Source organism: Cydia fagiglandana, chromosome 9 (genome assembly GCF_963556715.1).
Source record: "Cydia fagiglandana chromosome 9, ilCydFagi1.1, whole genome shotgun sequence".
Classification (NCBI taxonomy): Eukaryota; Metazoa; Arthropoda; class Insecta; order Lepidoptera; family Tortricidae; genus Cydia; species Cydia fagiglandana.
In genome coordinates, this window is record NC_085940.1 from 9,458,897 (window position 1) to 9,580,792 (window position 121,896).

At 37.1% G+C, this 121,896-nt stretch overlaps 2 protein-coding genes across 2 annotated transcripts; both read right to left on the reverse strand.

The window, feature by feature from the left end:
- Nucleotides 1-25,814: 25,814 nt before the first annotated feature.
- LOC134667325 (aldo-keto reductase AKR2E4-like) lies at nucleotides 25,815-36,258 on the reverse strand. The gene is made up of 7 exons (XM_063524670.1): nucleotides 36,169-36,258; nucleotides 34,126-34,215; nucleotides 33,364-33,543; nucleotides 32,900-33,016; nucleotides 27,711-27,878; nucleotides 27,144-27,341; nucleotides 25,815-26,106 (listed from the first exon to the last, which is right to left on the reverse strand). Exons 1-7 carry the CDS (start codon nucleotides 36,226-36,228, stop codon nucleotides 25,867-25,869), a joined length of 1,053 nt encoding a protein of 350 aa, XP_063380740.1. The 5' UTR covers nucleotides 36,229-36,258; the 3' UTR covers nucleotides 25,815-25,866.
- A 26,558-nt stretch (nucleotides 36,259-62,816) lies between these two features.
- LOC134667326 (uncharacterized) lies at nucleotides 62,817-118,458 on the reverse strand. Its single transcript, XM_063524671.1, has 8 exons — nucleotides 118,162-118,458; nucleotides 105,495-105,595; nucleotides 72,715-72,868; nucleotides 72,064-72,249; nucleotides 70,745-70,968; nucleotides 69,927-70,143; nucleotides 69,397-69,600; nucleotides 62,817-68,466 (listed from the first exon to the last, which is right to left on the reverse strand). The coding sequence occupies exons 1-8, from the start codon at nucleotides 118,333-118,335 to the stop codon at nucleotides 68,329-68,331; spliced, it is 1,398 nt and encodes a 465-aa protein (XP_063380741.1). The 5' UTR covers nucleotides 118,336-118,458; the 3' UTR covers nucleotides 62,817-68,328.
- Nucleotides 118,459-121,896: the final 3,438 nt, after the last annotated feature.

The following is a 121,896-nucleotide window of genomic DNA, read 5'->3' on the forward strand; positions in this document are numbered from 1 at the left end:
TAACCTAACCAATGGCAGCGCTTCATTTTTGCAAGGATCGCAGTTCTAACCTAACCCACTTTTGTGAGAGCAGTTCGTTTTTTCGAGGGTCACAGTTCTAACCTAACCTAACCCACTTTTGTGGCAGCAGTTCGTTTTTTTGCGGGTTACAGTTCTAACCTAACCTAACCCACTTTTGGGGCAGCAGTTCGTTTGTTCGAGGGTCACAGTTCTAACCTAACCTAACCCACTTTTGTGGCCATTCATTATGGAAAGTCATTGTTATGATAATTTATCAATAGGAAAAGTAACTGTTATGATAATAGATCATTAGGGGAATAGCCATTAGGTCAAAACAGTTAGAGCATGTTATTTTATGCCAAACATTGTTAGGGATTCCGAAAATATGGTAAAAAGCTTTAGGGATCTTGATAGTTATGGTATAAATGCTTAGGTCAAATGATTCTTAGGCTAACCATTACATTATGGAAAATAATCTTTATGACAATTGATCGTTAGGGCATGTGCCCATTAGGACAAACCAGTTAGAGTAAGTGACTTTAGGACAAACGTTGTTAGGGATTCAGAATGACACCCGTTCGCAGGAATAGGTAATACATATATGTTACAATAATATATTTTATAGTAGATATTTAACATTTAACATAACATTAATTGTAAGAACATATTATGTAAAAAGAGTTCATTCAAGTCAGTAGTAATTACAACCCGAAGCCGATGTGATAGAAACACTTCCCAATGAGTGGTCTAATAATAATTACGATAAGTGGAGTGATAATGTAATGAAGCTTGGCAGGGCACAACCGCGCACGTGCTAATTTTACGACGCATGCCACGGTTTCATACCTGCGAAATTAACTTAATTAAAACGCGAAAATATTTTCCATATCGTGACATATCATTTTGCGTTTAAATAATTGAATCACTTCAAAGTTTAAAAAGAGAACCGGGGCCGGCATTAATATTTTAGTAGGATTATTTCGGGCCACGTACTCGACATGCAGATGCCGGTTTAATGTATCCTTTACGGCTCACTTTGATGGAGTTATTCCTCAAAATGTCGGTAGCATTTCTCTTGCTATCTTATTATTTCAGCGCGGGAGTGGCGCGTATCCAGGGAGATAGAAAACTTTATAATTCAGTCCGTAGTTCGGACAATCCGGCGCGGCGCGGTCCCTGCACCCTCGCTCTTGCCGTAATTAATGTTTGCTCCAATTATAACGCCACAAGAATATGTAACGAATTTTTTCGCTGTTCCGCCTCTTCAACTTTAGCCATAAACCTAATGTGGTAGCGTAATCACATTACATTCCACAGGGAACTGTGCTGACGAGCTTATATTTAAATATTGTTATATTTTGTACCAAAACAGCTATTACAAAGTTGCTCAATTTAACGTTCACAATTTAGACACAGAAATCTTATTACGATAAGGATTCGGGTTTGAGTTTTTCGGTTCTTAACTTTTAACAGCTGTTTGAAAGAACTTACCTAACAAATTCAACAACCTAAAGCGGTAAAGAAGATCGACAAAAACATTTCCTCTTTCAATTAATCTTAAAGGATTTTATGTTTAATATATTTCGTGCTCTACGAATTCTTTGGCGCTATCGTGAAACGAAAAGTTGAAAGTTTTTCGCTGCAATTCAGCTAATACACCGATAGCCACGACCGCGGGGAGTGGCTTGAGTTCTACTACGAAACTAAGCGATCGTAAAACGAATAAACTTTTAATCTACATTGCACGCCACTATCGGGCCTGCCTTGTTTCCCTCTTGGTCGTAAAACAAACGAGCTGCGACGAGCGATGTAAACTCGCCCGTTACAATTTCCATTCTGTAACTTGATCACGGATCAGCTTGGGCGGCCTAGCGAGCACTCTTCGCGATTGCACTCAATAATGTTGGCACTTACTTTTTTCGGCTACAATGAATATTCAATCAATGGAAGTCTAAAATTTGACGATAGCATAGTATTATTATAGTATTTTTCACATAGCTTGGGTACGATTTAAGGTTATAAATTGTGTGGAGATGACAGCAAACGTGATACCCCAAACATTAACTTCCTGGTTTGTTATCAAATCACAATGTGAGTTGTGGCTTTAGAGCGCGACACTCTGATATATAATTTGATTAAAATTGGCCAAATTCTCTTTTAAATATCGTGTTGACTATTTGCATCACTATTTCTAAAAGCAACCAAATCTATTCAATTGATGTATTAACCATGCGGAATAAAATACCGACCAGAAGAAATGCGATGATGCAGAAAACAAGTCGGTTGTGGAATTATGTATGCAGGTTGGCGCTTCATAGGGACAAGTTGCCAAAGCCTAAATTGAATGCCATTGCGATTTCGACGTAGCCGACGTAGCTTCGTCAATCGTTCGGATATAAGTATTTATTTCTTAATTTATTTTCTATTGTACAAGGAAATGAGATTCTCATATACAAACACTCACAATTCATAACATACAATTCGATAACATAAAATGTGTAAAAGTAAGTACTTACCTACTTATTCAAATGTCTTCTAAAATAACATGTAAAGATTCCTGGAAGTGGAACGCTAAAATATGTGTATACATAAAAGACATATTGATTACAATATGTATCAAACTGTTTATAAATAATTCTTCAGTAGAAAAGTAGGTACTTAAGCGTGTACACCAGTCTGTAAGTAGTTAAGAAAATATGAGATCCCACTTCTCCCGGTTAAATTAGCAACTGTTACTGCCGACTGTGCGTACAACATCAGTTAACAACAATCAGTTTTTGGGTTCGACCCTATTTAGTCAGATAAAAATATAAAATTATATTCTGGCAAATTATATTCTGCGAATCTCCCAATTATAGTTAGCTAAAAATACCTACGTAGATATTGATAAAATATAATACGTTACCTAGTAGGTATATATTGTTTGATCATTGATCAAACGTTTGGTGGTTTACAGAATTTATTTCAATATACAGGCATTATATAGATACCTTTTGAGTAAACAGTTTTATTAAATTCTCATTGTAGGCACCGAATCTTTTTACAATATCCTCCTCATTTTTTCCGAAGGTTAGTGTTAGGGTCCCATCGAGCAGTAATAAAATGGTAACTTTAGCCGTATATATACATAACTCCTTACTAGGAAGAATGCCATATTACAACAACTATAGTTAAAAAAAAAACAATTAAATACTACATAAAGCTACAACTAACTTCAAAATAACCTATAAATAAAAAAAGTAAAAGAAGTATGTTGGCACTGTCTGATCAGTATTTCTTATTAATGGATTTCATTGTGCTTTGAATTTAATGAAGCTGAATGCAGTAACATGGGGTCACGATTATTAGTTTTTTTATGGTTATTTGAACATAACTAATTAAAAATTATCATTTATTTTTGGGTCAATTAATTTTCTTTATAGGTATTTATTCACACAGTAAAATACACTTCCAAATCTTTTAGAATTTACGCAAATCGGAAACTTTTTTAAATGTACAGTATCATAACCCTTTCGGTAAGTTTGTGCTTGACTTTTTCGGTATAAGACTCGTGTTGTTTTATTTTGGGTGGGATTTATTTCCTGTCAGAGAAGGTGAAAGGAGGATTGTCGGGTTCACGAGACAGGCGCAAGGCTGCTCCGATACTCGTCCTACTCTAGCCAAGTCTTGAAAACGAAATTATTTTAATGTTTATTGCTTATAAGATTGAAATTTTTTGTAACGACGTCGAACCTTACTTTCGGAAATCCAATTTCTATTTACTTTGCTTGATGTCGAATGAAAAAGAAACGGAATCTGAAAATGTCCATTATAACATTTGAAACAGTGCCAGAAGGCTTGTAAGTTGATCGACCGTGAAGAAATGCATGTACCGCGCGGAATCCCGTAGGAAGGCGGACAAAGCTGAATTGTAGCCGAGCGTTGTCGCTGCGAGCAGACGGCCTCAATAAAACTCTATTGCAATTGCCGATACTTTTCCGACGTACTGTACACATTTATATATTATGCATTTTCAGCATGAGTAAACACTGCGCAATGCGACTATTTCGACTTCAAATACGGGAACTTTTAAAGCACAACTATATGCTTTGCCTACGGCAGCGTGATTCGCTTTGTGCCAAGCGCTAACTTTGGTTTACGCTATTTACGCATTATGTTTTAGTGCTCAATTAGTCTTTAATCCACACGATGTGACTAAGTAATTGATTTGTTCAACTAAAAAAGCGATAATACTTATTAAATAAGAGACCGTCCCAGCAACTCCTTAACGTAAAGATCGTACAGTCAACGGTAAAAATATGGGTGTAGACAACTTACTCAAAAATATGTCCCATGGTTCTTAATTCACCGACATAAGAGTTATGGGACATATTTTTGAAATGATTTGTACACCCATATTTTTACCGCTGACTGTAGGTATTAATAGTTTCTCCTGAATCGCTTGCGCTAACTTGACCCTTATGTCACTTAAAATGTTATAATTATGAAATGTAATCCTTCTCACATAATGTTTTAGAAATTTTATAATAATTTGTAATTGTAACTGTAACTCATATGCCTAAAGATTGCGTGCGAGTGGTGCGATTAATCGTTTCAAATTGTTTTTAGGGTTCCATACCAAAAAGGTACAAAAGGAACCCTTATGGTGCGACTCGGTCCATCCGTCCGTCTGTCACATTGCTATATATCTCAAAAAGTAATTAAGCTATCGATTTGAAATTTGGAATAGTTATGACCAACGCTAACCCAGACACATTTTTGGTCTCTGAGTCCGAGCTCTGTTTTATGAAACGCATCTACATCTCTCCACGATTTTAATGAATGTGCATCTCAAAAACGAATTTCATTATATTCGTGGTGACAGTCAATCCCTAACTCCGATTCTCGCGTCAGCGGCAAAGCGGTGGATAATGTAAAAGTGCATATTCAGCGATCGAATTGTGGCATGCGATGCAAGCGGCTGTCGCTCCCCGAGGACGAGGTTGGTTTGGCGAGTGGCATGGCGCTGGCGCCCGTGGCGCCCGTGGCCCCCGCGCGCGTTTTGGCGCCTCAAAGCACTGCACTATGGCATATTCAGAAACTTAAAGTCTGGTACCAATTTGATCTATATTAGTGCGTTGCGCTCCACACACTTTAGAGCATGCGTCACATATTGGTATTTAAATCAAATTCGCATTAGGTCAATGAAAAGGTATATAAAAAGGCGTGTCGTTAAACCGTCAACCTTAACAAAATTAAAAGTCCAGTGCCTCGTCGATTTATCGGTTCTTCTGACACGAGGCCAGACACTAGTTCAATACCTAGGAAAAGCTCATTGTCGTCGGCTACGGGAAAAAATACTTAGAAGACCCGACCCGTTGGACGGTTGTCATTGTCATACCTAAAAGGAGCATGCCATTGATGTATTCAGGCGGCTACTTGAAAAGAGGAAAAATGTGCGAAGTGGAGAGCCTTATTACATAAAGCAATTTAGTGGCAACTCTTAGCAAATAGCAATATTATATAGGAACTAGATGAAAACCCGGCTTCGCTCGGGTAAAATAAATTATAATAATAGGTACTAATTTTGAATTGTGTAATTATTTACTTTAAGACTTCAAACCTTCATCAAGGCAGTTACATACCTATCTCATCTCCGATAACTTTAAATCCATAACATACAGTTTAACTGGTTTACTAATATGTGGCCGAAAATTGTATGGCAAATTATCACTTCCCAAACTATTTTTCCCATAGTATCATTTGGCAAAACTATCAGATGGCAAACCAATGTTTCGCATATATAACATGTCGCAAATGATTATTTACAATATTATTGTATGGCATAATATTTAGTTGGTCATGTTTCAAAATGTCTTTTATTGTTATGTCGAATGTATTGATAGGCATAAATTATTTTTCGCCTAATATTGTGATGCATACTACTAAATACCCTAATAATATAGTACTCAACTACTCATGGTACAAATTACAGTAGCATTTTATTTCGTTACGTAGGTAGTTTTTTCGAAGCGCTGGTGGCCTAGCGGTAAGAGCGTGCGACTTGCAATCCGGAGGTCGCGCGTTCAAACCCCGGCTCGTACCAATGAGTTTTTCGGAACTTATGTACGAAATATCATTTGATATTTACTAGTCGCTTTTCGGTGAAGGAAAACATCGTGAGGAAACCGGACTAATCCCAATAAGGCCTAGTTTCCCCTCTGGGTTGGAAGGTCAGATGGCAGTCGCTTTCGTAAAAACTAGTGCCTACGTCAAATCATGGGATTAGTTGTCAAGGGGACCCCAGGCTCCTATGTGAGCCGTGGCAAAATGCCGGGATAACGCGAGGAAGAAGAAGGAGGTAGTTTTTTCGAGATGTGCAGTTCAATGATGGAGGTAGTAATTTTGTTTACTACATTTCTGGCAACAGTTTGTTTTCGTGGGGTCGCAATTCTTACCTAACCTAACCCACTTTTCTGGCAACAGTTCGTTTTCTTGGGGGTCGCAGTTCTAACCTAACCTAACCCACCTTTCAGGTAACAGTTTGTTTTCGTGGGGTCGCAGTTCTAACCTAACCTAACCCACTTTTCTGGCAACAGTTTGTTTTCGTGGGATCGCAGTTCTAACGTAACCTAACCCACTTTTCTGGCAACAGTTCGTTTTCTCGGGGGTCGCAGTTCTAACCTAACCCACCTTTGAGGCAACAGTTTGTTTTCGTGGGGTCGCAGTTCTAACCTAACCTAACCCATTTTTCTGGCAACAGTTCGTTTTCTTGGGGATTGCAGTCATCTAACCTAAAACATGGTGGTACAGTCATCAAATCTATTAGCGTAGTGGCATCCGTCCATGGAAATATGTAGATACGTTTGTTAAAAAAAAAGCCACCAACAGGTCAAATAGCCATCAAAATATATTTTATAAATAGGCTTTTTAAATAGGCTTTCTACACGCTCGACGCCAAACGCGCCTGTGTGACGGAGCCTTAAATGTCATATACTTACTATTGTAAGAAAAACCGGCCAAGTGCGGTTCGGACTCGCGCACGAAGGGTTCCATACTTTTTAGTATTTGTTGTTATAGCGGCAACAGAAGTACATCATCTGTGAAAATTTCAACTGCCTAGGCCTATCACGGTTCATGAGACAGACAGACGGACAATGAAGTACATCTGAAATAAATGTCATATACCTACTAAGAAAAACCGGCCAAGTGCGAGTCGGACTCGCTAATAGGTTCATAGGGTCATATCCAGCCTAGCATTGCATTGGCCCCGCTTAAATATTTTAAGAGTGTAATAGATTTGTAACCGGTCAGCAACGTGAGTCCCTTGGAGAAGCAGAGGTCTAGTCTAAACTCCCACTTACCATCGGCATTAACAGCCTTGTATGCTTATTTGCCACCAACATGTCATATTAAAACATATTAATAAAAATTTACTCGGTCAGCAATGTGAGTCCCTTGGAGAAGCAGAGGTCTCGTCTAAACTCCCACTTACCATCGGCATTAACAGCCTTGTATGCTTGTTTGCCACCAACATGTCATATAAAAACATATTAATAAAAATTTACTCATTTCATCGGTCATATCCAGCCTACCATTGCATTGGCCCCGCTTAAATATTTTAAGAGTGTAATAGATTTGTAACCGGTCAGCAATGTGAGTCCCTTGGAGAAGCAGAGGTCTAGTCTAAACTCCCACTTACCATCGGCATTAACAGCCTTGTATGCTTGTTTGCCACCAACATGTCATATTAAAACATTTTAATAAAAATTTACTAATTTCATCGGTCATATCCAGCCTAGCATTGCAGTGGCCCCGCTTAATGTTTTAAGAGTGTAATAGATTTGTAACCGGTCAGCAATGCGAGTCCCTTGGAAAAGCAGAGGTCTAGTCTAAACTCCCACTTACCATCGGCATTAACAGCCTTGTATGCTTGTTTGCCACCAACATGTCATATTAAAACATATTAATAAAAATTTACTCATTTCATCGGTCATATCCAGCCTAGCATTGCATTGGCCCCGCTTAAATATTTCTTTAATTTGTTTTTAGCATTTATTTTGTTGTTATAGCGGCAACAGAAATACATCATTTGTGAAAATTTAAACTGTCTAGTTAATCTAGTTATCATGAGATCTTGAGATACAGCCTGGTGACAGACAGACGGACAGCAGAGTCTTAGTATTTAATAGGGTCCCGTTTTTACCCTTTGGGTATGGAACCCTAAAAAGTGACCAAGGCCTCCAGTGCCCCAGGCTGGAATCAAAGCAGCGTCCTCTGCTATCGCAGCAGGTGCCTGTGCCATTCTGCCACCGGGCCACGGCGGCATAGGTCGAATTTTTGAATACTAAACACAATACTCCCATGGAACGCTTTGAAGTTCAAATCTCGTTACGTTACGATGGCGTTTGCACTTTGCACTATGTTCGGTGACTATTTTTTATTGTTAACACACACAATACACTATTTAACAGGTTTTTATCACGTATTTTCGAATAAATTAGTAATTCAAAACACCCCAAAGCCGAATGGTTTGACGTCTAGGCAGTGTTGCAATCGTCTTAAAAGCCGTAACAGACTATCGCACGTTCTGGCTTAAAAAAAAATTATGTAATAATTATACCGGTATACATTTCCATATGAAACGAAACTTAATGCAAATAATAACCATTATACATACCGGAGTCATCAAATAAACAGTAATATTCGTCTTGCATTTTATTTAAAAAAAAAAACGACCAACCTAACTTGTAAGCATGTTTGCAGTTTCTAAACGCAACAAACGCTGTCAAATGACAATCAACAAATTGAACATTTGCATTCTTTGTCGAAATTTTTTCACTTTTAAATGCAAAATACTCGACAATACGAATTTTGCGGATACATGTTCTCGATTCAAAAGTGATATTTTTTCAAGCTCTTTCGATTGAGCATAATTTCATTTAGGTCTACCGTTATACCGGCTCGCGTTTATATATAAAGATGAGAAAGACAGGTAAGTATTTATAAATAGGCAAATCATAAATTCAAGACGTTTTCACAACTCAAATTCGTTGAAAGCATTATAGGATTGCAATTAAATCGCTATAAAATCTTCGTTACCGAAAGAGGCTTGCACCGATTGACGTTTTGTTCACGCCCCGCTCGCTTTACTTCGTCGCAATGGGGCGTATTTACACAACACAAGATCCTCGCTATGTCCCAGTAAGTGCTGTCTACGCTCGTTTCAGACGTTTTTTTACTGACCACATCGAGGAGCGCCAACTTTTTTACCCGCATTATTTAACCAAAAATTGTTTTTCTCGAGTGTTAGTCGAAAACTTTTTTTAGTGCCGACTTATTTTTTCTCTTGTAGCTAAGTGCCGAAATTACGGAAGCTTTCCCATAGACTTATGAGAAAACCCATGAAATAAAACGTGACTACCTAGAGGAAATTCCCCAATAACGTTAAGAGCTCATTTTTCTAAAAGTGCCGGCCAAGTTAGTTTCACATAATAAAATTTTCATTTTTGCATCGTTATCGTGTGAAGCCAAAATTTTCTACTTAAAAAGGAAAGTTTTAAAGCCACACCTAGCTCTCGCATACACAGTTTAAGCATGGTAAATGGTAAATTTAGGAACTTTAGTATCACCATTATTAAGTGTACATTACCTACTGTCTATTACTTCTTCAAGTTCTTCTTCAAACAAAAACATCACACTGACATCATCATCATCATCATCATAATCATCATCATATCAGCCAGAGGACGTCCACTGCTGGACGTGGACATAGGCCTCCCCCAAAGAGTGCCACAATGACCGGTCTTGCGCCACCCGCATTCAGCGGACTCCCGCGACCTGGGGGCCGATTTTTGAATTTCGACCACTCGATTTCGTGTATTTCAAAAAATAATATCTCCACTACTAGGCATTTAAATTCTACTAATAGAGTTGTAATCGAGTGGTCAATACCAATAGATTCCAAATTTCGATCGCTCTAATTTCTAAAATTAGAAATTCGCCGTTTTCCACCGATTTTTGAGTGACGAAATCGAGCGATCGAAATTCAAAAATCGGCCCCCTGTACCAGGTCGTTAGTCCACCTTGTGGGAGGTCTACCCACGCTGCGCCTTCCGGTACGCACCGATATTTTTTTTTCTTGTATTTATTATCTCCTAGTCAGCAAAACTGATTGATCCAAAATTGCAGCTTTCTAGCACAAACGATCACAAAGCAAAAAACCTCGGACGGACAGACGAACATGGCGTGGTGGTTCTTAGTTGACTACGCCTAAAACGGACCCAATCAAAGGATCCCTCACTTTTAATTTGTAGGTAAGTAAATATAATTATTATGTACATTTCTTACATAGCATAGGTATCTACATTTCAATATTACCGTAATGATTTCTATTTTATTATAATGAAGAGTGAGTAGGTATTTAGTTAATAAACTTAAAGTCTTGAGGGATAAGTTTTCCTAGACGGTCCAAGTTTGAACCAGCGACCTCTGAGCACATAACCAGACAGAACTTTATTTCGATGGCTTAAACCCATCCTTTTGAGTGAAATCACGTTCTACAAATGTTTGCTGGCGGAGCGTACGTCGAGACAACCATCTAAATCTAAAACAAAGTTATTGAAACTTTTGTCATGTGTGCGTTACACTGCGACCTCGAGCAGCGACACGGGAGCTTGATACTTCACTAACTATATCTAATAAATCGCATTATATACTGTGTCCTTTTACGTTTATTGTAGCGTATGATTTAATTAAAATGATACACGACATAGATAAATATTCTCTATGTACCTACACTAAAACATTTCCTTATGTAGGCACGATAGGTACCTAACTAATTTCTACATTTCATTTTAATAATAAACATATTACTGACTTATGGGAATAGAGAAATAAATTATACCTCAGTATACCTATTATACATTTTTATTGATATACTAAAAGTTGCTGGCAAAGCAAAATGGAAAACATTGTGACATTTTGTCTTGAAGCATAATAATCCAAGGTAGTTGTAAATCTTATTAATTTTCTCAGATTCTTGCTTAGAATTTGAACAATAAGTAATTATTTATATCGGAGCTACAAACTTAGATGTAATCCTTATTATATATTATTTTTCAATCTTTCATCATGTCACGTTTTTTTTCTGATAAAATATCAGATTTCCCCATATTCATATAAGTAGAGATATTACTTACATACCTGTGTTTACAGTTTGTATGAATGGTCAATATCTAAAATAATAAAAACTTACTATGCAACCTGTAAAGCATACAGAAACAAAAACAAAATCCAGGCAATAAAACATTATCGACGAGAGGATTGCTCAGTCTCTGAGACTACGAAACTTTTCGATACGATAAGAAAATGCGAAACGATGTTTGCTTCGGAAGAACTTTGCGTCGTAAAATATTTAAGTTTTGTTATTTTACAGAATTCGATTTAAACCATATATTATGTGTACTGTGTACTTATGTTCTTTGTCTTCATAAGAGTTAGGGGACTTGTTTCAAATTCAACCTGATAAAGTTAGACTGTAAAAATAAGCTTGGAGGGAAAATTTGAGCGTAGGTATTATTGTTGCTGGCACCGTACATTTTACATTAAACAGTTTGTCAATTCTAGTTGAATGCAGCTGAATCTAATATTAAAAAAAATGAATCCATCAAAAATTTTTACAGTTATGTAATAAAAATCGCCTGCTATGCATTATACGTTTTATCTTGAAGTGTCATGAAGCGAAAAGAAAACAATACGGACATAACAAAAAATAAAGGAAATCATTAGTAACGAACAAGAGGTAACGAAATTACTACAGAAGAATAGGTTTACTGGAATACTACATATACCGACGCATATAATTATGTAATGTCAACCTACAGAGAAGTTTAATTTTGTCTAAGTCATACATTGTGACATGCCGACATATTATACGAGTACGGATATATACCATACTTTCGGGGATATATTATGCCCATAAAGTCTCCTCCGTTACGGTGTTCGAACGCAACGCGTGAGAAATTCTTGCAATGCTCTTTATGTAATTTAAACTGTTAGATATATACAGTTTTTTTCCTGGCTACAAGATTTGTTTAATACTGCCAGCCTTTCTCGTAACTGATCATTTATCATTCAATCTTTGCAATAAGTTTCTAATCGTCAGTAAACAGTGTGACCGAGGATATTTATTTGATTCACGCATAAAATCGTAATAAATTAGGAAATATTTTAATGGATTGGATTTTTGGAATGGAAACTAATTGCACAATACATATTATCTTGATTATAATATTTTTAAGAACATATAGCGTTTTAAATATTGTCGAGTGTAGGTACATCAAATGTCTTCAAACAAATGCTGCGCTACGAGACATTTCACCTCCTCAACTATCCCAATGAAACACAAGCCAACATTTGTGCTTAAATTTATTCCAAGCCACGTGCATGCGCATAGTAAACAACATATGTGGAACGAAATTAAACTTTCGTTAACTTAAAATCTTGTACAAACTCCGTGAGTAAGTTAATCATAGCGAACAAATTTCAGAGAATGTACTCATGTAAATTAATCCGGTATTCTGCATTATAATCACAGAATATTTTAAAGCGTGTTTGTTTTAAAATGTACTGACTTTCGATCGATATCGATATTGTGACAGCATTTTAAAATGGCTGCTATTTAACTGATCACCAGATTTAATAAAATTTAATACCAAAAAAATCTACTTTACCACCCTAAAATAATGAATGATCACCAAAATTATAACACCATTTTAATGAGAAATGATTACCAATTTTAATACATTTTACTATCCTATTAAAGGAAATGACACCAAATTAATCATTATTAACCCAAAAATTGTAAATAATTACCAAATTTCAAACCCCAATTTAATGTCAATTGATAACCAAATTTTTACATCGTGCTATCCTATTAAATAAAATGACACCAAAATAATCATTGTAAACCCAAAAATAGTAAAAGACCACCAAAATTAGAACTCCATTTTATTGTAAAATTATAACCAAATTTTTAAATCTTGCTATCCTATTAAAGCAAAGCAAAATTTTCTAGTAGCATTTCGTTTCTGTATGGGTTGCAGTTCAAACCTAACCTAACCCACTTTTCTAGTAACATTTCGTTTCTGTAAGGTTCGCAGTTCAAACCTAACTTAACCCACTTTTCTAGTAACATTTCGTTTCTGTAAGGTTCACAGTTCAAACCTAACCTAACCTACTTTTCTAGTAGCATTTCTTATCTGGAAGGGTCGCAGTTCAAACCTAACCTAACCCACTTTTCTAGTAGAATTTCGTTTCTGTGTGGGTCGGAGTTCAAACCTAACCTAACCCACTTTTCTAGTAGCATTTCGTTTCTGTAAGGGTCACAGTTCAAACCTAACCTAACCCACTTTTCTAGTAGCATTTCGTTTCTGTAAGGGTCGCAGTTCAAACCTAACCTAAGGTCGTTTCTCAAAAAGTTGGCACCGCCAGGTTAAAATTTATGTTTTTCAAAAATTTTGCATTTTCGCATTTTTTTTATTGGGGTCGTTAAAAGGTAACTTAAACTATTAGAAAATGTGGAAGGGAAGCAATTCCTTCAATTAGTGTAGAAGATATAGGCGTTTGAAATTCAGGTGAATGATATCAAGGACAGGTGAAAGATATTTTGTCTCCAGGTTATCGATAGTAGAAGCAGGTTATCGAGAAATAAGTACAAATTCCAATGAAAATATTGACAGGTTATCGAGAGGCGTCATTAACCTGTGTCCGTTGCCGTTAACCTGGTTTCTTGTCATCATTCACCTGTAATGAGTGTCATCCACCTGTCCACCACATCATTTTCAATGCCTTCTAAAAATAATCGCAAAATGTGTAATCTTCGATAAAAATTCGACCTTATTGTCCACCACGATGATTAAAATTTTGGATTCTGACCCACTTCACCTTCGATTCGATTCCTAATTTAACAACAAGTTTCTGTGAATAAGTAAACATTCAATCTTGCTGTATATTCACCCTGGCAGTAGGTAGGTACCTAGTAGAACTCAGGTTTGGTGCAACATAGACACACGCTGTTTTGGTCATCCAACACGTCTTGATGAGCACTTGGAAGTGCAGTACCAAAGATAGAGCTGATGCTGAACCCTCGCAGTACCTACTGGAACTCAGATTTGATGCAACATAGACACACGCTGTTTTGGTCAATCGACACGTCTTGATGAGGACTTGGGAGGGCAGTACCCAAGATAGAGCTGATGCTGAACCCTCGCAGCACCTAGTGGAACTCAGGTTTGGTGCAACATAGACACACGCTGTTTTAGTCATCCCACACGTCTTGATGAGCACTTGGAAAAGTGGTACCCAAGATAGAGCTGATGCTGAACCCTCGCAGTGCCTAGTGGAACTCAGGTTTGGTGCAACATAGACACACGCTGTTTTGGTCATTCGACAGGTCTTGATGAGGACTTGGGAGACCAGTACCTAAGATAGAGCTGATCATGAACCCTCGCAGTACCTACTGGAACTCAGGTTTGATGCAACATAGACACATGCTGTTTTGGTCATTCGACACGTCTTAATGAGCACTTGGGAGAGCAGTACCCAAGATAGAGCTGATACTGAACCCTCGCAGCACCTAGTGGATCTCAGGCTTGGTGCAACATAGACACACGCTGTTTGGGTCATCCAACACGTCTTGATGAGCACTTGGAAAAGTGGTACCCAAGATAGAGCTGATGCTGAACCCTCGCAGTACCTAGTGGAACTTAGGTTTGGTGCAACATAGACACACGCTGTTTTGGTCATTCGATACGTCTTGATGAGCACTTGGGAGAGCAGTACCCAAGATAGATCTGATGATGAACCCTCGCAGTACCTACTGGAACTCAGGTTTGATGCAACACAGAGACATGCTGTTTTGGTCATTCGACACGTCTTGATGACCACTTGGGAGAGCAGTACCCAAGATAGAGCTGATGCTGAACCCTCGCAGCACCAAGTGGAACTCAGGTTTGGTGCAACATAGACACACGCTGTTTTGGTCATCCAACACGACTTGATGAGCACTTGGAAAAATAGTACCCAAGATAGAGCTGATGCTGATCCCTCGCAGTACCTAGTGGAACTCAGGTTTGGTGCAACATAGATACATGCTGTTTTGGTCATTCGACACGTCTTGATGAGCACTTGGGAGAGCAGTACCCAAAATAGAGCTGATGCTGAACCCTCGCAGTACCTAGTGGAACTCAGGTTTGATGCAAGGTCAGGTCAGGTCAGGTCCGGATTCAGGTTCAGATAAGAACCGGGATCCAGGTCCAGGTCCGACTTCGGGTTTGAGTCATGGTCCGGGTCCGAGTCACAGTCCCGGTCCGAGTCCGGGCCCGAGTCTGGTTCCGGGTCCCAGCCCCAGTCCCAATCCAAGGCGAAATCTAAATCGCCAAACGTGTACTATGCGTTATTGAAGAGTTCTGTTCTGATCATCATCAGCAGTTCCACTTCATCAAATGCGACAATTTTTAATGAAAATGCTTGATTTTCTGATGAAAATCCAAAAGTCACTATACGCATGCCTTTAAGATTTGAGGAGTTCCCTCGATTCCTCATGGATGCCATCATCAGAACTCGAGATTGACAAAAATGTGGCTTAAAAACTTAACTTGCTTAACAAACATAACGAAGAGGACAAATCGCCAAACGTGAACTATGCGTCGTTGAAGAGTTCCGTTCTGATCTTCATCAGCAGTTCCACTTCATCAAATGTCACTTTTGTGAATGTATATGCTTGATTTGTAAATAAAAACACAAAAATCACTATATATATGCCTTTAAGATTTGAGGAGTTCCCTCGATTCTTCATGGATCCCATCATCAGAACTGGGTTTTGACAAAATCGGGACCAATCTGTATGGATATACATACAATGAAAAAAAAAATTCTAAATCGGTCAGGTAACCAAACGTTAAGCATTAAGATTTCAGATTATCATCATCATTCGCTTGCCCTTGCCCCATTCATTTGGGGTTGACGCAGCATGTCTTTTTCTTTTCATCCATACCTCTCTCTCTCGCCCGTCATCTCATCACACAATAAACAAAATGAGCATGTTTTCACCTTTTTATAAAACATTTTAATATATGTCTAAAACTAAAAACCCTCATAAGGTACCTTTTTCCGTGGGACGTCACAAATCTAGTTTGAGTATATGTAACGTGGATTTTAAATAGTTATCGATCACCTGTCATATGGCAGGTGAATGACGCTTCATTCACCTGCCATTGCATCGTTCACCTGACTTTTTTGGACAGGTTAACGAGACTTAAGACAAAAGTACACAAATTTCAATAATATGCAGCTTTAACGGACAGGATAGTTATTATTCCTAAATTAACTCACAAAAGCGATATAACCGCTATGTAATTATATAGTTACGAGTATTAGTTGTGGTATCAGTGACATTAACCTGCCGCAAAATCTCATCCACCTGGCAGTTTTAGCCAGGTGGACTATATGCAGGTGATGGGGAAAATGGCAGTTATATCGCGAATACACAAAATGTATTAGCTTGATGAACTCCATACTTAGGCATATAAAACTAAACTATTGTTTACGTTACATATCTTGATAGTAATGCTATAGGTTACATAATTAGCAAGATATCGGCGCCAGGATAAAGAGCACTTACCCATTACAAACTCCAATTTCCGATACTTTGTCGTTTGTGTTTTATTTGCGAAGCACAATAACCACGTCTTCGTCCTACCAGGTGATAGCTGATGAGTGACGGCTTCGGCTCGTGCAGAGTGAGACGGGATAGGTGCAGTAGGGGTTATACAATCGTCGTGAACGTGACGCGCCAGGTGACTGTTAAGAATTGCCTTGGACAAACTTTGAAGCCGAATAACTTAAAATATAAGTATAATATTGTTATGCGATAGTAATACTTTAAAAGTTAAGGATATATGTTAATAAAATACGGTAATAACGTTAAATTAAGTTAATCATTTGTGTGGTTTTCATAGCTCGGAACATCAGTACCTCGCGTTGGGACACGGCAGGTTAACGGATAAACGTAGTTACAATATTTTTTTTTGTAATCAATATTTATTAAATCTTTTTCAAAGTATTAGGCCTCTGTGTAAAAAGTCTCTCTAAATATGTGTTAAAATTATATATATAAAAATTATACATAATGAAAAAAAAGTTCTAACATAAACCTATTTACAGGTGGCGGTGCCAACTTTTTGAGAAACGACCCTAACTCACTTTTCTAGTAGCATTTCGTTTCTGTAAGGGTCACAGTTCAAACCTAACCTAACCCACTTTTCTAGTAGCATTTCGTTTCTGTAAGGGTCGCAGTTCAAACCTAACCTAACCCACTTTTCTTGTAGCATTTCTTTTCTGTAAGGGTCGCAGTTCAAACCTAACCTAACCCACTTTTCTAGTAGCAATTCGTTTCTGTAAGGGTCGCAGTGTTAACCTAGCCTAGCCCACTTAACTGATAGCAGTACAAACCTAACCTAACATACTTTTCTAGTAGCATTTCAGTATGCCTACCTAAGTTATGCGGTGCGGGGTACGGGGGTTGAGCGGGAGGGGCTAGTAATTTTGGCATCATTTTACTTTATTTGGTAATATGTATAAATTTTTTGGTATCATAGTGGTTTATTTAGGTGAAAATATCGCATTTATTTGGTCTTCAAGATTTGGTGATCATTAATGATTTTTGGTGATCATTCAATATATTTGGTATTCGAATACAATTTGAAGTGCAGTCGTAATTAAAATGGTGGTACATTTGTAATTTTAGGCCTTATTTTTTTGGTGTTCAGAATTTTTTTTTGGTAAGCATGATTTTTTTATTTAGGGTACCAAAGTATTTTTTGGTGGTCATTATATTTGTAGCCTTTTAAAATGTTTGTTCTACCTGGCTCGGTTGCCTGAAAATAAATGAAATTTTAATTTATTTGATTTGATTAAAACATTTCATAGTGTATTGACATCAATAGATGCCATCAGGGTACCTATTTCGCGACATTGATAAGAGGGTACGGAAACCACTAAGGTATTATATGTGTCAAAAGTTTCAATAATGGCATTGTGGAATGATTCTGGGACCGCTGGGCGGCAGGCGCCGGCGGCATCAGATGTGCAATGTTGGATGTTTAAGGGATTGTCTCGGCGACGTCGTCCCTTGTTAATATTCCATCTGACAACACTGGATCCACTGTCTTGTGAATCTTGAATAGAAGGCTACAATAACAAAAGGCTTCCTGAATTCTGAGCAGCCGACTTGTGATGACGAGTACCTCCCTAGTGACTGACTTATTACAATGAATAATGAATAAGCATGTTTAATGTCCTTTTGAATTTTAATTGCTGATAACCTAAAAATTAATCAAGTTAATTATTTTTTTGATGGGTATTAAATAAAAATGCAATATAACTAATTTGTCAGTCCATTCGTTTGATTAAAACATTTGATCCATGAGTGATGATCTGATGATCGACTATAGTCCTAATTAACTCTAATAACTTTGTTTAGATGTGATTATAATTCAAATAAAGTAGAAACTGTCACTTTGCAGGTAAAACAGAACTAAAATAAATTAATTGGATTATATCGCGTACCAAAAATTTCATGTAAAATTTTGCCAAACGAAACCATAAAGTCCGCTAGATTAATAATAATACTTAATATTATTGAGAGCCCGATACAAATATTGTAGAAGTAACAGTCGTCTGATACGAACGTTTTGACTCTCAAAAAACTAGACGAATATGGTGTAATCGTGTAGGTTTTTTGTTAACACTTGCGACTCTTGTTAACTCTTACGAATCGACCTGCAATCATTTAAACTATGTAAGATTTAATAGAAGCGTGTAATTATTTCAATAGCGAGTCTTGACAAATAACGGGTGGCGTGACGTGAGCCATACAAATGGTCCGCCCGGCGTCTCTCGTGTGCGGTATAAATGTGCGAGCTCACAGCGCGACCGCGCCGCTAAACAGATATGTAGTGTCCACACAAACTAATTGCAGACCGGATCTAATCTACCGCTGAAAAACCGGTAATGCTGCAAACGGTATACCTACACGGTACGGAGTGTGGTGAGATGACTAGTATTTTATTAGGTAATTATAATAATAATTTCAGCCTATATACGTCCCACTGCTGGGCACAGGCCTGCTGTCATGCGCTAGAGGGCTTGGGCTATGGTCCCTACGCTAGCCCACTGCGGATTGGGCGGATTTTAATAGATACTTATTTATAACAATTATAACTGCAATAGGTGCCTGCTAATATTCTCCTAAACCTACACTTGTATAATTTTAAATGGGGGGCAATTCGACTAGATATATACTCGCTAAGCCAGTTGAGGGTAGACGAAAACATTACACGATCAAATAATGGAGGTTAAAGCCAGGTCGTTCAGTGACTGATCCTGGCGGTTTTGTAATTGGTCCGTTAACCAATAAATGTTATAACTACCCGAAAATTTACAAATTGTTTGTTCACTTTTATTTAAATACCTAAAAATACAGACGATAATTAATTAGACTGAAATAATATTAGCACAAACAGCCGCCTCGTAGAAACGTGACTCGTGAAAGACACTTTATTCCCAACGAAAACACTTATCTAACTAATTAGATACTTACTGTTACGGTGTTACAGATTGTTCCAAAACTTGACAACAAACTACTTAATTTTTGAACCTGTTCACAAACTTTCACTTGTATCTGTTGAAAAATGCGACCTGTAGACAAGAACATCCGAACATATGAAAGCATTTTTGTCCAATCTGAAACGAAGACCTTCGCTGACGCTCGGTCAGTAAAAAAATAGAAAAAGGAGCTTCTAACTAAAATGTAATGTTGTGTTAATGTACACACGAGTGGGTACATTAACGATGTTTAAGTGGCGCATTAGATGAAAATTTCACGGAACAATGTAATAAAAAATTAACCAACTGCGTAAAGAAATTAATTCTACTCCATTAAACAAATCTTGACATCAAAGTACTCATAATTGTTACGGAAATTGCTTCAAAAAGAATAAAAACGATTTATTGCCACATCGTTTCTACGCCATTACGTTTTTGATAGGAATGGAATGAACAATTAAGTAAGTACCTACCTTTAAAAATTTTATGTAGAATTTAGTAACACGCGTAGATTGTGTAAAGAAAAATGAATCAATATTTTAAATATTTAACATATCGAGTTATTTTCTTTGAAATATTACATTTAGTAATTTTTTCCACTATAGACCACATCCACTCACTAGAACAGATACTTGAAAAATGTAAAGAGTTCAACCACCCGCTATATATTGGTTTTGTGGACTACACTAGGCATTTGATAGTATAACTCACAACTCAATTTGGAAAGCACTTCTATCGAACAAAATACACAAGATCTATATAAACATTATCAAGAATATCTACTCACAAAATACAAGCAGAGTAAAACTAGAAAGCAAAGGCAATGAGATAATCATTGGACGGGGCGTCAGACAAGGTGATCCTCTGTCACCAAAACTATTTATAGCTGTACTGCAAGGAGTATTTGAGAAAATCAACTGGACTAACAAGGGAATCAAAATTCAAGACTGTCAACTTAGTCACCTCAGATTTGCGGATGACATTGTTATCTTCGCCGAATCAGCTACTGAGCTAGAACAAATGCTACAGACCTTGGATACTCAAAGCAAATTAGTAGGACTACAAATGAACGCCAAAAAAACCAAATTAATGACAAATTATAGTGAAAGAAAGCAGATACACGTATCAGGAAATCTCATAGAATATGTCAAGGAGTATATATATCTAGGAAAACGAGTATCCTTTAACGCAGACAGTAACGAGGAGGAAATAGACAGAAGGGTCAACTGCAGTTGGAAAAAATTCTGGGCACAAAAAGAAATATTGAAAGGGGATTACCACCTAAAACTAAAGAAAACTGTAATGGATACATGCATTTTGCCCAGCCTAACATATGGAAGCCAAACATGGACTTTCACCAACAAAATAAAACATAAAATTGCAGTTTGTCAGCGCTCGATGGAAAGAAGTCTATTACATTTAAGGAAAATACACAAAGTAAGAAACGAAGATATAAGAAAGAGAACCAAACTCACAGATTCCCTTCAGCATGCATTGAGACTCAAATGGAAATGGGCAGGCCACATTGCTAGATTTAATGATAAAAGATGGACACTTAAAACAACAACATGGTCAGGGTCTATTCCCTATAGCACAAGGAAAAAGGAAACCAGGCAAGCCACGAAGGCGTTGGGCAGAAGATATTCATAAGGTCGCAGGTTCAAGCTGGATGGAGTCAGCCAAAGACCGTGAAAAATGGCATGGGTTGGAGGAGGCTTTTACCCAAACGGGGTCCATATAAAACCATCATAGTTTCATGTCAAATAATATATTTATAAAACTGTTAAAACTATGGAAGAAATAAAGCTTTAATAATTATAATAATAATAATAACCATTTAATGTTGTAGACTATTAAATACCTACCTAAGAAAGAAGATAATAAGAACTTTCAGTGTTGTCTACCGTCGTATTTATTTTATCGTCAACTATCAAAGGGCTTACCTGACTAAAAGACTGGTCGACTTCATTCGTGGCCGAAGAGCTGGCAGCTTCCTCCGTCTTAATAAATACAGCGGGGAAATGTTTCAGCATCCTCCACATCATCAAAAGGGCCCTCTTTTCTAAATATCCTTACATATTTATTTTAGTTTTAATAGTTTTATTTTATAAATAAGTTATTTTATACTTTATTTAAATAACTATTAGTTATCTTATCCTAATATTACGTTACAACTATAGTTAGTTTCGATTCCAGAGCGCTAGGTTCCGCATTCTTGGCACTGTAAATCGAGGCATACTTGGAACGGAGAGCCCTCGCTGCCTCCTCTTCACTTGACCTACACCATATTTAACGCTCACTGCGTTAAGCTTCGTTACTTAACATCCGGAAAGTACGACAATTTTATTTTGAGCTAAGATTTCTGCGCCGTGAAAATGTTAAATCTCTAAAAAGTGAGCTGAACGAAAAAAGTGCGATGATCTACAATTAAATGCATTGGTTGTGTTATCAACTCATCGTTATCACGTAGTATTCAATATTTTTATGTTTTTGTAAGTTTCTTTAGGGCATGTTTCTGGTACGGTAGGTAAAGAAATATACTTATGTCGTAATCGGTCGTCGATATCGAACGGATCTGTTAGCACTTATTATTAAGCTTAGATTTTCAGTCCGTCCGAGCTTTAACGTTTTTGTTTTTAACCGTAACGAATACTGTATACTTACTATAAAATCTGGCCATGCAGGATCAAGAGGCCAATGACATTTAAAACAAGTGGTCAATTTATATCTATCGTATTTTAAAAAAACCGGACAGGTGCGAGTTGGAATCGCCCACCTAGGGTTCCATACTTATTAGTGTTTGTTGTTATAGCGGCAACAGAAATACATCATCTGTGAAAATTTCAACTGCGTAGCTATCACGGTTCATGAGATACAGCCTGGTGACAGACAGACAGACAGACCGTGAAGTGTTAGTAATAGGGTCCTGCTTTTACACTTTGGGTACGGAACTCTAAAAATTAGCATTTTTCCACGGAGTTACGAAATCGAGCGCTTGATATTTTTTTTTTACTCGCACCACATTCTCAAAGGTGTTTTTTAAACCGTTCACTTTTAAACATTCAGATCGTGTAAAAACGATCATGCTATCGCAATTTTAAGATTGACGGATTTAAAATCAGTTCTTTCCTCGATGGTAATGCTGAGTCTACAGCTGTCGAAAGATTCTTGACATGCCCCGCTGACCGGAATGAGGGTTGAGCGAGCTTTTGTCGCGGTTATCTTCGTTCATAATGATAGCGATTAGTTCGTGTCGCCGGGCATAATTTATAATACGGTCTGGCGAAACGCCCAACTAACTTTTCGCATAAATAAACTGATGATAAAAACACTACTGCCTACTAGGAATACAATATAAATTACGCAAATTCTCCGCCCTGTCAAGCTATACCTATAAATAAGGGCGGTTCTTTGAAATAAAAATAATTACCTATTTTGAGATCATATACATGGCAGACTCTTTTTACAACTTCGACTACGAATTTATATTATGGTTCCTTTCAATCCTAAGATATCAATTTTCATCATGATTAGAGAAAATTTTCCATCGAACGTACAGTTTTCGATCTACAACCAATAAAACTGAACAAGAGAAAAATTATGCACATCTCCTGGGATTGCCCAAACTCGGATTACACGCATTTAGGACCAAATAAAGATATAAAAACGATTTACAGCTAGCTGGGAATAGAAAAAAAATAATTTGATTGGTCTAATTGGCGTAGATAAGTATTAAAATAAACTAATTGGAAGCAAAAGTCTGGGAGATGCTAGTTAGTGTTAGTTAATTACGTGATAGAGCACTTTGGCAGCATAAAACGTAGAGAAAACAAGCAGCTAATTAATTAAAGCCCCCAATGCGCCTGAAATCTACGTCAATGGACGCGCAAATAGCTGACTAACTAGTATCTCATTATATCGGCTCATTACTCCAGTAACCGCGACCTGCTAGTTTCAAAGGACGTATGACACGTTAAATGCAATGTAACGTACGCTCTTTCTGACTATCCTGCGGCCTATAATATCAACAGCTCGCGCCCAAATCAATTAGGTGATCCGAAAGCCGCAAGGCTCAGATAAAAGCTGCGGCATTTCCTTTATACCCGCGGGCAAAAGAATTCAATTACATAATACTAAGGAGATTAAAAAGGCTAACACAACTCCTTTGTGGTAAGGTGGGTAGGTATTTAATTATTGGAAACGTGTTCTCTCTCCCGCGCAGTGTTCTCAGTTAATTTGAAGTTTTAGTACTCGATTCAACAACACGAAATTAATTTCACTTTACTGAATCTTTGGTTCGGGAAATCGTTAATGAAAAATAATTTGCAGTCAATTATTGCTAATGATGAGGTAAAGGTTCATTTAACGACAATTTTACTTATCCATGTACCTATTGGACGCAGTAGACACGGATAGTCAGACGCAACACAATGTTTATCTATACGGTAAAAACAAACAATATGTAATTATGTATAGTGCACAAATTTCTATTACCAAATGCCAGGCTTTTAATATAATACATCCTTTTGATATCGGAATTGAATTTGTTCATACCTATATAATCGATATTTATCGTAAAAAAAGTTTTTCAAACGTCTCAGTTTTTTTTTATTATAGGCATGCACTTAATAAGTAATAGTAGCAATATTTAAGTACATACCTATTCAAGTGAAATTACTGACTGATAAAATTCTTATCAGAAAATGATTATAATCTATTTGAAATGGATTTTCAGCATATTTTATCATCGAAATTATCATCATAATGAGCCGTAAGCCTGAATCACGATTGATAATTTAAGTTACCGAGTATTTTGCATATTTACTTAAAACATGTTACTTTACATTTTGATTGTTATTTGAAGAGTTCGTCTGAAACCCATGTAGTCAAAGTTCTGGTTTTAACAGCTGCAATCCATCAAAATCTTGTGAGAAAATATTGTTAATGTTTTTTACTTGTTTATTCCCACGCACCGATGCTTCTGAGGCGTATTCAAATTTTAATAATTATGAATTATAATAAGTACCCACAACACAAGCCTCCTTGAGCTTACTGTGGGACTTAGTCAATTTGTGAAAGAATATCCAACAATTATTTAATGTTTAAATTTAAATTACATTTTGTTCATTTTCACTCCCTAATGTAAATTAATACAAAATGTATATCATATTTTTTTAATTTGAATACACCCCTCGCTCAAAAGCTGCGTGCAAATTTTGACGGGCTGATGCTGCTTAATTAAAGTGACTACAACAAACTGAGATGAAAGGAAAACAACGTTGTAATTCAATATCCAAATTATTTTAACGAACAGCAATTTCATTATTCGCTACTTTTCTTTATGAAGTTTATTTAGCTCTTTTTGTTCTTTTATAGTACGACTGGCACATTTACTCTAGAGTCTTACGTAACACTTAAGATACTGTTGTTTACCTACAGTACAATATTTTTGGTTAAAACAACGATATTCCCGCTGGTAACCCTTCATCCGTAGCGGCAACCTACTTGCCATCATCTTTAAAACAAAAACGCATCTCTACTATAAAAATAACGACTCGAAATCGAATGTCTAGAATGGAATGTCAAATGGTTTTTAAAGGATTAAAGTCGAAAAACGAGAAATATTTAAGTAATAGCCAGTTTTCTGTTACGTTCTCGCCAAAAAAGAACCATCGGTTATATTATATTCCAATGTGAATTTAAACGATCCAGTGATTGAATATGAAATAAAGCAAATATTTTAACGGAGCTGGAAAAATATGGTTTCTTTTAGAAATAACAAAAGATACCTTGCCTAAAAGGTATTATTGTGTTGCTGCTATTTACGTCTGAGGCAGGGCAATGTGGCTATCTGAAAGTAAATAAGAACAAAACAAGAAGTAAATCCCAGTATTATAGACACGGGCGTATATAAAATAATGGCTTATTACGGTAGATTTGCTGCAATGGGGACGAAATCAGCCGGTCACGGACGGAAGCCCGAATAATACGTAGACTTTAAAGATTAGTCAGAAACAAATAAAAAGGGAATCAGGAAACTAAAGGATCAAATGGAATAAAGTAAGTTATCTTTAATTCCTTGTTCTATTTATTTTCGTGTAGATTATTTTAGAGTGTAAAATGTAAAAGGTAATACATATAGTGCAGCCGTTTAGACAGCGTTCACGAAATATTACCCTAGAATGAAATTTACAATTGAAGTTTTTACTATCCTGTGTTTTAATCCTCCTTGCTGTGTTCAATAATGTACTGTAATTCAGCAGCCGTAAGATTCTTTTTTTCAAAAGGAAATTCTGGATGCGGGTACCATTTAGCCGGTGTCCTGAGCCTATAGTCTTTGTTAAAGGCAGATAAGTCAGAAATCTCCTGGGGGCTCAGGCTGAAGTCAAATATGTCAATGTTCTGCTGTATGCGCTCTTTGTTCGTGGAGCGAGGTATGGCCACTAAGCCTTGATCAACCTGTAAAATTTAAAATACATAACCAAAGATAAGCCAAAATTCCTGTCTCAAAGATTCTTGATAGTGAGGAAATTTTAAATAATTATATCGGGCCAGATCATGTTGTTCTGAAAACTTAAGTCTATATTAATTTCGTAGATAAAAACACAGAACGTCAAGTTATACGTTTGAAGACATCATACCTATATCTGACTATTATGATAAATATCATGCCTATCATGATCATGATATTCAAAAATATTAATTGAAGTTTAGATAAGACAACCGCCCATTCATTTTAATCATAATCATAAAGGGAAAAGGTATTATAAGTTGATGTAGCTTAAATAAATAAATAGCTCACAATAATAGCCATTTGTTATTAAAGTTACCTAGAATTACGATTACTCAACATAAAAATGCGTTTCACAAACAATGTCTAATAAATAATGAACTCGAGTCCTGCCTGACTTCCTCCACAAGGGAATTACCGAATATGTAATATTATCGCAGTTCAATACATGTAATGTTTGGGTTGAAACTACGAGTCCCCGAACGCTTGGGACGGAAACGCGGAGTTCTAAACGCCCAAGCCCGCGCCAAATATTTGGTTTTAGTAAATAGTATCGTAACTAAAGTCAAACATGATACCGGTTATTCGGCAAGTAGAGATTGACAATTACGCCTTTGATATGGTTCGAACAATATTTTACTGGAAACATGTGGGGTTTATGCCGTGTCACAAATACCGTGAGGCCGGGTCGAACCTATCAAAGGCCGAAATTGCCTTTGCATTTATCGGTTTAATTTGAGATGTAAATTGTATCGAACCTTCAACTTCAAATAATCTCAAAATATACTTAACTTAACACAAATACTCAATAATTTGTTTTTCCTGTATTCTGGTAAATCGAATAAGCAATTTTCCCACTTGGCGTATTTAAGTTGTATGTTTATGATTTATGAATTTAAACGCATAATGGAGCACAAGTGTTAATATCAAAACATAATATACCAACCTATGTTACGTGAGTGTTTACACTTCGAAGGCAACTTACCAAATATCTGATTAATATCTGTGGGACAGTTTTGTTATATTTCTCGGCAATACGGCGCAGGGTCGGGTGGTCGGCTCTTGGCGGCGGCGCGTCCGGTTTTCGCCCGAGAATGGCGCCGAACGGACTGTACGCCATCACGACCACTCCATGGGCGCGACACCACGCTATCAACTCGGTTTGGGTTATCGTTGGGTTCACCTGTAGAAATCAGTCTCATTGATAAACTAGTGACTGTTTTAGGCGTCCCACTTAATTTATTTTGTTCTTAGTATTTTTTGTTACAGCGGCAAAAGAAATACGGTTCTCAAGTTACAGCCTAGTAACAGACAGAAGGACACACGGACAGCGGAGTCTTAGTAATAGGGTCCCGTTTTTACCCTTCGGGTACGGAGCCCTAAAAATGAAGTATCGTAGGATTCATAGGGACCATCATCCGCCTCGAGATAGCAACATAGAATAGGTTCTTACCATTATTTTACTTGAGGTGGTCTGTGGTAAAGTACATAAATATTTAATAATTAGAATACATTCAATAATTAAAGAATAAATAAAAATAAATCAATCTACCTCGATTTGTAAAACTGCCGGTTTAATCCTAGAGTTATCCCATAGTCGCTGCATCTGCGTTACGTTGAAATTCGAAACGCCTATGGACTTGGTGAGATTCAGCTCTTTAGCATCCTCCATGCCTTTCCATGTTTCTAGGTAGTCTGTAGAACTGATGCTGCCGTCTTTCTGCAAAGTATAAAATAACCTCAGGTGGCATGAAGTAAGCTGTACTTTATATGGCTTATTAATCTTATTGAAAGAATGAATGAATTAATATTCTTTTCTCCAATATGCTCGGAAATGTTCACCTTACTGTAGCAAAAATAGTACGGGAAGTTCTTCGTTAATGTCAAACTCTAACTAAAAAACATCAAACTATCGCTGTCCTGTTCTAGCGGACGGGAAGTAAAAAAACACTACAGTAATAACTTATTACTGTAGTGTTTTTTACTTTTTAATAATAAAAAACGCAAACAGCCAATTATTATTGCCGCGAGCCGCTTCTACACGACCCGATCGGCTATCATTTCACGTGTATGATCGTGCGAATACTGCTTAATAAAATCAAAGATTATTTTTATATTTTTTTTAAATCTCATCCGTGTTCATAAAGCTTACATAGTTTGTCAAAGGACTTTCTCATTTCAAACATAGACAAAGAGAATCATACTATCTTTGTCTTACACTAGTACTAGCACCCAAAAGAAAAGGATGGGTGTAGTTTTCCTGGTTCTTACTGACTGAAAAGTTGGTTTGACAAACTATATTGCGCAATTATATTGAATGAACGAATATTGAATGGTACTGAATGGCAGAATAAGTTTGTGCCTTTAACTTTTAAAAATTAACTAAAGAGGGAAATTGGTTTTGACATTTTGGATGTGAAGGTTTGATTTGAGTGATGCTTGATGCTTAAATAATAATTATTTTAGCTTATTTCCTCGCATGTTTGGAGAAAAGCACTATATATGCCTCGGCAGGAATAGCAATTCGTGGATTCGTCTTCTTTGTCGGACTCCGCTTCGCGTCGTCCGACAAAATCGAAACTCATCCACGACTTGCCCTTTCCCGGCCTCTGCAATAATGTACTATTATTTCAAACCAGGTCCATATAAAATTTAAATGAGTAAAATTAAAATTAAATTAAATTATAACATTAATACATTACATGTGTTAGTAGGAGTATGACAACATTAATTAATCTTATTATTTAGAACTTTATGTTATGTAAAATGTTCCAAGTATGTATTCTGTTTTAGATTTTACTTAGTATTGAAGTAGGTACTTATAACAATTTAAACTCTCGCGTTTTGTACACATATTTAATTATACTACCCGACTTTCAATCCGGAGGTCGCGGGTTCAAATCCCGGCTCGTACCAATGAGTTTTTCGGAACTTATGTATGTAACTTATGGATTTCGGGGTATAGTATTGGAGTATTAATACATAGTTACAATACAATACAATTTTGCTCATTAACTGGGGAGTTTATAAACTCCAAGTAAAACAGGCGTGCTGTGATCGCATTGTGTTCTGTTTAAACATTTGTGAACATGAACTCAAAATAAAAATATGTAGAATAATAGTTATTCGTGAAGCAATAAAGATATTTAAACTTTATTGCTGTTGCCCGCGTCTTCGTCCGCGTGGAATCTTATCTTCAACATTTTACATCTTTAGTATCTATAATTTTCATATCCAAGCAATGTTGAAATTAAGTACTTACTTTTATTTTTTAGCAAGTTGTATGAAGTTTTAAGTCTAGTGGATTTTGATGTTGGTCGCTGAAATTACTTTTCTTGTATTCTCATAATAGGTACCTATGCCCTTATACAAAGATTCAAGTTCCGCACTCACAAAATATCTGATCTCCATACAAACTTTTAACCCCTTTCTCACCACCTTGGGGGATTATTTTCAAAACTGCTTGAATTCGTTTTCATGTTTTTTAATTTAATACCTTTTTTTGCAAAAAGTTCAAGTTCCTAGCTTAAAATTAAATTTACACCCCAAGACGAACTTTCATCCCCTTATTAACCCCCTTAGGGGTTGAATTTCCAAAAACGTTGCAATTACTTTTTTTTTGTAATCGGCTATTATGTCTTTCTAAGAAGTTTCACAGCATTTGTAATGGACTCAAACTTGAACCCCATTTTAACCCTGTTAGGGGATGAATTTTACAAAACGCTGAAATTACTTTTCCTGTCTTCTAATAATATCCCTAAATACAAAGATTCAAGTCCACCACTCGAAAAAATGTTTGATATCCATACAAACTTTCAACCCCTTTTTCACCACCTTGGGGGATGAATTTTCTAAAACGCTGAAATTAGTTATCTTGTATTTGAATTTGATACTTTTTTACATTGGTTCAATTTCCTAGCTCAAAATAAAATTTGCACCCGAAGACGAACTTTCATCCCCTTTTTAAGCCCCTAAGGGGTTGAATTTCCAAAAACGTTGCAATCACTTTTTTTTGTAATCGGCTATTATGCCTTTCTAAGAAGTTTCAAAGCATTTGTAATGGATTAAAATTTTCAACCCCCTTTTAACCGTGTTAATGATGAATGGGATGAATTTTACAAAACGCTGAAATTACTTTTCCTGTTTTATAATAATATCCCTAAATACATAGATTCAAGTCCACCACTCAAAAAATTTGTTGATATCCATACAAACTTTCAACCCCTTTTTCACCACCTTAGGGGATGAATTTTCAAAAACGCTGAAATTGGTTTTCTTGTATTTTAATAATATATCTTTTTACGAAGTTTCAAATTCTTAGCTTAAAAGAAAACTTTAACCCCATACAAACTTTCATCCCCTTTTTAACCCCCTTATTTATCAAAATCGCTTCTTATCTCTTGTACACTTTATAAATGCAATCTGCCGGCCTAGCCAAGGTTACAATAGCTATCGCTTCGACAACGAAAACCATTATGTCTATCACACTTCCATATTAGTGCGACAGTGACAGTTGCGTTTCGATCGCTACGGAGCGTAAGCGATCGGCATCTTGGCTACGCGGCCAGGCCGCATATGGAAGAGTGACATAAAGCTTTTCGTTGTCGAAGCGATAGCGATTGTAACCTTGGCTAGGCCTACAGGTGTGCAAATTTCAACTTTCTGGCTTTTGTAGTTTCGGCTCTGCGTTGATGAATCAGTCAGTCAGGACACTTGCATTTATATATATATATTATATATATATATATATATATATATATATATATATAAATATATATATATATATATATATATATATATATAAGTATGTATATATATATATATATATATAGATTGCGCAGTAAAATTTGCACAAACGGCGAACTATTGCCAAGACATAGGTAAGAAAATAGTTATTTGTACGAGTACCAGCAAACATAAGAAAACAACTCAAAATTTGCATTTGATTACTTTGCCTCACATGTGAATAAAATGCAACTTTGCTATTCGTTTTTGAAGTGCAAAGTAAGCCTTTCCGAGCTGGTGTGGTGAAAGAAATGTTGCAATGCCAGAAGTGAAAGATATGTACCTACCTATTAAATTCATATTTGCTAGAAATAATATAAAAAATTGATAAAGTGTATGTGAGCTTCTAGTTTTAGTGGGGTCACGTCTGTATTTGATGTCGTTTATATGTATTGCATATTTTTAAGTTCGATAAACGTCAATCATGGAATTGACATTTATTTGTAAGAATCTACTGAGTGCAACTGCAATACCTAGTATACGGAAAAATACTATTTTACGAGTTCAACTAATGGGAAATATATATATTGTTTAAGACCTTTGAGGTCTTGAGACGAAACAATACGAAGTTATGCTTGGCATCACGGCCTTTTGAGCAATTTATATATTCTTATATCGTATCTGTGCCAACACTCTTGTACAGATATAGTCGCATTTCATGAATCAATTAATTCTTGGTCTAATGAACGCTCACACAGACTAAAGCACGTAGCAAGCTGTTTTCCTTCCGTCTCGTAATAACTATTTTTTAGCACGAAATTAACAATTAAAACAAAACGATGCAGTTCTTAAAACTAATTTCTGTAGAAAACTTGTAGCGAGTTAAAAAGCGTCCAACAATTTTAAAATGAAAATACAGCGAATAACTTGCAAAGTTTCAAGTAGTCCTGCCTATAAAGTTTTTGCTGACACCTTAAAAGTTGCTAAATGAAAGTAGGAAGTAAAGTAGTTTTACGGGTATGCACAAGTTGCACTTTTATCGCCTTTTACCTGTGTCATACGTAATTCTCAGTTAGAATCATTTAAAACATAATAAGGTGCGTCACATGCAGGGGTGCGCCGTAGAAAGTTGTTACAAGCAACATTTGTCAAACTTTTGAAACGACATGGTCCATGGCGGTCTAGCATAAGTTGCGTTCTTGCGCGCGGGTCCATACTACTTGAATTCGCGCTAGATGTATAGAGTCGCGCGCGAGAACGCAACTCATGCTTGACCACCAGGTGATCGGATGTGGGGTACTAAAATTTTAACTATAATACCCCTAGAGGTACATGAATAAATACTATCACAGAAATATGTTCTTCAAAAGTATCATGTGTAAGTAAGTAGTTACGCATGCGGAAAAATAATGTATTTTTACGAATAATCCAAATACCACTGAATTTACTGAACTCCTTTAACTTATTGTCCAAGGAAAGATCCATGGGAAAAGATCATCCGGACGAATACGTAACTCATGGCTCTAAAATCTCCGGTTCAAACAGAGCACACGCTCATTATTCCGCGCGGCTGTGTCTAAAGTCCTGTAGGATGCAGTGCCCGGTTATAATCTTCGTAACAGACGAAATGAAAGTCTTTGATGTGAACACCAATAGCTATAGCCCTCATGATAGCCGACCTCCGGTAGGAGATGGCACTGGAAGACGAAGAAGAATTGAATAGAAGGTTTTGTACTGCTGTAGTGACGAAAACACAACACGACAGTACATAAGATACAATCCTCCGAGATATTAAATTCACAAACGATTTACTTTTAATACAATTATTAGATAGTCTAATTAATTACACGTTCATGTGAATGTATTAAGCAAATTCTCTAAAGAATCTGCCCTTTTATAATAAAAATTTCAAGCTCTAGGTGAAAAATTAGTACCTACAATTCCATTGGAATAGCATGTTGAAGTTCATTTTGCTTATTTTTCAAGCTAAGTAAAACAAAGTCGTCGGGACTATACCTTATATGCCATTGGATAGTGTACGAGGTAGAGATCGATGTAGTCCATTTGTAACAGCTCTAACGACTTCTTCAGAGCTGGAATCACTTCGTTTCTTTCGTGAGCATCGTTCCATAACTAGAGAAAAAGAAAACACGTTCAATGTTTCACCACGGCAAAGAAACGCTAATAGACTAGGGAGACATGAAAGATAGCGTGTTATTTTAACCAGTTTTCACCGGCTAAACAGATACGTAATTATAGTTAGCATTTAACAAGGTTATAAGGCAAAATTTAGCGTGACAAAGTATAATTTAAGAGTTTAACTAAGTTGTTCAACGTTAGAACCTATAACAAAAGTCAAACGTCTAAAGTTATAAGCAAGGCGACGTGGTAATTAACGGCAAATAATCATTTACATAGTGTTCCCGGGTGAGTGTTAAACTAAATGGTGTAGGTTAATTGTTTAACATAGGAATACTCACTTTGGTGGTGACGTAAACGTCGGCGCGGGTGTCGTTGTGTCGTAGGAAGCGGCGCACCCCCAGGCCGACCTCGTCCTCCACCCGGTACAACGCCGCGGTATCAATGTGCCGATAGCCGGCCTCCAGGGCCCATTGTACCGCCTGTGCGAGCGAGTGGTTCGTCGGCAGCACCCGCGTGCCCTGCACGACGGTTAACATGCCCCGGACATGTCCGGGTGTTAGCTTCGCATTTGTTAACAACACCGCACTGAGGCCGGTTTCACAGTTAGAAACTGTACACTATATATTCCGCACGGTGCCAGGAAGATAATAACGTTTCAAAAACACTTGTGCCTACCATCAGTTTGGCTTAAACATGTTAGAGTTAATGAAGTAGATTTTTATAAAATCGCTGTTAATGGCTTGTTACTGTCAACCTATAATGACTTAATGTATTTTTAACTACATCAATGTAGGTACAAAGAAACTAAATATTAATCGTATTAAACTTAATTAGTTTGTTTAACCATTAAATGGCAAAGGTACACCTATAACAAAACGGTACTAAGTTACATATTACTACAAAGTGAACGAATAATGTAGTGAAACGTTGTGTCTATGTCACCCCTAATACCATATATCATTCAAATGCAGTACCTACTTATTTATTTTACTAGTAACTATATACCTACATCGAATATACAAAGCAATTCTCACGTAGGTACTCACACGCAGTGGCAAAACTTATTCCGCGTTAGAAATATTTCAATTTTGCGAACTTACATCTGCCAAATGTCCCAGGCTGGTGCCTAGAGCAACAGCAGGAATTTCATTTCCGTCGTTTAGTTTGTATTTTATTAGTTTCCCATTTACCTGCAAGATAACAAAATGAAAATTACAAATTATATTAGGACTCAAAACCTTTTGAAGCTCTTTGTTACGTATTAAAATATTTTACAAGTTGACAGGCAATTTTAATATAATTAGTCTGAATCACGGTCTTTATATTTACGCTGCAACCAGCGGCTGTGTGAGCGAGATAGGGTTATGTCGCATGTATTAGCGCTGTCTCGCGTGAACACATAGAGGGTAGCAGTAAATAAAGAAAAGAATGAATTATGTTTATTAAAGTAAACATATAGATCGTAAAATAAATAATATTAGTAAGTGTGTGTGTACATCGTTTTATACAGTATTCATTAGGATCAAATTTATGTACCTGGATCTGTAATTTGTTTTTAAAACACAATGGCAAAAAAGTCTGAATGGGTGAAAAAAACCTGTCAAGCGCAATTCGAGCCGCGATTAATGTGCCGCACCGACCAATACAGAATTACGAGCCGCTCCCAGGCTGAAAAACAAGCCTGTAATGGTGAGCTTTTACAGGCATAGAACATGAAGGTTAAAACCTAATAGTTTCGTACATAATTAGTGCTCAATGTTTACGTCCTGAGAAGTAAGCTCTGTAGGATATCTGATGAGGTGTATGTCTGCCCTTTAGGGCAAGGTATGTAAAGTTATACCGTTTATTTAGCGTTGAAGTAAATAGGTAATATTTTGTATTATGGTAAATTTTTGTGCACCTGCAGTTCTTTGTATTTAATATGTTTTACGAACGGCAAGGTATGTAAAGTTATATATTTAGCGTTGAAATAGGTAATATTTTGTATTATGGTAAATTTATGTGCACCTGCAGTTCTTTGTACTTAATATGTTTTACGAACGGCAAGGTATGTAAAGTTATATATTTAGCGTTGAAATAGGTAATATTTTGTATTATGGTAAATTTATGTGCACCTGCAGTTCTTTGTACTTAATATGTATTACGAACGGCAAGGTATGTAAAGTTATATATTTAGCGTTGAAATAGGTAATATTTTGTATATGGTAAATTTATGTGCACCTGCAGTTCTTTGTACTTAATATGTTTTACGAACGGCAAGGTATGTAAAGTTATATATTTAGCGTTGAAATAGGTAATATTTTGTATATGGTAAATTTATGTGCACCTGCAGTTCTTTGTACTTAATATGTTTTACGAACGGCAAGGTATGTAAAGTTATATATTTAGCGTTGAAATAGGTAATATTTTGTATTATGGTAAATTTATGTGCACTTGCAGTTCTTTGTACTTAATATGTTTTACGAACCAGATTGAAGCAATGATGTAGGTACCTAAGCTACACGTAAGCTATAGTATAGCTTCCGTCATTACTGCTTTACACGGGCTATTGTAAACTTAATGAAATTTCTGACAGTTGCCACTGGAAGTTTGTATCAAAGAACCTGGCTGACTCGACAAATTTATTGGAGCTCCGTAGTGCCCTTCGATTTAGATTTTGATAGATCTATTGTTAGAGAGTTCCGTAACTGTAATCATACCTAGGTATATCGTATCCTTAGTAAAGAAAAAAGCCTCATATATTCGTCAAATGTTCACCTATCTAAAAATCATGATTAAAAACCAGAACAACAACATAATTCTGACAACGAATCATTTTTGTTATAAAACGATTCACTTGATTTAATCAATAAGGATCAAGTATAGAAGTAAAAAAAAAAACTATATTTGGTCAAATAAGAATAAAATCTAAGTGAGCAAAATTGTATGATCTAATCTTAGGGTCATCGCAGTTCGGATGTCTCACGCGCTGTCTAACAAGTCTGCCTTGAAATCTTCGTGCTCTATGTATATTTCTTGTATATTTCCACCTCCAGGCATAACTAAAATTGATCGGATCTTATAAATTGTATCTAACTACGTTTAAGTTCCCAAAAACTTTGTGAGTAGCATGTTATTATCACTAGTTACAAAAATAAACTAACTTGAGAGAAACAAAACAGTATCGATAAGAATGATCCCGCACACTTGACCGTAGCGACCATGATGCGTGACAGACTCGATTGGACTGCCAGTTATAAGTAAAACTACTTAATCAGAAATAATACTCATATATGGATGGGGCAACATTCTTCCTAGGGTGCGTTCAAAAACACCGCCGACAAAAATTTTACGTCAGACATATCTTAATGTTACAGAACCCAAACTTGATATTAACAAGAGAGCTTTTTTGCATATTTTGTCATAATAACTATTTCAATAAATATTTTTTGGCGTAATTTAATCAGAACTTTTAAAATTATTGTTTTAGGTAGATCACGTACGTATAATATGCTATACAGCTACGCATGCAGGTGAATAAAAACTAATAAAAAGTTAGAAACGAGAGGCTGTCGTTCAAGGTGCGTTCAAGAAAAACGGAATCGCTCAATGTTTCTGAAGATTTATACCTACTCAATTCTTGCATAATTTCAAGACCCTGTATTTGAGGCGGAAATCCCTTTCAGTATTCTAAAATATTCTTGTTCTTAATTAAACATTCCATAAGGCAGCCCAAACATTCCGGCGAGATACCAATACGTTTTCTGGAAACCATCACGTAATTGCCTAAACCATAAAGCCTGTTCTACCTCGGAACTGTAAATACAGGAAATTCAAAACGTTATTGTAGAGTGATTTATCTAGAATACATTTTTGCCCTGAGCACCCACTTGGAGAATAACGAGTGGCTGGCATTTTGCCGCAGTAAAAGAGGACAAACTGCAATTTAAATTCTCGGAATGTCTCTCGTTGTACGTTACCGTATATAGATGATCGAGTTTAATTTAGGAGCAATCAGTAATTACACCGGCGCTTCTCCTGCACCGGCGGAGTGCAGGGCGGGTGAAGTATGATGTCGTCCGACACTGGAGGCGCGGGTTTATGCAACTCGTAATATAAGGCCGTTTTGAGAATTTAAGTTCTGCGGTAATTTAACAGTTATTTGAAATTACCAATATACACTACATATAATTCAAATCTGAATTTACTCCCTTTCATCTTATGTAAATAGATTCGTTAATTTAATTTCATAAGCGATGTGAAACAATTTAATGTATGATATATATAGAAACCGACTTGCACTAAGAACCCCAGATCCTTCCAATCGCTTTTATCGTCTTCCTTCAAATCACCGTGACATAAACGTTAAAATTAAAGATAGATTTAAATACTTTAAAACACAATACCTGCTGCAGCGTATAGGCCAAGCAATAAGAAGTTATAGAGGGAAAAGCTAGGAACAGAATTTTTGACTCCGTAACTTTGTTTGGACTAGTTAGGAGGTGAACATATCAAAAGTCCCCGGCCGTAGCCCCGGTGCTGGGGGGTAGAGGGGGGAAAGAAGGTCTCATTTTTCAGTTTTTCACTTATATCTTGGAAACTTTGCGTCTTAGCTACATGACTACTAAGACAAACCAAAAGCTGATAAAATTTGTTACAAGTTTATTCAGTCAAGTTTTTCTATATCTTGAATAGTTTTTGAGATATCCGCTCTTGAAAGTTTATTTAGGGCTTTCAATTTTATCTTGATATCTACATTAGTGAAGCTGCTAGGCCAAGTTTGGTATCATTTTCGTATAAATCGGGGGTGCTGAATTCATTTTTGGTATCACATTGACACCATTCTTAAGAAAAAAAATATAAACTTTAAACAAATACCTTTTTTTTAAATTTCCTCTTCACGCCTAATCCGCTGAACCAATTTAATTGAAATTTGGTATACAGATTTTTCAAGTCCCAAGACAGGACATAAGATACTTTTTATCTCAATAACCATCTTTTAAAGTTGTAAAATGGAGTATGGGGGGAATTCAACTTCGTCGACGAAACAGAATTCCTGAGGTTAATACTGCTTAAGGTAAGGTTTGAAGTCATATTTGGTATCATATTAATCTAAATCACAGATGTATACCATCCTAAATTTCATCTAAACCGGTTCAGCGGTTATTGATTCCCCATACAAACTTCCACCCCGCTTTTCACACCTTCAAAAGATGCTTTTGGTTATAAAAACTATCCTATGTCCTGTGTCGAGACTGAAACTATTTCTATACCAAATTTCAACGAAATTGGTTCAGCAGTTTAAACGTGAAGACGGATTTAAAAAAATATATTATTTTTAATTTTGGTTTTACTTCAAAATAGTGTCAATGTGATACCATAAATGAATTCAGCACCCCCGATTTATACGAAAATGATACCAAACATAGCCTAACAGCTTCACTGATGTAGATATCAAGATAAAATAAAAATCCCTAAATAAACTTTCAAGAGCGGGTATCTCAACAACTATTCAAGATATCGAAAAACTTGACTGGATAAAACTTGTAACTAATTTTATCAGCTTTCGGTTTGTCTTAGTAGTCATGTCGCTAAGACGCAAAGTTTCCAAGATATCAATGAAAAACCGAAAAATGAGACCTTCTTTCCCTCCTCTACCCCCCAGCACCAGGGCTACAGCCGGGGACTTTTGATATGTTCACCTCCTAACTAGCCCAAACAAAGTTACGGAGTCAAAAATTGTGTTCTTAGTATTTCCCTCTACAACGTTTTTTGAGCATTCATTTCCTGACCTAGTATCAAAACGACAAAATAACAAATGAATTATAATGGAAATGTTATATTTCACAAAAAATATCCAACGCTCTTCGCTGATAGTTTTATTTTGACTGAATTTAGGTACCGTTTAAATGATACCATTAATAATGATCTGCTGCTCGCAGTTCGATGGCCATTGTATTTTTATCGCGGATCAATATCAGGTAGAGGTGGTCTAATTTTGGAGGCTGTTTCAAATCCAAAGAGCAACTCTTACGTACCCAAGTGAAGCTAGCGTAATAAATTATTACATGTGAACCCTTTGCGTGGTTAAGCTCGGAGGTATTGGAAGTTAATGTATCGGCCGGGGGCGGTATTGCTCTGGTACAGTAAACTACTCCTATCTGACCTCCCGCGTCCTCTGTAATATAACCCCGAACGGAACAAAGAAGGTACTATCCATTACCTTCAACAGATCGTATTATGTTGGATATATTGAATACTAAATTTCCTATACAACTAGCCACATCCCTAACTCATTCTAATCCCTCGTGAATACGAACCGTTCGTAATCATGGTAAAATGTTACAATTTCATTCTAAAAGGTTTATATTATCCTACGTGATAGTTTGAAAATGATGTTTAGATTAACGTACGAAGCGAACCGCCTGAACTGAAATAGCTTTATTGGAAATATCAGAGGCTTCTCTGAAAATAGCAGATGCAGGTGACATTTTCTAATTTGTAAATATCAAAAGCCAAGCCAGCAATATTTTAGAAAATATATCTCTAAACACAAAAACAAAATAATATGGAGCTGTTAACGCCAAATGTCCTTGAAATAGATGTTACTTAAGCAGTTTAAGGTACCTAAACTATAATAGTTATGTTTTTGTAAAGCAAATAATATATGTTTATATTCAATATATTTCAAAGATCGCGGCAGTACTTGACACATGAAATTACGAAATCGATTCAATAGAAAATGATTGCAAAGTTTGGTCTTAAAATCACCATTAAACAGTTCTGTCTTTATTATTTTTTTTAGATCTCAATTTGAAATCACAATTTCACCTGAACCGCTTACAAGAAATATTTATTAATATTACACAAATAATCTACTTTTTTTATATCGGTTGACCTTAGGTAAATATTCATAACTGCAGCTGTATAGGTACAGCACCGCTAAGTAATTTTTCATGCGTTGGTTATACAGTTTCGATGTCAATGACAGTTTGAAAGCTCCAAAAACACCAAAAAAACCCATCGCCATCACAAAGTGCAGAGGATACGCACGATAGAGTTTTGTATATAGTTTGTAGGTATTATGATGGTCCAAGTGAATCGCTTTTTTATGTGCATATTGCGGCATACTTATTACTAGGCCTCGTTGAAGTTTATAACTGAACTTGGTGCCTCGCACTCCTCGCAGCAATGAATGATGATTGCAATCTATATTTTTGCTGCTTGGTGGGTAGCTTAACGTACATATTTGTAGATCGATGGCTTTCTGAGTACTAGTAGGCTCAACACTGAGCGCCTCTGACACTCTAACTGTAAAGCCCCCTCCAGACTATGCGCGTGAATCGCGTTCGCGGCTTCGCCCGCGATTCACGCGCATAGTCTAGAGGGGGCTTATTAATTAGAGAGATGGGTAGTCTATCTCGCAGACGAGATACTGTCCCGCTCCCGGCGCTCCTGTGCTAAGCCTACTTCCAAAATTTAATTTTAACTTTTAATTAATACCTAAGACCTGGTTCCTACTGTAAAAACAAAACTAAAGCTCCTTAGGCTAAGGAAGCTAAATGGCAGAGAGAGTATCGATATGGAAAAAGGTAAAACTGGTACCTACTTAATGCCAAGCCACGAAGACATTGAAACACAACCCAGATAGCGTTTTGAATCTAAAATATCTGGCCTCCTCTGGTGACCTAATTTTTTCGCTGTCGTGATTGGTCGAAATATATTAAACGCCAGCTTTTTACTGGTGTTTTGAGGGTAAGAAGAGAAAAAATAACTTTTCTATACATATTTAATTACACTAGCGACCCGCCCAGGCTTCGCACGGGTTACACAAAATCTTAACAAATTATACATTTAAGGCCTGTGCACACCGGCTTGCGTGTGCGTGACGTGCGCGTGTGCGTGCGCTAAAATGTTGGAGCCGCACACGCACACGTCACGCAAGCGGTGTGCCGTCTCTCATAAGAATCTGTATACTACAACGCCGCACGCGCAAGTACACTTCACGCACACGCATCCGGTGTGCACAGGCCTTTAATCCTTCCTCAAGAATCACTCAATTTATTGCACCAAATATGTGTCATGTTATGTTCTTACCCTAATAATTTGTACCTATTTATTAGGCAAGATTTCAAAGTTTCCGAAATATTCTGGCTCGGTAGAAAATCTTCTACTACTAACTAACTAGTTCGTACATCTGATGGAAAAGCTCAATTACTAAGTCCAAAATAGAGCAAACGAATTAAACGAGCAACTAGGTAGATAACAAGATCAGCCTTTGCTACAGTTTTAATTTACAGAAATGTCTAGAGTTTTTTCCGCGGAGTGAATTTTCCCGGTTCCATTCATCAGGCGACTGTCACTGTCCCCCGCCGAGCAATTACTGATGTCGCACTCCACTGCACCAGCGCAATTACTACCACCTACCACGCCTACCAGTAGGCATATACTACCAGTAGGTACATTGTACAGGCTACCGCGACTCCACGACTGTCTCTGCTAGGTCCTGCACACGCAAAGTCGTCTCTAGTTAGGACGTTGCTCCTAAAAGCTGGGTTGTTTTCCTATTCTCACGAATAAATGTTGTACCTAATGATACCTAGGCTGTTTTTCAAAAAAGTGCCATCGCCAGTTGTCAAGAGGTTATATTAACTCACATTATAGACGGTATCAAGGTAATTGAATATAATATATTCGCGTTAGACCCGTCTATAATGTGAGTCAATATGTGTTCAAAATGCGAAAGTTTAAAATATTATATTGTCAAGAGGTTATGTTAGAACTTTTTTAGGGTTCCGTAACTCAAAAGGAAAAAACGGAACCCTTATAGGATCACTCGTGCGTCTGTCTGTCTGTCCGTCTGTCACAGCCTATTTTCTCGGAAACTACTGGACCAATTAAGTTAAAATTTAGTACACGTATGTAAATTAGTGACCCAAAGATGGACATGTTTTTTTCATAAGTTTAAAATATGTACATAGGTTCGAAGTTATTTAAGTAGCCAAAAAATAACCCTTTCTCCTCTTTATCTCCGAAACTATTGGGACTAAAATTTTGAAAAAAATACACTAAATAGTTCTTTACCTATAGATGACAGGAAAACCTATTAGAAATGTGCAGTCAAGCGTGAGTCAGACTTATGTACAGAACCCTAGAAACGCGAGTCCGACTCGCACTTGGCCGGTTTTTTTTTCATTGCCTTGTATATATTTTTATATTTTTTGTTCAAGCTAGGCAACTAGTTAGTGCAATTATTTCACAGAGTCACGTTCCATTTTTAATGTTTATTTGAAGAAATAATTTACTTTGTCAGAATAGGATTGTCATCTTGGCTAGAGGCATTGCTTACGTACTCGTTATCATCCACCTGAAATGGACGTCATTTACGTACTCATAGCATTTATTAAATATACAGCTAAAATAATCGCATTTTATTTAATATGTAAGATACACTAGGTAAACGAGAACAGATGCAGGTAGCAATACCAGATAATCTGTCAAAATATTAATTACTTACATTGTACTTATTTATTACTCGCTAAACTGCTTCTATTCTATTGTCGGTAACCTCAGTTAAAATCATCTTGCACCTGTCAATTATATGTCGTTCGCCTAATTTTCAAACCCATAGATATTTTTTTAATAATTATTAGTATTTCTTCTGTTCAATTTATCAGTTGTTTAATTTTCATTCCAAATTAATATTCTTGTTCTGAAAAGAAACTACCTATTTTAATATTCTGCGGTGATACTTATTTGAAAAATAGCCAGCACATTGAATTCATCGCAATAACATTATATTGTCAGTATAAAAACACAACACCAAATAGTTGCTTATTAAAGAGCAGGGGCCTACCAATGTCAGTGTTTATTAGAAAATACCTTTTCCTTTCACGTCTCACGTAAGGAATTTTTCTCGTTGGCGGAAATTTACCCTTGCGCACCTGCTTCTTTTATACGCACCAACAAAGCGCGGCCCTTCCTCGCTTTCACCTCGCGTAGTTTCTTCCTTCCTACGCCCTCGTTGGAGTCCCGATCAAATAAGCGTTATTTATTTAAATGGGGAATCTAATCAAACCTAGAGAGATATATATATATATATACAGAGCTGCTTGATGGTCAGAACAAATAATAATTTGCACGCAGCACGCCCCACACCTCACAAAAACATTGTAAAACAAAGAGACCTTAACGAGCGCAGGGATAACAAACATTTTGTCATGAATTCACTTTGATAAATACAGCTTTCAATCTAGAGAAATAAAAATGAGTCAATTTGAGAGTCAACAATGCGGAACAAGTGAAACGTTCCGATAATAAAAAAGGTAAAACGGATCGCTGTCGGCCCGATTTTCAATAAAGTTTGCAGGTAAACGATGGTGTTATTCATATGTGTAAAGAGTTTCCCTTATGTAATGCTTGCCTCATCTGATATGCGGGTGTTTAATACCATTGACGTTTTAAATTGAGTGTAACAATCGGCATTTTGCTTTAATCAAATTCTGAAATTCTCACCATTTTTTTAAAGATTATTAAATGTGTGTAGTTAGATAAGTCTAGATAATTTCGTTACGAGATTGAAGTCTCATCTCTTTTCCAGACTTGGAAAACCATTTATGTAGAATGTATGCAGTCGACGTCGCAATCTGAGAGAGGGTTGGGCTCGTGTCTATTCTCGCATCTCGTAGCAGGCCACTGTGGCGGATCTGCCGGTAGCTTCGACATACAGATTTTAGTATCTCGGCCTGTTCAAACTGGATTAGTTTCCGTGAGCCAAGCTGAATAGGATTGGAATGAATTTAGCAGTCACCTTCGGCAACGATATATTTTCCTAATAAAGGTTGTAAGATATGTACTACATTAATGCACTTCCGATATACATAATTAAGTATGTTTTTCTCTTCTGAAACAACCTTTAAGTGAGGAAGTCGCATTATGTGGAGTCAGAAATGAAAGTAAATAAGTAAGCGAATATATATTTTATTATATTATATCCTATTAACCCAGGAGAACTGACGGAAATACAACGTATTCGGGTACTTAAAGGTTTTTTAACATTTTGCTTGTTGAAGTAAGTACATAACATTCTTATATTGAATGATATTATAGATAGGTATATATCGATATCAGTAGATATTGCTTTACGTTTGTGATAGCTACGAAAAAGCGTAGCGAGTTCAGCGGAAAATATTTAATAGTATTTCGCTGTATATTTTAAAAACCACTAGAATTGAACAGATATGTGTTTGGAAATATAATTACTACGCTGTTTTTACTATTTAATAATCCTTTATCTCAGCATCGCAGGGTGTTCTGTGTAAAAATCGTGAAAGAGCAGGTATCTATCAAAAAAAGAAGTTAAAAATATTGAAATTTATTTCCTTCCAACACCACAATAAGTTTGAAACTGCGTATTTCATTATATAGGTACTTAAAATGAAGTAGTAAAAACTGTAAAAAAAAAAGTGAAGAATATCACAATATAGTAGTTTTCTATTGACTTTCTAATAGTTTAGACATTTTGACGTCACGGACATTCAAATGCTAGAAGTGAATTGTGCATCCATTGCATTCAGAGTAAAATCTACATATCGGCTAAGCAATGCTGCCGACAGTTCCCGGCGTCGAGGAGACCATTCGATCGCCGATGAAATGGTTATTGCCAAATCCAAGTCGAATGCAGGCATGGAAATAGCCGATACCAGACAATGTCGTTTACATACATGCAAGGTGCAGATGTGTAGCAGTAGATATGCAAACGGCGCCTTTCGATGCGATGTAATTGCTTATAACCATTACGAAGATCAATATGAAATACTTGAAATTACTACATAAAAACAATAAACCTATGAGACACTTCAATATTTCAATAAGTTGTCTGTTCAACTTGTAATGTACCATAAAGTGTACCTAGGTGTCTAGGGTGATTATGTTACTTACTTTAAATTGATAAGTAGCCACAGTAAATTTTTCTACATTTGTCTAAAATGGACTCAACGAGTTTTATGAAACTTTACTATAGGAACCTATGAGGGAATTTGATGCTTTACTACGGGGTCAACCCGAAATTAATGGCGACAATACAGTAAATAAATAAATATTATAAGGACATTCTTACACAAATTGACTTAATTCTACGGTAAACTCAAGAAGGCTTGTGTTGTGTTGTACATAATTTCTATTTTTATATAATGCTGGTTTTCTGCCTATTGACCATGTTATAACTTACATAATTACGTGAAATATTTCAATCCTTAAAGAAAACACTTTATAGTTGTACTCATTTTGCTTATTAATTCAAAAGGAAAACTGCATTTGTACGAGAAAGCGGTTACCGCAGACTTTTGAAGCAGCTCGATTTTAACAAACCATTCCACGCCCTGAATGTAATGTAAATAAGTCTTGTCCGCAAGTTTAAGCGGGAAAACATTCTGCATTTAAAAGTATGAAAGAAAGAAGTATGATCATTGCAACAAATATTTTTCGGGAAGCCTCCACATGTTCAGGTTCATGTTCATAATAATAAAAAAAAATAAAAAAAAGGCGAAAGATGCGATTGATAGACAAAATGAGGATGTATTCGACAGGTTTCACCTAAAAATACACCCTCTACCTGCGACTGTCGTGAGATATTGAAAATCGGACCTCGGGCCATCCGTTTGACCTTTTTTATTGGCAACATTTTACCCGTTCCGCATGTTTGAGCGTTTGAATGGAACTGCTCGTGTTGTCAAATTGCGCTGATATTTTAGGTGGCACCCACACGCGGATAATTGTAGCTGCCGGTATTCACGTGTCATTAAAAAATCTTTGTACCTAAATATTTCGCAATTTATTCAACAAACTTGCCGTTGTGAATTATACGTATAAACGCATTTTTGTTTTAATTTATCTATATATATGTTTATTTCCTTTCGGTACTTTAATTCTACTACGCTGCCATTAAATTAAAACGTTGTTACCGATCACTAAATAATAAGTACACATGGCTCTGTAAAAATAATAATTCTAAATATAATGATCAGAAACACGTAATGCAAAAAATATATACATATACAATAAAAAGTATAAAAACGTGACCCTTGCACGGTATGGTTAAAATACTGCCATCATAAGATCCTTATACTGTGACCCGTTTGCTATCGCCGCCGCGCACAGCGCGCGCTCACGTGCTCGTCGAGCGGTTCGGGACGCGCGGGCGGGGCTTCACGGTTTGCCGCGCACCTCACCCCCTCAGATTCGTTGATGAGTCGAATCATATCGCCTTAAGACAATAAGAGCATGTCAAGGTAATTTTGAACAACTTCTGCTGTTGACTGTACTACAAGTACCATTGCGGCTATGTGCCAGTTACAACCTAGTCGCATTTTTTGTCTTCAGTCCGACTCACGCTTGAAGCTAAAGGAACGCCACTTTGGGACGCTTCGGGCCTTCGGCCTTATGCGGATATCGGCCTATGGCCTTCGCAATAGCTGTCTACATCACGTTTCACTTAAACCATTGCGGCTGTGTCGCTAAAAAAACGTTAACCGCATTTATGTTCTTAAATCCGACTCACGCTTGACTCTAGATTTCTAATAGGTTTTCCTGTCATCTTTAGGTAAAGGACTATTTTGTGTATTTTTTTCAGAATTTTAGACCCAGTAGTTTCGGAGATAGAGGGGGGGGAATGGTCATTTTATGTATATTTTCTTGAATAACTTCTAAAATTTTTATCCTAAATTTATAACAAAAATATATTTGAGATTCCCAAAATGAGCTCTTTCGTTTGATATGTAACACGTTATAGTTTTCAAAACTTTGTTTTTTAATTTTATCGTTTACCCCCCAAAAGTAGCCCCTATGTTTAAAATTCATTTGTTGACGTTACATATCCGTCTTTGAGTCACAGACTTACATATGTGTACCAAATTTCAACTTAATTGGTCCGGTAGTTTCGGAGCAAATTGGCTGTGACAGACGGACAGACGGACAGACAGACGCACGAGTGATCCTATAAGGGTTCCGTTTTTTCCTTTTGAGGTACGGAACCCTAAAAAGGTAAAACTGGTACCTACTTAATGCCAAGCCACGAAGACATTGAAACACAACCCAGATAGCGTTTTGAAACTAAAATATCTGGCCTCCACTGGTGACCTCATTTTTTCGCTGTGGTTGGTCGAAATATATTAAACGCCAGCTTTTTACTGGTGTTTTGAGGGTAAGAAGAGAAAAAAATACTTTACATATTTTATTACACTATCGACCCACCCAGGCTTCGCACGGGTTACACAAAATCTTAACAAATTATACATTTAAGGCCTGTGCACGACCGGCTTGCGTGTGCGTGACGTGCGCGTGTGCGTGCGCTAAAATGTTGGAGCCGCACACGCACACGTCACGCAAGCGGTGTGCCGTCTCTCATAAGAATCTGTATACTACAACGCCGCACGCGCACGTACACGTCACGCACACGCATCCGGTGTGCACAGGCCTTTAATCCTTCCTCAAGAATCACTCAATTTATTGCACCAAATATGTGTCATGTTATGTTCTTACCCTAATAATTTGTACCTATTTATTAGGCAAGATTTCAAAGTTTTCGAAATATTCTGGCTCGGTAGAAAATCTTCTACTACTAACTAACTAGTTCGTACATCTGATGGAAAAGCTCAATTACTAAGTCCAAAATAGAGCAAACGAATTAAACGAGCAACTAGGTAGATAACAAGATCAGCCTTTGCTACAGTTTTAATTTACAGAAATGTCTAGAGTTTTTTCCGCGGAGTGAATTTTCCCGGTTCCATTCATCAGGCGACTGTCACTGAAATTACTACATAAAAACAATAAACCTATGAGACACTTCAATATTTCAATAAGTTGTCTGTTCAACTTGTAATGTACCATAAAGTGTACCTAGGTGTCTAGGGTGATTATGTTACTTACTTTAAATTGATAAGTAGCCACAGTAAATTTTTCTACATTTGTCTAAAATGGACTCAACGAGTTTTATGAAACTTTACTATAGGAACCTATGAGGGAATTTGATGCTTTACTACGGGGTCAACCCGAAATTAATGGCGACAATACAGTAAATAAATAAATATTATAAGGACATTCTTACACAAATTGACTTAATTCTACGGTAAACTCAAGAAGGCTTGTGTTGTGTTGTACATAATTTCTATTTTTATATAATGCTGGTTTTCTGCTTATTGACCATGTTATATAACTTACATAATTACGTGAAATATTTCAATCCTTAAAGAAAACACTTTATAGTTGTACTCATTTTGCTTATTAATTCAAAAGGAAAACTGCATTTGTACGAGAAAGCGGTTACCGCAGACTTTTGAAGCAGCTCGTTTTTAACAAACCATTCCACGCCCTGAATGTAATGTAAATAAGTCTTGTCCGCAAGTTTAAGCGGGAAAACATTCTGCATTTAAAAGTATGAAAGAAAGAAGTATGATCATTGCAACAAATATTTTTCGGGAAGCCTCCACATGTTCAGGCGAAAGATGCGATTGATAGACAAAATGAGGATGTATTCGACAGGTTTCACCTAAAAATACACCCTCTACCTGCGACTGTCGTGAGATATTGAAAATCGGACCTCGGGCCATCCGTTTGACCTTTTTTATTGGCAACATTTTACCCGTTCCGCATGTTTGAGCGTTTGAATGGAACTGCTCGTGTTGTCAAATTGCGCTGATATTTTAGGCGGCACCCACACGCGGATAATTGTAGCTACCGGTATTCACGTGTCATTAAAAAATCTTTGTACCTAAATATTTCGCAATTTATTCAACAAACTTGCCGTTGTGAATTATACGTATAAACGCATTTTTGTTTTAATTTATCTATATATATGTTTATTTCCTTTCGGTACTTTAATTCTACTACGCTGCCATTAAATTAAAACGTTGTTACCGATCACTAAATAATAAGTACACATGGCTCTGTAAAAATAATAATTCTAAATATAATGATCAGAAACACGTAATGCAAAAAATATATACATATACAATAAAAAGTATAAAAACGTGACCCTTGCACGGTATGGTTAAAATACTGCCATCATAAGATCCTTATACTGTGACCCGTTTGCTATCGCCGCCGCGCACAGCGCGCGCTCACGTGCTCGTCGAGCGGTTCGGGACGCGCGGGCGGGGCTTCACGGTTTGCCGCGCACCTCACCCCCTCAGATTCGTTGATGAGTCGAATCATATCGCCTTAAGACAATAAGAGCATGTCAAGGTAATTTTGAACAACTTCTGCTGTTGACTGTACTACAAGTACCATTGCGGCTATGTGCCAGTTACAACCTAGTCGCATTTTTTGTCTTCAGTCCGACTCACGCTTGAAGCTAAAGGAACGCCACTTTGGGACGCTTCGGGCCTTCGGCCTTATGCGGATATCGGCCTATGGCCTTCGCAATAGCTGTCTACATCACGTTTCACTTAAACCATTGCGGCTGTGTCGCTAAAAAAACGTTAACCGCATTTATGTTCTTAAATCCGACTCACGCTTGACTCTAGATTTCTAATAGGTTTTCCTGTCATCTTTAGGTAAAGGACTATTTTGTGTATTTTTTTCAGAATTTTAGACCCAGTAGTTTCGGAGATAGAGGGGGGGGAATGGTCATTTTATGTATATTTTCTTGAATAACTTCTAAAATTTTTATCCTAAATTTATAACAAAAATATATTTGAGATTCCCAAAATGAGCTCTTTCGTTTGATATGTAACACGTTATAGTTTTCAAAACTTTGTTTTTTAATTTTATCGTTTACCCCCCAAAAGTAGCCCCTATGTTTAAAATTCATTTGTTGACGTTACATATCCGTCTTTGAGTCACAGACTTACATATGTGTACCAAATTTCAACTTAATTGGTCCGGTAGTTTCGGAGCAAATTGGCTGTGACAGACGGACAGACGGACAGACAGACGCACGAGTGATCCTATAAGGGTTCCGTTTTTTCCTTTTGAGGTACGGAACCCTAAAAAGGTAAAACTGGTACCTACTTAATGCCAAGCCACGAAGACATTGAAACACAACCCAGATAGCGTTTTGAAACTAAAATATCTGGCCTCCACTGGTGACCTCATTTTTTCGCTGTGGTTGGTCGAAATATATTAAACGCCAGCTTTTTACTGGTGTTTTGAGGGTAAGAAGAGAAAAAAATACTTTACATATTTTATTACACTATCGACCCACCCAGGCTTCGCACGGGTTACACAAAATCTTAACAAATTATACATTTAAGGCCTGTGCACGACCGGCTTGCGTGTGCGTGACGTGCGCGTGTGCGTGCGCTAAAATGTTGGAGCCGCACACGCACACGTCACGCAAGCGGTGTGCCGTCTCTCATAAGAATCTGTATACTACAACGCCGCACGCGCACGTACACGTCACGCACACGCATCCGGTGTGCACAGGCCTTTAATCCTTCCTCAAGAATCACTCAATTTATTGCACCAAATATGTGTCATGTTATGTTCTTACCCTAATAATTTGTACCTATTTATTAGGCAAGATTTCAAAGTTTTCGAAATATTCTGGCTCGGTAGAAAATCTTCTACTACTAACTAACTAGTTCGTACATCTGATGGAAAAGCTCAATTACTAAGTCCAAAATAGAGCAAACGAATTAAACGAGCAACTAGGTAGATAACAAGATCAGCCTTTGCTACAGTTTTAATTTACAGAAATGTCTAGAGTTTTTTCCGCGGAGTGAATTTTCCCGGTTCCATTCATCAGGCGACTGTCACTGTCCCCCGCCGAGCAATTACTGATGTCGCACTCCACTGCACCAGCGCAATTACTACCACCTACCACTCCTACCAGTAGGCATATACTACCAGTAGGTACATTGTACAGGCTACCGCGACTCCACGACTGTCTCTGCTAGGTCCTGCACACGCAAAGTCGTCTCTAGTTAGGACGTTGCTCCTAAAAGCTGGGTTGTTTTCCTATTCTCACGAATAAATGTTGTACCTAATGATACCTAGGCTGTTTTTCAAAAAAGTGCCATCGCCAGTTGTCAAGAGGTTATATTAACTCACATTATAGACGGTATCAAGGTAATTGAATATAATATATTCGCGTTAGACCCGTCTATAATGTGAGTCAATATGTGTTCAAAATGCGAAAGTTTAAAATATTATATTGTCAAGAGGTTATGTTAGAACTTTTTTAGGGTTCCGTAACTCAAAAGGAAAAAACGGAACCCTTATAGGATCACTCGTGCGTCTGTCTGTCTGTCCGTCTGTCACAGCCTATTTTCTCGGAAACTACTGGACCAATTAAGTTAAAATTTAGTACACGTATGTAAATTAGTGACCCAAAGATGGACATGTTTTTTTCATAATTTTAAAATACATAGGTTCGAAGTTATATAAAATTTTGAAAAACAAAATAGTTCTTTACCTATTAGATGTCAGGAAAACCTATTAGAAATATGCAGTCAAGCGTGAGTCGGACTTATGTACGGAACCCTAGAAACGCGAGTCCGGCTCGCACTTGGCCGGTTTTTTTTTCATTAAGTACCTATACTCTTTGTTAAAGCTAGGCAGCTAGTTAGTGCAATTATTTCACAGAGTCACGTTCGATTTTTAATGTTTATTTGTAGAAATAATTTACTTAGAATAGGATTGTCATCTTGGCTAGGCATTGCTTACGTACTCGTTATCATCCACCTGAAATGGACGTCATTTACCTACTCATAGCATTTATTAAATATACAGCTAAAATAATCGCATTTTATTTAATATGTAAGATACACTAGGTAAACGAGAACAGATGCAGGTAGCAATACCAGATAATCTGTCAAAATATTAATTACTTACATTGAACTTATTTATTACTCGCTAAACTGCTTCTATTCTATTGTCGGTAACCTCAGTTCATCATCTTGCACCTGTCAATTATATGTCGTTCGCCTAATTTTCAAACCCATAAATATTTTTTTAATAATTCTTAGTATTTCTTCTGTTCAATTTATCAGTTGTTTCATTTGCATTCCTAATAAATATTCTTGTTCTGAAAATAAACTACCTATTTTAATATTCTGCGGTGATACTTATTTGAGAAATAGCTAGCACATTGAATTCATCGCAATAACATTATATTGTCAGTATAAAAACACAACACCAAATAGTTGCTTATTAAAGAGCAGGGGCCTACCAATGTCAGTGTTTATTAGAAAATACCTTTTCCTTTCACGTCTCACGTAAGGAATTTTTCTCGTTGGCGGAAATTTACCCTTGCGCACCTGCTTCTTTTATACGCACCAACAAAGCGCGGCCCTTCCTCGCGTAGTTTCTTCCTTCCTACGCCCTCGTTGGAGTCCCGATCAAATAAGCGTTATTTATTTAAATGGGGAATCTAATCAAACCTAGAGATATATATATATATATATACAGAGCTGCTTGATGGTCAGAACAAATAATAATTTGCACGCAGCACGCCCCACACCTCACAAAAACATTGTAAAACAAAGAGACCTTAACGAGCGCAGGAATAACAAACATTTTGTCATGAATTCACTTTGATAAATACAGCTTTCAATCTAGAGAAATAAAAATGAGTCAATTTGAGAGTCAACAATGCGGAACAAGTGAAACGTTCCGATAATAAAAAAGGTAAAACGGATCGCTGTCGGCCCGATTTTCAATAAAGTTTGCAGGTAAACGATGGTGTTATTCATATGTGTAAAGAGTTTCCCTTATGTAATGCTTGCCTCATCTGATATGCGGGTGTTTAATACCATTGACGTTTTAAATTGAGTGTAACAATCGGCATTTTGCTTTAATCAAATTCTGAAATTCTCACCATTTTTTTAAAGATTATTAAATGTGTGTAGTTAGATAAGTCTAGATAATTTCGTTACGAGATTGAAGTCTCATCTCTTTTCCAGACTTGGAAAACCATTTATGTAGAATGTATGCAGTCGACGTCGCAATCTGAGAGAGGGTTGGGCTCGTGTCTATTCTCGCATCTCGTAGCAGGCCACTGTGGCGGATCTGCCGGTAGCTTCGACATACAGATTTTAGTATCTCGGCCTGTTCAAACTGGATTAGTTTCCGTGAGCCAAGCTGAATAGGATTGGAATGAATTTAGCAGTCACCTTCGGCAACGATATATTTTCCTAATAAAGGTTGTAAGATATGTACTACATTAATGCACTTCCGATATACATAATTAAGTATGTTTTTCTCTTCTGAAACAACCTTTAAGTGAGGAAGTCGCATTATGTGGAGTCAGAAATGAAAGTAAATAAGTAAGCGAATATATATTTTATTATATTATATCCTATTAACCCAGGAGAACTGACGGAAATACAACGTATTCGGGTACTTAAAGGTTTTTTAACATTTTGCTTGTTGAAGTAAGTACATAACATTCTTATATTGAATGATATTATAGATAGGTATATATCGATATCAGTAGATATTGCTTTACGTTTGTGATAGCTACGAAAAAGCGTAGCGAGTTCAGCGGAAAATATTTAATAGTATTTCGCTGTATATTTTAAAAACCACTAGAATTGAACAGATATGTGTTTGGAAATATAATTACTACGCTGTTTTTACTATTTAATAATCCTTTATCTCAGCATCGCAGGGTGTTCTGTGTAAAAATCGTGAAAGAGCAGGTATCTATCAAAAAAAGAAGTTAAAAATATTGAAATTTATTTCCTTCCAACACCACAATAAGTTTGAAACTGCGTATTTCATTATATAGGTACTTAAAATGAAGTAGTAAAAACTGTAAAAAAAAAAGTGAAGAATATCACAATATAGTAGTTTTCTATTGACTTTCTAATAGTTTAGACATTTTGACGTCACGGACATTCAAATGCTAGAAGTGAATTGTGCATCCATTGCATTCAGAGTAAAATCTACATATCGGCTAAGCAATGCTGCCGACAGTTCCCGGCGTCGAGGAGACCATTCGATCGCCGATGAAATGGTTATTGCCAAATCCAAGTCGAATGCAGGCATGGAAATAGCCGATACCAGACAATGTCGTTTACATACATGCAAGGTGCAGATGTGTAGCAGTAGATATGCAAACGGCGCCTTTCGATGCGATGTAATTGCTTATAACCATTACGAAGATCAATATGAAATACTTGAAATTACTACATAAAAACAATAAACCTATGAGACACTTCAATATTTCAATAAGTTGTCTGTTCAACTTGTAATGTACCATAAAGTGTACCTAGGTGTCTAGGGTGATTATGTTACTTACTTTAAATTGATAAGTAGCCACAGTAAATTTTTCTACATTTGTCTAAAATGGACTCAACGAGTTTTATGAAACTTTACTATAGGAACCTATGAGGGAATTTGATGCTTTACTACGGGGTCACCCCGAAATTAATGGCGACAATACAGTAAATAAATAAATATTATAAGGACATTCTTACACAAATTGACTTAATTCTACGGTAAACTCAAGAAGGCTTGTGTTGTGTTGTACATAATTTCTATTTTTATATAATGCTGGTTTTCTGCCTATTGACCATGTTATAACTTACATAATTACGTGAAATATTTCAATCCTTAAAGAAAACACTTTATAGTTGTACTCATTTTGCTTATTAATTCAAAAGGAAAACTGCATTTGTACGAGAAAGCGGTTACCGCAGACTTTTGAAGCAGCTCGATTTTAACAAACCATTCCACGCCCTGAATGTAATGTAAATAAGTCTTGTCCGCAAGTTTAAGCGGGAAAACATTCTGCATTTAAAAGTATGAAAGAAAGAAGTATGATCATTGCAACAAATATTTTTCGGGAAGCCTCCACATGTTCAGGCGAAAGATGCGATTGATAGACAAAATGAGGATGTATTCGACAGGTTTCACCTAAAAATACACCCTCTACCTGCGACTGTCGTGAGATATTGAAAATCGGACCTCGGGCCATCCGTTTGACCTTTTTTATTGGCAACATTTTACCCGTTCCGCATGTTTGAGCGTTTGAATGGAACTGCTCGTGTTGTCAAATTGCGCTGATATTTTAGGCGGCACCCACACGCGGATAATTGTAGCTGCCGGTATTCACGTGTCATTAAAAAATCTTTGTACCTAAATATTTCGTAATTTATTCAACAAACTTGCCGTTGTGAGTTGTACGTATAAACGCATTTTTGTTTTAATTTATATAGCCTCAGACAGACAAATAACGGAAATAATAAGAGGCCGATTAACGAAAGCCAAATTCAAACCTAATAGGTGCCTGAACAAAATCTGTATGAGTTAGTCTCATTTATTTTAAAGTCGCTTTTGATGTATTGAATTTATAGCAAAATGATGACGGCTTAATGCACGCTAAATTGAGTTAATGCATACCCAAATATTAACTGCTGGTAATAATCCGAATTGTGTGTTATGAGAATACAGTCAGCGGATAATCCGCTAGTTTCATTTTTATGACTTTTGTGGGAACACTGGATTGACATCATGTGTTTTGGCAGAAACACAGAAATGTTCTTCTCAGAACAACATAAAACTGCTCTTGTCAGGGCACGTCCTGTTCTGTTTCTTCATGATGTCAATCCAGTGTTCCTACACTTTCAATACACATCAGCTTTTTAATTAGGCATAAGTTTTTATTATGAAGCTAATAAAAATAAAGACGTAATAAGTAAATGTCAGTGAAAATCGCACAAAAATCATTATATAGGTATTTCAGTGTAAAAAGATTGAACTGACAGTTGTCCAGGTCTACTTCCTGCGTTTTAAAATATTTTTTTCCGAAGTGCTTCAATCATATTTTTTTATATTGTTCCTGAATTCTAGATATAAGTACGTATAGTATAGTATTTTAGGAAAACCTCAGAGCAGACTGTAGTAATCAAAGAAATATTTAAATAAAAGGACAAAAGACATGAGGTGCGATTCGGGATACGAATTAGAGATTCACTAGATATGAAATAGTAAAGATACCTTATGGCGGCTGGCGTTCTAACGCTATTATTAACGCCGCTCCTACATTCAGCCGGGGCAATGATACCTTTTGCCGTGGAACGTCACATATCTTTACTATTTCATATCTAGTGAATCTCTAATTCAATTTCCAAATCGCGCCGATGTTCTCAAAAATTCTCATTGTATCTACTACTGAATTATATTTTATGTGCAAAGAATTCCAAAACTATAACACTACTTGGATGTATTTCCGTTTTAAATCTTACGGATGATATATTAATGACCGTATCTAAAAAGTAAAATTATAAAATAAGTATAAGCATAATTGAGACTGAATATAAATATCTTGCAAAACGCATTGATCATTTTAAACACCAGGAAACCATTTAAGCCAGAAAACAACAAAGTTAAAAAAATACTAACACACTAAGAAGTACTTTAAGTGAAAATTCAGCATACTTAAACAACAACAACGTAGTTGCCGCCAAAAAAGTTTCCATGCGAGCTGTATTTCACGGAGAAAGTCAGCGGGCTCTGTAACCATAGCTTGAAAAACTAAGCAGCCATAAAACCGCCTAGCAGTGTATCTCAGCGGCGACACTTTGCAAGTAGTTTACGGGGAATCTAGTACACATTACTAGCGCAGCGGGAGCGGGTGCACTGCGAACCAGTCTGGAGGATATTACTTTAATCGCACAAGGCCTCCGTTATGGTCAAAGTTTCATGGACGTTACCAGCCGCAACTCGCCCGCTTATTGCTCCCGTTGGTTGTTACAATTCTCTCTCGTTATAACTCCGCCCTTTATTTTCACTCGCCAAGAAAAGTACGTTATGTATTAATTTTTGCGTCTACCGAGGCAAACCGTTTACACGGCAGGTAATTTTGTTTCGTCGCTAGGTAACGTTTTAAAGGAAATGCGAGGAAAAGATCTGATAACAAAAGCGCTATTCCAAGAGTACGGCTCCGGTGTAACGTTGAGACTTCAAAGCAGTGCCTCCTGAACCAACAAATTACGGAAAAATTTGTTGTATTTTACGTAAATAAAAAGCTTATCCGCGCAATCGATAATAAATACCTATTGAAACACGTAGTTTTTTGTACTGGGTGACTGGGCGTAGAATTTACTCAAGATATAAAGATAGTCTCTATCCAAGTAAATGCGATCAAAGACGTTAGGTACTAAGACAAATTTGCTAACATTATAAACTTGTAAGCTTGCCATCATATACAACAAACATCGTACAAATTAGGAGCACAAATCTCCGGCGAGCTTGCCACTAGATAAATAAAACTGTTATGTTCCACCTAATTGCCTTCATTTGTTGCGAAGTTAAATTAGAGTGTATTTATTATTGCTCCTCGCGGGAAGTTCGCTCGTCAGCGCCGCGGCTTACTTTACATGGCTCGCTGTATTACAGTTCATTTCCCTAAATCAAAGTTCAATGAGGGACATTTTGAATTGCTTATAAATAATTCATTTTGTAATTAATTACATTAAACATGCAATCAAATTGGATTTGTCGGCTGAGCCGATTATACTAGGCTTTCCTGTTATGTATTATTCAGATAGATTTAAATTTTTCTTAGATAGCGACGGACTGCATGAAACTTATTAAACAAACTTTTTTTAGGATCAACTAAGCAAATTGTGTCACGTAAAGAACGGTAAATAAATATCAGTTATTTTTCAGTAATGTTGCATGCTGGTCCGGCTAGAACAGTTAAATATGGATATACGAAAATGACGCGTTTTTTGGAACATCTGGATAAAATTACCCAAGAAGTATATTAAAGATAACTAGCTTAAGAAGTGATTGTGTTTTACAACCATTTAGCACCAAATCTTCAACCGAGTTAAATGTTTGTTTAGTTCAGCTGCAAATAACGAAGCGGGGCGCTGTTTGTATATAATCCAAGTCGGCGAAAGAGTAAACAGGCGACCGGCACGGTCCGGCTAATTGAGCGCATTAGTCATACGTGGGTTCAGACACAGCTTCCCCTTATCTCAGTGATTTGTAGTATCGCTGAAACTTAAGTGGCTGCCTCCAGGGTTAATTATAAATTACAACTCCGCAAATATGGAGCGGTTAGGTAGGACAAGGGTATAGTTGTTTAGATTACTTGGGGATTTCGGAAAATTGTTAAAGAGGTTTGAAGCTACCGTATTGTGCACGCGAAATTGAGGATTTCATACATAGATACTTTAATTTTATAGCAATAACAACTTTATGAATTAATTGCATTCATAATGTGTTCTTGCACTTATGCAGCTCGCTATACCTATTTAAAATGTATACATCATTATAAAAGAATTATTTTTTAAACTTTCTTCTAGATCCTCCGAACACCTATATGATTGGATAAATATTTCTCTATAAAGAAAACTAAATTCCAAACATACATGTAATTCCAAGTACATCTATTTTTTACCGATTTTAAAAAGGTTCTTTATTCGTCAGGATAATGTGTTTATTCATGTTTAAGTATGTCCGCCAACTTATGAAAGATTTTTCCTCGACAAACACCAATTGGTGGTCGACAAACTCAAACTGTTGATGAAGACCATTAAATTGAATATTATATAATTTTCGATACCTATAACTACATCAATGTCGGTTTCCTATTTGTTAAGAAATGTTGTTTATATCTAGATCAAAAGCATGTAATGCATTTTATATCTCTTACCGGGTATAAAGAATCCAAAAACGCACACGGCTGCCTCCCAGCTTGACCAATGGAACTTACTGATTGAATATTTTTCATCTTTTATTTTAACTAGTTTCAGACTGAGTTTCAGACACTTAATTTCAAATTCAAATTCAAAATTTTATTTGCTAAAAATCACTCAATCGCTCAATTTCACTGATTATTGTCCAATAAACTATTTATTATGGTTCACTAAAGAGTTTAATATTATTTGAAAGTTAGGTCTCGTTTAGTTAAAACAAATTACTTCCTTTTGTACTTATTTATAAATAAAATTTTTATTGAAAATAGCTATAAAATAAATTATAGAAATAAGCGTATAATTATCTATTCGCACGCAGTTACTTGACACTGACAGCAAAGAGAATTATCCTTAAATCTGACTGACACCATCAGGAAATAGTGTAACTCAAAGAGTAGTATAATATACAGGGTGATCAATCCAAATGGGTCAGTATGGGGAAGTCAGAAACTATGAGAGATAGCGAAATCTGTTCTTAGGAACCATGGCTTCCATTTTAGATTTAATAATAATGGCATTCAATTTTTTTTTTATCTATCATACATAACCGGGATTCGAACATTGGTCAATATTCTTGTTGTTTGTTTGTATGGCAACTTTTAAAAGACGCGTGATAGGTGGGGGGTGCTCGACCAAATATCATAGAGAGCCCCGAGACAAAACAAACTACATTAAAAAAAATCAAAATGGCCGACTTTTTTTTTAATTTTTCAAGTTAGTCCGAGCGCACTGAGATTTGGCATGCGGCGAGCCTAAAGGCCCAAGATTACCATGTCAAAAAAAATTTTTGAAAAAATCTAAAATGGCGGCGGACAAAAATTTCCAAGTAGGTTAAGCGAACCCGAAGGGCGAGTTTCAGGCCGGGAGACCGAAGGCCGACCCCAGCGGAATGCCGAAGGCCCGGAGCTTCCACCCCGACTCTCAAAACGCGAGGCTGAAGGCCGAGCTGCGTGAATGGGGTGCTTCCAAGCGTTCTACCATACCAAGTCAACTGTCTTGATGAGCGAAGCGTCCAGGCTTGCGAAGGCCGAAGGCCGAGTTCCGCGTAGGGCCGAAGGCCCGAAGCGTCACACGAGAGGGGGAAGTTGGAGCTTAAACACGACCCAACACTTTTCCTATTGGGAGTCGTGTTTTGGGAGTCGGGGTGGAAACTCCGGGCCTTCGGCCCTCCGCCAGGGTCAGCCTTTGGCCTCCCGGCCTGAAGCTCGCTCTTCGGGCTCGCTTAACCTACTTGTAAATTTGACTTTGCCCGTGTCCGCCGCTATTTTGGATTTTTCCAAAAAAATTTTTGGCATGGTAATTTTGGGCCCCCAGGCTCGCCGCATGCCAAATCTCAGCGCGCTCGGACCAACTTGAAAAAATTAAAAAAAAGTCGGCCATTTTGAATTTTTTTAATGTAGTTTGTTTTGTCTCGGGGCCCTCTATGATATTTGGTCGAGCACCCCCCACCTATCACGCATCGTTTAAAAGTTGCCATACAAACAAACAACAAGAATATTGACCAGGTTCGAATCCCGGTTATGTATGACAGATTAAAAAAAAATTGAATGCCATTATTATTAAATCTAAAATCGAAGCCATGGTTCCTAAGAACAGATTTCGCTATCTCTTATAGTTTCTGACTTCTCCATACTGACCCATTTGGATTGATCACCCTGTATAGTGTAACTCGAGCAACAACGGCTTTCGACATGTCGGAAAGGAGGAGCCTAAGCGATATCTTACCGTACAAATCATTCTACCATTTTTTGCGGGTGGCACGTAGTCACACTTCTCACTCACTACATACTGAGTTAAACCGGATTTTTCTGTAGGTACCTACTACTACTCGTGAAGTTTTCCAGTAATTTCAGACTTATTGGAAACTTTTCACAATTTGCGAAGATTGAAAAAGAAATAAATAATCTGATATTACTTGTTAGATTTAAAACTGGTTTCAAAATAGTTTAAAACGATATTAACGCTGACATCTGCCGCTTTAAGGTGCTACGGTACCACATCTGGCGCTCTGTGTTTCGTTAGTTACGGAATCAAACGAAGGATGTCGCTAGTATTCATGATACAGTAGTGTCCTCTATCAAGGAATGGGTGCACACAATTTCATCTTATTCCCTGTCCCGAGAAATATATACGTATAGCTGTTGCCCGCGACTTCGTCCGCGTGGAATCTTATCTTCAACATTTTACATCTTTAGTACCTACCTATAATTTTCATATCCAAGCAATGTTGAAATTAAGTACTTTTCTTTTTTAGCAAGTTGTATGAAGTTTTATTTCAAGTGGATTTTGATGTTGGTTGCTGAAATTACTTTTCTTGTATTCTCATAATAGGTACCTATGCCCTTATACAAAGATTAAAGTTCCGCACTCACGAAATATCTGATCTCCATACAAACTTTCAACCTCTTTCTCACCACCTTGAGGGATGATTTTCAAAAACGCGGAAATTAGTTTTCTTTTATTTTAATTTAATACCTTTTTACAAAGTTTCAAGTTCCTAGCTTCAAATAAAATTTGCACCTGAAGACGAACTTTCATCCCCTTTTTAACCCCCTTAGGGGTTGAAATTCCAAGAACGTTGCAATTACTTTGTTTTGTAATCGGCTATTATGCCTTTCTAAGAATTTTCAAAGCATTAGTAATGGATTAAAAATTTGAAACCCGTTTTAACCCTGTTAGGGGATGAATTTTACAAAACGCTGGAATTACTTTCATTGCCTTCCAACAATATCCCCACATACAAAGATTCAAGTCCCGCGCTCGAAAAAAATTTTGATATCCATACAAACTTTCAACCCCTTTTTCACCACCTTAGGGGATGAATTTTCAAAAACGCTGAAATTAGTTTTCTTGTATTTTAATAATACATCTTTTAACGAAGTTTCAAATTCCTAGCTCAAAAGAAAACTTCAACCCCATACAAACTTTCATCCCCTTTTTAACCCTGTTAGGAGATGAATTTTACAAAACGCTGGAATTACTTTTATTGCCTTCCAACAATATCCCCACATACAAATATTCAAGTCCCGCGCTCGAAAAAAATTTTGATATCCATACAAACTTTCAACCCCTTTTTCATCACCTTAGGGGATGAATTTTCAAAAACGCTGAAATTAGTTTTCTTGTATTTTAATAATACATCTTTTAACGAAGTTTCAAATTCCTAGCTCAAAAGAAAACTTCAACCCCATACAAACTTTCATCCCCTTTTTAACCCTGTTAGGAGATGAATTTTACAAAACGCTGAAATTACTTTTATTGTCTTCTAATAATATCCCCAAATACAAAGATTCAAATCCCGCGCACGAAAAAAATTTTGATATCCATACAAACTTTCAACCCCTTTTTCACCACCTTATGAATTTGCTAAAACGCTGAAATTAGTTTTCTTGTATTTAAATTTGATACATTTTCACAAAGTTTCAAGTTCCTAGCTTAAAATAAAATTTGCACCCGAAGATGAACTTTCATCCCCTTTTTAACCCCCTTAGAGGTTGAATTTCCAAAAACGTTGCAATCACTTTTTTTTGTAATCGGCTATTATGCCTTTCTAAGAAGTTTCAAAGCATTTGTAATGGATTAAAATTTTCAACCCCTTTTTAACCCTGTTAAGGGATGAATTTTACAAAACGCTAAAATTACTTTTCCTGTCTTCTAATAATATCCCTAAATACAAAGATTCAAGTCCACCACTCGAAAAAAATTTTGATTTCCATACAAACTTTCAACCCCTTTTTCACCACCTTAGGGGATGAATTTTCAAAAACGCTGAAATTAGTTTTCTTGTATTTTAATAACATATCTTTTTACGAAGTTTCAAATTCCTAGCTTAAAAGAAAACTTTAACCCCATACAAACTTTCATCCCCTTTTTAACCCCCTTAGGGGTTGAATTTCTCAAAATCGCTTCTTATCTCTTGTACACTTTATAAATGCAATCTGGTGTGCAAATTTCAACTTTCTGGCTTTTGTAGTTTCGGCTCTGCGTTGATGAATCAGTCAGTCAGTCAGTCAGTCAGTCAGGACACTTGCATTTATATATATAGATGACGTATATTATAAATAACACTTACACTGCGTGGGCTATCAAACCGCTGCAGACTTTTATTGGTGCGAACTATAGTTCAATGCTTGAGACGGAAGGAAATGAAACAAAGCCTCTAGTCAATATTTTTCTTTATTAAAAAAGACCTTTATAAATATTCGGCTAACAAATCCGTTATTCCTTGACTCCAATACAACCCTTCTCTAAAATAGACATCACAGATAAAAATATAGACACTGAATATTTTTTGACACTAAATCTTCGTTTGGTGTCTTATCAAACGCTGTTTAGCTTCTCGTGTTGGACAACAATAAGTATAATAAGTCGAGAATAAAATCTAAAGTAAAATAAAATGATTCATGTTCACAATATAATTATTTTCATGACTAACTTCTTTTAGTTTACGTTTCTTAGGAGTAGTACCAAACCCAAAAAAGTTATGAGGTATCTACTTTCGGTACAAATGGTGTGTGATATGATATAGGTACCTGGGGTCTAACCAAGATGATAATCATTGGTAGAAAACGTCAATCGAAACTTACACAATGTATGGATATAGTCACGTGACTTTTCGTAACATCCGTCATCCCATTTTTCTTTTCTACCTAAAACTATGAGAGCTTGGCAGATACTACTTTTGGCGCAATGTTCTACCAGCTAACTACTACTGTACTACTGTTGTACTATTGATGCTGATTGTACATCCAGCTGCAAAAGTGCATGGCCACTTACGCGCGTATTCGGGAAACGAGATAATCACAAGATCTAGAAACGATATAGAGATCAACTAGATTTACATTAGATATCGACTAGATGTGACTTGGATATCTAAGTCATAACTTGTCGAAATCGTTCAAGAGGACCTCCAGAATCGCGGAAACGTCAAATTTGACATATCTATCTTGTCGAAATCGTTCAAGAGGACCTCCAGAATCGCGGAAACGTCAAATTTGTCATATCTATCTTACAAATATCTTTAAATTATCCATATCGTAACTTGCTGAGGTCTAGTAGAGATCTAATACATTTTCAGAATCGAGCCGTTACTTATTAAACTAAATCCATTCATGGGTCCATGCAATTTTGCAGCTCACTGTACAAAGAAAAGTATTATGGCTTATGGCAGTTTGTAATGCAGTCAAAAAACGCAACTAATTCCCAATAGATTAATAAGTATAATTTTGACAAGACAGTGTCTCTTCTTCCTGGCGTAATCCCGGCATTTTGCCACGGCTCATGGGAGCCTGGGGTCCGCTTGACAACTAATCCCATGATTTGACGTAGGCACTAGTTTTTACGAAAGTGACTGCCATCTGACCTTACAACCCAGAGGGGAAATTAGGCCTTATTGGGATTAGTCCGGTTTCCTCACGATGTTTTCCTTCACCGAAAAGCGACTGGCAAATATCAAATGATATTACGTACATAAGATCCGAAAAACTCATTGGTACGAGCCGGGGTTTGAACCCGCGACCTCCGGATTGAAAGCCCGCTAGGCCACCAGCGCTTAAGACAGTGTATAATTATCAATATCAATTACATTACGCCCTTTTAGAAAGTTTATAAAATATTCCAACTTAAAAAAGCAGAGGTAGAGCATTTTAACATTTATAAACGGTGTACCACTTAACTGAGCTGGTGTTGGGTGCGACGGATTGTGCGAGTCAAAATGAAATAGGAAATCACCCCGGAACTGTCTGACGACCCAACTTACTTAAAAGGTACGAGTTTGCTATTAAAATACGTTTTAGGATACCCACAGTAAATCATACTTCATTTATTCCATGGACTGTGAAAGCCTTCAATGTGAAAGTTTTAAAGCAGTTTTTAAACATAGAATAATAGGTAGGTACCTAATATGTAAAATTGTTATATGATATGTTTTAATAGTACAGCCCCACTTCTTAAATCTACAGGAAAGTAGACAATTGAATACGTGAGCAAATAGTCTAAGCCATAGGGTCTTAAAGAACAGGTACCGATGTAATTTATTTTAAGTGTGAACATCCACCAAAACTGTGTGAGATTGTAGAGCAATTCGAGGAAGCGTTCCCATTGGTATGTGCGTTTTTCTTGGCGAATGTATTGGTTGTGATAAATTTTACTTGTGCATCGTTCCGCTATCTGACTCAGCTCTGGTGGATGCTAGACTCAACTGTATAAGTATTATAAGTACTTCGTTCCCTTCAAAATAATACCTTAATTGTTATTATCTACTTCAATAGATTTAAAGAAACGAAATCATCAATTCGGTAAACAACGGTATTTTTTGAAAAAAATATATACAGGTTATCATGTGTATAATGATTAATGAACGTCACAATGGATAAATTATGAACGGAATAGACTTTACCCCGTGCTGGAAAAAATGCTGAAAATGGCTCATTTAAATTGTTTTTTTATCATGAAAAAATATAACAATACAGACAATATTTAGTTCGTCATTTTATACACCGGCTAATTTTTAAATTACTGTGATATTCGTTTAAACAAGGCAAAACAGTAATTTCCACATAATTTCCATAGTTTAGAGTGTAGCATTGATACTACTATATTTTTGAATACATAATGAGAGGATATCATTCTCACAGGTCATTAGATATTGTCGCATGGTAAACATTATACATAGGTATTCTAATATCAGATATAATGTTAATGATCTAACAAAGACCAATAGCTAAACATCATTTCATAGTAGATACTATAATAATAGGCTTCAATATATAAAACGTGCACTTATGTACTCTGATGGCTAAATACAATATTTACAAGATTTATGGTAAGCCTCGTGATTAGGGAAAAACCTAATAGAGACAAAACATTTTCGAATGAATTCTAAAGACACGGTTTAATGATTACCTATATACAATTATATATTTATGTATTTGAGATCAGGTAAATGAATCTACATCACAACATCCATTATTATTTAATTCTTTAAATACAGTATATCAATGATAATAACAGTTTGAATTACAAATTATAATCAAAATGTTCTTAACTTTATTATCTTAGGCTGGTTGTTAAACCATGGTAGACGTTAATTGCATGTTACCTAAGACATTTTTTTGCGGAGACATGCTACTATAGGAACGCACAATCTAGGAGACAGGAAGGTACTTCAAGGATCTCCACATAGCCGATAAGTTTTTCTGAAATCCATGCCCTAAGCAAAATAGCATATAAGTTCTAAAGTAGCATACACAGCCATGTCAGTCGTATGCGCATGAAACAAGACGACTTGAAGGCGTGAGATGAAGATGAATGTACAGCGAGCTGAAAAATTGCAATGAACCCATTATTGAGGCACTTGTCTCACCAAGAGCGAGTAAGCGATTAACTATCGGCGATTTTCTCGCCCAAGAAACGAACAAAAGATTAGGATCCTGTGTTAGTAAAAGAGACACATATATTAATAGTTCATCGCTGGCTGTTCACACTGCCGGCAAGAACACTCGCTCTACTAGTTTGTCGCCGCGATAAGATAAAAATAGCTCAGCGGTACTCGCTCGGCGATGCTCGCTTCGTAGTTAGAACTCAAGCTGCGAGACCAATTAGTCTGCGTGTTCGGCTACGCTGCACCGCCCGAGCGAGTGATGCGAGTAATAGCCCGTCGCACTCCAATACTCGCCTATAGCCGAGCGACAAAACTATTAAAGCTAACACTCGCTTTTCGCCGCTCACCCAGTCGTTTCTAGTTTATCGTTCTACTAGCTTATCGCTCATCGTCGGCGGTGGGACAAGTGCCTGAATAACTGGAATTAATTAATGAATTCATTCATAAAATCAGATTTTGTACTATAGCTAGATTTTTTTAAGCAGGGGATCAAGCTATCCTACAGCTGGCTATACATTATTGAATTAGTGTAGAAACATACCTTTACACAAGTTTATCTTATACATGTAAGAGTAATTACAGAGTGTAAGTTCTCCTTATACCGTTCTCCAATTTCTTTAGAATTGTTGTTGAGCAAATATAAATAATGACGCTGACGCAAATCATTCATCAACATTACATTCACAGATGTAGCGCTTAAACAAACAAGGTACAGTTAGCAGCAGAAATTGCTAAGCGGGCCAAGTGTTCAAAATTATCTTGACGCGACTTTATTGTTAGGAGAATAATAGCGTGTCTAGGTAATTTTGAACACCTCATCCGCTTAGCAACATCTGCTGCTGACTACACCTTTGAAAATAAAATCATCACAAGTTTGTCTAAAAACTGGTCCTCTTTAATATATTTTTATATGTAGAATTATAAAACTTATTGGGGCATTAATTAAACCTACGAGGCCTTATGTAAACAGTTTTCGTAAATTTAAATAAATACAAATTTCAGTTCACTTAGAATTAGATCAAGCATTTTGTACATGTACTTACTTATTATGGCCTAATTTTATTAAGCCCAGAACAACTACGAGAATGGGTTATACGACCATTTTAACAGTTCTAAATTATTAGATTATTTTACATGTGAACGACTAGAATCGTTTCTATATAAGACGAATTATTATAATGAACGGCCTACGTTCTGTGAAAATACAAAACTGAATGGTGTATATATATAGTGGTTCGGACGTTTGTATTTTATTTTGGGTAGTTCTGTTTCATAACTTTGACGATAAAGAGGAAAACCCACCTCACCCCGTACCTAGTGGCTCGTATTTGGGGTGAGAGAGTTTTTCATACAAAGGTAATTTTGAAAGAAGAAGAGAAGTATTTTTGTGGCAGTAGCCTTAAAAACCCTTCTTACCCCCCTCTCAAACCTTCTCTCCCCATTCATAAGCCACCTCTCCCCGTGAAACCTACTCACCCCGTTTTACGGTACATACCTACTTCCATAAAGCATATGTTCACATTGCATAAAATATAACGCCATGTTCGAGAAATCCGGATTATGTAAAAAAACATCGGAAAGAATTGTAAATCACTTTCAAAATTCAAATGAAGGTGGTTAAAAACATAAATTTATTTTTGTAATGTCGATACTTACTTATAAAAACAAATAAAAAATATATAGCGGATAATTTCTAACGTTGAAGTTATCCTATAGGAAAATTCCTTACTTACTTACATGTTTCGTCATCTTACGTAATCTTGTATGCTTAAATCAATTGATGGAATTATTGTTTACTTGAGCAACCCCGGACCCTGTGGCCCTTGAACCGATGGACACCGCGTGTTTCCTAAATATCCGTGTTTATAAATATAGAAATATGTTTAGTACATTTCCGATTTTTTACTATCGCTTACTGCGACTTTTCCTTTGACAACTGTTTGGCACAATAAAATTTTTACGTAAAGTTTTTGAAAAATATTGATAGGTACCTACTACCCATACTTATTCCAAGAATACAAGTGGATTTCTCAAGTTGTCTTAAAAATACACGCTTCTTGTAAGATACTGTCCGCTACATACAGATGTGCAAATTTCCTAAAAGTAAGTTAGAAATGTTGCCAGAAATTTCTGGACAATTTCATGGAAATTATTTTTCAAATGGGAATTTTCAATCACAATACAAATAAGAGAAGATTCATATATCTTCCTTTGTAAAAAATTCGGAATTTGGGAAACTTTCCAGCGGCACATCAGTTAACCACCAGTTCCCGACAGCCTTGTACCGTTGCCTACGCTGGGCAGATCTTGTCCAGTTTTTGCTTCACCGTTGTAACTCGCGCCATCAACTCTTCTGCCCACCGGTGGGCAGTGCGATCGATTGTGGATGGCACCATGATGCACTGCATACCTCCGAATTCGCATGCCATCTGTAATGATACAAATAAAATATAAATACATAGTCAAATAAAACACTATTAAGAGTTTTACAAAAATCTGTAAAATATTTATAGGCTCTTAAACATATATACATAGGTGCTTTATGGTTTATTAGTCAGGCAGTATTCAATCGAGTTGATTAAAATCCTTTTGAACTCCGTCGCTTGAGCGGTACTAAGGACGTTAGCATAAAAACTCCAAACTAAGCGATCTTCACCCATACGCACCACGAGCGCGAACCATCTTTAGCGGTTCAGCCACAAAATAGATAATATACTACGTACAGTTTTCAAGCTGCTAGTTAGTCGTTGTTAAGACGGTAGTCAGAGGCCACCCACGGCGGTAGGACTGGAGACCATCTCCCAGGAGATATGGTTGCCGAGCGAAACTTCTAGATGGTTGTAGTTTGGTCGCTCACCCGATAGTGATGTAATAACGCTCGGTAAGTGGCCACCCCCACACTCCCCACAGCGCTGGCATTGGCACCCGAAACCATCTCCCAGAGGAAGTGGTTGCCGAGCTAAACTGCTGGCTATTCGTAGTTTGGTCGCTTACCCGATAGTGATGTAGCAACGCGCGGTCAGTGGCGACGCCCACTGTGCTGGCACCAGGGGCTATCTCCCAGAGGAAGTGGTTGCCGAGCTAAACTGCTAGCTATTCGTAGTTTGGTCGCTTACCGAATAGTAATGTAGTAACGCGCGGTCAGTGGCGACCCCCACTGCGCTGGCACCGGGGGCCATCTCCCAGAGGAAGTGGTTGCCGAGCTAATCTGCTAGCTATTCGTAGTTTGGTCGCTCACCCGATAGTGATGTAGTAACGTGCGGGCAGTGGTCACCCTCAAAGCACTAGCACCAGAAGCCATCTCTCAGAGGAAGTGGTTGCAAAACTTCTAGCTATTTCGTTGTAGATTGGCCGCTCACCCGATAGTGATGTAGCAACGCGCGGTCAGTGGCGACCCCCACTGCGCTGGCACCGGGGGCCATCTCCCAGAGGAAGTGGTTGCCGAGCTCGATAGCGTCGCTGGGCCGCACGGCGTACTTGCTGCGGTGCTTGAGCGCGTGCGGCGCGGCCCAGCGGCGGGTCTTCCGTGACGTCAGCAGCGGCGTCGGCGCATCGGCGTCGTCCTAAATTGATTGATTGATTTTTTTGTATTTTCAACTTGCGGTAAGAGTATCACAAGGGTAATATTATATTAATATAGTCTAGAACATGTCTAGTACTCTAGATTATAGCAATAAGAAGAATTTTTTCTAAATATAAATACCGACACTAGTTTAGGAGGTCAATGGCGCGGCGAGCAGCTAGTTATTTTAAATGAAAATACCAAGAGCGCCTTGCGTGGCGGTTACCGAGGGCTACGTGTACCTTCGGTGCTATAGCAGGCATCTTCGTCTTGTCCACGTTTGTCATAACCAACTATATACAGCCGTAAGTAAATATATGTTCTCACCTCCCACCGCAAGTAAAAGAAGGCGTTCCGAAAAATGAACGCCGAGGGCGCCTTCGCAGGCGTATTGTATGAGGCACGCAACGCAGTGAGTAGTGCCGGCAGCGTGCGCTCGCGCCGCGGCAGCACCGCCTCGTCCACGTCGATCACCAGCAGCCAGCCCGCCGTGGACATGGAGCGGTACAGGCAGTCGTTAAACGCTGCGAATTGACCCTCCGTCCTGGAAATACGAACGAATAATTTATTTATTCATTTACATAAGGAGATCCAACAGCTGACTAAATGACAATTGAATCTATGTATAGAGCTAATTACAGGAACTCACAATTACATAATAGTTAGCGTACAACTTTGCATGTCGGCTGAAAAGAAATTAGAAATTCCTTGCCAAAAAAGTTGATGTTAAGACAAAACTGTGATTTTTACAACACGGCGATTTCCTCGCGTTGTCGACACGCACACGTTCACAACTAGAGGGCTAGCAGTGAATGGCTTAAACTCGACAAGTTGGTAAGTGTTGCATTCGTGCGAAATCGGCTTGTAATGAAGTCACAATCCGTCAACTTTATGGAGATCATTGCATTTCTAAAGACGCTCTTTTATTTTATTATTTATTTATTATGATTAAGCTCCTGTTACATAAGATATAATTTTTTGACTAGAGTAGTAACACAATGTATCTGTGTAAATGTAAATACATATCAGGTATGCGAATGTTGAAAAATACTAATGTAGGAACCTGTGTGGTCTTTAACAGAAGGACATGATGTCACGAACCACAGCATTGATAAAATCACTATAGAAAAATATATCACCCTTACCTTATTTCTACTTTGGAAACCAGCGGCAGTTTCCACTGTAACAGAGTGACGAGTCCCTCTCGCCGGTACTGTTCTAACAGGCACGCTACGGGAGCGCTCAGTGAGCCATTGTACATGTAGAAGTGGCTCGCCCCCAGTAGGCGGTTCAGTTCGAACCACTCCACCAGCCAGTCGTCCCTGGCGTACGAGTAGTGGAATGGTTTTACACAGACGTGTAGGTTTTCCTGGAAAAACAGATTCGTCATTTCAATATTGGTTTTTAATATTTGTGATAATATGGCTTTATGGTTAAAGTATTTAATCAATGTGTGTTACCAGTGATGACTTACGGCTCCGAAACGTGGTCTTTCACTATCGGCTTCATCTCAAAACTCAAAGTCGCTCTACGAGCTATGGAAAGGGCTATGCTCGGAGTTTCTCTACGTGATCGAATCAGAAATGAGGAGATCCGTAGACGAACTAAAGTCACCGACATAGCCCACCGGATTAGCAAGCTGAAGTGGCAATGGGCAGGCCACATTGCACGCAGAGAAGATTGCAGATGGGGTCGAAAAGTGCTCGAGTGGAGACCACGGACTAGCAAGCGCAGCGTAGGACGTCCACCCACAAGATGGACAGACGACCTTGTTAAGGTCGCCGGAAGACGCTGGATGCAGGTCGCTTCCAACCGGCACGTATGGAGGTCCAAGGGGGAGGCCTATGTTCAGCAGTGGACGTCTTATGGCTAAGATGATGATGATGATGATGGTTAAAGTATACACTCTACTCAAAATAAATATTAAGTAATTCACTAATTATCTTCTACTTGCTTCTTATTATTACCAAGAAAATAATCTTATTTTAAGAGCTCATCAACGTGCACACTAGCGCCACAGCTAAATAATCGTAATTATTTCAATTTAACGAAAGATATTGAAAATTTAAGTACCATTTGAATACATCAAACTTTTTTATGTTGCTGGATTCGTCAATCTATGCGTCGAAAGTTAAAACGGCCGTTTTTGTTTTGAGTTCCTAGATCGACGAAACCAGCAACGTAAAAACTAGTTTGATGTATTCAAAAGGTACTTAAATACAAATTACCGTACGTAGCGGCCTCCTTTTTCCAATATCTTTCGTTAAATTTAAATAATCACGATTATTTAGCTGTGGCGCTAGTGTGTACGTTGATGGCCTTTTAATTAAAGCTTTAAAAGGTGACTAAGACTTGATGATATAAATAGCCAATAGTTAGTGCCTTGTCCCCAGCAGTGGCACACGTTACTCTTGATTTAATCTGTTATAATTGGAAGACTGTAACAGTTAATAACTGAGCTTACCTCTATGCCACTCTTGGGCGTGGTGTCAAGCACTGGCAGTAGGTTGGTGGGCGCGCTATGCGTGTGCGCGCTAGCCATCACCGCCACCGCCGCACCAACAGTCTCCTGCGGTTTCACGCCCGTGTCCCTCAGGCTACACAGCACGTACGTCGCACTATACTTGAGGTTCCAATTTTCACGTATAGGCTGAAATATGAGAGAACAATTTTCACGTATAGGCTGAAATATGAGTCGTATTGTTTCGGATCGTAGATAGAAAAGTATGCTAAATTAAATTCACCCATTAGACCCATTCCCCGATACTTATCATTTTTCCATTTAACCTTTTACCTATATTTTTTGTTAAGGGCGTGCAATACAAAAACTCTAACTTAAATCAACCTTCAATTTATCTTAGTTCTCTAAGCTAACTCTTTGAGCCTTGAGAGTAAGCATTCGGTTGTCGAGCAGTAACAGGTGGCAGGGCGACGCTTTCTGCGCAGCGTGTTCACCCGTGCCGCTCCCAACTGCCTGTCACTTCAAAGTAAGTAGGTGGTCTAATACACCTCGACTTGGACATGCAACGCTAGAGCGCTACCATTGTGCTGTGTTTTGTTTGTGACAATCACCACCGAGTCTACCAAGTACACCGTTTAATAGTCTGTTTCATACCTTAACTCTAGCCTTGACAGTAATCGTGCGGTTGTCCAGCAGCCACAAGCGACAGACCACGCTGTCAGCTCCGCGTGTTTTGGTTGCCGCTATGATCCGCACCGCGCCCACCGTCCGCCGCTCCATATATGCGGAGTATACGAAGAATTTGAACCTGGAATTAAGAAATGTTCATGAGAACTAACAGTCTTTGAATTTGAAATTAAATTGTTAAATTATACATAAGGTCGTAATCATAACGATTATATTTGCTGGTACTATACAATTACCTACAATCAACATTAAACCATAAAAAATGTGTCCCACTTAACTCCATGTAGGTAGGTTAATAAACGCTCGCAATAGGTATTTAGCTTAGAGGATATAACCAACGGAGACGCCATGTCTAAAATATTCGGTACAAAATAGTCTGCCGTTTTTTGCGGGGGAGGGGCACATCAAATGTATAGGTACGTCATGTCAGATAAACGTCAGTCCATACATATGGTTGACATGTGGTTGACCATTGGCCGCCTATTTTCGACAGACGGAACGCCTGTTAATGGCGGCTCCATTGTTAATTACTCCGAGGTATTTAGTTTATAAATTATGCAGTATATGTATGTAATTTCAGTTATTGACTAACAATAATTACAATAAAAATTCAACTCATTCTTTAATAAATACCGTTTAAACGTAAAGTTAATATTTTGATATTCAGTAAACAAAATAGTGACCGACCTTAACCTATATTCAACTGCGGAAAACTAGGCCTCCCTCCCTTCCTCCTCCTTCTTCCTTTCTAGCTAAAATTGGAATCACTTTTGTTTTAAGAACAATATGGAGTGGGATTGTTATATAATTTTTTGATAGAAAAATATATCCAGCTGCGAAAAATCATTTCTTACTTATTGTACGACCTAGCTTTTATACCGAAACAAATCAAACATTTAAGTATATTTAAGAAATAAAACTTTTTTTGTCACTTGTTGCTACGGTTACGGTCTCCTGGGTCACTCTTAAAATCCTAGTTTTTTGGTAGTTATTTAAACTAACCAAACTTGCATTTTTGTGGTAGTTAAGTATAAGGCATTTCCATAATGGGACATCTACTAAGCATGTTTGTATAGCAAGGTACCTATAGCAGTTCTTCTAACAATAAACTACGCTACTCTTGTCTCCTGGCTGATGGGATAGAATAACAACAAGAAATAGTTGATCAACCTTTTGTATATGAATAAAAATATCGTACCTACTGTCGTCGTTATTACAGCAGCTAAAATATCGCGAGATTATAATAATTAAATAAATTTTAGACAGGAAGTTAAAAGTCTGTTTTCATATTACATACCTACATAATATTTATATCGAAAATAGCACAAATGCTAATTATTTAGGCCAATATCAAACGTCGGGACGCTTTCAAAGATAAATCAGAGCAAGGAACGTGTAATGAAGGATAATTGTTGGAGAAACACCACAGATCGAGTAGTAGGGTCGGCGGACACTTAAGCAGCTCCCAAGGAAACCCTTTTACAATGCTACCCTTGCATAATTTAGGGATTCAAATTGATTCCTGACTTTGCGAAATCATTGAAGGACTATGTTATTTAGAGAAAAACAAAGAAACGCACACAAGAAGCAAATTTTACGTATAAAAACATAGAAGTTGCAAGTCCTAATATGGACGATATTGCAAATTCACCGGTCCTAGAAGTATATACACCGTGAAATTTTAGTGGTTGTTTTCCCGCAACGAAATGATTCTGCTATCGATATACAGTCGATGTGTAATCTTTTTTTTAAATAATGTTAAGAAATGCCAGATTTATAAATGTGTCGAACGAAACTCGAAAGTGACCACCACCAGTAGTAGCACTGCAGTAGTACCTACCTAATTCTTTTGAGTGAATGAAACAAAATAACCTAAAAAGTAGTTCCATTTATTGTTCCTTCACACATTTTACGTGTGTAGTTTGCAGATCCTTAAAAGTAAACATAACAAGTTAAGATCAACCTTTTAATGATCATAAACTTAAACAAACACTTAAACTTCCCGATACCGCAATAATTGTTCGAACTGTAATCCGCCACGTTCAATACACAATCACCTCTGCCCTGTGCATGTGCTGGCGTTTGAAACTGCCCGTGGTAAAGCAGCCGCTGTGTTGCGGCGACAATTGTTCGTCCGTGTGGAACTTGGGGGTTTAAAATCCCCCGAAGACGCAGCGACTGTAAATGGTCCAGTTCCGCGTAAAGTCGCCGGGCGGCGTGGGAGTCGTAGTTAGCCCTAGCGTACAGCTGCACCATCGCGACGTACTCTAAATTAGAATATTCGTAATGTCGATCCATTTTACTAGAAATAGCAGTGATGACATTGACAGGATCTGTTATCACATTAGTTTAATAAGCAAAGAGGATGTAATTATTCGATTTACCAAAGTTGACACAACGTAATGGTAATCATCAAACTAATAAAAAGGTTTTATTTCAACTGTTAATCGTGAAGGAACAGTCTAAGTAAATTTGAATTTCAGTTTCAGTACAGATATTTCAGTTGTCAAACAGTAAAGCACTCTAGCCTGTTACACAGTTTAAAAAAGTAACATGTGCTTGTTTATTTGTTTATCTGTTTGACAATATCGGGAACTGTCGTCGACTTGCAGTTTTAGTGCGGTACTATTGTTTTTCGCTTGTTCGAGTTTAGGTTTTTTTTTGTAATTTTTTTTATTGAAAAAACAGTTTATTTAAAAGTTTGTCTATCATAATTCGAAAGTACTACCGATAGCAAATCGCCCTGCCGCGGGAAAACAACCACTAAAATTTCACGGTGTATAATACAGAGGAAAAATTAAGAAAAAGAATAAACTTGCCCCGAATGTCCTGATATTTCTAATATGTCTGTCCAAAAACGATGAAAATATTAAGTACTTATCATAAACATTAAAACTGGTCAAGTGCGAGTCGGACTCGCCTTTCAAGGGTTCCGTACATCACATAATTTTCAACATTTTTTTGTACGTGAAACGTCTTGAAAAACCCGAATGGGTCAATCAAAAACCAGATGTAACATGAAGTTTTCTGGCGTGGTGGCTTATATCTTTACATCTCTGAAGATTAAATGCCGAACAATAGTACAAGTGTCCAAATGCGTAGAGCTGAAAACAGTGAAAACTCGAGCGTCCGACGGGTCGCGCTTCCTACAACTTCCGAAAGTGTTTTAAAAGCGAAGGCCGAAGAGAGATAATACCTACAGGATGGCCAAAAATAAAAGTGTATTTCCGTAGCCAGGGAGGTTTTGGGATTATACTGAGCGACTTTTAGTAGTTTTAGTATGGGACCAACCCCGAAATCGCGAAAAAAGAAGTATCCTCCCATAGAAAACGGACCAGCCTAAATGTATGAGACAGCCAAATTTTTCCTCGCGATTTCAGGGTTGGTTGGAATACACTTAGTTTATTTTTTAGCCACCCTGTATACCTAGTGCTTTTTAAAACACGTAACAATAATAACCTAATCAATCAGTACAGTCAGCAACAGAAGTTGCTAAGCGGGTGAGTGGTTTAAAATGATCTGACGCGACTTTATAGTTAAGACAATAAGAGCATGTCAAGGTAATTTTGAACACCTCGCCCGCTTAGCAACTTCTGCTGTTGACTGTACTACAAGTCAACAAGTGCGGCTATGTGCCAGTTACAGCCTAGTCGCATTTTTTGTCTTCAGTCCGACTCACGCTTGAAGCTAAAGGAACGCCACTTTGGGACTTGGGACGCTTCGGGCCTTCGGCCTTATGCGGATATCGGCCTATGGCCTTCGCAATAGCTGTCTACATCACGTTTCACTTAAACCATTGCGGCTGTGTCCCTAAAAAAACGTTAACCGCATTTATGTTCTTAAATCCGACTCACGCTTGACTCTAGATTTCTAATAGGTTTTCCTGTCATCTTTAGGTAAAGGACTATTTTGTGTATTTTTTTCAGAATTTTAGACCCAGTAGTTTCGGAGATAAAGGGGGGGGGAATGGTCATTTTTTGTCTATTTTCTTGAATAACTTCTAAAAATTTTATCCTAAATTTATAACAAAAATATATTTGAGATTCCCAAAATGAGCTCTTTCGTTTGATATGTAACACGATATAGTTTTCAAAACTTTGTTTTTTAATTTTATCATTTACCCCCCAAAAGTAGCCCCTATGTTTAAAATTCATTTGTTGACGTTACATATCCGTCTTTGGGTCACAGACTTACATATGTGTACCAAATTTCAACTTAATTGGTCCGGTAGTTTCGGAGCAAATTGGCTGTGACAGACGGACAGACGGACAGACAGACGCACGAGTGATCCTATAAGGGTTCCGTTTTTTCCTTTTGAGGTACGGAACCCTAAAAAAGAGCGATTATGTTAACAATTTCACTTGTATTGAAGTATAAATTCCCAAATACCTCAACAAACCAGATCGCGAACAAAACACCACTTTTCGCTGGCAATTCTTCTTTTTCCATTTAGGTAAAATATTTTTTAATACAGTTGCTCAAAAAGTGCTACTTTACGTAGCTGTTTAGCGTGCGGAAAGTTGGTTATCTCGAACTAGTGCTTTTTACTTTTCCAATTTTTTTAAATTTATACTTGTTCCAATTCACGACTACTTATTGATGAGTGTTAATATTAGTTTCCTTTAAACGTCGTAATCAGCATAAAAACCTACCGTTAATGTAAGAATACGAAAAATATTACATATTTCATATTTAATTATTTAGCTCTTCATCATTATAACACGTCTAGTTTTTAATATTCAATATTGAAAATTCCGTTCTTAATAAGTTGACTGAATGGAACGGAATAGCTGCCAAACGCCCATAGATATAATATACTTAAAGGCGACGTTTAACCGAGCTGTCACTGTTACCACTTTTGTTTAGTGTACGATTAACAATGTTTTTCTTATTTTTTCGCAACTATATTAAAAAACGTCGTTCGATACACGTGCGGAAATGTCATTCTTCACTCGTCCCGAGTCTTGCCACTCGCCTGCGGCTCGTGGCAAGATATCTCGGTACTCGTGAAGTAATGACATACCTTCCGCACTAGCATCGAAATGTACTATTTCCTGTTTTGGTAGTCTCGGTTATTAAGAGCAGCCGACTGAAAAATCTCATTTTGTTAACATAACAAAATGTCCACGGCTTAGCACAGCTAAGCCGTGGACGCTTGCATTAGAGAGACATGAAAGGACCGGTCCACGTAATAAGGGGTTTCCTTTACCCCTAGAGCGCGTCGGAAAAATGAACCTGATTTTAATATTAGGTATGCTCATTTCGAGTAGCTGATATTACTGCAAAATTTTAATGGCTGCTTTATAAATGGTCCAAACTGGGGTATTACACTGGCTATAAAATAGGTAATTTGTAGGATGCTATCTTGTACGGCTTAATAAGTAAGACCCGGGTTTTCATTGTGATGTAAGTACGAATATACTTTATAAACAAATTATCGAGCTTCTTTTCATTAACTAGCTTGTTGATATAGCGTTTATTTAATTAGGTTAGCAGCTTGTCAGATAATTTAATATTCTTACCTAAATACTATCTTCTAACATCAAACATATAATGAAAATGTTGGACGATATTTCTGTTTAAATTTATACCATCCAAGATTTAGAAAAACACATAGGAGGGTATTTTTATTATTGAGTGTGAAAATGCTCGTCAGACATGTCATGAGTTGTAACTTGCTTAAAGTAAAATGCTGCTCCCGAAATACAACATTGCATTGTGCTGAAAACTACCTTTTCATATCTCATGCTCTGAAAGTGGGTCGTTGTTGTTCTAAAAGGTGCGCAGAAAGTGATACGTTTATGCTCTAGTGCAGAAAAGTGGTGTACTCCTCTGCGTCCCCGTCCCACGAACAACTGGGTGGAAACAAAATGGAAAAATAGTGTCTTTATTTCCTCGCCTGGAACAATTGGTAATTGTTTAATTTTATTAATCCCACGTTGATCCTTTTTTTTTATAAAAAATGATATAAGTGAATTGTTAAAAACAAATTATTCTTGATTTATTTCGTTGAAATCTATTTACTCGATTTCATAAGGCGGGAACCAAAAGGAATACAACAAAAATATTTTTTTAAACCTTACACTTGCGTAAATGGGCAAAGGAAGAATCTTATACAGCCACAGTTAAACGTTTGTACGATATTAAATTGATTTTTAAAGATATTAAGCACTATATTCATGAAAATAAAATAAAATACAAGAAAAAAATTACTTATATTATTAATTAAATTGTTATTTTAATATTTAAAATACTTTTATTATGTTATTACGTGGTGCGGCGCACAAAGGTCGCGGTGCGGTCCGGTAGTCTGTTGCGGCTTTTAGAACGAAAAAGTATAAAATTAAAAAGTAAGAAGCAATCTCGCTGATTTTCATACTATAATGAACAAATCATTTAAAAACTACTGCAGTTTGTTAAAAAATGTGTGTTTTCGTAAATATTGCAATCTAAATGATTTTCGCTAGGGGTTATTAATCACACCTGTAAAGTCTCCGATTGCAAGTAAGTCCTAAGGAAAATAAATCATGGCCGTAGATCTATTAGGTACTTCCATTACTGATTTTGCGAAATTGCCTTGTCTTGTTTGGTTTCCTCGCATTCGATATGAAAAGTAGAGTGTTTAACTCGGGTGAAAGGCACCATTTCTGTCTCGGACTATTAGCGCTCTCACTGCGTTCGAGCGCCAAACTACCTCGACAGAAATGGGTGCCTTTCCACCCTTGGTTAACAATCTACTATTACCGCCCTATGGCGGGATTAAGGACAATACGTGCCTATGTCAAAAATTCAAAGTGCCATATTATTATGTACTGTAAAACGTTGTACAATACACGTGCGAAAACTTAACTGGTGACCGAAGAGCTGGCGGCTACCTCGCACAACGTATTTACGATACAGCGATACGTATTTACGATATATCATTGCGATACAGCGAGGAAATGCCGCCAGCAACCTTGGTACAATGCCTCAGGGGCCTATTTTAGATTTAAGCTAGTTATTAATTTCGTTTAGTAGTACCACTGTATATATATTGTATGTAAATAAATAAATATATTATTAATCCGCAACTCGTTGCGAATTTCCTGCTTTTCGCACTACTATGTACTTACTATTCTATATTATGCGGTTTCCACATATTCCAAACCGTAATTATGTTTACATTGATTTACACGCAAGTGCAACTACGCTGCTGTTCACGTGAGTCGCAGCTAAAATGTTGTTAAGCAAACTAATTGCGATTTGTATGATGAAGTGGTGAAATCATAGGTCTAATTAGTACGTTCTTGATTAAATTTCACTATTCTCTAATGGGCTACAAACATAAAATCGACAATATCATAAAAATATGTATTTAGGTATTTTTTTAAAGTCCTTCCATTTCACTTCATACCCCAGCATCTTTTAGATTATATGAGAGTTATCTCAATAATTATTACATCATCCCACATGACTCGGGCAGAGGAAGCGTCCGAATAGGGTTTCCCTTAGATTTCATTAAATTATTTAAAGGGTCTCTTAATTCCACGCGTTAGTTTCGGCTCCGCTCTCGCCTCTTAATTAGCACCCTTACACATGTTATATGATTATATTATTATGTTATGAGACATCGTTGTTTCATATCTATACGAGAAAGACCTATAAGTACGTTGTCTATTGCACCCACCTTAGGAAATTTTATTTAGCTCTGTGTTGATTGTCAACTGCAGCTGAATTACTCTTGCAGCGTCGATGTAGCCGCCGCTATATCTGTCGATTTCCTTAATAAAATTAATGACGGAATAAACGTCATAATAGCGGCAGTAATGTGGCCGCAAACTTAACCAGCATCAGCAACGCTTCTGCAGTACCCATTCGAATGGCGAAGAATGGAAAAGGTATTGGCTCTTATGATACAATATCTAGTTAAATATAATAATCAAACTGAATCATTATTGAAAAGCTCATTTAATTATTTTATGATAAAGACACATTGTATCTATGTATTAACAATTTACTTCAAAATGAGCGTGAATTAATTCGGCTACGCTATTATTAAAATAGCTGCTTGAACGTTCCAGAGCCCGCATGTCAAAGAGGAATTAATTTTGCATTTGCGAATTTGTGCCGGCCGGTTGTTTCAAAACAAAACCGAGCTTTGAATTCAATCCCAGCTCACTGCGCCGCTAAAGGGAATTATATATTATTTTGAGAAAACTTTTTTAATTGCAGTGTCTAGCTTAGAAGGTACTAAAATAATCAGCCATACTAAAAAAAACTTAAGGGACTACCCGCGATTTTCATCGTTTTTTGACAAGTTTTAAATCGTATCTCCTACATTTGCACTACAGATAGATTTAGAAGACAAATGGCTATCGGTTCTTCAATCTTTTATCTATATTCTTGTCTACCGGATTTTGAAAGAAACAGATACTTATTTTTCTAAATGATGTTTTAAACATTGTCTAAAAAACACTTTTTTCGTAACTAAATTGCTGTGAAGGACCTTATGTATCCGAAATCTAGATATATTTAGATTCGTTTTTGACGTCTCGGGAAAAGTATCTAGGATTTTAATTTTAAACAAAAACACAAAAGTTATGGCTAGTAAACCAGTTTTTTGGCCTAAAATTGTTCAATTTTGATGCCAAATATACCTATCTTGAAGACAATGAACTTTGAAGTACCTACCTAAAGGATGTCTCACGTTAGACCGGGCCGTGTCCGGGCCGAAGCTTCTCGCGCTGCTGCTTCGTTTTCACCTGATCACCGATCAGCACCCTTACACACCAATCGTGATCTGTGTATGACGAAGCTTAAGCCAATTTCGTTCAAATATCTGATGTAATATCAAAGGAAGGAAAATGCGGTTAGTTTGGTACAGATTCCCCTATATTTTGCGCAATATTGTAACGGGTTCGTGCCCTTAGATTAAATCTATTGAATATTTGAATAGGTAGGCTTATACCGTGAAACTACATTCAACAGGAAATGTAATCTAATAGCTCACAATGACAACATCCTTCGCCGGAACTAGGAACAGGCGGTTGTTGCCGACTTGATGGATGGGTTTCCGCTATTCCATTATACACCCATACCAGCGCTTTTTCCGTACTCCCTTTTCTCGAATAACGAACTGAACGAAGAATAAAATGAAATTGGAATTTTTCTAAATATGTGCGCAGATTCGAAACTCGCAAACATTTTTGCTCATATAAAGGAACAGTCGTCTGTCGCCACATTTGAGTTGCCTCAGGGCAACCATGCATTCGTTGCTAACCCCAAGCGGTTCATTCTTTGATCAAAAAATACTAAATTACGGCCCAATCCGAACGATACTTATAAGATGTCACATACGATACGATACCGATCCATCAGTGTCAAAGAATCCTTTATGACTGGCTTTTGTTTAATCGGTCTGTACTGAAAGCAGCCCTCTGACGTTTTTATATCATAAATTTATAATGTTTTAAATTAGGTAGAAGTTGATTCTTTGAGCTTCAAAAAGTTTACTTAATGATTAGAATACTAACAAATAACATATTAACTATAATTTTGAGTATTATTTCAATGCTTAAAAAATAAAGAAAAGATTTACGGAGAAGTACCTCTTATCGTAGTAATTATTATATTTTAAAGCAAGATATTGTACTAAATACCACCATTTTACAAAAAAGATCGTTTTGTTCACTATCGTGAATTTAGGTTTAGGTTATGCATATATTACATAGTAACGTGCAAACCTGAAGTGTTACAGATCGAATGCCATTTAGAGCTATGAATTTTCAATTCCAATTCAACTTCATTCAGCAACTTCAATTCCTCCCTAAGTACACAATGAACTTCGTAGCGAAAGTTTTAATATAAGATATTAAATTGATCCCTCCCTATTCCAAATGTTATCAAGAACGTGTGTAGCGTATAGTGAAAAGTTCTATATTAGTTTCAGGTGTTCCAAACGAGTTCCAGTTCCATCAGCTTCCAACCGACGTGCCCGGAACTGCAAACAAGCCTCATTTCCCTTCCACATATAAATCATGACGGATCTGCCCTAGTCATTCCCTATTCAGTACGCAGACAATGCGGACGACACGACAATCTGGAGCAGTATACGGCAATTTAACAGCCGCTAGACACATTTTAAAACTACACTGATGGCAAAGAAGTATAAAACTGATAACGTATCACCTAATGTTAAGTGGTTTTGTTGCGTAATGATGTATTGTGTTCGACTTGTGTCACGCATGCACCGGCAAAGGCATCCTTTTTAAATAACTTCTAGCATACTAATATTAGGTATAGATGCAAAAGTAGGTAACTCACTCTTTCGGTCTGTCTATTACCTCTTCACGCCTTAACCGCAGAACCGATTTAGGTAAAATTTAGTATGGAGATAGATTTAATCACACAGAATTGTAAGTCCCGGGCATGAAGCTAATACTACCTCCATAATCCTTCGCTAACAAATTGTGAACAGTTGCGATATATGTAACAGGGAATGTACGGTAAAGTAAAGGAAGGTTATGCCTATTTGGAAAGCGTGAACTCATAGAAATGTAAAAACAACGGGTAGCAATTTCACATCACGACACAACAGTAGCAATATCAAGGCCTGTCATAATACAAACTAAAATAGTATACCTACATAACTGTTTTACACTGTCGAATGTTTTATTTTGACTAATTTTGCTTCGGATAGTCCGGACTCCTGAAAAACAAATTAAATGCTCCCATTAACCTGCAGCACTTAACAAACATAGCTTCTAATAACTACGGTACCTACCTCAACAATTAACCTAATTCGGGCGATATTCAAGCAAAAATAAACAAAAACTGGGCTCCTACATAAAGGTAATTGCTACTTACTTAATAAATGAATTAACTATGTACAATCAATCAAAATAGTTACCTATTTGTTATAAACTCTGCGTAAAGCAAGCACATTACAATTATGTAAAATACCTACGTAAGTCGCGTTCGTATGAATTGCAAATTTGTTTTTGAACAAGAATAAATCTTCGTTATTAAAAGCGATAAATTTAATCAGTTGGTTGGTCTTTTCATCTTAGACATCATCATCATCATCACATCAGCCAGAGGACGTCCATTGCTGGACATAGGCCTCTCCCAAAACATACATCTTAGACATCGTTCATAATAGATATTATATGATAGTGAGGTAGTAACCGTTTTACAATTCATAATTGGATATTGACTTACGAAGAATTGGTTTATTCCACGTCCCTTCAAAGTTGTAAAAGTATTTCCTATATAAAATCAATAAACGTGGGGACTATAGCCCAAGCCCTCTCGCGCATGAGAGGAGGCCTGTGTTCAGCTGTGGGACGTATATAGGCTGAAATGATGATGATGATGATGATGAAAATCAATAAAAACTGCTTCATGTTGTAAAGTTCATCTTTCGTTTAGCTGAGGCTGTTGCAGAGGTTGTATTTTCGTAGATTAACTTGCAAAATAGGCAAAGCTTCCATAAATACCTTTAGCCCGGCAATCTGGGTCGCATGATATCGGGAAGGCTCTGTCAATATTATAGTGCCACTACCTCAACAGTTCGGCGCTGCATTATATCCTCCTAAGGCCCAGCCATACAAATGAAAAATGCAAAATTAGCCACAGAAATTTGAACCTACAGTGCAGGAAATAGAGTTGATTTTACGTTGTTGAAAAACTGAACGAAACAGAGCAAAAGCAACTCTGTTCCAATCGAATATGATTTAAATTTCTTTGAACTGAATAAGTACTATAGGTAGGACCTTGGGCCTTAGGAGGATATATTCGTAGCTAGGGTTCGCATTGCCCAATTTTTCAACAGGACCGAAACCTTGTCATAATAATCATTTATTATGTTCACTCGTGCAGTGTGGGTTCATGGGTTGGCCCATGTATTCCCGGGGCGGGCGGTTAAATACGGTATCTCGTGAAGAAAGGAAAAACACCAGAAATACCTCTTTATGTCGTTGTAAATATTTTAATATGGACTCATATGAGTGAAATCAGGCTACGTTACTTCTACTATTTTGAGCTAAAATTTTAAAGCTGAAGTTGCTTCTCTGTGTGCAATGATCGTGATTTTCAGCTGCTTCGTACAAAGTCAAAACAAATTCGATCACGACACTCCGCCACACGCCGCTCCCAGCCGTGTATGATCCTCTTTATCCAAAGGCATGTAAATAGAGGGTTGTAGTTATTTAGTAGGTCTCTCTCTCTCTCTCTCTCTCTCTCTCTCTCTCTCTCTCTCTTAGCCTTTTTCTACCCTTCGGGTGTAGGCCTCCTTCATTTTACGCCATTTGTCACGGTCTTTTATTTAGTAGGTACGCATCATTAGGTATGTAATCTGCGGTAGCGCGCTCGTGCCTCGGGGGATACAAGTGCTTACTTTATGATAATGGCTCCGGATTGGAGGAGTATCGGCAGCTAAATCATTTTTTATATTTAAGAGATTATAAACATAGCTATTTAATATTAAATGCCATCACTTATTTTCTAACAGGTTTTAAATTTAATGCCTATGCTAATCAACAATGTAGATTCATAATATAAAACATAGCAACTTAATAAAAACCGGACAAGTGCGAGTCGGACTCGCCCACTGAGGGTTCCGTACTTTTCAGTATTTGTTGTTATAGCGGCAACAGAAATACATCATCTGTGAAAATTTCAGCTCTCTAGCTATCACACGGTTCGTGAGATTCAGCCTGGTGATGGACGGACGGACGGACAGCGGAGTCTTAGTAATAGGGTCCCGTTTTACCGTTTGTGTACGGAACCCTAAAAAACTGTATTGTCACTAATGCACCAGACATCAAAGTAAACAGTGTAAGTATATAAGCTAAGTTTTTGCTCATAAGTCGAGTGCAATTTAAGTGGTCACTCCTAGCTAAATCTTCTTTATAGCCGTTTCGTCCGAGCCACGGTAAATTGATATTGGATTAAGTTCACATCCAACCTTACCATTGTTCGTGGCGTGGCCTTAGGTAAGTACTCTATATATTTTCTGCTGGAGCTGCAACTTACTCAATTCATCTGCGAGTTTAATAAATGCTACGGAAAAATGAAAACATTTGCCGAAAAATTAAACCATTCCGATGGATTCGATAAACCAATAAATACCGATTAAAGTTATCTCCACGAGTGCCAGCCCTAAATCATTCATTTTTGCGCAAACTGCGAATTGAAAAATAAAATATCGTCCGCTATCAAGGGAAGATATCAATCCGAGGCTGACAAGGCAAATTCGCGAAATGAAATACCGCGCAGCGCGAACTTTGTACGACGATATTAATTCCGAGCCGAGTAGAATTTCTCGTCAGCGGCTAACATAAGCAAAGCCTTCATTAGGAAGTTTAATTCACACGAATTCCGAGACAGTAATTAAATTCCTTCACATTTGGCCGACATACGACGTGTTTCTAATTGTCTATTTAGGTAAATACAAGTGTGGGCAAACATTTGTAGATACCTATTACTGTCGTTTATTTACAATGAATATACTACATATTTATTCATTTTCATTAAAATATAAATTAACGCGCTCTCTGATGCGGTAGTAAATGTAACTCATATATTGTGTTTATTGTGTATTGCATTTCCATGTTGTTACATAAAGGTGTTACAATAATTTCCAGAACTGTGACATGGACCCTGTAAGGGCACATCATTTCTTATCCTAAAATAACAACTAATACTCGTATAATAACTAATTCTAGGCATGTCAAACAAATTAAATTAAAATATGTAATAATAATCAATGTTCATAACTTAAAATAACTAAATAAGGTCAAGAACTATAATACAATCAAAAATATTTACACACAATTAAAATTTAAAATAACATTACAATTACAAATTATTAATTAGCTATTTACATGACTGTATAATTTTAAATAAAGCTAAAAGAATGCCGATACCTAGTTATAACTAAATACTAACATTACAATTCTGGCAAGAACTCCTGAGTAGAGTAGAAACATTTATCCAGCAAGAATGTCTTTAAATTATTTTTGAATAAGTATGTTAAAGTCAGATTCATGTTTAATAATGTCTGGTAAATGATTATACAATTTTACACACATTGCAAAAGGACCAGAGTGAACCATTTGTAATTTTGATGCAGGTCTTTCGAGTTTATTTCGCAGTCGTAGGTTTTGTGCGCGTGTATATTGTGGGAATAAGGTGATTTTCTTTTTCACAAAGATGCATGCTTCCATGATATAGATCGATGGCAATGTTAGTATCTTTTTTTCGATAAAATGTTGTTTACAGCTTTCCATCGATCTTAAAGGCATATTAACTATTATTCTAATGCAGCGTTTTTGTAGTCTAAATAGTTGTATTAGATCCACGCTATTTCCCCACATCACTATGCCATATTTTAACCAAGCGTACGCATAGGCATAGTACGCACAAGTAGCCGTTTTAATGTCAGTAGATATTTTAAGTTTGTAAAGTGCATATGTGAATCGGCTTAGCTTTGACATCAATTTACTTATGTGTTCTTTCCAGTTCATTGTAGAATCCATGGTAATACCAAGCAACGGGAAGGTATCTACGCACTCTAATGGGGTGCCTTCAATAGAGTATTCTATATTTAAGGCCCGTCGTTGATAAGGCCTAAATTGGATAAGCTTGGTTTTTGAGAAATTTACCAGTAGGTTATGATCAGCTAACCAGGTTGTGACGTCGGTTAAAACTGAATCCAGTAAGTTACGTAGGCTGGCTTCGTTTTTGCATGGTAGGACAAGAGATATGTCATCTGCAAACAGGGTAGTGGGGACGTCTATTATTGCTGGTAAGTCATTTATATATATTAGAAAGAGAACACATCCAAGAACGCTTCCCTGCGGGATGGATTGAGTTACTTTCGCTTCACGTGATTGCACTCTATTTATCCAACCCGTTGTATAATCATAGTGCTCTATTTCAACTAGTTGTACACGGTTTGTAAGGTATGATGAAAACCAGTTGTGGGCAATTCCTCTGACGCCGATACCGAATAGTTTTTTGAGCAAGATGTCGTGCTTGACCCTGTCATAGGCCTTGTCCTCAATATATCGTAAAGAACTTTCTATTTACTTATTAAATGTTAAGAATAAAGGAAACTGTCGAGAGCAGGATTCAGAATTAGAAGTTTTTGTATCTTATACTCCCGCGAGCTCGCTTTTTCTCTTAAGTTTTTAACTATTAACGTTAGCCAGCGAAGTCTTCCGGTAATGAATATAAAATGCAGCTATTCTAGTTAACCACGAACCACGATATCGTTAATTTTTAATTTCAACAAAGCACATTTCAAGGAGCCGAAGTGCAATTTGCTTCATAGTAGAGAATCTAATAGCAGTTTTCCGGTCTGGTATTGACTGGTGTGGGAATAGGACAAGTGGAAAAACCTTTATCAGGTTTTCGTGCAGTTTACAATTCTTCTATGAATAATGAATAATGATTTATTGGTAAAATAGTAGTATATTACTTACAAGACTTTATTTTGAAAATATTATTGCATATAAAATGCAGGCTGTCGTAGACTTAGGAATTGCACGCAACTCAAGCAGGAAGTAGGTAACTTTGTTTGTCTAACTTGTTTACTACAAATTAGTGAGTAACTTTAATAGCATTAGCTTACGATAAACATATACCTCGTTGTTATTTGACTTGTTTGATTCATTTAAAGAAAATCGATAAAGACCGTTTGAAGTGCAACAGTGTACTACGTCTTTTGGCTGGCATAATGTTGGTGATGAGGTATTAGGATAGCTACTTGAATAATAAGCTTATTTACATTCACGATGCCACAACTATATGGAACGAAACTCACTTTGGTACGGCGAGATTTCTCGCGATGTCGTGCAAAGCACGTACAAACTCACAATACCAGCACGCTTCAGCCTTGCGTGGGGACTTGATGGTTCTTATTGCATTTAAGTAGGTAGAACGTATTATTAACGCCAGCCGTCTTTCAGGCTTTAAACTTACGGCTTGCCTTCTAGTGCTAATAAATAATAAAAAGTAGGATTATACGATTGAAACTGGAGGTAAAATAAAAATATACAGGGAAAGGACTTGTACTTATCTGGATGGTTAAACAGGGGGTGGGCGTATTCCTGAGACAAAGAAGGCGCAATTTGTTTTTGGTTTTTAAACATTATTGGCTTTATTTGAGAATGGAGCTTTTGTACTTATATATTTTATGAATACTCGTAGACATATAGTTATTTGTTACCTGTTACAAGAAATATACACGGAATGCACAACGCACTCCGGTGCGGTTTTCTCACGATGCCGTGCAACACACGTAGCGGCAGCGTCACTATACGCGACGGGATTTGCCCCCGCGGGACTTAATGGCTCCTTAGCGCATTAAAGTATAAATCCGGTTTATCTTCCACTTTATACATAACATGCATTTTATTAACCCACCTGCTTAGAATGTTCCGATTTAATCAAATTAAAGCTGCTTTTCACCTGCCAATTATCTCGGGTGCAAAAAAAAATCGGTACAAAACAAAACGGGGTGGCCGGCGCGTGTTGGGAGTGGGAGATAAGGGCAACAAACAATTGGCCGGACATCTCCGGCCTGGGCCTGGCCTTTACTTCTCCTAAAAGGACGTAACTTTTATAAGCGGCTACAATTTGTTAAAAAGACAAACAAACTATGTGTAAGTATTCATTACCTACTCATACACATTCATCTTAATTTCAGATGTAGGTATGTAATGGCTCTAAGATAGCCCTTTGTTCTTTAAATCCTGTATTGGCATAGTTTGGTGTGTGGTTGAGTACGGCTGCACTGGTGGTGAATTGATATGCATTACGCCGTCGCCTGCAGGCTCGCTGTGAATTTATACCCCGTTCGGAATCCCGCTACACGCTATTAACACATAAAGCAGATTAAACGATTCAATTTGTTTTGTACCAATTTGAATCCGGGAATGCGGCGCGCGGATTTAAAAAAAGGTATCCCTTGAGTACTTATACAATTTTACGCCCAAGTTTAAATAAAAAGCATTAGGTACATTTACTTACTTGAAGTATTTGTTTGCCTTTTTGTTTAAAAAAATGTGTTCATAATTTGTTTTTCTTTATTCTTAGGTAACACTGGTATATGTACCTATTTGTATATAAGAATTCATGATACAGAATGCATATATATTTGTGGCGAAAAAGTGCATAACATTCTTTTTCCTACCTGACCTCGAGTAACGATAAAATGTAATTTGTTACTGAAATAACTTTAGCCTCTGATTTAAAATTTTTGTTCGGTTTATAGAAACTTTATTTGTCTAAGAAATTACAGGAATTTCACTTGTTAACATTGCTAAACTAAAATCCCGGACGAAACTGCTTAGTAATGTAGGTACCACCTAATTAATTATTATATCTAGACACGCGGCAGCGTGTCAAGCCAAGTTCAAGCAAAGGAACTGGCTAGCCAGCGCCGAGTGTAATATTACACGAACCACTTGGTGCCACTTTTGACCCTTCTATAACTCAAAACATCTTTGACGTAAACACATAAAACTACGTGTGTTTAATTATATCCATAAGGATATCTAGAAGCCCAAATTTCATGAAGCTAGCTCAAACGGTTATAAAGGTATGAAGGTCAAAAAGTCGTAAATTTTAAGACTGACTTATGACTTATAGTACCTAAACCTAACCTACTTCCAGATGACCTAGAAGGATGAAATTTGGAATCCAGCTAGGTTATTGTGTGTAACCGTAGGAAAAAATCTAAAAATAAAATAAAGTTAAAAAATAGGGGGGGTCCCCATACAAAAAAACCATTTTTTATTGGGCCTGACATATAAGTACCTAAACCTAACCTACTTCCAGATGACCTAGAAGGATGAAATTTGGAATCCAGCTCGGTTATTGTGTGTAACCGTAGGAAAAAATCTAAAAATAAAATAAAGTTTAAAAATAGGGGGGGTCCCCATACAAAAAAAAAACATTTTTTATTGGGACTGACATATAAGTACCTAAACCTAACCTACTTCCAGATGACCTAGAAGGATGAAATTTGGAATCCAGCTCGGTTATTGTGTGTAAGCGTAGGAAAAAATCTAAAAATAAAAAAAAGTTAAAAAATAGGGGGGGTCCCCATACAAAAAAATATTTTTTTATTGTAGCGTTGGAACCGTTACAAGCAGATATTTGAAACTACCCCAATATATGTATTATTATATTTGCTATATTAAAATAAAGTTTAGTCAAAAAATAAGTGGTGTCCCCATACAAAAAACTTGTAATACGCTCTAAACAGCCGGCCAACGGTGTGTCGTCGGCGGCGCGCGGCACCACATAATTATACAAAGAACAGAAGTAAAAACCATACAGCGGAAACACAAGAAAAAACATTAAATCTCAATACCTGCCTAGTTTTCTTTACAAAAAGTATTGATATCCCACCAAAAACATAAATGTAAAAAAGGAGAGCCAAGTTCAATACAAAAATTATGCTTGGCTGTGGGGCTCGCCGCAAAAAGAATGGAGATTTAAATGAGTGCCACTGCCAAGTTCTATGCAAAATCCAAATATGTATTTATAGGAACAAAATAACATTATAAACAAGTATTAAACTCTATTTCTTCGCTTTATTGGATACCTATAACAATTGCTGTTATTTAAAAAAATGTGAGATCTTAAAGTAGGTTAGATTTGGCTTGGCCAGATTTTATCAGAATTACAATATATATAAAATGATTGATGTAATGAAAACTGGCCAAGTCAAATCTAACCTACTTTAAGATCTCACATTTTTTTAAATAACAGCAATTGTTATAGGTAGCCAATAAAGCGAAGAAATAGAGTTTAATACTTGTTTATAATGTTATTTTGTTCCTATAAATACATATTTGGATTTTGCATAGAACTTGGCAGTGGCACTCATTTAGATCTCCATTCTTTTTGCGGCGAGCCCCACAGCCAAGCATAATTTTTGTATTGAACTTGGCTCTCCTTTTTTACATTTATGTTTTTGGTGGGATACTATATACTCAATAATACGAGTACAAGCCCGTAGGTAAGTATAATCTATTTTCTTGCATGCCATTTCTTACGTACTTACCTACTTTAAATTGTAAGGACTTATACTGAATTCTCTAAACAGCATTTCTACATTCCAGCCACAAAGCAAACATGTCACCTGTAAAGTGCCGGTTCAACTAGTAACGACTTCGGAACGGTCTGACGTCACGAACGTAAAGTAAAGACTGTCTCAGGAAAATCGACTTCGACAAAACCCGCAATATGTATGTCGAGAAAAGCGCTCGCAATAAAATTCCGCCAACTTTATTTCACTTTTATAAATATTAAACAGACTCCTCTTAAAAACAGAACAGTATTACTTATAAAGAAAGGTTACAGTGCAACGATCTTTTAAACTTTCATCACAAAAATGAAACTTTCAAAGTTGAGCCATCAAAGAGTGATAGAAACAAAGTGAAGCCATAACAATATGTTTTGGAACAAAAATTCCCTCGAGGCATGCATGTTAAAGTTCAACGGGAGGGCCACCGTGTAGAGCTGTTGAGGACTCTCCGTCGATGATACTCATCGAAGGCTTTCAACTCGCCCCGCCTTTGCTCCAAAAGCAACACTTTACGTTTCCCTCTCAGTGCCAAGGCGTCAATCACAGCGTTTGTCGTGAGATTCCCCATTTCATTGTGCAGTTATAAGAGGTCGTATTCAGAAACAAAAATGCAATTAATAGCAATTTACATCAGCAAATCGTACCTATGATTCAAATAGGTATTCATTTTACAGTTTTAACATTTCAACAAAGTAAAGGACAGTGTAGATCACTTAGTGTGAGAGACTGGAGTCTGAACTAATATGGTGTAAGTAATTTGTAATAAATTGATTTTTATGTTTATTTTTTATCTCCATGCAGCAGCTTTTGACGCTGATCTCCGCGAGCTCCGGGTTGAGAACTGGCGAGAAACGGCACAGGACTGGGATCAGTGGCGAGCAGTCGTGTTGGAGGCCAAGACACACTTTGGGTCGCTGCGCCAGAGGAGTAAGTAAGTAAGTGAGTTTTATCTCCAGAAATATATGTTTCAATTTCATTAAGCAATTACGTTTGATAGGCCGATAATTTGTGCTTTGTCTTGTCCGTTACTCGAACAAGGTCATGTTAATTTTCAATTTTCTAGTTGTTATTCTGTTTTTGTTTTTTGGACGTTAAGATCCGTTAAGATATTTTCATGATTGCTTTTTATTTTATACACAGTAGGGACTTTATATTAAAAATAAATGATCAGGCTCCAATACACGTTGTCATTATTACCAAGTAAATAAACTCAAACATCAAGGATAAAAAGAGGAACGGATAAAGTTTCGTCCATATTATTATTAGATTACAGACAGCTTTGTTGTTCCTAATAGGGGTTCAAGGGGTTGCCATTGACTTCTGTTTTCCCCACTAAGTATTTCCTACCTACTAAGCAACCAACTAACAAACAACCAATCGATACGCAATGTTACTTATTCGTACAAAAGGAACAGTAATATACCTATTCTCATAATGGAATACAAAATAAAAACAAAGTTTCGTTAAAAATACTAGTGCTTTCTTTTACTCGTCTTGTAATGGCAACAGAAGCCTTTGAGTTGGTTCAAAAAAATTAGCATAAAATGCAAAGTAGGTACGTATTTTGCCTAACATGGCAGCGCAGCGGTGGATTTGTAACCTGATGAACGTCTGCTGAGGGAGACGGATGTACATACTAACACACGAAATTTGAAACAATTTTCGAGCAAAATAACGAAGGTAATACTTTACAACCACGAGTTGGCAGGCAGCCAGCAGTCCGGCCGACAGTTTAAATAGTTTTATTAAATGCATCGCGCTTGAAACTCTTAAGGGCATTATGAGTTGATAAGTTAAGAACTTTTAAGCGAAAGCATTTGAATACAAATTTTGAGTCTTTTTAATTACATCCTAAAGCATTTCCTTTTATGCATTGATTGCCTAAGAATCTGATTATCAAAGTAAACATGCTTTAGGTACCTAAGTAAATCACATAAAAAGAACTTCATAAATTAAGTAACTCACCTTTTTTAAATTCATCAGACCAAAGTAAATAAGTATATACATTTTGCTAATAGGCTCGTTACTTTTTCAAGCACCTACCTTATTTATAACTCCAAGCTGCCCACCCTTGTTAAAACGAAAACGTCAAGAGCAAATCTGCTCTCAAGTTACCTTTGACTCGACCCTACTTATCGGCCCTGATTGTATCTCTATTTGGAAATTCCATTAATTAAGTAGAAAATGCGCTTGGAATAGCATAATGTTTGGGACGACCTGTATAATAACTAAATTAAATACCTATAGATAGAAGATAAATATATAGAAGCACAAAGAAAACCAAATAATTTGATAGATATTGTATGTGTGAAATGTGGTTAGATTAGCCACAGTTTTGGAATTTAGTTACATATTAACCAATTATGATTTTATTTAAATTGTTTTAACACTTGTTTATCACTGTTATAGAAATATGTTTCTATTATTATTCTAATGCTTCATGCATATATAGTTGTGGTTTAAATACACACACTTATACACATACCTACTTAACTAGGCCAGCCGGTAAATATCTGTAATGACATTACACGAGATATTTTCGGACCTCCCCTAAATACTTGATGCGAGAAAATATTATTACCTACCACCTTTCTAGAGATAACGATCCTCCTTTGATCCGGTATCTCTTCCACTAGGTTGAACTGCTTATGCCATTTTCTAACAACTCTATAAACTGTCAGATGTTTTTAATGAATATTAAAGTCTTGATAAGGATTAAATAATTCTGAGACTGTAAATAAGTAGTATGCCAGTTTTCTTTTCAACAACGACGTTAAACACTACTTTCAGGAAATCAATCAAGAAACCTCTCCTCTATTAATGGTTTTAATTAAAGGATTTCACACTAAACTTAAAATTCAAATTAGTAAAAGATTTATTAGGTACCTAATTTTGGCAATTGAAAAAATAAACTACTTAAGACAAAGTAGGTACTAAGCAATCTCTTTTATGCCAAGATTGCCACGTGCTAGACCAAATAATGGCGCTCCATTGGGATATGTACCTAATGCATATTCAAATTTACATTTCACACCGACCCCTATAAAAATCAGAGCACATAATAATTAGGTCTTATGACTATGGTCTAACTTCAATAATTACGAACAAAAGCTCAACACTTAACTCGTGCAATACCTACATAATATGAAAATGTGCCGTAGGTACAAAAACTTGGCCTAAAACGACTTTGTAATGTACTTCCGTTTCCGTTCCGAGATCGACTTTTGAAACTTTTCAGTGTTCAGAAATTATTCAACAATTTAAATAAGGCTTGAGTCACTTGCGCGTAGGTATCTATTAATTGGGTACCTAACGTAATGTCATTGTTGGTTTGAACATTACTGCTAAATATTGACAATGAAATGGTTCAAGTCAAGGCTGCAACAGTATCGCAACTCGGCTAGTTCTTTTCCTTATGGGTCAAACAGAAAACTGTGTTTGCGTCTTTCCTGTAGACATACACAAGAGTTAAGGGCTATAAAGGTTAATTTTCTTAGTTAACCCTTATCCACGTGAAAAGGTCCTCCTTTTATTTATAGAACTATGATGAAATCATTACTTACATGCCCACAAGCTGTTAACTATTGCCCACAGGAGAGAAAACTAGCGTGTTCGCGCGAACTGTACAGTTTTCTCTTCTGTGGGCAATATTTAACAGCTTGTGGGCATGTAAGTACTCATTTTATCATAATTCCCTAAATAAAAGGAGGACCTTTTCACGTGGATAAGCGTTAAATAAGAAAATTAACCTCTATAGCCCTTAACTCTTGTGTATGTCTACAGGAAAGACGCGAACACAGTTTTCTTTTTGACCCTTATACGTACTGCTAAATTAAAAGATATGATTATCCATGTTTGACACAAAACCTGATTTGTAAGTAAATACCGTAAAATGGAGTGAGTAGCGAGGGCAGTTTGGGTGTAAATGGGGTGAGAAGGAATGGTAAGGGTGAGATGGTATTTTTAGACCACATTTAATACGGGAATTTAATGATTGCTATTAGCATTATCCAGGCACTACACCTACTTTAGCTGCTGTCACGTAATTCCACGCAGACGAAGTCGCGGGCAAAAGCTAGTGTACAAGCTATTTGACAATGTATGTAATTCGCGGTAAGTTATTGGCGTCCGATGCGAATAATAAAGGAGGTAATGTCCGAACCGTCAATACACAGATATAAATGGCTAAAGGTTCCTTTAGGGCAGCTGCGAGTAATGGTCTCGTCGGGGGTATTTTCTTAACGTTATTCCAAGTTCACATTTAGTATTTATCCCTACATATAGGTTTTTCACGTTTAGTCCGGGAGCCGGCTGCATGAAACAAACCTCATCAAAAAATAGAATATACCTACCCTGTAGAGGTACCTGACATTTAGTAGATTCCAACGCACTTGGTCGGCCTAGGGTTAACCTGGCAGATTTTGTACAAATGGCAAAAACGTTGGACAAAAATTCATCAAAAAAAACCTCATCGAAAAATAGAATGAAACTTGTATGGTAGGATACCTGACCTTGAGGACAGTAAAAAAAAAGTGGTCGGCCTCACCTTAGCCTGGCAGTTTTTGCAGTCCGACCAGATTTATTGGGTCACGTGAGAGCTACAATTTACCTCATCGAAAAATAGAATGAAACAAACGGATTATAATAGCTAAAATAAGCCTGTTGACGTATGTCTTGGTCGGCCTCACCTTAACCTGGCAGTTTTTGCAGTCCGACCAAATTTATAAAAAAATCATCAAAAATTTTTTATCGAAAAATCGTATGAAACTTGTATGGTACGATAGCTGCCTTTGAGAACAGTAAAAAAAAAAGTGGTCGGCCAAATCCTGTGTTGGCAGGTTCCTGTGTCCGACCAATTTTGTGGTACCAAGTAAGAGCTACAATTTACCTCATCGAAAAATAGAATGAAACAAACGGATTATAATAGCTAAAATAAGCCTATTGACGTATGTCTTGGTCGGCCTCACCTTAACCTGGCAGTTTTTGCAGTCCGACCAAATTTATAAAAAAAACATCAAAAATTTTTTATCGAAAAATCGTATGAAACTTGTATGGTAAGATAGCTGCCTTTGAGGACAGTAAAAAAAAAATGGTCGGCCAAATCCTGTGTTTGCAGATTCCTGTGTCCGACCAATTTTGTGGTACCACGTGAGAGCTACAATTTACCTCATCGAAAAATAGAATGAAACAAACGGATTATAATACCTAAAATAAACCTGTTGACGTATGGCTTGGTCGGCCTCACCGTAGCCTGGCAGTTTTTGCAGTCCGACCAAATTTGTGATACCACGTGACAGCTAGAATAGGACCACACATGCTGTATTCCATACGCATCATGACTTTGTGTACCTATCTGATGGACGGGCGTATATGAAACGCCTTCTTGTACGTGCAGGTGATCCAGGTATACACCAAAGCTTAGTTTTCAATCGAACACTTGTAATATAAGAGGAAAAACTGCACGTGATCCTTCCAAAATTTAAATAAATGGTAAAATGTTCCTCCACGATGTTCTCAACGGGCATCTAGACTGCGTTGGATTGCTGTCACAGTTAGGGCTCCGCGCTCCCACGCGCCGAACTCGTCACACCACACTATTCCATATTCCCTGTCATCGTACCAATTATGGCCAAAATTCTATTCTATTAAATTCTGAGTAGAATCGCACGTACCTATAATAAATCGTTCCAAAACATTGACCCTTTCTTCTCCTCCAGACGTGTTTTCAAATCACAAATTGCAAAGCAACTTTCCTGGTAGTCACGCACTATCACACCCACTTACACACATACACCCACCCACACCCACACACACACACACACACACACACACACACACACACACACCCCCACACACACACACACACACACACACACACACACACACACACACGCGAACACATAAATTCCAATAAATGCATACAAACTAATAGATTCGCTCGTTTATGTAGGTACTGTATGTATTTTTATTTTACTATTTTTTATTTATTGTTTACGCAAAATTAGAGCTATACCTACTATTTTAGGATTTTTTTTTCCAGTTTACAGTTATTATTAATTTATTCTCTTTTTCCTTGTACCTTAAAGACTTACAAATTAAGTTATATTTACGATTCTTGTACAGCACAAGTTACAAGTCTACCCACAGATGATTTTTTATTATGTATAAATTACAGGAAGTTCTGTTATTGGCTATGCTATAAGTTCTCATGTTTTTTGTATATTATTTAATGTAAACGCTGTTGAACTTCTCAATAAATATAAATAAATAAAAATACACAAGATAACCTCACATATATTAAGTGATTATCTTATTGTTATTTCTTCGACTCGCAAAGGCGTTATGTGTCCTTCAAACCATTTGATCTTATACATTTCATCTCTTAATGTCCAGCCACAATGTGTTGCATCAAATTTGATGCAAGTGGATTCTGCCGCACACTGCCACATTGAATTTATGAAAGCCGCCCGTAACAAGCCATACGTCAACAGGGTTATTTTAGCTATTATAATCCGTTTGTTTCATTCTATTTTTCGATGTGGTAAATTGTAACTCTCACGTGGTACCACAAAATTGGTCGGAGACAGGAACCTGCCAACACAGGATTTGGCCGACCATTTTTTTTACTGTCCTCAAAGGCAGCTATCGTACCATACAAGTTTCATACGATTTTTCGATATAAATTTTTTGATGATTTTTTCATAAATTTGGTCGGACTGCAAAAACTGCCAGGTTAAGGTAAGGCCGACCAAGACATACGTCAACAGGCTTATTTTAGCTATTATAATCCGTTTGTTTCATTCTATTTTTCGATGAGGTAAATTGTAGCTCTCACGTGGTACCACAAAATTGGTCGGACAGAGGAACCTGCCAACACAGGATTTGGCCGACCACTTTTTTTTTACTGTCCTCAAAGGCAGCTATCGTACCATACAAGTTTCATACGATTTTTCGAAAAAAAAAATTTGATGATTTTTTTATAAATTTGGTCGGTCTGCAAAAACTGCCAGGTTAAGGTGAGGCCGACCAAGACATACGTCAACAGGCTTATTTTAGCTATTATAATCCGTTTGTTTCATTATATTTTTCTATGAGGTAAATTGTAGCTCTTACGTGGTACCACAACATTGGTCGGAGACAGGAACCTGCCAACACAGGATTTGGCCGACCATTTTTTTTACTGTCCTCAAAGGCAGCTATCGTACCATACAAGTTTCATACGATTTTTCGATATAAATTTTTTGATGATTTTTTCATAAATTTGGTCGGACTGCAAAAACTGCCAGGTTAAGGTGAGGCCGACCAAGACATACGTCAACAGGCTTATTTTAGCTATTATAATCCGTTTGTTTCATTCTATTTTTCGATGAGGTAAATTGTAGCTCTCACGTGGTACCACAAAATTGGTCGGACAGAGGAACCTGCCAACACAGGATTTGGCCGACCACTTTTTTTTTACTGTCCTCAAAGGCAGCTATCGTACCATACAAGTTTCATACGATTTTTCGAAAAAAAAAATTTGATGTTTTTTTTATAAATTTGGTCGGTCTGCAAAAACTGCCAGGTTAAGGTGAGGCCGACCAAGACATACGTCAACAGGCTTATTTTAGCTATTATAATCCGTTTGTTTCATTATATTTTTCTATGAGGTAAATTGTAGCTCTTACGTGGTACCACAACATTGGTCGGACACAGGAACCTGCCAACACAGGATTTGGCCGACCACTTTTTTTTTACTGTCCTCAAAGGCAGCTATCGTACCATACAAGTTTCATACGATTTTTCGATAAAAATATTTTGATGATTTTTTCATAAATTTGGTCGGACTGCAAAAACTGCCAGGTTAAGGTGAGGCCGACCAAGACATACGTCAACAGGCTTATTTAAGCTATTATAATCCGTTTGTTTCATTCTATTTTTCGATGAGGTAAATTGTAGCTCTCACGTGGTACCACAAAATTGGTCGGACACAGGAACCTGCCAACACAGGATTTGGCCGACCATTTTTTTTTACTGTCCTCAAAGGCAGCTATCGTACCATACAAGTTTCATACGATTTTTCGATAAAAAAATTTTGATGATTTTTTTATAAATCTGGTCGGACTGCAAAAACTGCCAGGTTAAGGTGAGGCCGACCAAGACATACGTCAACAGGCTTATTTTAGCTATTATAATCCGTTTATTTCATTCTATTTTTCGATGAGGTAAATTGTAGCTCTTACGTGGTACCACAAAATTGGTCGGACACAGGAACCTGCCAACACAGGATTTGGCCGACCACTTTTTTTTTACTGTCCTCAAAGGCAGCTATCGTACCATACAAGTTTCATACGATTTTTCGATAAAAAAATTTTGATGATTTTTTTATAAATCTGGTCGGACTGCAAAAACTGCCAGGTTAAGGTGAGGCCGACCAAGACATACGTCAACAGGCTTATTTAAGCTATTATAATCCGTTTGTTTCATTCTATTTTTCGATGAGGTAAATTGTAGCTCTCACGTGGTACCACAAAATTGGTCGGACACAGGAACCTGCAAACACAGGATTTGGCCGACCATTTTTTTATTACTGTCCTCAAAGGCAGCTATCGTACCATACAAGTTTCATACGATTTTTCGATAAAAAAATTTTGATGATTTTTTCATAAATTTGGTCGGACTGCAAAAACTGCCAGGTTAAGGTGAGGCCGACCAAGACATACGTCAACAGGCTTATTTTAGCTATTATAATCCGTTTGTTTCATTCTATTTTTCGATGAGGTAAATTGTAGCTCTCACGTGACCCAATAAATCTGGTCGGACTGCAAAAACTGCCAGGCTAAGGTGAGGCCGACCACTTTTTTTTTACTGTCCTCAAGGTCAGGTATCCTACCATACAAGTTTCATTCTATTTTTCGATGAGGTTTTTTTTGATGAATTTTTGTCCAACGTTTTTGCCATTTGTACAAAATCTGCCAGGTTAAGCCTAGGCCGACCAAGTGCGTTGGAATCTACTAAATGTCAGGTACCTCTACAGGGTAGGTATATTCTATTTTTTTATGAGGTTTGTTTCATGCAGCCGGCTCCCGGACTATCTATGCCCAAGTGCGATGCACACAGGCGAAAAATCAATAAAAGTCGGACAAAACCTAAACATTCAGGATTATTATAGAAATCGTATTAATGCAGGTTTGCCAACTAATAAAAACAAAATTACAATTATATTATGACATTTTATTAAATTTTGATCATAATATCTTCTTCTAAAAGCGAAGCTTCTTGGGAAGCGACTTTTTACCACCCAATTTTCTTAGTCCTGTTATATAAGGATCGGAAGACACTAAAAGTCTTTTGAAAGTGTCTTCCATAGCCATTTGCCTAAAAAAAAATGTCGCTTAGTCACATTTTTGATTAAACTAGTCATCGATTAAAATGAAAATTTTGTTAAAATGTCGCGTAAGGTCGCATAAAATAATGGTTGTATGTTAAAACCCAAGTTCTGTAGTTTCTAAAATTGATAATATCAAAACCGGATCTATCAGGAAGTTGTACTTTTCTCCTTGGTGAAGTTGAACAATGTGCAAAAAATACAAGACATTACACTTATTTTTTTTTATAATAAACAAGCAAGCATAGCTATCAAAAGTAACTATTAGTAATTAGGTTATTACCTCCTGGAAGGGTATCCATCATTAAATCACAACTTTCTGAAAGCAAACGATAAATAAGTAAGCACATAAGTAACACTCGCAGAGCACTAAAATATTCGCCTTTGAACAAGTCGAACTTTGGAATGAGAACGTGTCGCGTAGATGACTCTAACATGAAAATGATTATGCGAGTAGCGTGCACTGTTTATTGGACTACCCGCTAAGATTGGTTTTTGCCTGTTGGGGCTACTTAGAAGTTTTTTGGTTTTGTCCGACTTTTATTGATTTTTCGCCTGTGTGCGATGTTTATAAGCTTGTAATCATGTTGATAGTTTCATGTACCTATGTATAATCGAAAATATATTTAACACTTTGATGGTATGATGGATAGGACCAAATCAACGCAAACTGAGCTCTCAAGTGTGTAGAATAGGATTTTAATAATTTTCTAAGCATGTTTACCATAACAAATATTTCTACACGACCCCTTGCCAAATCATTATACTTTTGAATGCGGACATGAAAGTTGTTATGTCCAAATCCCGGAGGGTCCCACTTTCCCGGAAAAGATGCTGAACTCATCGTAGTTTTCGGTCGGGTTTCCCAATGTGTGTTTATTATGGAAATTTTCAGCTTTATTTGGTTGTCACCAAGTCACATACAGAATTTTATTTAGGATACGAAGATATGTAATTAATATATATACGAATGTGTGTTAGTTACTTGTCATTTTGGCCAATTGACCTGCTGTGGTATCTAACATAAAAACATAACTGACCTAGACTAGCCTCGTAAACAGTCCCCATGTACTTGTACAAGTACAAATTAAATTCGATTTTGTTAACTCGCATAGAAATAAAATAAATAAATAATAATAATAAATAAATAAATATTATAGGACATTCTTACACAGATTGACTAAGTCCCACAGTAAGCTCAAGAAGGCTTGTGTTGTGGGTACTCAGACAACGAATATATAATATACAAATACTTAAATACATAGAAAACACCCATGACTCAGGAACAAATATCTGTATCATCATACAAATAAATGCCCTTACTGGGATTCGAACCCAGGACCATCGGCTTCGCAGGCAGGGTCACTACCCACTAGGCCAGACCGGTCGTCAAATAGAAATAAAAGAAAGTTCCAAATTCAAAACCACCAAAATTGCCCGCGGTCTTACGAGGCTATGTCAATAACTAACCTATCATCATGGTTTCCATGTAAAAACACCCTTAGCATAATTCTTGCACAAAGCTACAAATTAAGAGTACCCCAGACTTGCCCATTATTCATAGGATTGCCTGGGCTTGTATTATTCTTATTGGGCTATTCATTCACGCTGGCATTTAGAATTTATTTACGACGCTACGTCGGTATGAGAGGAATGTAACCCAGGCCTTATATTCCCAAAGGATAGCCGGGAGCGTCGAGTTTTTAAAAGCTCTTACCTGAACTTCATCGCAGGGCTTTCCCGAGTGAATCATAAAGGAGATCCCGAAGATCCGCTTTTTAATAATCTCACAGACTTTTGGTTTTTACGGGAGTGACCTGCCATGTGAGCTTAACTAACCCAAACGGATGTTTTCCATCACCAAATTGCAACTGATAAATATCGGTTTCAATAAAACTCATTGGGCTCAAGGACCAAATGGATTCGAATCTACCAATATAAAATATGTCATGTACTAAAGCGACATTATCCCTAAACGGGATCTCTTCTAGCTAACCTTTGAGAAACATACATAGGAAAAACTTCAAAGGAATTTGTTTAATGTAATGGCAGCTTCCTCGCACAAAGAATAAGTATTGCGATACAGCGGGGAAATGCTGCCAGCATCTACGGCACCATTCCGCAGGATAGTTTGTAATTATTTATTTTTCACGCCACTGTTCGGAAATGTAGTAATAGATGGTCTAAAACCAAGCTGGAAAGTAGGCAATAGCTGTAGCACCTGAACCACCACTACTACAATGTTTCATTGTTATCATGATCTGTCATTGGTGACAGTTCGCTACAGCAATGAGTATCATTTGAAACATAAAAAAACAATAAAAGGTCTTTTTTTGCGCAACTTTTTCCTTCTAAAATAAAATTAGGTTATTTATAGAACCAATTTCTTGTTTAAGAAAAAAAGAAATGACAAAACCATTCACTTCATTTTTAGGGTTCCGTGGCCAAATGGCAAAAAAACGGAACCCTTATAGATTCGTCATGTCTGTCTGTCTGTCTGTCTGTCCGTCCGTATGTCACAGCCACTTTTTTCCGAAACTATAAGAACTATACTGTTCAAACTTGGTAAGTAGATGTATTTTGTGAACCGCATTAAGATTATCACACAAAAATAGAAAAAAAACAATAAATTTTGGGGGTCCCCCATACTTAGAACTGAAACTTAAAAAAAAATTTTTCATCAAACCCATACGTTTGGGGTATCTATGGATAGGTCTTCAAAAATGATATTGAGGTTTCTAATATCATTTTTTTCTAAACTGAATAGTTTGCGCGAGAGACACTTCCAAAGTGGTAAAATGTGTGTCCCCCCCCCTGTAACTTCTAAAATAAGAGAATGATAAAACTAAAAAAAATATATGACATACATTACCATGCAAACTTCCACCGAAAATTAGTTTGAACGAGATCTAGTAAGTAGTTTTTTTTTAATCATCATAAATCGTAAACCGCAATTTTATTATGTTGCTTGCTGCTACGGAACCCTTCATGGGCGAGTCCGACTCGCACTTGGCCGCTTTTTTTTAACAATTATCCATTCAGTTCACGCTTAAGGCGTTTTTGACTTTTGTAGCTGTTTGTGGTTTTTTTAGCAAAAACGCTTCTAATTTTAGAGTCGGTTTGAAGCAAATAACAGAAAAACGCCTCTTAAAAGTGGTAAAAAAAGTAAAAAAGGCGGGATCTGAAAATACTTACTGAATTGGATAGTGTAAATTGTGTTTGACTAAAAAATATAAGAAACGCGTGTCTACGCTCGCTATAAAAATGAGTTCTTCTAGTGAAGAAAATGATATTCTTACGCTGACGCCTACCGAAATTCAAGAGACAGTACAGGCAGTGGCTAGTAATTTGCTACCAGAGAAATCGCGGGCTAGTACTTATAGTTATGCAAATGTTTTCTTATTTCCTCGCAGTAGTCGTGAAAAGCACTATGTAATGCCTCGGCCGGAAACGCTAAAGATGGACTCGTATTATTCGAGGGCCTCCACTAACGTGTCGGCCCTCGAACTCACTCGTCCATCTTTTAGCGGTTTTCCGTCCTCTCCTACATGTACTATTTAGATTAGTTTTATTTATTTTTAGATTTAGGTTTTAAGTTTTGTAGGTTAGTTATTTAATTATGTTTTAAGTATTATTTTTGTTTGTAGGTATTAAGTTTGTGTGCACTAATAAAAACAATGTTTTGTATAAGTATAATGACATTATAGGTATACTCGTAGGCTAAAGGAGATGCATAATCGTAGAGGGCATTAATATTGGTTAGTCATACTTAACACTGGCGATTGGAATCACACCCGGGACCCGTAACTACAGTAACGCAGCGTACTAAGTACGTAGGCGAACAACACGCGAACGCGAAGCGAAGCGGTGCGACGCGGGGTGAATCAATCCTTTGATAACTATAGAAGTGTCCTACTTGGGCGATCTCGTTGCGAACGCGAACGCCTTGGGCCCGCCGCGTTCGCGATTTGTTCGGTTACCTAAAGCCCCCTCCAGACTATGCGCGTGAATCGCGGGCGAAGCCGCGAAAGCAAGTGTGGAGTCGATTTCGCTGTCTGCGAAAATCGACACCACACTCACGTTCGCGGCTTCGCGCCGCGATTCGCGCACGAGTGTGGAGGAGGCTTAAGACGCATCGTAAAGGTGCCCACTGATTAACAGTCCGCCGGACGGTATCGGCCTGTCAGTTAGAACAAAATTTTGACAGTTCCGAACAACTGACAGGCCGATACCGTCCGGCGGACTGTATGTAAATCAGTGGGCCCCTTAACATTCAAGTGTCGGAGAAGTGCTCACCGAGTGCCGGCGACTGGCTGCCAAACAGCGTCGAGCGGTGCGTGCGCCGGTGGCGGAGGATCCGTGCCATCCGTGCCTGAATCCCCTTTGGCTTCCCATCCCTGTAACAAATGAAATTATGTATAAATAGTATTTCATGGGGTAACATTCATAGAATAATTAAGAAAGAAATATCGTTATTAAGTAAATAGAATGTATAATTAAATATGGAGAACAGAATGGAGACAATCAACAAATCTATTTTGAACAGAATTTTCATATCAAAGTAGAACTCCTTCCCTCCCTCTTCGAAACATAACAATTTCCACCCACTCCATAGACAAACAATGATGGGCCACTTTTAGAGCATGAGCATTAAAAACTTTCTTTTTCATAAGAATTCTGAATAAATTAATTGTGATTTTGCTAATAATGCTCCATGTTAGTCTATGGAAGCTTTAATCGGAAATTTTTCATTAATCATTCTGATAGATCTATTCTATATATAGGTACCTACGTTCCATAGAAATCAGTCTACATGTAAATTTCACTAAAAGATTTTATTAGGAATCAGTTTACCAATACTTGTTTCAAATATTATTTCCGTGTATTTTAGGTTTAAAAATGTATACCTCTAATGTAATATTTCCATTTAAATTCAAAATTGACCCATTATCAATAATACCTAATTAAAATTGTATTATGAGATACTTTAAGAATTCAATCCCATTGATTACTTTCGAAATATACACGAGGGGTGCCTCAGAGTGATAAGCTAACCTTAATTAAGTAGCATTAAAAATGTATAGCTATTCGTGGCCGTCTTTGAGAAAACATGTTTAAAAATGAATGTTCAATAAATATTAAATATTCTTACAAGTTTATTCGACACTAGAAAGGTATCATTAAAGCCTTATGTCTCATTAAATTTGTATTTCGATATCGATTCTACTGTATTCGTTACAAGTTAATAATGATATACATAAGTATATATGTACTTATGTCATCTAGGAGCCTAGCCAAGATGACAAACGCCAAACGTAAAGAAAAAAATGTATCCGGAATACTATAGAAATAGGTACTCAGTACTTATAGATTGGATGCCTACTGAAAAGCGACTTTAAATTCGTTAACATTTATAAATACTTACACTACATATAGCAGTGTAATAAATGAATAGCAATTTCATTACTACGATAGCTAAATTAGTACATTGCAATACAGTAATTAAAAAAGGGAACCCGTAAATTGTAAACATTAATTGTGGTTCTTTCCGATCAATATTACTGGCGCCGACCTTGTGATGAGTGATACGACTTCCGATAAGTACTCCACGAGTTGATTAATGCTCAGCTTGGAGTCTAGCATAACCTTTTATGTCACTTTTGTGTTGGATACGTTAGGCTACAGTAGTTAATACTTAATATCGGTCTCATATATTTGTTCAATTATTATGACACTTCCGGAAATATTTTTATAACTCAAGACATTAATTATTTGATTATGTATTTTACTTATTCAGATATGTAAACAGGTAAATTTGGAGTATTTAGTTAACTTTATAGCACAATATAACGAAAAAGAACCTAAAAAGATCGACCACGAGTATTTGTAGCAGTAAAATTCATTCATACAGCTGCAACAACTACAAGTTTCACCGACTGAAAATGCATGCATATTCATTTAAATATAAAATATAAATATATATTCATATAAATATAAAAATGCAATATTTTATTACATTTATTATTCTTTATAATTAGCAACACATAATTTTTACTATTCACTTCTGCTATTCTGTATTTTCTAACAACGGTAGAACGCTACCCGTATTTGAACGAATTTGCGCACAATTGAATGTTGGTATTTTAAGTGCTGTCCCCGATTCGCTATCGGTATTAGAGTATTTTAGGACCAAAGTTCCTCTATTGAACCGTTTACACATTTGGAGTAAGCTAAATACCCACTTTAAAAGCTACGTAGTACCTATACTTCGTATTTCTACGATACGATCTCAGTAATTATATATTATTTTTTGATTATCACATGAATAAATGCCTTTACCAGGATTTGAACTCGCGACCATCTGCTTCATAGGCAGGGCGACTAGGCCAGGCAGGTCTTAAAACCTTAAAAACAAATTTTATTAGGTCGACAAGTTTTAAAACCGACAGGTCTTAAAACCTTAAAAACAAATGTTATTATAAAGAAATAACAAATGGGCAAAAAATAGCAAGGTTTGTATGTTTTGATATTGTTGCGAGCACGACACGTAACAAAATTAGTTTAATAGAAGCACGTTTACTTTCATCCCTTCGGCACTTAATTAGGATGTCCCTAGATCGCCCATCGGGCCCAAATGTCACCTTTAGCGTGAGATAATTAGGATAGCGACATAGCGACTAGAGCTGCGCTACTGCTGCAGTAACGACTCAGTATAGTGTTTTAGTAGCAGGAAATTAAACGTTCTATTTAAAGCACAAAATCAACGTAATTTATCATAAATTAACAGTGACATCGTCTATTTTCCGCTGCTGTCCGCAGTAGTTACTGCTCTAATGCAACCTTTAATTCTTGGAAAACAAGTCAAATGTTAAATGTGCGGATTAGCAAAGTAATATTTTGGTTTTAATTAATATGGATTTCCGCAAAGTAACGCCTGATTCTATCTATACATATAATAAAGCTGTAGACGGTCGAAAGTCTGTACATGGAAGATATTTGAAAAAAAGTTGGCTGGGGATACTTAGAATCGATAACAGAACACGTTCCAAAAGTTTTTAGAATTTTTGTCTGTTTATCTGTTTGTCTGTTTATTTGAACGCGCATCACGTGAAAACGGCTGAACGGATTTTGATGAAAACTTTACTTATCTGTCGAGAAAATTCCCGGCCAGGTTATAGGCTATAAAAATTCAACCCCTAAAAGGGGGGGTAGCCACAACACTCGCTTGATTTAAGTTTGCCCCTGAATCTTATGGCGCTACTTAGGAAGGAGGGGCAAACTTTTTTCAAATATGTGTTACCACTATTGAGTACCCTGGTAAACTAACAGGTGGCGCAGAATTTAATACGTAGTGACATGAATAAGCCACCGAAGAAGGATTTTGCCAAATTAATGAGGGGGTACGGATATCAACAATTGAATAATTATGTTGATTTAATAATACAACAAAATTAAACGACAGTAAATTAATTGCCCTTCATTGCACAGTGCCATCTTTTTCACGACTGCCCAAAAAAAGACAGAGAGAGTGTATTGTGTGTTTTCAGCGTTCGTGTTTGTATGTAGGTATATATTTATTTAGGGGGAGGCCTATGTTCAGCAGTGGACGTCTTATGGCTGAGATGATGATGATGATGATATATTTATTTATGTGAGTTTCTTTATTCCACCTTAACTTCTGAATGCCTTAACCGATTTAGACATCGTACGATACATCATTAGAATCCTTACGTCATCCCGGGTGAGGCTATGTGACGTCCTTATCAAACCAATATGGCGGACTTAATACGCCATATTACGCAACCTTTAGAGTAAATATCGTGCAAACCTCATCGCATCTCGAATGCTCAAAGCGTCCGGAGTAGCCCGACGTACGTGGCGCGCTGTACGCGTTCCAAAGCCGGGCGCCGTACTCAAAGCGTCGGGAGTAGCCCGACGTACGTGGCGTGCTGTACGCGTTCCAAAGCCGGGCGTCTTCGGCGCCCTCATACTAAAAGAATCTGGCGTAGCCCGACGTACGTGGAGCACTCCACCCAGTCCAAAGCCAGGCGACTTCATCTTTCTCATACTAAAAGAGACGTACGTGACACGCTGTATGGTTACCAAAGCCGGGCGCCTTCGGCGCCCTCATACTGAAAGTGTCGGTCGTAGACCGACGTACGTGACACGCTGTACGCGTTCCAAAGCTGGGCGCCTTCGGCGCTCCATCAAGCGAAGACCGACGTACGTAACACACTGTACGCGTTCCAAAGCCGGGTGCCTTCGGCGCCCTCATACCCAAAGCGTCGGGCGTAACCCTCCGTACGTGGCGCGCTGTACCAGATCCGAAGCCGGGCGCCTGCAGCGCCCTTATACTAAAAGAGTCGGACGTAGCCCGACGTACGTGGCTCACTGTACGCGTTCCAAAGCCGGGCGCCTTCGCCTCATACTAAAAGAGTCATGCGTAGCCCGACATAGATATGTGGCGCGCTGCACGCGGTCCAAAGCCAGGTGACTCCGATTTTCTTATATAAAAATGTCGGGCGTAGCCCGACGTACGTGACACGCTGTAAGCTTGCCAAAGCCGAGCGCCGAAGGCGCCCTCATAGTCAAACCTTCGGACGTAATCCGACGCACGTGGCGTGCTGTACGCGTTCCAAAGCCGGGCGTCTTCGGCGCCCTCATATGAAAAGAATCTGGCGTAGCCCGACGTACGTGGAGCGCTCCACCCGGTCCAAAGCCAGGCGACTTCATCTTTCTGATACTAAAAGAGACGTACGTGACACGCTGTATGGTTACCAAAGCCAGGCGCCTTCGGCGCCCTCATACTGAAAGAGTCGGGCGTAGGCCGACGTACGTGACACACTGTACACGTTCCAAAGCCGGGCGCCTTCGGCGCCCTCATACTCAAAGCGTCGGGAGTAGCCCGAAATACGTGACACGCTGTACGCGTTCCAAAGCATGGCGTCTTCGGCGCTCCATACTAAGAGTCAAGCGTAGACCGACGTACGTGATACGCGGTACGCTTGCCAAAGTTGGGCGCCGAAGGCATTCTCAAACTCAAAGCTCATACACAAAGCCCGATGGCTTCCTTATGCGCAAAGCGTCGGGCGTAGGCCGACGTACGTGTTTCAAAGGCGGGCGCCTTCGGTGCCCTCATACTAAAAGTGTCGGGCGTAGACCGACGTAATACTTGACACGCTGTACGAGTGCCAAAGCCGGGCGCCCTCATACTCAAAGCGTCGGGCGCAACCCGACGTACGTGACACGCTGTACGCTTGCCAAAGTTGGGCGCCGAAGGCGCCCTCATTCTCAAAGCGTCGGGCGCAACCCGACGTACGTGACACGCTGTACGCTTGCCAAAGTTGGGCGCCGAAGGCGCCCTCATTCTCAAAGCGTCGGGAGTAGCTCCACGTACGTGGCGCGCTGTACGCATTCTAAAGTCGGACGCCTTCGTCGCCCTCATACTAAAAGTGTCGGGCGTAGACCAACGTACGTGGCGCGCTGTACGCATTCTAAAGCCGGGCGCCTTCGGCGCCCTCATACTCAAAGCGTCAGCGCCACCCGACGTACGTGACACGCTGTACGCTTGCCAAAGTTGGGCGCCGAAGGCACCCTCATACTCAAAGCGTTGGGCTTTGCCCGACGTATGTGGCGCACTGCACGCGGTCCAAAGCTAGGCGACTTCGACTTTCTCATACTAAAAGAGTCGGGCGTAGTCGGACTACAACAAATCGCGCTCTAAAAAGTATGAAACAATAAGATAGAATTCTTATCAGAAATTATCATGCAGGAAATTATAAATGTAAGCGTAATATAATTTACTATTTTTTATATATTTAGCAGCTTATCTGACACAACCCGAATTCCACGCGGGCGGAGCCGCGGGCACAGCTAGTTAACTATAAGTCAAATGTGATATTTAAACCGAACCTCAATGTTGGAACTTATTCAAATCCCATATATCGTTTATTATAATATAATTGTACCTAATTTTTGTGCTAACGGTTAATGGTAGGTGTTCCTACAGTACTAAACACAAATTATTTAAATGAAAATGCCATTAAATTGAACTGTGATATACGCGGCGATAAAATATAGGTATAATTTTAATGTTATAAGCAATTTTATTGTTATAAGCAACGACTATTTTACGCTTAGAACATTTGGTAGCTTACCGCGGTTCAATAATCCGTGGAGTTTCTAGGTATACAGGTATTAAATTATTTATAGTTCCTATGTCAAATAGAATCATCACGTTTTTTCGAAGTTTGCGAAATTTAAGTACAATGTCCCTCAGAACTTTCAAAGGCTTTTCCAACAAACAAAGTTACGTCACAGTCACAGCCCGCGGCAACAGTCGGATAGCAAATAGGTATTCCAAATTTCGTCGACCCTCGAAGGGTAAATAGGTATTAGTTACAACGAAATCATAAAGACTGAAAATCTTTATACAAATGCACATCTGCACTTTATCATCAAAACGCGTCTCCGTCCTTTCAATTGTCCAAATAAATATGGAGTAGGGCGAGCTTTCATCGATGGCATTATCAATTGATGGGTTGACATTAGGGAAATTGAGAGAGATTTCAATCTCAATGTCATGTAGATACCTTCTGTGACCTACTTTGACATCCATGTATTACCGTCACGCCATTTATATTTTCAATAAACATTCGAATTACAAATGCAGTAGCGACGGACACGACGGTTCAAAGCGTCAAACAAAAAAAAAGCAAATACCTACCTAGTACAGATTAATAGATTGACAATCTATATTATTGACTCGTCTCTGTAATTTAGGTTTATATTAGTTTTTATTCGCGCCGCAGCCACGCTTGGTTTGCTGTTCCTCTTAACTGGGTAAATTGTACATTTACTGTCGTAATATAAAGGTTTGTAAAGAATTGGGAGGAGAATTCAGATGAATAATAAGTTGTAACCTTTGCTTAAAATCTAATAAAAAAATTACGTAAGTACATGGCCTTCCCCTAATCAATCTTCAATGTATTTAAATAATAACTAGGAGCAGCCACTTGAAAACAGGGCAAGATTAAATTAATGATTAGAATCAGCATCAATACCGCTAATAGTGAATGAAAGTACCTATGCTTCTTATGATGCTGATAGTATTACCTATACCTAATAGTAGGTATTAGGTATTTAAGATTGCTTAGCTATAACTTAATTATAGTAGGAGTGCGTATAGGTGCATGCAAGAGATCCTGAATTCAAGTAAGTAATATTAATTTGTAGACATCAAATATTGTACCTACGCATTTCTACGAGTAGGTATCTAGTTACAGTATTAGTTAAATTTTTGACAAATGGATAAACTTTTAATCAACATAGAAACCAATAGGTAGACTTTATGCCGATGAGAGAGCCTACCGCAAAATTTAAAACCAACATTTCGTTATCATCAGCCTTTCTATCGTTCTTGAGCGATAAAAAGGCAAATGCCTAAAGAAACGGCGGAAGAAGTAATCCCTCAGAAAGTAACGCCACGATCACTTGTAGTAGTCTAAAGGGTAGCCCGCAGTATGTTACAAGCAAGAAAATTAGCGACATGACGTGAAAATATCATGGAACGGGAACTACCGTTGCACGTTGTGAACGTACGATAACAGTGTGGGTATAATTTTTTGTGTCTATACAAAATTTAGTTTTAAGTAGACATGAATTTCGTATTTGTTAAATTTCTTGAACGGTCTCATATTATGAGAGGTGGAGGCGTAATAAATTTAAAATCAATTATTTTAAAATACCTATGCCTCCACCACATTACCTACTAAGATTTATATACATATATAGAATTACCTACCAAGTATTCATGTAGACACTCGGCAGCATCTACAGTATTTTATTTGTAGGTACCTAGAGTCCAATGGAAAGATAACAAACAATATGTGTTTATTTATAGGTTTCTTTATAGGTAGGTAAATACTTACTAGTAATCCTTAGATCCGCCATGTGGGTCTACTTAAATCATCAGTGATCGAGAATTCAGTAAAACTAAATTTGATATGAATTCAATTGTACAGTCACGAGCTTTAATTGTACCTACAGTCTACACCTAAAATTTATAAATATAACACTGACATTGTGCTCAAATAAATAGTGATAAATAGTGTGTAATTGTATCATTTTTTTTATTTTATTTAAACTCCTTCCCCAAATATGTATTTCCAGTTTTAGTAACGGCGCTGTTAGTACTAATACTTGCTAACCTATTAGAGTGCTTGAAATGTAAAAATTCAAAAGAGTATTTCTTAGTTTTCTTCGTGGACGCTTCATATTTTATAATAAAATGAGATGCAAGTATGATGAAATTTGTTTATGCTGTGCTGTGCTGTGTGTTAAGATCCAAGCACGTAGTCAGTAAGGCGACCGTGTCTTCGGCAGTGAATGAGTTATGCTATAGAATGTTTATATATTTCTACATTAATGTATGTATATATTTTCTTTAGATACTTAACCTTAAGGTTTGCATTTGAGCCTAACCGGGACTTAATTACAAACGTTGCCTTTACTTATTCTGAAATTAAATAAGGTTTTTTATTTCAAAGAAACTATCTATGTGTACCATATTGAATATAAAATAACTTATTAAAATAAACTAAAACTACAAAGAAATTAAAATTAATACTAAAATAAAAAAAAACTTACCTATAAAATAAAAACCTAATTATAAAAAGAATACCCCCTCTAGCAGGTCCGCCTGTGGCATGGTACCCATTACGCTAATTACCTAATTCCAACTTTAATTTGATCTTTAATATATATCCAAAACACATGCCCTTTCAGTCTGGGTCTTTTTAGAAACATTAATTACTGAGCTCCAATAAAGTAAATAAGCCATAGATGCACAAAGAAAAGTAATGTTTATTTTCCACAAAGCAAATTCTACTTGTTTTTATTTAATGAACAAATAATACATATAAATATTTATAAACAGACTCAAATCATTGGGAGAGAACTGGAATATACTAAATAAGGTAACAAGTGAAACAATTTCAGCGCTCTGGAAAATTCTTCTTCTAAAGGGGTTGAGGGGGAGATTTTCAGATAGAGGCTTGAAATGTCATGCGTTGTTAAATTAAATATGAAACCTACTGCTGACTTTTGCTGCACAATATTCTACGACTGCTCATGTAGAATATAAAACAACCAACATACAAATCCACGCGTACAGAGTCGCGGACAACAGCTAGTGTACTTTCATAATTCACAATTGTTAACGGTTTAAAATTTTACGTCCTTATTCGCTAGTAGCATAAAACTACAAGTTCAAGTTCATATTAAACTTCTTCTTCTTCCTCGCGTTATCCCGGCATTTTGCCACGGCTCATGGGAGCCTGGGGTCCGCTAGACAACTAATCCCATGATTTGACGTAGGTACTAGTTTTTACGAAAGCGACTGCCATCTGACCTTCCAACCCAAAGGGGGAACTAGGCCTTATTGGGATTAGTCCGGTTTCCTCACGATGTTTTCCTTCACCGAAAAGCGACTGGTAAATATCAAATGATATTTCGTACATAAGGTCCGAAAAACTCATTGGTACGAGCCGGGGTTTGAACCCGCGACCTCCGGATTGCAAGTTGCACGCTCTTACCGCTAGGCCACCAGCGCTTAACCATTAAAGAGAAAAAACTTTAGTAGAACCTATTACAAAATTGCCTAAAGCGTGTAAATCTATGCAAGGGAATAAAACTGCGTGAAAACCATTTGAAAATAAAACTGCTAAAAATGTTACACGGCTCACAGGTGCCGTTTTATTACTTCCGGAAAATAGGGCGTCCGGCAGCCTTTCCAGTTTTGTTTTTGAAAAAGCTTCGACGAATAGAACAGGCACCTACTTCATACAATAGGTACTTACACTTGCTTTGGAATCATATACAGTGTTTGTTTTTAAAATGTAATTTTAGGCCAAATATTTATGAAGCGCTTGGGCATGAATGTTTGTGCGACCGGGACGGAGCGAGACGAATGTTGTTGATGTTGGTATATTTCAAAATCGGAATACACTTACGACTTTACAAAGGCGAATAATTTCAGTAACGACTTTTTTCATGAGCTTTTAAATATCGTTTGTTCTCACAAAGCTCTTGTTCACAAACGATGTTCCACTTGGACGAAACACCCTAAAAAGATTTGTTTAAAAAATAGTAAAATGTTATTTAGCATCACTAAGTATAAAAATCATAAAAAGGGTGTTACCTTTTCTAAAACCTATCTGTACTTTACCTGTGCATAATAATAAATAAATCTACCTGTACTTAAAATAAATAATATCATGTACTTGATGGATAAATTGTTGCCATGGCTAGCTCGATATTTTAACATTGCGTTTAACAAAGTACAGAAAAATATGTACGGCGAGTTACAATCACAAGCTAAAATATCTGTTATCTTAGTAAACTACTTAAGTTAAAAATTAATAGGTACGGACAGGGACGTCTGAATCGCCTAATGCAATTTCAAACGAAGCATAATAAGATAGTCCTAAGGGCACACAAACGTAACTTCATAATTTTCCCGGTTTCACCAAAGTTGACCTTACCTTCCATTTCACACAGGAAATAAGCACATGACAACAAAGCTCAATGAACCAACAAATTGGATCTCAGCGGGTAGAAAAGCAGAAAGGAGAATAACAAGTCGATTGTCAGTCGTATTCAGCGGAAAGGGGTTATTATGATCAGTTCGCCTTTATGACAGGAAAAGATTATCACGAATTTCTTTAGTAGTTATAGATGGTAGATAAAGGTTAGGAGTCGATTTACTGAAAGGATCTACCTACTTACCTACTATACCTGCTATAGCTTTAGTCGGAGTTTCCTAAATGTAGGTATAAAAAAGGGGTGTGTAATGATCGATATAAAAATAATTAATATATTTTCTGTAGATATAACAACATTTAATATAATTTCAGAAAATATAATAACTCATTTTGTACAATATACATTTGGTATATTATTAAAATGTTTCATATCATTTTGTATAATTATCTTTTGATATAACACTCATTTATTATAACGATCATGTGATATAATGCTCATTTATTATACAAGTATTATTATATAAGTATTATTCGGTATAATATTATAGTAATGGTATATTTATGGCGGCATATGTAAATGTTTAACGCAGATTAGGTAGTGGTTTGTTTTGTGTAATGGACGCAATTCTAACCTAACCTAACCTACTTTTCTGGTAGCGGTTCGTTTAGTGTAGGGGTCGCAGTTCTTAACCTAACCTAACCTAGTATTCTGGTAGCGGTTTGTTTTGTGTAATGGACGCAATTCTAACCTAACCTAACCTACTTTTCTGGTAGCGGTTCGTTTTGTGTAGGGGTCGCAGTTCTTAACCTAACCTAGTATTCTGGTAGCGGTTGGTTTTGTGTAGGGGTCGCAGTTCTTAACCTTACCTACCTAGTTATAAATAACAGTTCGTTATACGTAGAAAGAGTATCGTTTTTTGTAGTGTGCAATAGTAAATGCGGATTTATATGTTTAATACATTATATCAACAATCCTACTTTAGATGAAATAACTTTATATCATAAATTCAGTTTAGAAAATATGCATTATACTTGAAGAATGTTATGCTAAATGTTATTAGATCAATTAATCTTTATATAAAATGATAATTTATATCATATGAAAATATATTAAGTGTTGTTATACTATTTAATAATTATACTAAATAAGCGTTATTGCAACTGATATTATAATAAAAATGTTTATAGCCATCGATACGCACCCATAAAAAAGTACCTACCTACTCAACTTTAGTTTACCTGCAGCAATGCTCATAATACATACATAGTAAATGAGACATACCTATAATCGTAAGTAATATTTATTCATCGACCGTGCAAAATTAGATAAAGTAAACTGACCCACATACCTACTGATGTACCTACCTATACTCATAAGTATTTCATGAGATTATCGCGTTATAGTATAAATCTATGGTAACTATTTATGCATTACAGTTACGGTATAATAATAATACATTATAGTAACATTTATTTTTCGTATATTTACGTTCATTATTATTATTTATTATGTGTACATGATTCGGTAATATTTAAAATAAATATTCTTGAATAATTTATATCACTTTTGTAGTCTGATATTGGTATAAAACACGTTAGAAACCCACTATTAGCTACCCACACAATAGAAAAACAAAAAAAATCATTTATGAAAAAAACGAGAAATTTCTAGATAAGACTTGCGTTACCGACAATCTGATCTGATAATGACACAATTTTACAAATAAGTTAATTAATTTTTAATTACTTTATACAAAATACAGTCGACTACAATATAAGCGCAGGAGATAATGCATGAGAAGTAATAAAATAAAATCATATAATGTAATAATTAATTATTGTGTAATAAAAATTTCACGACTAAATTTATCTGTCCTATATAACTACTGTGCGCTTTTTAGTTAGGCACTGCCGTTACATGGGTAAAAAAATTATGTAAATCATTCATGTATGTTTAACCTTTTAACCGCCGTATTATACAATATCCAGCTCATTTCGCCGCAGTATGATAAATAAGACAAAACTTCGTGTAAGTGTGTACTGGCGGCGGCACGAGCACGCTCGATGGAAAATTCAAAGCGGTTAAAAGGTTAATCATGAATTATACTAACCACAATAGTAGGTATCAATAATAGCTATATTCATTTGAGTGCACTTTTGGTACTTATACTAAACTGATGATAAGGAGAATTGGTCAGTTAAATAAATGTAAATAATGTAAATTTCTTATCAGAGTAGAGCTGATTAGCTCAGTTTTATCACTATTTCGGCAACATATTAACAGTAGGTATAACAAAACTTGTTGTTTTGTTATTATCAACCAATATTATCAAAGCACACTGAACCTTTATTTAATATCAAACCACAAAAGCTCTACACTCCACAAAATTCGTAAACAATGAAATGTTTTGTTATCTAACCTGCACGTCGTCGCTATATCGGGACCTGGAAGAGGCGAGTGGCGGGCGCTCCAGTAGCAGCAGTTCCGTAAGCACGATCACTCCGAATACCGCGAAGAACATGATAAAGATGAAGAAGCTAATGTTCGCGCGCTCCTTGGCGCGCGAGGTGGTGGAGCGCGCGCGCCACCGCATCCTGCCTAGCACGAGACGCGCCCGCCTAGCTCCGCTCCGTATCGTCACATGAGCAGGTGGCCGTGCTCAGCTTGGCGCCGCCACGCGCGATGCCGCGCACTGCCGCTTACTAAATGACAGGACTCTGTTGGACGCGAGTTGCAAGCGTAACGCCGCGTATTTACTAGCATTCACGTGGCGAGCTTTGCTTGTAGATAGGTACTAGATACATTTGAAAAGATGAACTGTTGATGATTGCTACAGTGTGCAACCGACAAGTATATATCCAAGTAGGTATAAGGAAGGAGCGATTCAGGCTTTAATTAATGAATTAAATGAATTAGCACTGAACTGCCTCCAACTTTACGTTCGAGTAATCACTACACCTTATAAAACAAAGTCCCGCGCCGCGTTTGTGTGTATATGTTCGCGATAAACTCAAAAACTACTGAATGAATTTTCTTGCGGTTTCAGTTATCAATAGAGTGGTTCTTGAGGAAGGTGTAAGACGTGAATAATTTGTAAAGGTTTTGAGTATGAACCCGTGCGAAGCCGAAGCGGGTCGCTAGTCGTATTCATGCTAAAAATGTGGTATTCGTGTTGAGCCAGCAACCCCAAGGGACGCCAGTGTCCGCGCATGCGCTCGCCGCCGTTCGATGACTGGCCGTGGAGCTTCCCGCGTGAGCTTCACCCCCAACAATATGCGGAATGCCATTATCATCTCAAGTAGGTAATGCGGCCAAAACAAGATAAGTAGCTGCTCATGTTGTGTCTCGTCAGACTCAAAAAAGATAAGTTTAATTAATAAATTACACTATTTTTAGTGATGAGACAATTGTTTCGAGTGTCTCGATCAGTAAGAGGAAATTACCTCTGTTGGAGAAAATAATTGGCCTCATAACAAGCTTTAGCAAATAGTTATTGAAAAATGGGAATTTTATGAAAGTCTCGCTGGGTCACATCCAAAGAATACTGTAAACACCATCCTGCTCATACCTTCGGTTGCAGACATTGGCGGCTTTTCAAGAGTGGAGTCACCTTTTTATTCAATTTGACCGCTAAGGTGGTTAGATGGCTAGAACGATTTTGATGTACCTTGGTAATTATTTGTGCGCTTGAGTGGTATATGCCACCTGGCTATTGTTTAAAAGTCCTCTTGTCCTCGGATTTGACGTTCATTTGGTCGATAGTAGTCTTGGTGGCTAGAGGCTCTGATAGGCCTCGGGCCCGGGAAGCCACGTGTGCGCCGTAGCGGATCAAAATGGATGCGGTTCTGAGTAAAATATAATAAAATAAGAATGAGTTTTGATAATTCCATGGCGCGAAACGTGGGACTTTTCTTAACCATCATCTTCCTCGCGTTATCCCGGCATACTGCTACGGCTCATGGGAGCCTGGGGTCCGCTTAACAACTAATCCCAAGAATTGGCATACTTAGGCACTGGTTTTTACGAAAGCGACTGCCATCTAACCTTCCAACCCAGAGGGGAAACTAGGCCTTATTAGGATTAGTCCGGTTTCCTCACGATGTTTTCCTTCACCGAAAAGCGACTAGCAATTATCAAATAATATTTCGTACGTATGTTCCGAAAAACTCATTGGTACGAGCCGGGTTTGAACCCGCGACCTCCGGATTGAAAGTCGCACGCCCTTACCGCTAGGTCACCAGCGTGTTTTCTTAACCATAAATCCAGTTTTTATTTCCATTTGACTGAATTACGCCGAAGGGTGGGTGTGCTTCGTTAATTAAGACAAGCATGGCAGTTCTCACGTCTGCGGAGAGTTCACTCTCCACACTGGTTTTAATTTTATATAGTCCGTGAGGGCGACCGACTAATGTAGTCAATTTATTGTTATAAATTTGTTGTTTATTCTTACAGGAGTCGGGAAGTTTTAAGAAAGCTTTGAAGCCTTTTAAAGCTTTTAAGAAGTTTCAGAAGCCTTCTAAAAGTTTAACAAGTTATAAAAATTTAACATGGACTTGCTGTGGGTTCTTTCCGAAACCTCCAACGGTCGGCTACAACCATTTCGTCATGGAACTTTTGGAAGCCACGTGGCGGGAAAACGTGACGCGTAATCACCGCTTGTGCTCTTGTCCGGGTAGCTGCCAGCTTTGCCGGACAAAGCGAAGGAAAATATTTTCTACACCCCGCTGCAATTTAATAGATTTTAGAATTTTTGTGCAACAGATAATTTAATTAAAAGTTTTTGGGAGTTCTGTTGCATAAAAGTCTTCGGAAGCCTTCGTAAGAAGTCGGAGCATTATTTTCTGTGCGATTCCATATGAAATCAACAAATCGGAAAAGTTTGCTGGATGGACCTACTTCGATTGTAATTTAAAAAATGAGGATATCTTTTCTAGAATTCTAGTAGAATATTAAAACATCCAAGCAGCGTTCAATCTAATTGTGAGAATTATGTCAAATTAATAGAGTCTAAAACATTTTATTTAGAATAGGCATTTCAATGAATATTGTGTTGTTTGATAGGGCAATATATAAATGTGCATTTTATTTTGTATAACAAAACTAACTAAACTAATAAAAAACCAAATGGTGTACGTCTGAAGTTTATGTTCATTTTCTCATTTAGGTATGCGATTTTCAACTGTATAAATATGTAAAAGTACCTCACGTTAGGCCGGGCCGTGTCCAGGCCGGAGCTTACTTTTCTAGTACATGACAGGCGATCACGTGATGCTTTCCATAGAAAACGATGCGCCGGAAGCGCCGGGTCGGACACGGCCCGGTCTAACGCGATTCATCCTTTACTGTGTCAACCCTGTTGAATATTAAGGGATGCTTTTTTTGAAAAATTAGTTGTTTGCCTTCTAATAGGTACTTATTAAGGAAATAACGTTATTCGTTGTCATAGAACAATATTTTCTGCCTATTAAAAAAGTAGGTGTGGAAATTGACAATTTTCAATAATGATCAAGTTCAACCGCCAAAAACATATGGAGGAAAAACTAAAAATCTGAATTTTCGGAGAATATGATCTAACTACATCTTCGTTAATCAGGTTCAGTAAGTTTCATTTTGTTATTTTCACTGACTTAGGAAATATGACAAGTTTTAGACGGGCCGCGTCCGGACCGGAGCATCCGGAGCTTTGTTTTTTATGAAAAGTGATCGTGAACACCGATCAGCCGTCATATAAAATGACATGTCGGACGCCTCGGCCCAGGCACAGCCCGGTCTATCGTGAGTCATCCTAAATGCTTATAGGGTACCTATTGTGATCATTTTTTGGTTTTCATAATTTATTAACTTCGAATTATGACAATGGAAGTAAAAGTGAGTCAATAAAAGTCACATTCAACTTTTTAACCGAATTCAAAAAAGGAGAAGATTATTATCAATTCTACTCTTTTTAAGTTTTCCGTTCACCTCAAAGCTCGATCATGTGTGAACTGATTTGGATAATTTTCTTATAAGTATTTGCTGGTAGAATTGATTTAAAATGATGATTTTGGATGATAAATATTTAATTACCTACATTAGGATTTGATTTTGTTTGATATTTTACATTTAATATTTGCTTTAGGTTGGTGTGGTGAAAAATGTTGTGTTTCACTCGGGG

Coding starts and splice junctions, on each gene's coding strand:
- LOC134667326 (XM_063524671.1), bottom strand. CDS start 118,335: ATGCGGTGGCGCGCGCGCTCCACCACCTCGCGCGCCAAGGAGCGCGCG. Junction 70,969..72,063: donor CGCCCAAGAGTGGCATAGAG/GTAAGCTCAGTT, acceptor CTGTTTTTCCAG/GAAAACCTACACGTCTGTGT. Junction 69,601..69,926: donor TCTTTTACTTGCGGTGGGAG/GTGAGAACATAT, acceptor CAATCAATTTAG/GACGACGCCGATGCGCCGAC.
- LOC134667325 (XM_063524670.1), bottom strand. CDS start 36,228: ATGGTCGCTACGGTCAAGTGTGCGGGATCATTCTTATCGATACTGTTT. Junction 34,216..36,168: donor TACTGTTTTGTTTCTCTCAA/GTTAGTTTATTT, acceptor GTTATCTTGCAG/GTAAATGGGAAACTAATAAA. Junction 27,342..27,710: donor CGGCAGTTTTACAAATCGAG/GTAGATTGATTT, acceptor TGATTTCTACAG/GTGAACCCAACGATAACCCA.